Source organism: Mustela erminea, chromosome 5, assembly GCF_009829155.1.
Source record: "Mustela erminea isolate mMusErm1 chromosome 5, mMusErm1.Pri, whole genome shotgun sequence".
In the NCBI taxonomy this organism is placed as follows: Eukaryota; Metazoa; Chordata; class Mammalia; order Carnivora; family Mustelidae; genus Mustela; species Mustela erminea.
This window is the reverse complement of record NC_045618.1, coordinates 133472384-133599427: the sequence shown is the minus strand read 5'-3', so window position 1 is coordinate 133599427 and position 127044 is coordinate 133472384. Positions and strand designations below refer to the sequence as shown.

General features: G+C 38.6%; 1 long non-coding RNA gene and 1 other non-coding gene across 2 annotated transcripts; both read right to left on the bottom strand.

Moving 5' to 3' along the window:
• Positions 1-5357: 5357 nt before the first annotated feature.
• Positions 5358-69011, bottom strand: LOC116591788. Its single transcript, XR_004286162.1, has 5 exons — positions 68970-69011; positions 64344-64475; positions 26856-26940; positions 6308-6358; positions 5358-5390 (listed from the first exon to the last, which is right to left on the bottom strand). It is a non-coding gene; the product is annotated as an uncharacterized LOC116591788 (long non-coding RNA).
• On the bottom strand, positions 15966-16148 carry LOC116592289. The gene has a single exon (XR_004286450.1). It is a non-coding gene; the product is annotated as a U2 spliceosomal RNA (small nuclear RNA).
• Positions 69012-127044: the final 58033 nt, after the last annotated feature.

Below are 127044 nucleotides of genomic sequence, written 5' to 3'. Positions count from 1 at the left end.
AACAGATAACCTAAACACCTACACCTAACCTATTAATGAAATTGAATTTATAGTTAAAAATCTTTCCACAAAGACAACTCCTAGACTAAATGCATTCATTGCTGAATTCTCCTAAACATCTAAGAAATACCAATTCTAAACAAACTCTTCCCAAAAAGTTGAAGAAGGAATATTTTTAAATTCCTCTATCAGGCTAACATTACTCTGATACCCAAACCAAACAAAAACATTATTTTAAAAGTAAGCTAGAGACAAGTATCTTTCACGAGTATACATGCAACAATTCTAAACAAAAATTTAGCAAATCAAACCAAACATTAAAAGGATAATACATCAAGACCACATGGAGTTTTTCTAAGAAATGCCATTAGCTAATATTAAAAAAGCCATGTAACTGACCTTATTAGCAAAATTTAAATGTCCCTATCAATATTTAACTTTACAGCTATATCTTTCCTTCTTTGAATTCAAAGATTATATACTGAACTGAGATTTTTTTAAAGAGTTAAAGTCAACTAAGTTTAAGCGTATTTTTTCCTACATAATATATATATGTGTGTGCATGTGTGCACGTGTGTGTATATATATATTTCTTTTTCCCCAGAGAGTTAAGATCTAGCCCTGATGCTTTTTGTACGAATTCCAGTCTTATACTTTCAACTCCAACTCAAGATGTCTCTAAATCAAATTTAACTTCCTTTCAAACAAGCTCTTCCTCTTCCTTATTTTCCTACTTCTACATAGCATTTTTACATCCCTCAAAGCTTTAAAATGACGACAAACTCTAGGTTCATCTCTGACACTTTTCTGTAAGTCTTCTATACCCAGTCCATCTATTGATGCTACTGGATGATAGTAACAGTATCTCAGTATCTCTAGCATTCAGTCATCCCTTTCTATTCCTAAGAGCCCTGTTAAATAAACAAACAGACAAACATCACTTCATCCATGAACTTCTGCAACAACCCCTGGACTGTAAGCTCTTTTTCCTCTAATCTTCCTACACAGTTGTGCCAGATCAGTGTTCTTGTAACTCATCCTTGATCCTGTTCAAAACCTGTTGAAGATTCCACAATTCAATTTGTGACTCTGGCATTCAGGAGCCTCTACAATCTGAACCCAACCTTCTTCTGGCCTCATTTCCCACCTCCCTATAAAATCCTACGAAAATCAAGCCTTTCAAATAAGATGTGGCCTTTTCATTTCTCTTTGTTTCTTCACACTGTATTTTCTAATTTTAATATTTTACTTTGGTCTTCTTTCAACTAAAATTCTACACCATCGTATGATAATGAAACTTGCTTTTGGGGATGCCTGTGTGGCTCAGTCATTAAGCATCTGCCTTTGGCTCAGGTCATGGTCCCAGGGTCCTGGGATCAAGCCCCACATCGGGCTCCCTGCTCAGCAAGAAGCCCGCTTCTCCTTCTCCCACTCCCCCTGCATGTGTTCCCTCTCTTGCTGTGTCTCTCTCTTGATGGTCTAGATCTAAGAAACTGCTGGAGAAAATGCTGACTAAATTAAAAAATGTGTGCTATCTATAACCATCACATTATGAATAGCACCAAAAAAATTGAGAACATACTCTTCTAGTACTAGAAAACTATTATCCAATTCCGTAAAGAAGTTTCTCACCCGACTGACACATCAGTGAAATGCTGATGCACATCTTCATTGTTTCACTTCCCCTTACTCATTACCATAAGCAGAAATATCAACCATCATACCTACACTCAGAGAACTAGTAGTGGAACACTTAGTAGCACACCACTGACTTGTATGTGAGAAAATGCTAAATGTTATGCAGAAAAAGATGAACAGGGTTAAGAGGGGAATTAGAAGTGCTGGAGGCAGGGATAAAGTTTTAAGTTAAGAAAGTAATATATGGGGCACCAGGGTGGCTCAGCTGGTTAAGCACTGCCTTCGACTCAGATCGTGATCCTGGAGTTCTAGGATCAAGTCCCGCATTGGGCTCCCAACTCCATGGGGAGTCTGCTTCTCCCTCTGACCTCCCCCTCATGCTCTCTCTCACTGTGTGTGTCTCTCTCTCAAATAAATAAATAAAATCTTTAAAAAAAAAATATATATATATATATGAGCAAAGAATTGAAGGAGGTAAAAAAGGGAGCACACAAGTAGGATGAGAATTCCAGAAAAAGAAAATCAGTGCAATTTCTTGAGGGGGTAGCTTGCCTAGAGTATCTGACAAACAGAAAGTTAGTGAGTGTGTTCAGTGCAAAATGAAACAACAGACTAGGAGAGATAAGACCAGATGGGCATAGGGCAAAGTCATACAGGGTCTTCCAGGCTAAACACTTTGATTTTTTCTTCTGAGACAAACAGGAAGCCATTGAAAGGTTCTCAATACAACTTGTGCTTTGTGTTTGGCTGCTACAAGGCAGGGGGTTGTGAGGAGTAGGGAAGGAAAAAATGAAATAAGATGGGATCAGGAGGGAGACAAACCATAAAAGACCCTTAATCTCACAAAATAAACTACGGGTTGCTGGGGGCGGGGGCTATGGACAGGGTGGCTGGATGATGGACATTGGGGCGGGTATGTGCTATGGCGAGTGCTGTGAAATGCGTAAGACTGATGATTCACAGACCTACCTGTACCCCTGGGGGCAAATAATACATTATATGTTAATAAAAATAATTTTTTAAAAAGAATGGACTAAAGATTTTCTTTTTAATTTTGTGGTTGACCCATTCATTGTTTATAGCATGTTATTTAGACTTCCCTTATTTGTGTTCTTGCCAGAGTTTTTTTTTCTGGTCATTGATTTCTAGTTTCATACCATTCTGGTCAGAAAAGACGCATGAGGGGCGCCTGGGTGGCTCAGTGGGTTAAGCCGCTGCCTTCGGCTCAGGTCATGATCTCAGGGTCCTGGGATTGAGTACCGCATCGGGCTCTCTGCTCAGCAGGGAGCCTGCTTCTCTCTCTCTCTCTCTCTCTGCCTGCCTCTCCGACTACTTGTGATTTCTCTCTGTCAAATAAATAAATAAAATCTTTAAAAAAAAAAAAAAAAGAAAAGACGCGTGATAGGATTTCAGTTTTTGTTAATCTGTTGAAATTTGTTTGGGGGCCTAACATGATCTGCTCTAGAGAATGTTCCAGGTGCACTTGAAAAGAATGTGTATTCCACTGCTTTTGCATGGTATGTTGTGAATATATCTGTTAGATCCGTCTAGTCCAATGTGTTGTTAAAGTCACAGGGCACATGGCTGGCTCAGTCAGTAGAGTGTGTCTCTCGATCTCAGAGTTTTAGGTTCAAGCCTCACTCACACTGGGTGTAGAAATTACTTTAAAAAAATAATAAAGTCTAAAAAATAAAAAGAACAAAAACTCCCAAAAAACAAAGCTACTGTTTCTTATTGATTTTCTATCTGGATGATCTATTCATAGATTTAAGCGGGGTGTAAAATTCCCCTATTATTGTCTTACTGTCAATTTCCTTCTGTGTATCTGTTAATAGCTGCTTTTTGTATTTAGGTGCTCCCAAGTGAGTGTACAAATGTTTACAATTGTTACATCCTTTCCCTGGACTGTTCCCTTTCTGATGACACAGTATCCTTCTTTGTATATTGTTACATTCTCTGTTTTAAATTATATTTTGCTTATGTAAGTATTGCAACCAGGCTTTCTTTGCACTTCTATTTGCCTTGTAAATGTTTTGTCACTCTTTCACTTTCAATCTGCATGTCTTTAAATCTCAAGTGAGTCTTGCAGGTAAACTGGTACAGCCACTGTGGAAAGAGTATGGAGTTTCCTTAAGACGTTTAAAATAGAAGTACCATATGATCTAATAATGCCACTGCTAAGTATTTACCCAAAGAAAATGAAAACACTAATTCAAAAAAGATACGTGCACCCTTATGCTCATTGCAGCATTATTTACAATAGCCAAGACAGGGAAGCAACCCAAGTGTCCATGAAGAGATGAATGGATAAAGATGTGGTATATTCTACAATGGAATACTACTCAGTCATTAAAAAAAGAATGAAATCTTACCATTTGCAACAACATGGACCCTACAGGACATAAAGCTAAATGAAGTAAGTCAATCAGAAACACAAATACCGTATGATCTCACTCATATGTGAGATTTAAGAAACAAAACAAATGAAGAAAAAAGATGACAAACAAAAAAACCCAGACTCTGTAAAGTGTGTAAACCTGGCATTTCACAGACCTGTACCCCTGGGGCTAATAATCCATCCATATACATCCAATAAAAAAATTTTTAAAAACCCCAGACTCTTAAATACAGAGAACAAACCAGTGGCTGCCAGAGGGGAGATGGTGGGGGGATGTGTGAAACAGATAAAGGAATTAAGAATACATTTATCACGGGATAAGTCCGTTGAGACTGAACGTCTGATTCTTGGATTCAGCTCAGGTCACAGTCTCGGGGTGGTGGGACTGAGCCCTGCCTTAGACTCAGAGGTCAGTGAGGAATTTGCTTAGGATTCTCTCCCTCTCCTTTTTTTTCTCTCTCTCTCCCTCAGATAAATAAATCTTTAAAAAAAAAAAAAAAGAGCACACTTAACATAATGAGCAATGAGTACTATATGGAATTGCCAAGTCAGTATACTGTACACCTGAAACTAATCTAGCACTATATGCTGATTATACTTGAATAAAACGTGTTTTGGAACTAGACAGAGGTGGTGGCTGTACAACACTGCGAATGTGCTAAATACCACGGAATTGTTCACTTAAAAAGCAAAGAAGAAAAATGGGTTGATGAGAACAAGAATGAAAGCAGGGAGACAATTAGAGGCTACTAATACGTAATCCTGTAGATGATGGTGAACTGGATCCTGATGGTTAAGAGTAGATGTGTTTTTCAATCTTATTTCTGTAACAGCTCTAGAAAATGCACTATTCACTGATAAAATCTGTTGAAATCACATTGAGACTATTTCAATGGGAGAGAGGTGTAGGAGATTCCATCATTAATGTTAAAAAAGACAAATTTCCTAAAACAAAGTAACAGCTCAACTGTTTCAAATAGGAAATCTTATCTACAATGATCAAAAAATCAGGTGAACTGTCATACTTTTCATGGTAATTAAGCTCATGCTTGACAAATTTCTTCAACACTGTCTATGTATAGAGTATATGAAGGATTGCATGCACATACAGGTATTTGCTCTACACAGGAAAGAAAAAAGAAAAAGAAGAGATATTAAATACCAGGTATCCACTGTGTGAATGGTACCAATGTAGGAGTTTCATGTGCAAGCTTACAGATAGTTGAGATAACTGTCCCTGGGGCACCTGGGTGACTTTGTTGGTTAAGCATCCAACTCTCAATCTCACCTCAGGTCTTGATCTTAGGGTTGTGAGTTCAAGTACCACGCTGGGTGCCACTGGGCATGGAGCCCACTTTAAAAAAAAAAAAAAGGAAAAGAAATAGGAAATAACTGTCCCTAACCACGGGGAGATCGCATTAAAGGAAGAGACAAATTAATTATAGGATCAGCTCCTAAATGCTCCCTAAAGACATCACAAATAAAAAACTGCAAAAATAAAACTCCAAATAAAAGAAAGTTTTCTAAGAAAAACTTAACTGACAAAGGTTTATCTGACTTGTTATATTCAACAACAAAGGAGCTTAAAATTCCTAGAAGAATCATCTTCTACGGCCAGTGCAGTCATATAAGGCACAACATTACTACATCTTAAAACAAACAAAATTCTCTAATATAGAACAAGGAACAATAATTGTTTCACATGGTAAACCAAAAGCTGGAAATGGTCTTATTTATTGGAAAAATGTAATAAATTTAAAAGACCAAGAATTAATGAACAAAAGGTATAATTTCTAACAATGGTTTATCAACGTGGCATACATGTAGTTAGCTTTATGGTTATACAATTGGATTATTTTAATATAAAAAAGTTTTAATAAAGTTATTGAAATAAAATAATAAAATAAAAAAGCTACTGAGCAAGAGTTTTTCTATAATGGTTATTTACATTGAAATGAACTAAACAGGGGCGCCTGGGTGGCTCAGTGGTTTAAGCCGCTGCCTTCGGCTCGGGTCATGATCTCAGGGTCCTGGGATCGGGTCCTGCATCGGGCTCTCTGCTCGGCAGGGAGCCTGCTTCCCTCTCTCTCTCTCTGCCTGCCTCTCCATCTACTTGTGATTTCTCTCTGTCAAATAAATAAATAAAATCTTTAAAAAAAAAAAAAAAGAATGAACTAAACAGTAAGACTGCAAAAGCCTCACTTTTTTAAAGTATGGACTAAGGATTCTGGAAACTACATTTTATACATATATCCCAAATAAGACACTAACCTAACAAAAGAATTTCCTCTAATCTGTAAATGTTTACAAAAGATCATCCACCTGAAAATGAAAGACATGCCACAAATTAGAAGAATATTTGCCATATAAAAACAAATTATTAGTATCCTGACATTTAAAGACTTCTAAAAAATAATAAGCAAAATCAAATTATCAGTTTAAAATAGAGTATAAATGGAAAATGAGCAAAATATACTGTATTTTACATACAAAGTTACAGAAATGACCAATGAATACATGAAGAAAATGCCTAACCTCCGCAGTAATCAGGAAGATGCCAATTAAAACACCTAATGTCATCTTACCGCTTTCAGTTTAGCAAATATTAAAGAATTTTTTTTTGTAGTTATTTATTTTTTATTTTTTATAAACATGTATTTTTATCCCCAGGGGTACAGGTCTGTGAATCAGCACGCACCAAAGCACATACCCTCCCCAATGTCCATAACCCCAAAATATTAAAGAATTTAACAGTAAGATATGAGGTGACAGGCATTCATTCTTATTCCCTTAATAGGAGCATAAACTGGGGCAACCATTTTGAAAAGTAATTTGGCATTGTACAGGCAAGTTGAAGACACACATACCCTCACAACTCAGCAATTCCACTTCTAGGTATACATCCCTGAGAAACTCTTAGACATATACGCAGAAAGATGTACAACATATCTGTGTAGCACTGTTTATGGTTAGTAACAGTAAAAGAACAGCAATACTGGAATCTAATTATACACTCATGTAAGAAATACAGAATATTCACACAATGAAATACTAACCAGAAGTAAAAATGATACCTCAATAAAAAATAAATCTCAAGGGTATCTGGGTGGCTCAGTCGGTTAAGGGTCTGCCTTCAACTAGGTAATGATCCCAGGGTCCTGGGACTGAGCCTGGAGTCAGGCTCCCTGCTCAACAGGGAGTCTGCTTCTCCCCTTCTCTCTGCCTTCCTCCTGCTTGTTCTGTCTCTTTCTCTGTGTCAAATAAATAATCTTTTAAAAATCTTTTTTAAATCTTTAAAAAAATAATTAAGAGAAAAAGAAGTAAAAATTAATGATTTACAGCATGTATCATGGATGTCTCTCACAATGTTGAAGGAGGGAAGCAAACTGCTTATGTTAGGGTTCCTTTACACAGATACTAAGAACTAACACTCAGGCAATACTGCCTCTGCGAGAGGCACTGGACACTATGTACTTTGCATACAATGACTACTTTAATCCTTGTATCAGCCCTATCAGGTAAATTTTATTTTTTTAAATTTTATTTATTTATTTATTTATTTATTTATTTTAGACAGAGAGACAGACAGAAATAGAGATACAGAGAGAGAGAGATGGGAGAGGCAGAGGCAGAGGCTGAGGGACAAGCAGGCTCCCTCCTGAGCACAGAGCCCGACATGGGGTTGGATCCCACAACCCTGAGATCATGACCTGAACCAAAACCCAAGAGCTGGACACTCGACTGAGCCACCCAGGTGCCCCAGGTAAATTCTATTTTTAATCTCTATTTCATACAGAAAGAAACAGGCATGGAGAAGTAATATGCCCTAATCACATGATGGCATAACCACCTGTCATGAGACTGTGCTCTTAGATCCCTGACATTACATGGTCTCTCAAAAATATGCAGAACTAAACAACACCTAGGGATACATACATATCCCATTACCAAAACAATAAAGAAAATACAAACATAATTAGGGGCAGTGTTACTGAGGGAAAAGAAAGGGGAACAACATAATTGAGAAAGGTTCACATGGGACTTCAAAGTTTCAATAATGTTCTAATTCTTTTTTTCCCCTTAATTCTAGTAATAGTTAACGTACAGTATTACATGAGTTTCTGGTGTTACAATACAGTGATTCAACAGTTCTACACATGACTCAGTTCTTATCATGATAAGTATACTCTTAATCCCCTTCTCCTATTTCACCCCTCTTCCCAACTATCTTCCCTCTGGTAATCACCAGCTTGATCTCTATAGAGAAATCTATCTATGTTTTCGTCTTTTTTTTTTTTAATTTTTAAAAAAGATTTTATTTATTTATTCGACAGAGATCACAAGTAGGCAGAGAGGCAAGCAGAGAGAGGAGGAAGCAGGCTCCATGCTGAGCAGAAAGCCTGATGTGGGGCTTGATCCCAGGACCCCGGGACCATGAGGCAGAGGCCTTAACCCACTGAGCCACCCAGGTGCCCCTTATCTCTTTTTTAATATGTTCATTTCTTTCGTTTCTTAAATTCCACGAGTGAGATCATATGGTATTTGTCCTTCTCTGATGGACTTATTTCACTTAGCTTTATACCCTCTAGATCCATCCATGTTGTTGCAAATGACAAGATTCCATTTGTTTTCCTGGCTCGTTACAGCTTATTCCATTCATCTATCGATGGACACGTGGGCTGCTTCCATAACTATAGATAATGCTGCAATAAAGACAGGGCTGAATGTATCCTTCTGAATTAGTGTTTTTATATTCTTTGGGTAGTAAGTACCTAACAGTCCAATTGCTGGATCACTGGGTAATTCTATTTTTAACTTTCTGAGGAACTTCCATACTGTTTTCCAAAGTGGCTACACCCGTTCACATTCCCACCAACACTGCAAAAGGGTTCTCTTTTCCCCACATCCCTGCCAACACCTGTTGTTCCTTGTGTTGTTGATTTTAACCAGTCTGACAGGTGTGAGGTGATCTCATATTTGTGATTTTTGATTTGCATTTCCCTCATGATGAGTGACACTGATCATCCTTTCCTGCATTTGCTGGCCATTTGTGTATCTTCGATGAAGAAATGTCTGTTTATGTCTTCTGTCCATTTTTTAATTGGATTATTTGTTTTTTGGAGTATTGAGTTATATACATTTATTTTTTAAATGTTTTATTTATTTATTTGTCAGAGAGAAGCACGCGCACACACACAAGCAGGCAGAGTGTCAGGCAGAGGCGGAGAGAGCAGCAGGGTCCCTGCTGAGCAAGAAGCCTGATACGGGACTTGATCCCAGAAGCCTGGGATCATGACCTGTGCCGAAGGCAGCAGCTTAACTGACTAAGCCATCCAGGTGTCCCTATATATGTTTGTTTGGTTTTTTTTTTTTAAGAGATTTATTTGAGAGAGAGAGCATGTGTGTGTGCACGAGTCGGAGGAGAGACAGAAGGAGGAGAAAATCCTTAAGCAGACTCCCTGCTGAGCATAGAGCCTGACGTGGGGCTCAATCCCAGGACCCCAAGATCAAGACCTGAGCGTCGATCAAGAGTCAGATACTCAACTGACTGAGCCACTCAGCCAGATCCCCATGGATTTTCTATTCTGTTCCACTGATCTATGTGTCTCACTTTTGTGCCAGACAATACCATTTTTATTAAGACAGCTTTGCAGCATATCTTGGAAGTCCTGGTTTGTGCTACTTCGTTTTGTTCTTCCTCTTCAAGGCTGCTTTGGCTATTCAGGGTCTTTTGTGGTTCCATACAAATTTTAAGATTATTTGTTCTAGTTCTGTGAAAAATGCTGTTGGTATTTTGATAGGGATTGCATCAAATCTGTATGTTGCTTTGGGTAGTATGGCCATTTTAATAATATTTGTTCTTCTACTCTGTAAGCATGGTATGTCTATCTATTGCATTGTGTCACCTTCAGTTTCTTTCATCAGTGTATTATAGTTTTCAGAGTACCGATCTTTCACCTCCTTGGTTAACTTATTTCTAGGTATTTTATTATTTTTGGTATAATTCTAAATGGGACTGTTTTCTTATTCTCTCTTTCTGCTGCTTCATTATTAGTGCATAGATATGCAAAGGACTTCTGTATATTGATTTTGTATCCCATTACCTTACCGAATTCGTTTATCACTTCTAGTAGTTTTTTGGTGGAATCTTTATGGTTTTCTAGACATAGAATCACGTCATCTGCAAAGAGTGAAAGTTTTACTTCTTCCTTACCAATGTGGATGTCTTTTATTTCTTCTTCTTGACTCGTTGTTGTGGCTGGGACTTCCAATACTCTGTTGAATAAAAGTGGTAATAGTGGACAACCTTGTCTTGTTCCTGATCTTAAGGGAAAAGCTCTCAGTTTTTCACCACAGAGTATGATGCCAGATCTGGGTTTTAGCATATATGGCCTCTTATATACTGAGGTGTGTTCCCTCTAAACCTGCTTTATTGAGGGTTTTTGTCATGAATGGATGTTGTGCTTTATCAAATGCTTTTTCTGCATCTATTGAAATGATCATGGTTTTTTTTATCCTTTCTCTTGTTGATGTGAAGTATCATGTTGATTGATTTGCAGATACTGAAGCACTCCTGCATCCCAGGAATAAATCCCACTTGATCATGGTGAATGATTTTTTTCACATACTGTTGGATTTTGTTGAGGATTATTGCATCTATGTTCATGAGAGATACTGGCCTGTAGTTCTCCCCCCAACCTTCTTTTTTTTTGGTAGTGTCTTTATCTGGTTTTGGTATCAATAATGTTGGCTTCATAGAATGAATCTGGAAGCTTTCCCTCCTCTTCTGTGTTGTGGAATAGTTTGAGAAGAATAGGTAGTAATTCTTTAACTGTTTAGTAGAATTCTCCTGTGAAGTTGTCTGGTCCTAGACTTTTTTTTTCCTTGGGAGTATTTTATTACTGATTCAATTTCATTGCTGGTAATTGATCTGTTCAAACTTTCTATTTCTTCCTGATTCAGTATTCGGAGGTTATATGTATCTAGGAATTTATCCACTTCTTCTAGACTTCCAATTTGTTTGCATATAATTTTTCAGAATATTCTCTTATAGTCCTTTGTATTTCTGTATTACTGTTATTTCTCCTCTTCAATTTCTGATTTTAGGTCCTGCCCCACTTTTTGGTGAGTCTGGCTGAAGGTTTATAAATTTTGTTGATCTTTCTGAAGAACCAGCTCCTGGTTTCCTTAATCTGCTCTGGTTTGTTTTTTGTTTGTTTGTTTTTTGTTTTTTAAAGTTTCTATCTCGTTCATTTCTGCTCTAATCTTTATTATTTCCTTCCTTCTACTGGCTTTGAGTTTCATTTGTTCTTTTTCTAGCTCTTTAAGGTATAAGGTTAGGTTGTTTGAAATTCTTCTTGCTTCTTGAGGTAGGCCTATATTCCTATAAACTTCCCTCTTAAAACAACTTTTGCTGTGTCGCAAAGATTTTTGACCATTGTGTTTTTGTTTTCACTTATCTCCATGTATTTGTCATTTCCTCCTTGACTTCCTGGTTGACCCATTCAGTGTTTAGAAGCATGTTATTTAACCTCCATGCATCTGTATTGTTTTCCAGATATTTGTATTTATTTATTTATTTTTGGTGGTTGATTTCTAGTTTCATAGCACTGTGGTCAGAAAAGATGCCTAGTATGACTTCAGCTTTTTCAATTAATTCATATTTTTGTGGCCTACTATGTGAAATATTCTGTAGAATGTTCCATGTATGTGCACTTCAAAAGATGTATATTCTGTTCTTTTAGGATAGAATGTTCTGAAAATATCTGTCAGTTCTATCTGGTCCAATGTGTCATTCAAGCCACAATTTCCTTATTGATTTTCTGATTGGATGACCTATCCATTGATGTAAGTTGGGTGTTAAAGTCCCTTATTACCATATGACTATTGATTACTTCCTTTATATTTGCTATTAGCTTTATGTATCTGAGTGCTCTCATCATAAATACTTACAATTGTTATATCTTCTTCCTGGATTATTCCTTTTATGCTTATGTAGTGTCCTTCCTTGTCTTTTGTTACATTCTTTGTGTTAAAGTCTATTTTGTCCAACATAAATATTGCTACCCTGGCTTCCTGTTCATTTCTGTTTTCATGACAAACTCTTTCCTATCTCTTGCCTTCCAATTTGCATGTGTTCTTTACGTCTGAAATGAGTCTCCTATAGGCAGCATATAATTGGGCCTTGCTTTTTTGTGCATTCTGTCACCCTATGTCTTTGAGTGTTTAGTCCCTTTTAATTCTAAGTAATTATTGGTAGCTATGTACTTATTGCCATTTTGTTACTTATTTTATGGTTCCTTTTGTAGTTCTTCTCTGTTCCTTTCTTCTCTTGCTCTCTTATGATTTGCTGGCTTTAACTATATACTTAGATTCTTTTCTCTTTATAACCATTAGGTTTGTATATAACCTCTTAGGCACATAGCAGTCTATATTAAGTTGACAGTCACTTAAGTTTAAACCCATTCTTTACTACCCACCGCCCACCATGCTTTAGGTAAATGGTGTCATACTTTACATCCTTTTATTTTGTGAATTCCTTGACTGATTTTTAAAGATTTTATTTATTTATTTGTTAGCGAAAGGGAGAGAGAGAAAGCACAAGCACAGGCAGGCAGACTGGTAGGCAGAGGCAGAGGGAGAAGCAGGCTCCCTACCCAGCAAGGAGCCCGATGTGGGACTCGAACCCAGGACGCTGGGATCATGACCTGAGCCAAAGGCAGCCACTTAATCCACTGAGCTACCCAGGCGCCCCACCTTGACTGATTTTTATAGATATACTTAATATCACTGCTTTGGTGATTCCTACTTTTCTTAATCCTGTTTATGGTCTCTCCTTTCCACTTAAAGATTCCCATTTAATAATTCTTGTAGGGCTGGTTTAGTGATCATGGATTCCTTTAACTTTTGTTTGGGAAACTCTCTCTTTCTGAATGATAGCCTTGCTAGAAAGAGTGTTCTTCGCTGTCTGTTTTTTAATTTAAATTCAATTAGCCAGTATATAGTAAATCATTGTTTTAGAATGTAGACTTTAATAACTCATCAGTTGCATATAACACCCAGTGTTCATCACATCATGTGCCCTCCTTAATGCCCATCGCCCAATTACCCCATTCCCCCACCCACTCCCACTCCAGTTACCCTCAGTTTGTTTTCTGTAGTTATGAGTCTCTCATGGTTTGTCTCCCTCCCTGATGACATCCCTTTCAGTTTTTCCTCCTTTCCCTATGATCCTCTGCATTGCTTCTTATATTCCACATGAGTGAAACCACGTAATTGTCTTTCTCTGATTGACTTGTTTTGCTCAGTGTAGTACCTCCAGCAGTTCCATCCACATCAATGTAAATGGTATTTATTTGTCCTTTCTGATGGCTGAGTAATATTCCATTGTGTGAGTGTGTGCATGTGTGTGTATAACACATCTTCTTTATCCATTCATCTGTTCATGGACATCTTGGTTCTTTCCATTGTTTGGCTATTGTGGACATTACTGCTATAAACACTGGGTGCATGTGCCCCTCTGGATCACTAAATTTTTATCTCTAGGGTAAATACCTAGTACTACAATTGCTGGGTCACAAAGGAGCTCTATTTTCAACTTTTTGAGGAACCTCTGTATGTACTGTTTTCCAGAGGAGCCAAACCAGTCTGCATTCCCACAAAGAGCATAAGAGGATTCGCCTTTCTCCACATCCTTGCCAATATTTGTTGCTTCGTGACTTGTTAATTTTAGCCATTCTGACTGGTCTGAGATGGTGTCTCATTATGGTTTGATTTGTATTTCCCTGATGCCAAGAGATGCTGAGCATTTTTTAATGTGTCTGTTGGTCATTTGTACGTCCGTTCATAGACATACGAGGAGACAGAGGAGAAATGTCTGTTCATGTCTTCTGCCCATTTCCTGACTGGATTATTTGTTTTTTAGGTGTTGAGTTTGATAAGTTCTTTATACATCTTGGATACTAGCCCCCCCTTTTATTAAAGATTTATTTATTTGAGAGAGAGAGAGAAAGAGAGAGCACGCACACATGAGTGGGAGGAGGAGAAGCAGGCCCTCCACAAGCAGGGAGCCCCATGCAGGGATCAATCCCAGGACCCTGGCATCACAACCTGAGCCAAAGGCACATGCTCAAGCAACAAAGCCACCCAGGTGCCCCTGATACTAGTCCTTCATCTGATATATCATTTGCAAATATCTTTACCCAATTAATAGGTTGACTTTTAGTTTTGTTGACTGTTTCCTTTGCTGTGCAGAAGCTTTTTATCTTGATGAAGTCTCAAGAGTTCATTTTTGTTTGATTTCCCTTGACTTTGGAGACTAGTCTGGCAAGAAGCTTCTGTAGCTGAGGTTGAAGAGGTTGCTGCCTGTGTTCTCCTCTAGGATTTTGATGGATTCCTGTCTCACATTTAGATCTTTCATCTATTCTGAGTTCATATTTGTGTATGGTTTTAAGAAAATCGTACAGTTTCATTCATATCCAATTTTCCCAGCACCAGTTGAAGAGACTGTCCTTTTTCTTTTTAAAAGATTTATTTATTTATTTATTTGACAGAGAGAGAGAGAGAGATCACAAGTTGGCAGAGAGGCAGGCGGGGGGGGGGGGGGGGGAAGCAGGCTCCCTGCTGAGCAGAGAGCTCGACATGGGGCTGGACCCCAGGACTCTGAGATCATGACCTGAGCCAAAGGCAGAGGCCTAATCCCTGAGTCACCCAGGTGCCCCTAGACTGTCCTTTTTCCATTCTATAGTCTTTCCAGCTTTGTCAAAGATTAGGTGACCCTATACAGAGGTGAAGGTCCATTTCTGGATTCTCTATTCTGTTCCACTGGCTGTTTTTTTCCTTTCAGCACTTTGAATATATCATGCCACTCTCTTCTGCTCTGCAAAGTTTCTGATGAAAAATCAGCTGAAGGCCTTATGCAGTTTCCCTTTTACCTGGGTGTGTTTTCTCTTCCTGCTTTTAAAATTCTCCCCTTATCACTACTTACTGCCATTTTAATTACTATGTGTCTTGATATAGACCTCCTTGTGTTGATTTTGTTGGGGGCTCTCTGTACCTCCTGGATCTGGATTTCTATTTCTTTTCCCAGATTTGGGGAGTCATCAGCTATTATTTCTTCAAATACATTTTCTGTCCCCTTTTCTCTTTCTTTTCTTTCTGGGATCCCTATAATGAAAATGTTAAGTAATGTTCTAATCTTAAACTGAGTAGCAGATGCATAAGTTTTCATTTCATTATGCTGTATACCTTACATTATATTCTTTTGGATATATCAACTATTTTATAATTTTAATTAGGTGGAAAGCAAGTCATGTTAAATCCTTTCTGAGACTGAGGATGGGGTGGCAAGTACAGAAATATAAATATATACACACATATAATTAAGAGATATCTAACAAAGAGTAAGAAAATAAATCACTGGGATGCCTGGATGGCAACGTTGGTTAAGCAACCGACTCTTTGTTTCGGCTTAGATCATGATCTGAGGGTTGTGAGCCCCACACTGGGGCTCCACTCAGCATGGAGTCTGATTCAGATTCTCTCCCCCTTTGCTATTCCCACTTGTGCTCTCTTGCTCTCTCTCAAATATATAAATAAATCTTAAAAAAAAAAAAGAAAAATCACATGTAGTTATAAAAGTTAAGTCTCACTTTGTTAAAAAGAAGAAAGTCATTGATATTTAGTCCCTCCTAAATTGTATTTGTTTGCTTTTCTTTGCTCCATAGTCACAACTACACCTCTAATTTTAGGCCTCTCTCATATATAAATTAAAAGGAAGAGTGGACAAGATAGGAGTATGCTTTAGAAAGTTGACTATGAAGAAAAGAACCACCTAAAACTACAGCACTAATTTGATAGACATAAGAGGTATAAAAGACACAGGAAACTTGACCCTGACATTTAAGATTGTTTCCTTGTAAGAAAAACAAACAAAAGAACAAAGTTAGCCAAAATGGCAAAATTACTCTAATTTTTACAACACTGTTAATTAGCTCCAAATGTAACAATATACACTAAAATATAAAACTATGGGTACCATTTTGAACACCTGGAAAAAAACTGATAAGAACAGATACTACACTTGATCTTAGCCAAAAGGCCGAGAAGCGATGAACACCTGGAAAAAAAAATAGTGAAATCATTAGCTAAACTTCTTTTTTCAGGAGACTCTAATCTCACAGGGTTATTCCAAAGATATTCCAAAGAAAGCACTAAAAGCAGAAATCACATAAATTCAAAATTATCTTGGGCATACCTTATATCATCCATAAAGTATAGCACTATCTTATAATAAATCCAACACAACCAGGGATTTTTTTTATAGTATGGAACAGTTTGCTATTTTCAACTGAACACAGTTGAAGTAGCTGGCTTATGCCTAGGAGCTATGCCATGAGAGAAGCATCTACCTAGCACTAGAACCACATGGCATGTTCATCCTATTGGAGGCACAAAAATGCTATAGAGAAGAAACTCACTGAGCATAATAGCAAAGAGGATCTAAATTCAAATTTAATTTAATTGCTTTTAACTATTTTACTATTCTCTGAACAAAGATGGTTGAACGTGAATATATACAATTTTACTGTATTATTCCTCATATTTGTATTCCAGAATTCTACAAGGAAAGTTAGGAGGAAAAAAAATACATTGACTGTTCATCTGCCAAAAACACTTTTGGTTCAGTCACTAAAATTAAAAGCTAAAAATTCCTTATTAAACCACCATTACCCTAAAGCATCAAGTATTTCATTTTTAAACTTTCTTTCTTTGATTTCTATTTCTTATGATGTGTAACATGCTTTCAAGTTATAAATACCATCTAGGATGAAGAAAAAAAATCCTTTTTTAAAAAAAATTAAAGATTTTATTTATTTGAGAGAGAGAGCACAAATTAAGAGAGTTAGTGAGTGAGAGAGAGAGAAAGAAAGCATGCATGAGCATGGGGGAGGGGTAGAGGGACAGGGAGAAACAGAATCCCCACTGAGCAGGAAGCCCAACATGGGGCTCAATCCGAGGACTCCAGGATCATGACCTGAGCCCAAGGCAGATGCTTAACCAAGTGAACCACCCAGTCACCCACAAAATCCTTTTATTTCATCAAGTAAATTAAAAAAAAAAAAAAAGTAAGGAATCCTAGACTCCACTACTAGTTTTTAAATTTAAAAAAATTAAATTAAATTAAATTAAATTAAAAAAAATGTAAGGAATCCTAGACTCCATGACCAAATCATTCAGTAGTAGGTCATCTATTCAATCAATGAATCCTAAGAATTCTGGATTACATTAAATATTGGTCTAACCGGCCTAATTTGCCTAAAAAGAAACAATTTATAACCTATTAAGTTGCATCACTGGCTCAGTGTTCCACTTAAGTGCTGAGCCAAATGAACAGCAACGAAGTACAGCTTCTCACCAACAGTAAAATAAAAACGCCCAAGACTAAACTTACAGGATTAATAAAATTCATTTAAAAGCTCTGTTTTGTGATAAAATTTAATTTACAAACAGATTCATGGAAAGGCAGAAAGAACAAACAGCTGGGTTTTTTTTTTAAACCTACTTCCCAAAAGAGACATTTACTTAGTTCCTATATATACAAACATGTTGGTGAATTTGAAATTTGTTTATATTCCAGTTCAACTTTTTTTAGTAGGCTATTTTTATTTGGGTAACCTGAATTCCATATTGCCTTACTGCAAAAAACTGCTAACCATGGCATTTAAAAAGAAAAATTTTTAAAGCAGATTATTCTAATTTCTCAGTAGCCAAAACTAAAATCTGTTTTGCTTTATTAGCTGTCACACCAGAGGTTTAAAACCAAAAATTAATCTTGGCTGTCCTAAAGATTGGTATTTGAGAAGGGAACACTGTCATAGTTTGAATGTCGAAACTCCCCAGTCACATACTCTCAAGCCCTGATTGCCATTTAGACCATGTGTTCTTGACCAGGGTATCAGGCACCCTACATGCTCTTCAGCTTTAGCAATGCCCTAAGATTATGTACAGATCTGAATGTGCATGTGTCTGTGCACTTTCTGGGGCCAGATTGTTTCACTTTCATCAGAATCCCAAAGGATAAGGTAACTACCCAAAATTTAAGAACAGTGGATTAAAACAGTATTTCGTTTTTTTTTTTTCCAGGTGTTCATCGCTTCTCGGCCTTTTGGCTATCTATCATCTGACTTGAATTCTCAGTTTCTGCCTTCCTCATTCTAATCTTCCCACTCATCTTGTCCACAAAATTCTTCCATTGGTTTTGATATATGGGTTCTTTATTCACTCTTGAAAGACAGTAAGGGAAAACTAGAGCTTCATAAAATGAGGAAAGAACCTGTCTACTTAAAACTGCAGTCAAAGGTGGTTTCAAAAACTGAACCTCTAATATTTAAAAAACATTTTTTAAAAAAGCTATTTCTTCTGGAGCACCTGGGTGGCTCACTCAGTAAGTGGCTGCCTTTGGCTCAGGTCATGATCCCAGGATGCTGGGATCAAGCCCCACAATAGGCTCCCTGCTCAGCGGGAAGCCTGCCTCTCCCTCTCCCACTCTCCATTCTGTGTTCCTGCTCTGGCACGTTGTTCTCTCTTCCTGTTAAATAAATAAATAAAATCTTTAAAAAAAAAAAAAAAAAGCTACTCTTCTGAAAACTTTGTCTTTCAGTTAGTTATACAACTAATTTTATCTCTTAGTTGATCTCTTGCCTTTCAATTGAGAAAACAAGTGGTAAACTGAATTTGCAATTCAGCTACATTCACCTTTACCTTTTAAGGCATGTTAAGACCTAACATAAAAATACATACAACCAAAAAATAGTAATAATATCATCATCCCTAAAACCCCACAATACAAATACACATGACTGACTTCACGAAGATGGTGTCCTTTCAAGAATTAAAGCTTTACTTATAAAACAAAATGGTTTTCCTCTGATACAAAAAGGACTGATTTAGCAAGGAACATCCTGATGAAAAAGGGCAGAATTGCTGAGAATGCTATCCTACTTTTACACTGACTTCCCTCCTCTAAGCATCTGTTAAGTGTGGGATGAGAAAAAGGTGCTGGAATCTGGAGAGGCAGACTAGAATAAAAATATATTTGGTTCCAAGAATTTAAAAGAGAGAGACAGAAATGTCACTGGAAAAATTACAGAAGTAAGAAGGTTAAAAACAGCTCTGCTCCCCTTTAACTGACAAAAAACTTCACATAATATCTACACACATCATCTCTTCAATTCTTTAACCCTCTAGGATCTGACTGTTCCCTTTCCCTCACAATCCTCTCCCCTTATCCAAGACATTAACACAAGACTTGTAAAACATTATCTTAAATTGGTCTACTGCTCTTCATCTCCATCATCAGAACCATGGTTCAAAACAACTTTGCCTCTTTTTTTTAAATTTTATTTTATTTATTTATTTGACAGAGAGAGATCACAAGTAGGCAGAGAGCCAGGCAGAGAGAGAGGGGGAAGCAGGCTTCCTGCTGAGCAGAGCGCCCGATGTAGGGCTCGATCCTAGGACCCCAAGAACATGACCCGAGCTGAAGGCAGACACTTAACTACTTAACTACTGAGCCACCATGGGCGCCCCAACAACTTTGCCTCTTACCTGACTAGTATAAGCCTCCTTCTGATCAACTGTGCACAAAGCAGCCTGTGTAATCTTCAAAAATGTAAAATTGATCATAGCATTGCATAGTGCCAAGGTTTTCTAATGCGTCTTCAAATTAAATCCGAACTCTCAGCATCTGAGAAGTCAGTATGGCAGAATAATTCACACTGTCCAAGAAAAAGTGGCTGGAACTGTACCTACTACACCCCAAATGCTGAGTAAATGGTAGCATATTAAGGTACCGTTCCTGCCTGCCTCTCTTACCTTGAGGTGACACTCTCCACAACTATGAGTCTTTCAGTTAAATAAAAGCTCTTCACTTTGGGCCTATTTCCATGTCTGAAATGCTTTTCTCTCAGTGCTTTCAACAACTGCTGTCTTTCACTGGTATATATCAAGTCTCGTCTTCTCGTTGATGAAGCCTCCTTTCTTCCTCTTTCTAAATGCCACTCTTTGTTATTCTGTATTGTACTATTCTTTTTATTTCCTTCACAGTGTCTATATTTTGTAATTTTTTTGTTTCATTGGTTAAATTCTCAAACATCACCAGATGAATAAGCACTGATCCAATGAATCCTCTTACTTAATGTAGGAATCATTGGCTTCTGTTCTTTCTATCCAAAATGTAGGTTTTTAATCCCTCTTACCAACAAGCTAAAAAAATTGATCACTAATATAAATATGTCACAGCCCATGCTCTGATTCATTATACATACACACTTCCCTTAACTGTTAATTAAATAAAACCCTGTGTCCAACAACATATTATGCTAGGTGCTGGAACAACAGGAGCCAGAATGAGAAACTAAAGATTATTTCCACTCTTAAGGTCTTTAAGATTTTTTTACTTATTTATTTGAAAGAGAGAGCAGAGTGAGTAAGAACACGAGTCAGGTGGGGGAGAAGCAGAGGGAGATGTAAGAAGCAGGCTCCCCACTGAGCAAGGAGCCTGCTGTGGGACTCAATCCCAGGACCCTGGCGATCATGACCTAAGCCAAAGTCAGACACTTACCAGGCTGAGCCACCCAGGCACCCCCACCCTTAAGGTCTTGAATGATATAAGCATAGGATGGGAAAGACAAAAAAGAGGAGCTTTTCAAGGAGGGGATGGGGTGGGATGAAGAGTCATGATATACATGTAAAAATGTGTATTTCACCAAAAGTAAGATACCAGAGATTGCAGAGTATGTTGTACTAAGAGAAAAATGCTGCCAAAATTATTAGTAATTGTTCCTTAATTGTGAAATATCACCAGTAATAAAATGCATACCAATATGAGAGATGGATCCAAGTTTCCGAGATATTAAAGTCTAAGGAAAAGAGGAAGAGGAGAAGGAGAAGAGGAGAAGGAAAAGAAGGGGGAGGAAAGGGAAGAAAAATGACCATTCAGTTATTAATGTAAAATCAGTCTTCCAAGAATCTCAATAAGTCCCAGTGATACAGAATATTGGTTATTCACTAAAGTTTGTGATCAGGAAGGGAAGAAAAAGTTCCCCAAAAGTGTGTTCACAGAGCAACTCATACTTTATTGTTTTCATTTGCCTTACATATTTTTGCCTTTCCCTTTATTTTTAGCTTTTCTAAATCATTTTGTACATCTCTTTTACACAGCACAGAGCGGAGTCTTGCTTTGTGATCCAAATGAAAATCCTGGGTTTTTTGAAAGGTGTGTTATATACAACAAAAAGAAATCTTTTAAAATCCATGTATTTCAAAACTCCTAATTGACTTGTGGATCACAGGTCATGACTTAAAAAAGCAAGTATAACTAAAAGTTATAATAGCAAAATAAAAACCTTAAATATATATAGTTAAAAATAATTAGGGGCGCCTGGGTTCGTTGAGTCAGATAAGTGTCTAACTCTTGATTTCAGCTCAGGTCACAATCTAGGGGTCATGGAATTGATCAGACTCTGCACTGAGCATGGCGCCTGCTTGGGATTTTCTCTCTCTCTCCCTCTCCCCTCACTCCCCCGCCTTTGTCCCTCCCCTCTAAAAAATAGTAATAACAACGAAAATATTCCACTTCAAACCTGATGAACCACTTATAAATGTATAGCTTTAAGGGCGCCTGGATGGTTCAGTGGGTTAAAGCCTCTGCCTTCAGCTCAGTTCATGATCTTAGGGTCCTGGGATCGAGCCCCACATCAGGCTCTCTGCTCAGCAGGGACCCTGCTTCCCGCCCCCCTGTCTCTGCCTGCCTCTCTGCCTACCCATGATCTCTCTGTCAAATAAGTAAATTAAATCCTTTTTAAAAAATGTATAACTTTAGATGCTTACATTAGAGGGGTGCCTGGGTGGCTCAGTTATTAGTGTGTCTGGCTCTTGGTTTCAGCTTAGGTCACAATCTCATGTGATGGGATCAAGCCCTGCATCAGACTCCATGCTCCACATAGAGTCTGTTAGTACCTCCCCCCTACTCCTTCCACTGGCTTGCTCTCTCTCTCTCTCTCTCTAATGAATAAATAAAATCTTTTTTAAAAAAATGCTTATGTTAGAAAAAAGCCTAATCATTGGTGAGTTAAGCATCTACCTGAAAGAATCAGAAAAAGAAAAGAGAAAACTCCAAGAAATCTGAATAAAATTCCACTTCCAATAACATTTTGGGCTAGATTATTTACCCAATTCTTCACTGAAAACAGTTAAAAGTGATGGATAAAATTTTATTTCAAAAAGCACTGATGAGCTGACAAGATCATAAAGGAATTACCAGACCAAAATCTATGAGCAGGCAGAAACTCAAAGAGCTAAGTGGCATAACAACATAGTTTTTATCTTGTATACATCTGCCTAACTCACCAAGTTAAGCTTTAATTTTTATAATCTCTTCAGAGAGAACAGAAACCAAAGAATAAGACCCACCCCAAATGGAAAATCTAACAAGAGACCCTTTCTCCATAAAGCTGGGACCACCCCTCCCCACCCAAAAGTTTCATACTCAGGAAAAGAGTGAATAGGGAAAGTAAACCCAGTCCACTCCTTCATTACCAAAGGACAAGGAAACTGGTCTTCCTGATGTAGAAGACAACAAAGGATTCCTAAGAGGCTGTAAAGAAAAGAGGAACCACACACATATTTGCAATCCAAAGTCACCCCATTAGGGTGGTCCAAAACTTCAAAGGATAAATTCAGTCACCAAATTGCAGTAAGTACCTTGAGGTATTTGGGGGTAAAAACTAAAGGTACATTCTCTTGAAGCAATGTGTTTCCTTCTTGGACCTCAAAGAAGAACCACTAATATTTTTTCCAGGGAAAATAAGCAATTCACAGTAAAAGTCTCACACAGGATAAATAAAAAGAAATCTATACCCAGGCACAGCATATGAAACTTCAGAAAAACCAAAAAATAAAAGAGTTCAAAAACAGCAAGTTTTGTAAAAACAAAACAAAACAAAAGACACATTCACTTAAGTTAACAATTATTAGGGAGCTGATTTATCAATAGCAACAACGGAAACCAAGAGAGAGTGGAATTATCTCTTACAATAACTACAAAAATACTGCCAGCCCAAAATTTTATACCTAATGGAATATCTATCCAAAAAAGTGATAAAGAAAAAAAAAAAAAGACACAGATTTCAGACAAAATAGCTGAGAGTTTACTACAGAAAATCTCACTAAAGAGAATTCTAAAGAAAAAAAATCTCCAAAAAGAAAGAAGTGATCCAGATGGAAAAATCTGAAATCCCCGGAGGAATCAAGAGCACACAAAGTTGAAACTGACATCAAATTCAGAGGCTCATTGTCACCATTTTCCATCTTGTAGACTGAAGAGTAGAAAAGTCAGATGACAACAAGAGGAAAGGAAGACTTAAAGGAAAAAGAAAGAATGAATGTCCTGGTAGCACTATAAGCCCCTGGGTCCAGCTAGTCTCAAAGCCTACTGAAATCCTGTCCTTGGAAAATCTGAGATATCCTAATGTTAGATTTTGCTTTTCACTTAAGAAGTGTGTAAAGGAGGGGCCCCTGAGTGGCTCAGTGGGTTAAAGCCTCTGCCTTCAGCTCAGGTCATGATCTCAGGGTCCTGGGATCAAGCCCCACATTGGGCTTTCTGCTCGGCGGGGAGCCTGCTTCTCTCTCTCTCTCTCTCTCTACCTACTTGTGATCTGTTTGTCAAATACATAAATTAATAATCTTAAAAAAAAAAAAAAAAGAAGTGTGTAAAGGAGAAAAGCCAAAAGTTAATGAAAAAGAAAACACATAACAGAGAAAATCAGAGTCAAGCACTGGTTTTTGATAAAGCTAAGAAAATATATAGGGGCGCCTAGGTGGCTCAGTGGGTTAAGGCCTCTGCCTTCAGCTCAGGTCATGATCCCAGGGTCCTGGGATCGAGCCCCACGTCGGGCTCTCTGCTCAGCGGGGAGCCTGCTTCCTCCTCTCTCTCTGCCTGTCTCTCTGCCTACTTGTGATCTCTCTCTGTCAAATAAATAAATAAAATCTTAAAAAAAAAAGAAAATATATAAACCCTCTAATAAGACTGATGAAGGAAAACAGAAGTCACAAAAAATATTAGGAATAAAAAGGAGAGAAATACTAAGCAGAAATTTAAATGATAAGCATGAACAACTTTATGCCAAATATAGACAAAAATGGTGGATTCCTAAAAAAGAAAACTTTTTTTCTAAAAACTGCCCTAACTAGAAACAGAAATTTTAAGTAAAAACTATTTAGAAAACTGAATACATACCTCCTCAAAAACCACTAAGCCCACACACTCCCCTCAAAATACTAAGCCCAGACAGTTGAACAGAAGTTCAACCAAACTTTCAAGAAACAGATCATTCTAGTCTTATATAAACCCTTAGAGGAGGGAGGGGACAGAACGGAATAGTTTCCAACTCATTCTTTGAGGTGGTATAATCTGAATACCAAAATCAAACAAAGATAACATAAGAAATAAAATTATGGACCAATATCATCCATGAACTTAGATACAACCTAAATGAAATACTAATAAACTAAATCCACTTGTATATGAAAAAACACCATCATATTAAGTTGGGTTCACTCCTGCAATGCAATGGTAATTCAACAATAGAAAAACCTATAAATGTCATTCACCACCTTAACAGAATAAGGAAGAACAACCATATGATCTTCTCACAAGTTTAGAAAAAGTGTCTGATAAAATTTATTACTTGTTCTTCACAAACAAAAAACATCTTAGCCAACTAGCAACAGAAATGTCTTTAACCCACAGAGTATCTATCAAAAATCTACACCAAACACTATTCTTATTAGTGAAACATAAGAAACACTTGCTTCTAAAAATTAACTGCAATGTAAGAATGCCCACTATTAACAACTGTATTAAATATTGTACTGGAAGTCCTAATTAGCACAGTAAGGCAAAAAAAAAAAAAAAAAAAAAAAGAGGGAGGGAGGGAGAGAGAGAGAGAGAATATGTAACTACTAGAAAGAAAGACACAATCTTCACGCAAAGTATTTTAATAAAATAATTTGATAAGACAACTGAATATAGATCTGTATTATATACCAAAAAAGCTTACATCAGCAAATAGAAATGGAAAGGAAAAATATACTATTTGTAATAGTAACAAGAAATAAGGTATCTAATAATTCAAAGAGACATGAGAGAGATTTACCAAAAAAAAGAAATACTTTACTGAGAGATATTTTTAAATATTTAAATAACTAGAAAGTCATACCATGTTCAAGGATAGGAAGACTCAGTATCATGAAATAAAGAGAATTAAATGCATGTGTATATTTAAAGTTACAAAGATCTTTTTTAAAAAAAGTTACAGAGATCTTAGGCTCATATACAAGGCAAGTCCCGTTTTATTTATTTATTTATTAAACATTTTATTATTTACTTGAGAGAGAGACACAGAGTGAGCACAAGCAGGGAAAGGGGCAGAGGGAGAGGGACAAATGGGCTCCCTGCTCACAGGGCTCAATCCCAGGACCCCGAGATCATGACCTGAGCCGAAGTCAGATGCTTAAGTGACTGAGCCACCCAGGTGCCCTATAAGGCAAGTCCCATTTTAAAATTATAGCTTTGGAGTATTTACATAACTTGACTCAAATTACTACCATTTATGGGTATTTTTACAATTGGTATGAACTTCTTAGTCACTAATCACAGATATTTTAACTAAATTGTAGTAACAGTGGATATGGCACTTCAGAATTCTTATTGTCGGAATAAAGAAATATGAGTAAAGAGCATATGATCAGTACACTGCTGAGTTCTAGCTGAATGTGCTGTGGCCCCCTTGGTTCAAAGAACAATCAATGTGCACATTCAACACAATATAAGTTCTGATAACTATTCATGCAAGTGATGAAATGTTCCTAATATTTTACATAACACGTAAGGTTTTGGTTCTTGGCAATTATATGTGAACAGTGCTGAAGTATCTCCTTAAAAGCCACCTAAAAATGTAAACATTTATTCTCAATATAAGTTGCATCTATAAGAGGAAAACAGACAAAACACATTCATAATACAATGATCATACAGGGCTCAAAAGGTAACTACATGGACCTATTCATATTCCCTATACATAAAATACACTTCTACGAGTGGTCCATAAGCAGTTACCCAGTTTGCTCTACCATAGATCTGAAATTGATCAAATGTATGATTTTCCTTAGGTTTAACTTATTCAAATTTAATTTTGGTTTATGTGAATTTTGGGCTATCTTATATTGCTGCTTAAACTTTCCTTATTCAACTTTATAAGAGAATTAGAAGTAATGATCATTTGTTTTACTAACTGCTAGGAGATGATAATACCAGTAGCTAACATTTATTGAATGCTTATTGCATGCCAGGCATTGTTATAAAGGATCTTGTACATATTAAATAATATAATCTTCACAACAACTTTACCAGATGGATCATACTGCTTATGCCATTTTACAGTAGGAAAACTGAGGTACAGAAAAAGTTAAGTTACTTTCCCAATGTCACACAAGTAAGTGGAAAAGCTTAGGGATTCACACCCAGGAGTCTGTCTCCAGAGCCCAGACCCTCAATTACTAGGTTACACCTCTTCTCACAATATTTAAAAGATACATTAAATTATCATTGACAAATACTCACCATTAAAAAAATTATCAGTAACAGTTAAACAACAGTTAAGAAATATTAATAGCAGTACAACTTATCATAGGTTGATACTTAACAGGTATTTCAAAGTTTCATGGCTACAGTTAAGAGTTTTGAAGTTGGACAGACCTGGCTCTGAATCTTGGCTGTGCCCTTTACAAGCTGTGTGACTTTGGACAAGTTTCGTAACTTCACCAAGCCTCAGTTTCCTCATCTGTAAAATGAGAATAATAAACATCTCACAAAATTGTTGTTAGTAACATAATTACTGCTACATCGCACTGACAGAGTAATTCCAAACACAGCACAGGTATATGAAATACAAAGTGGAGGTCCTCAATTTCCCCCAGAAAACAGGACTTTATTCTAATGATATAAGAAAGAGGACCACTACAAGTTACTGTAGAAATTGTAAAATCCACACATTAATGTAGAACCACAATCTCCTCTAATTCATAACAAACAATTCCCCTAGATTCAAGTCAAATGCCTAAGAGGTAAAATACTGAATCTTTGAAATATAAAATACTGTATACACACAAAGAAAGACACAAACAGAACAGACATCATTGTTTGCTGACAACTCCCACAAATTCCATTCCACACATATCCTTTCTAACACTGGTAGTAAGTACACAAGGGGCCCAAAACATGAAGAGTTGTGTCAACAAGGAGTGATGCCTAGCAATGGTAGAAAGGAATTTTTATAAGGAAAAAAAAAAACGAGAGAAAGCAGGGTAGAACTATTGTTACCACCAAGGAATGACTACTCCATTTTAACTAGCATTTCACTGGTCAAACAGCTTAAATTGTTACTGTCACTGACTTTAGAATCTCAATTAAATAATTTTATAATTAATAAACACATTTCTATCAAAATCTGCATTTACCAATAAATTATCTATAACATTATCTATTTGTTATATGGTTAGGTGTTTATTTAAAGGGGCTTTTTAAATAATACAATATAAAAACCTTTTTATCTTTTTATTTTTCATTATTCGCAATCTTGTTTGTTGCAATATTATTTACAATAGCCAAGATACAGAAGCAAGCTAAGTGTCCATCAACAGACGAATGGATAAGAAAGAGGTGGGGTGTGTTTTTGTGTGTGTCTGTGTGTCTACATATGTAAACAGAATACTATTCAGCCATAAAAAAGGATGAGATTGTGCCATTTGAGACAAATGGATGGACTTAGAGGGTATTATACTAAGTGAAATAAGTCAGACTGAGAAAAAAATGCTATATGATTTTACTTATGTGTAATCTAAAAATAAATGAATAAACAAACAAAAACAGAATCAGATCTATAAATACAGAGAACAAACTGATGGTTGCCAGAGAGGAGGAAGGTAGGGAGTTGAGCAAAATGGGTGAAGGGGAGTGGGAAATACAGGCTTTTGGATATTGAATGAATAAATCATGGGACTAAAAGGCACAGCATAAGGAATAGAGTCAATGGTAATATTATAGTGCTGTATGGTGACAGATGGTAGCTACACTTGTGAGCATAGCATAATGTGCTATACTGCACACCTAAAACTAATATAACATTGTGTAGTACCTATACCCAAATTTTTTTAAATCCCCAAAATTATGAAAAAATACCTTTAAATAACCTTTATTTCAGGAATTTCTAGAACAAAGAAAAACTATAAGCAATGTATTTGAATATACCTCATTATTTTTAGAACCCTGATAAAAACTTTTTTTTTAAAGGAATGATAGGAATATTTTACATAGACCGTATAGAATAATTTTGTTAGCAGCTCACTGATACTAATATCAAGGTGAGTTTTTATGAATGTCACCAATCTATTAAGAATCATACTAAGTATTAAAATAACTTATTACATAAAATTAAAATGAGTGTGTGTGTCATTGTAGCTCAGAGATTTAATAAAGAACTTCCATTCCCTAAAATATTCCCTTGTAAAAAATAATTGCAAAAATGCCAAAAGACACATGTAAAGATTCTCACCATCACTAACCTCAAGAAATTCAAATCAAAATCACAATGAGAGATCACCTCACACCAGGGGTCAGATGGCTAAAATCAACAACACAAGGAACAGCAGGTGTTGGGTGAGGATGTGGAGAAAAAGGAACCCTTGTGCACTGTTGATAGAACTGCAAACTGGTGTAGCCACTGTGTAAAACAGTTACACAGGTTCCTCAAAAAGTTAAAAAAAGAACTACTCTATAATCCAGCAATTGCACTACTGGGTATTTACCCAAAGAACACAAAAACACCAATTCAAAGAAATAAAGACACTCTTATGTTTAGAGCTGCATTATTTACAATAGCCAAGAAATGGAAGCAGCCCAAGTGCCCATTGACTGATGAACAAAGAAAGATGTGGTACATATATATACAGTGGACTATTACTCAGCCATAAAAAAAAAAAAAAAGGAAATCTTCCCATTTGCAACAACACAGATAGAGCTAGACAGTATAATGCTAAGTAAAATATAAGTCAGTCAGAGAAAGACAAATACTATATGATTCTACTCATATGTGGAATTTAAGAAACAAATGAGCAAAGTGGTAAAAGAAAAGACACACACACACACAAACAAGACTTCTTGTGATTACCACCAAGTGATGTATGGAACTGCTGAATCACTAAATTGTACATATCAAACTAACATTACATTGTATGTTAACTAACTGGAATTTAAATAAAAACTTTCAAAATATAAACAAAAAAATTATAAAAATGGTCTTCAAATTTTCTGTCTTTTTTAATTTATTTATTTGACAGAGAGAGAGAGACATGGCAAGAGATGAAACACAAGCAGGGGAGCAACAGAGGGAGAGGGGGAAACAGACTTCCCGCTGAGCAGGGAGCCCTGTTGTTGGGCTCAATCCCAGGACCCTGGGATCATGACCTGAGCTGAAGGCAGATGCTTAACAACTGAACCACCAAGGCACCCCTGGTCTTCAAATTTTCTTAATAAATTTATTAAAGTGTTTGTCTAGAACATGCCAGTCTGATTTTTTAAAAGATTTTATTTATTTATTTGACAGAGACACAGCGAGAGAGGGAATACAAGCAGGGGGAGTGGGAGAGGGAAAAAGCAGACTTCCCAATGAGCAGGCAGCCCAAAGTGGGGCTCAATCCTAGGACCCTGGGATCATGACCTGAGCCAAAAGTAGACACTTAACAAGACTGAGCTACCTAGGTACCCCTGGCAATCTGATTTTTACAAAGCATGGTTTTTAAAGAAAACTTATTAGTTATACAGGAAATATTTAGGAAGTCCTTTAAAAACCTTCTGTACACATGTCAAAGGAAATGAATACAGGACAGTGAAGTGCTCAATGAAGTTACTTGGTCATGACAGAACTCCAAACAAAAATTCAGGTCCTTCTGCTCTGTATCTTAACAGTTCGTAGTTTCTTGACTTAATCAGCATTTCCTTCACTACTTTACTTTTTTAAGTGATGAGAATAATTTTTGTACTTTTTAAAAATTCTATAAATAACTAGGAGTGCCTGGGTGGCTCAGTCGTTAAGCGTCTGCTGCCGGCTCAGGTCATGATCTCAGAATCCTGGGAGCGAGCCCCACTTCGGGCTCCCTGCTCAGTGGGTAATCTGCTTCTCCCTCTTCCACTCCCCCCTGCTTGCATTCCCTCTCTCCCTCTCTCTGTCAAATAAAATCTTTTTTTAAAAATTCTATAAATAACTAGTAAAATCAAGTTGTTCAAAGACGACTATAACTTGGGAATTTTTAGGTGACTTTTTATCTTTATATAACTTTCAAATACTATCAATTATTTACATTTTACCCCATGTGCTTTGCCATTCATTCTCTCTCTCACACCTTCTTCCCTGAACCATGTCTGAGTTGCAGACATTGTACCATTTTAGCACTCCATGTTTCCATGTATCTTTCTAGCAAGACAGATAGATAACCACAGTAGAGCTAACCAAATCAGTATTGTATCAATGTTAAAATTTCTGTTACATAACGAGAGTCCATATTCAAATGCCACTGACTGATTTTATGTCCTTTAAAGCTGTTGATTTCCCCAGTCCAGAATCTAATTCAGGATCATGCATTGCATTTAGCGGTAATGTCTCCTTAAGAATCCTATCATAAGGGACGCCTGGGTGGTTCAGTGGGTTAAAGCCTCTGCCTTTGGTTCAGGTTATGATTCCAGGGTTCTGGGATCAATCGGGATCTCTGCTCAGAGGGGAGCCTGCTTGCTCTTCTCTCTCTCTCTGCCTGCCTCTCTGCCTACTTGTTATCTCTGTCAAATAAATAAATAAAATCTTTAAAAAAAAAAATCCTATCATAAGGAACAGTTCTTCAGTCTATGCCTTTTAAGACTAAGATTTTTAAAGAACACAGATCAACTATTTTGTAGAACATCCTTCAACTTTCGTTTGTTTGATGATCTCTCATTTTTAAATTCAAGTTATGCATTTTTTACAGGAATGTCACAAAGTAACATAGTCCTTCGCACACCTATCAAAAGCTACAAGAGGTTAGTGTGCTCTATTATTAGTGATGCTAACTTTGATTACTTGGTTAAAGGTATCCCGACAAATTTTTCCACTGTAAAGTTACTGTTTTCTCTTTGTAATAAGGTACTATTTTGTAAATTATCGAGGCTATGTAAATATCATACTCCTCATCAAACTTCCACCCAATAGTTTGGTACCTGCAAATTATTCTTGTGTGAAAGTATTATTTAAATCATTCTGAAGTGGTCATTTTCTAATTCCAAGAGTTCTACATTTATTTGCAATTTTAAGGAAGAACTTTCCCTTCTCCCCCATTAAGTTATTTACTCAATCTTAGAATAGATAGAAAAGAGTAAAGAAAGAAAGAACATAGTTTTTAAATTGTCAATTTATACCGTCACAAAAAACCTGCCTACCAACTAGGGTTATTTGTTTATAGTTCTTTTTATCTTGAGTCTGAAAATATATAGTATGCCCCAAAGTTACGTGCGTTATCTTCAGTGTGGTTGCATTATTCATTTGAAACACAGGTTCATTTGTTTACTGTTTATATTTTAGATTTTATCTTCACCTTTATTGTATTTTCCACTTTTAAGTATCTACAACATCAGCATGATAATGTTCTCTGATGTTCTAAACTGATGGTATATACACTGCTACCAGCCATTCTCTCTCAACCAGAGCTTGTAATAATAGAGCTCCATAGTTTGGGAAGTATATTTCCCATAAAAATGAGCCCTTCTGTGGTCAGCTCCAGGTATCCATCATCACCCACTCAGACCCAGTTGGTTTCTGAGAATTATTGTTTCTAGATATTGAAAGAAAGATAAAATAAAGTGGGTGAACCCTACTCCAGCAATCTTACACAGATCATTACCTGTAAAATAGTTTTCAATCTGTGATACTTACAGAAATTCCACAGAGTGGAAGAGGAGAAGCCAATGGACAGAACTCTAAATCCCTGTCCTGGCTTCACTTAGAGCTGCTGTGCTTGTACTGAGATTTTGCTCATTCAGCTCACTTAGCAAATATTTACTGAGTATCTATGCTGTCCCAGGCAATGCTCTAGGTGCTTCAGTGAAAAAAGCTTTTGTGGGACTTTAATTCTAACAAGTAAATTATATCATTAGTTAAAAGGTAAAAGTTACGGGAAAAATTTCAGTAAGATAAAGGCATTAAATATCAGGAAGAGGGAAAAGAACATAGTTCCCACTATTAGGGTGTTCAGTTTAGGTCTGAGAAAGGAAACCTTTCTTTTATATAAATAATTCTTTAAGTGTGAAAGTCACTAGAAGAGAAGAAGAGCAGCCCAATTTTCCACTCAGCGGTAACCCTTTGTCTACAGGTCAGGGACAGGCTATCAGAAAGACATGAAACTTTTCCCCTCCTTCTTTCTCAGGGCCTTATGCCAAAATCCAGGAATGTTTTGGTTGGTTTCCTCAATCCAGCTCCTCTACTTTGTAAATAACTGAATATGACAAACTCAGAAATATTAAATTTTAATTTTTCTTCAAACTAATTTGCTGGGAAATGGTATAGGAAGTATCAAGGCTGGTAACCACTCTTTTAGACCCTTAAACTATATTAACTTTTTTCCTATCCAGATCACACTATCACTCCTGAGTTTACAATCCAAAAAAGACTAAGAAACTAATCTTTCTCAGTTGTGCTAAGTCATATCACGCACATCATAAACAACTGAATCTAAGTCTAAGTGCAGAACTGTATAATAGTCACAGGTAACATTTAATCAGCCCTCACTAAATGCCAGCTATTGTTTTATGAGACTTAACATGTCTAACTATTTTACACTTCATAACAACCCTATGTGATAAGTTAACACCATTACCCTCATTTTATAGATGAAGAATCTAAGACATGGACAGGGTAAATAATTGGCTCAAGGTTATACAGTGTACAAATGGGAAAGCTGGGATTATAACTCAGACAGTTTGTGACATTACCTGTGCAAATTAAATTGATTCTCAAAATATCTTTATATAATGTGCTTTAAATTCTACATCATAGATTTAGCCAGTTTGGCCCATAGAGGAAAAAAATTGTTTTTCAATTCTGTCATCCAACATATACACTATTTTTCAAAGCTTTAACTGAATATTTGATCAGCATGTTATGAGGGAACCAATTATTAATAGAAATGTGATGAAAAATATTAGCAAACTGAACCCGACAATGTATAAAATAAAATTATACACCACAACCAAGTAGGATTTATCTCAGGTATGCAAAGCTGATTCAACATTCAAAAATCACTTAATGTAATTATCACATTAACAAGTTAAAAAAGAAAAACCACATGATCATATCAATAGATACAGAAAAAGCATCTGACATATCCAAATTCATCCATGATAAAAACTCTCCAGCAGATTAGGAATACAGGGGAATTTCTCAATCCACAAAAACCTACAGCTAACAGCGTACTGAATGGTGAGAACCTGTAAGACCTCCTGGTTAGATCAAGAACATGGCAAAGATGTCTCCTCTTACCACTCCTTTTTAACATTATATTGGAAGCCCAGGCTAATGAAAAAAGACAAGAGAAGGAAATAAAATGTATACATACTAAGGAAGGAAGAAATAAAACTGTCTTTGTTCACAGATGACATGATCATATAAGCAGAAAATCCAAAAGAATTAAAAAAAAAAAAAAAGAACTTATGGAACTAATAAGCAATTACAGCAAAGCTGCAGCATACAATGTTAATACACAAAAGTCAATCAATCTCCTATAAACCAGCAATGAACAAGTGGAATTTGAAATTTAAAACAACAAATTTATATGAATACCTTAAAAAATTAAACACTTAGATATAATTTAGGGCAACTTAACAAAATATGTAATATATATATATATATATATGGAAAACTATAAAACTCTGATGAACAAAATTAAAGATAAACTAAATTAATGTAAAAATTAATTAATTTTTTTAATTAATGTAAAAATTAATTAATTAATTAATTAATGTAAAAATATTCCATGTTCATGGATGGGAAGATTGTCAATATATCGATTCTTCCTTACCTGAGGTATCAATTCAATACAATTCCAATCAAAATCCCAGCAAATTATTTTGTGGATATGATAAACAAAGCCCATGTCAACTATACTCAAATAAAAATATTTAAAAGTAAAGAAAATAAAATTTAAAGCCCACATAAATACAGTTAACTGATCTTTCATATAAAACAGAAAGGTGATACAATGGTGAAAATACAGTCTCTTTTAACAAATGGTACTAGAGGGGCGCCTGGGTGGCTCAGTGGGTTAAAGCCTCTGCCTTCGGCTCAGGTCATGATCCCAGGGTTTTGGGATCGAGCCCTGCATCGGGCTCTCTGCTCAGCAGGGAGTCTGCTTCCTCCTCTCTCTCTCTCTCTGCCTGCCTCTCTGCCTACTTGTGATCTCTATCTGTCAAATAAATTTAAAAAATCTTTAAAAAAACAAATGGTACTAGAAAAAAAAGATTTAGAAATAGACTTTATACCCTTCTCCAAAAATTAACTCAAAATGGATCACCTAACTATAAAATGCAAAACTATGAAATTACTAGAAAAAACAGGAAGAAACCTAGATAACTTAGGGTATAATAATGACTTTTTAAATTCAAGACCAAAGTGATGATCTGTGAAAGAAATAACTGAGGAGCTGGACTTCCTTAAAATTAAAAACTGCTCAGCATAAGGCACTCTCAAGAGAATGAGAACACAGCCACAGAATGGAAGAAAATATTTGCAAAAGACACATCTGATAAAGGTCTATTATCCAAATATACAAAGAACTCTTAACACTTAGGAATAAGAAAACAACTTGATTTAAAAGTGGGTAAAAGACTTGACAGATATCTCAACAAAGACATACACGTGGCAAATCAAGATATAAAAAGATGTTCAACATCATATGTCATTCAGGAACCACAAATCACAATAAGATACTACTACACACCTATTATTAGAATGCCCAAAATCCAGAACACTGACACCACCAAATTCTGGCAAGGATGTGGATCAACAGTAACTTTCACTTTTTCTTGATGGGAATGCAAAATGGTACCACCACTCTGAAAGACAGTTGGGCAGTTCCTTAAAAACTAAACATACTCTTACCATATGATCCAGCAATCTTCTTCCTTGGTATTTATCCAAAGGAGCTGAATACTTGCATCCACAGAAAACCTGCACATGGTTATTTGTATCGGCTTAATTTATAACTGCCAAAACTTGAAAGCAACCAAGAAGTTCTTCAGTAGGTAAATGAATAAACTGTGATATACCTAGAGAATGGAATAATATTCAGCACTAAAAAGAAAAGAGCTACCAAACCAAGAAAAGACACATGGAAAACTTTAAGAGAAAAGGCTACATATTGTATGATTTCCACTCTATGGCATTCTGGAAAAAGCAAAACTTTGGAGACAGTAAAAAGATGCCAGTGGTTGGTTGCCAAAGGCTAGAGGGTTTTGAAAGACATACAGACAGAACACAGATTTTAGGAAACAGAAACTATTCTGTATAATAATGTTATGTTAGCTAGAGGTCATCATATATTTGTCAAAACTCACAGCATATGTAACACAAAGAGTGAACCCTAACAAAAACTGTGGACTTTGGGTATTAATAATATGTCACCATAAGTTCATTGACTGTAACAAATGTACCACTCCAGTGGCCTATGTTAATAGTCAGGGAGGTTGTGCATATGTGGGGGCAGAGGGAATATGTACTCTGTACTTTCTGCTTAATTTTGCTGTAATGTAGAAATGCTCTTAAAAGTAGTTTTAAAAAAAGTGATCAGATCCAAAGAAGTACTTATAATAGGCCAAAAAAACCTCTCCAGGATCAAGTAGGTAATAGAATCATATGTTTGCCCTTTATACACTGCATATTACCCTGTTATTAACTCACCTACCTGAAGTATCAAACAACCCACATTTCTAAATCTTACCCAAAAAATGTCTCAAAAGACCTACTGCCTACCAGACAAAATGGCGCCCATGTCAGGTGCCAAGCTCAGTGTGGCTTCTGCTTAAGACTCTCTCTCCCTCTGCCACCCATACCCCCTCCTCTTTCTCTCTAAAATAAATAAATAAATAAATAAATAAATAAATAAATAAATAAATGGTTTTTTTTAAAAACCATTTTGATTTGAACCAGAAAACGTGTTCATTTATTCAAAAAATTACATATGGAGAAGCAATTATAAGACAGATACTCTTCTAGACTATGGAGATAAGACCGAGAATGCACTGAAGTCTCTACCCTCCTGTTGGTGTATTTTGTTTGGGGAGGCTGAAAAAATAATAAAGAAACAAATATATAATATGTTGTATATGAAGAAAATTGGGGTAACAGGAAGGAAAGTGATGGGGTAGGTGAAAAAGAGGACACATTCTTTTAAATAAAGAGGTAATTCCCTCTTTACTATTTAGTCATATTTGAGCAGACAGATCTGTATTAGGTAGTGACAGGGAAAACCCAAGTAGACATGTGGAAGAAAGCACTCTGGGTCAAAGGAATACCAAGCACACAAGTCCTGAGGCAGAACTATACCTAGTGTGTCAGAGGAATAGAAAGTCAATGATGAAGCTATAGCTTCCTAAGTAAAGGGAGAATAAGAAAAGAGGTCAGAAAGGAAGCCAACTGCTTCAAGATATTGTGAGGAAAGAAATCAGGAGTGTGGTTGTTTGGCTTGATAAAATGTAAACATTTAGGGGCACCTGGGTGGCTCAGTTGTTAAGTGTCTGCCTTCCACTGTGGTCATGATCCCAGGGTCCTGGGATGGAGCCCTGCATTGGGCTCGCAGCTCAGTGGGGAGCCTGTTTCTCCCTTAGCCTCTCCCTCTGGCTTGTATTCCCTCTCTCACCATCTCTCTCCCTGTCAAATAAATAAATAAAAATAAAATGTGAGCATTTATGAATAAAATAGCAATATATCAAATTTACTTTTGAAAACAGCTAGCTCCAAGTCTACCATACATTACATTCATCTTTAAATAGTCCTAATATTCAAGTCTGGAAGTAGTAACTCCACTGCTTTTTTAGTTCTTATATCATTTACTGCTCTTTACATATTATAACTATTGATGTATGTCATGTCCTATAGAATTTAGGCAACTTGAAAGCTGAATTCATGGTTTATAGTTGTTTAATAGTAAAAAGAGCCACCATTTATTGAGCAAATTTATCAGTTAGCTCATTTAATCCTTCTATTATCACTTCCATATTAATATTTAGCACATGGAAAATTCGGGTTCAGAAATATTAAATAACTGATGCAAAATTATATAGCTAATTAGTAGGGTAACACTTTAGATCAGGCTCTAGAGCCAATGTTCCATGTTGTCTTTAATCAACATCAGTATCTCATTTAGAACCTTGTTTGCAAAAGACACCTAATATATTTGTACTGCATAAATAACTAAAATAAGTAATTCTGTCTAGGGACAGAGGATGAATTAGAGTCAAACAAGTAATCATGACAGAATAGAAAAAAATGGGGGGGGTGCCTGGGTGGCTCAGTGGGTTAAGCCTCTGCCTTCAGCTCAGGTCATGATCTCAGGGTCTGGGATAGAGTCCCGCATCGGGCTCTCTGCTTGGCAGGGAGTCTGCTTCCTCCTCTCTCTCTTTCTCTCTCTCTCTCTCTGCCTCCCTCTCTGCCTGCTTGGTCTCTCTCTGTCAAATAAATAAATAAAATCTTAAAAAAAAAAAAAGAAAGAAAGAAAGAAAAAAATGGGGAAAAACATTAAAAAATACTTAACAAGGCTTATAAAGAGCTCAGTATAATTTTGTGCTTGCCTATCAGTCCAAGTACACTTGCCTTCTTCAATACCTTAAACCCACTATGCCCTTTTTCATCTTAAAGTCTCTTTAATCCATAGTTTAAACATCTTACTTTTCCCTAAGTTAATTCTACTCATCCTTCACAGCTCTGCTCAAATATCATTCCTCCAGGGAACGGTCCTTGACCACCACCTCCCTCACCTGAACTAAATCTCTAGAATAAGCAGGTTAACAACCTGTACTTCTCTTTTACGGTTTAACACAATATAAATAAAGGTATAGATAATAGCTCTCTTCCCTGCAAGAATAGAAGCTACATGAGGGCAGGGTCCTCAACTGTCAAATTCATTGTTCCAGTTCATGCCCTCTTTTGCAATGATCAATATATGTTTAAAATTGTTTATAATATTGATTTATTATAAGTTATTATTTAATACATTATTTAATAATAGACATTCATTACAAATTATTTTACAGTGAATTGTATCTGACCAATTCTCCTGGCAAGAAAAACTACAAAAATGGGATTTAAAAACAAAAAATAAAAACACAGAAAGCAGGCAGGATGTTAGAAGCCAAAACACCAAAGAAAAAGGAGATGCAGAGTTAAGCCTGCCATTCTCCATTACTTTTTCCTTTTGAGGCAACTAGCTGCTTACTAGTTGGCAGTCTCACAGGGTTGCAAAGACAGAAATTAGAGCTCAGGGCTTATCAAGACAGCAGGATTTGAGGGGTTGAAATTCCACAGAAAAGGCAACCACAGAAAAATGAGGCTGGACATTCTGTACTGCATTTGCCCCTAGGGTATTTATTGAATCCTAACCTGTACGGGGAGCAAGAGGCCAAAAAAAGGAAAAGAAGCCTATTTTAAAGCAAAAAAAGGTAAGCAGAACTTTGGGTAGCTCACAGTGTTGGGAAAAAAAATTATACTTCAGAGCCTGCCAAGAAGGACAAGCTCTGGCAAATACCCCAGGATTCCATTTGATACCTCTGAAGGACAAAACTCTCAGAGTAAGGGGAAACTGGACTTAAAGCAGCCCTTAGGAAGTCTAAAACAAAGCCTCAAGTCATCTCAAGCCTGTACTGAATCAAGGTCATTTGCTCCTACTTTTTTAACTACCACTACAAGAAAATTAAATCCTCTCTAGAGAACAGTATCATCATCAAGACCCTCTATCATTTTTAATATACACTGTCTGATATTCATTTTAAAAATTATCAGGAATGCCAGGAGAAGGACCAAATGACTGAGTGCCAAGAGAAAAAGCAGACATTAAGAAAAGACCAAAAGGGGATCCAGATAGTTTAATTATCAGGCACAGACTTTAAAATAACTGTGATTAGGGGCACCTGGGTGGCTCAGTTGGTTAAGCATCTGCCTTCAGCTTGGGTCATGATCTCCACATCAAGCCCCCTGCTCATCGGGGAGTCTTTTGTCCTCTCCCTTTGGCATCCCCCCATCAGCTCTCTCTCTCAAATAAACGGATAAAAGCATTAAAAAATAAATAAATAAAAGTGATTAAAATGTCTGAGAAAATAGATGACAAGATGAGAATTTCACCAGACAACAGAAACCTATAAAAACAAAAAATAATTGAAATTTTAGAACTAAAAAAATATGTAAATATAAAATTAATAGAAAAACAGATGCTTGTAACAGCAGATTAGTCACTAAACTAGAAAACCGTCAGTAGGGGTGCCTGGTGGCTCAGTTGGTTAAGGATCTGCCTTCGGCTCAGGTCATGACCCTAGGGTCCTGCGATCAGGCCCCATGTTAGGTTCTCTGTTCTATGGGAAGCCTACTTCTCCCCCTGCCTGCCATTCCTCCTGCTTGTGCACACTTGCTCTCTGTCTCTCTCTCTCTCTATCTGTGTCAAATAAATAAAATGTTAAAAAAGAAAAACCTTAATAGAAAACAGTCAACAGAAAATACCCACATGAAGGACAAAAACAAAAACAAAAAGATGAAAAATAGAGAAAAGCACACTAGAGACACATAGGATGCAGAGAAGATATAACATACAGCTCTCCTAAATCCCAGCAGAAGTGAGTGAAAAAGTGGGATAGAAACAATATTTTACTTTTTAAAAATTATTTTTATTAATATATAATGTATTACTTGCCCCAGGGATACAGATCTATGAATCATCAGACTTACACATTTCACAGCACTCACCACAGCACATACCTTCCCCAATGTCCATAACCCAACCACCCTCTCCCTACCCCCACCCCCAGCAACCCTCAGTTTCTTTTGTGAGATTAAGAGTCTTTTATGGTTTGTCTCCATCCCGATCCCATTTTGTTTCATTTTTTCCTTTCAGAAAAAATATTTTAAATATATTCCAAACCTAATGAAAGATAGCAAGCAACAGATTCAAAAGGGTCTATTGAATTCAAGGAACTTAAACACAAAGAAAATCACCTAGAAGAATTATTTAAAACTAATGAAAACCAAAGATACCGCTTCTCTAATAACAACAACAACAAAGGAATCAGAAGACAACGGGATATACTAATTGACAGACTGATTGATTGATTTTATTTATTTTTTCAGTGTTCCAAGATTCATTGTTTATGTACAAATGTGATATATTTAAAATGCTGTAAGAAAATAACTGCCAAGCTGAAATTCTATGCCCAATAAAAATATCCTTCAGAAAGCTTCCAAATTCATTCTATGAAGCCAACATTACTCTGATACCAAAACCAGATAAAGGCACTACAAAAAAAAGAAAACTACAGGCCAATGTCTCTCATGAACACAGACCCAATATACCTCAACAAAGTATTAGCAAATCTAACGACACATGAAAAAAATCCAACCAAATCCAACAATACATGAAAAAAAATCATTCACCATGATTAAGTGGGATTTATTCCTGAGATTCAAGAGTGCTTCAATATCCACAAATCAATCAACATGATACTTCACATCAACAAAAGAAAGGGTAAAAAAAAAAAAGATCATTTCAGTAGATGCAGAAAAAGCATTTGACAAAGCACAACATCCATTCATGACAAAAACCCTCAATAAAGCAGGTTTAGAGGGAACACACCTCAGTATATAAGAGGCCATATATGCTAAAACCCAGATCTGGCATCATACTCTGTGGTGAAAAACTGAGAGCTTTTCCCTTAAGATCAGGAACAAGACAAGGATGTCCACTCTCACCACTTTTATTCAACATAGTACTGGAATTCCCAGCCATAACAATGAGCCAAGAAGAAATAAAAGGCATCCACATTGGTAAGGAAGAAGTAAAACTTTCACTCTTTGCAGATGACGTGATTCTATGTCTAGAAAACCATAAAGATTCCACCAAAAAACTACTAGAAGTGATAAACGAATTTGGTAAGATAATGGGATACAAAATCAATATACAGAAGTCCTCTGCATATCTATGCACTAATAATGAAGCAGCAGAGAGAATAAGAAAACAGTCCCATTTAGAATCATACCAAAAATAATAAAATACCTAGGAATAAGTTAACCAAGGAGGTGAAAGATCGGTACTCTGAAAACTTTTAATACACTGATGAAAGAAACTGAAGATGACACAATCCAATGGAAAGATAGTCCACGCTCATGCATTAGAAGAACAAATATTGTTAAAATGGCCATATTACCTGGGGTATCTGGCTGGCTAACTCAGTAGAGCATGCAATTCTTGATCTCAGGGTTCCGAGTTGGAGCTCCACTGTTGGGTGTAGAGATTACATAAAAATAAAATTTTAAAGAAAAATGGCCATACTACTCAAAGCAACCTACAGATTTGATGCAATCCCTATCAAAATACCAAAAGAATTTTTCACAGAACTAGAACAAATAATCCTAAAGTTTGTATGGAACCACAAAAGACCCAGAACAGCCAAAGCAGTCTTGAAGAGGAAGAACAAAACTGGAGGAATCACAATTCTGGACTTCAAGTTGTATTAAAAAGCTGTGGTAATCAAAACAGTATGGTATTGGCACAAAAGAAGACACACAGATCAACACAACGGAACAGAAAACCCAGAAATAAATCCACAATTATATGATCAAATAATCTTTGACAAAGCAGGAACATGCAAAGGGAAGGACAGTCTCTTCAACAAATGGCAGTGGGAAAACTTGACAGCTACAAGCAAAAGAATGAAACTTGACCACTTTTTCACACCATACACAAAAATAAACTCAAAATGGATTAAGGACCTAATGTGACACCTGAAACCATAAAAATCCTAGAAGAGAACACAGGCAGCAATTTCTCTGAAATTGGATATAGCAACATTTTTTTATATGTCTCCTGAGCCAAGGGAAACAAAGGCAAAAATAAACTATTGGGGTGTGCTTGGGTGGTTCAGTCAGTTAAGCACCTGCCTCCCACTCAGGTCATGATCCCAGGGTCCTGGAATGGAGCCCTGTGTCAGGCTCCCTGCTTAGCAGGGAGTCTGCTTCTCCCTCTGCCCTGCCCCCTGCTCATGCTCACTTTCTCTCTCTCAAATAAAGTCTTTTCAAAATGTTTTAAAAATTTTTGGGGACTACATCAAAATAAAAACTTCTACACAGCAAAAGAAATAATCAACAAAACTAAAGGACAACTTCCCAAATCAGAGAAGATATTTGGAAATGACATATCTGATGAAGGATTAGTATCCAAAATATATAAAGAATATACAACTCAACACCCAAAAAGCAAATAATCCAATTTCAAATTGTGCAGAAGTCATGAAGAGACATTTCTCCAAAGACACACAGATGGCCAACAAACACAGGAAAATGTTCTTAACATCACCCATCGTCAGGTTATAATGCTAAGTGAGGTAAGTCAGTCAGAGAATAACAAATACCATATGATTTCACTCATATTTGGAATTTAAGAAACAACAGAAACCAACAAAGAAGAGACAGACAAACAACAAAACAGATTCTTAACTACAGAGAAACAAATGGATGGTTATCAGAAGGGAGGATGGGTAAAATACATGAAGGGGATTAAGAGTACTCTTACTGCGGGGGCACTTGGGTGGCTAAGTGGGTTAAGCCTCTGCCTTTGGTTTGGGTCATGATCTCAGGGTCCTAGGATCGAGCCCCACATTGGGCTCTCTGCTCAGCGGGGAGCCTGCATCCCCACCTCCTGCCTGCCTCTCTGCCTCCTTGTGATCTCTCTCTCTTTCTCTGTCAAATAAATAAATAAAATCTTTAAAAAAAAAAAAAAGAGTACTCTTACTGTGATAAGCACTAAGTAAGGTATAGACTGTTGAATCACTATGTTGTAAAACTGAAACAAATGTAACACTGTATCTTAAGTATACTGGAATTAAAAAAATATATATGTTTAAGTGTGAGAATATTACATTAGGATAAAATTCTCTGAGGAAAGGAGAATGAAAATACTAGTTTAATGAGAGGGGTGCCTGGGGGCTCAGCTGATTAGGTGTCTGCCTTCCATTCAGGTCACGATCTCAAGGCCCAGGGATTGAGCCCTGCGTTGAGCTCTCTGCTCAGGAGGGAATCTGCTGCTCCCTTTTCCTCTGTGCTCTCTCTCTCTCTCAAATAAATAAATAAAATCTTTTTTTAAAAGAAGAGTTTAATAAGAAAGTGGGAAAAATTAAAATTTCTCTGTTAAAGAAAAAAATCCCTGGTGTACCAGGATGGCTCAGTGGGTTAAGCGTCTGCCTTTGGCCCAGGTCATGATCGCTGGGTCCTTGGATCAACCCCCACATCGGGCTCCCTGCTCAGTGGAGAGTCTGCTTCTCCTTCTCCCTCTCCCTGCTGCTCTGCCTACTTGTGCTCTCTATCACCCTGTCATATAAATTTTAAAAATCTTAAAAAAAAAAAAAAAACCTTCAAAAATGAAGGCAAAATAAAAATGCTTTCAGACAAAAACAGAACATTCACTACCAGTAGATTCACACTAAAAGAAAGAAATTATCTATGAAGTAAGGAAATAACCTCAGATGGAAGCATGACAACATAGGAAAGAATCAAGAATACTCAAAAGAGCGGGGCGCCTGGGTGGCTCAGTGGGTTGGGGCCTCTGCCTTCGGCTCGGGTCGTGATCTCGGGGTCCTGGGATCGAGCCCCGCATCGGGCTCTCTGCTTAGTGGGGACCCTGCTTCCTCCTCTCTCTCTGCCTGCCTCTCTGCCTACTTGTGATCTGTCTGTCAAATAAATAAATAAAATCTTAAAAAAAAAAAAAAAGAATACTCAAAAGAGCAAATACGTGAGTAAAGTTAAACAATTTTGGATTTAAAACAATAAAATAAAAACAAAGCAAAAACAAACATTTGATCTTAACCAAAAGGCTAAATGATAAAAGCAAAAACAAACAAGACAAAAATGGTAAATATAATGAAAGTCAGTAACGCCCTTGTGTTATCCAAAATTAACAGCAGTAAACTTTTTGCAAAAATACCCACAATAATTCCTTCATTCCTTTTGCACACTCCTTTATAACATGACTTTACTACTCTTCCTATTGGGAGGTGGAATCTATTTCTTTCCCTCTAGAATGTGGATTTGGCCATATGACTTGCTTTGGCCAATGGGTGTCAACACAGCAGAAACTGGAAAAGTGCTTGCATATTGGACTTTGTCCTTTCCTGTACTCTTAGAACTTTAAGCCAACGATTGAATGAATCTGCCTCTTAGGCCATATGGAAAACAAATTTCCCAACCCTACCCTGGACAAAAGCTTGCCAACACGTAAAATGAGGCTATCTGGCCCAGCCAGACCACCAACAGACCAGAGAGATCAATATAGCTCTAGCCAAACTAACAATCCAGAGTCACGAGCTATTAAATTATTTATTTAAGCCACTAAGCTTTTTGTGAAGGAAAAACTAGTTGAGTACAGAACTAATATATTCAAACGGATCAGTGGTTCTCAAATAAGGTAGATTTTGTTCCCTAGGGGACTTTTGGTAATATCTGGAAACATTTTTGATTGTTAAAACTGGGTGAATGTTACTGACGTCTAGTGACTAGAGGCCAAGGATGTTGCAAAACATCCTACAAGGCCTCCAAAACAAAAAATTATCTGGTCCAAAATGTCAACAGTGCCAAGGCTGGGAAACCCTGAAAGCATGACAGAATGCGGCAGCCTTTAGAACAATCCTATCCAACAGAATTTTTTTCAATGTTGAAAATGTTCTGTATCTATGCTACCCAATATGGTATTACTAGCCACATTTGGCAAGTAAGCCCTTGAAATATGGCCAGTTTGAGAGAAGAATTAGTGTTTTTATTTTACTCCCTTTTCATTAATTTAAGTAGCCACATATGCTCGTGGTTTCTGTACTGGACGACACAGCTCTAAAATTTAGATGCTAGTGATACTGAGAGTAGTGAAAATTAGATTGGGTAACAATGGAAAAAATGAGTTTGATAAAGTTAAGGCCCATAGTCACTTGCTACAAATAAAGATTCCAAACATTCTTTTTTTGTTTCAGTATCTATAAAATCCCAAATGTATTACACTGATAAAACTGAAAAAAAATTTTTTTAAAGATTATTTATTTATTTGAGAGACAGAGGGGGAAAGAGTATGAGCAGCGGGGAGGAACAGAGGGAGAGGGAGCACAACATGGGGCTTGACCCCTGGGATCATGACCTGAGCTGAAGGCAGACGCTTAACCAACTGAGCCACCCAGGTGCCCTTAGTTTTTTGTTTTTAAAGTTTAAAGTGATTTAAGAAGAACTGCTGCATTTTAGAAGCTTCCAAATTGTACCAGATGAATAACTTTTAATCAAACAATTCCAGGTAATTAAATATTCACTTACCACATTACTTAACTTCCCTGCAGCAGTTCACTATCCTTTCTTATCCTCTTGTCTATTACCCCCACCCCATCCACCACAAGAGAAGAAAGAAGTTGATCCAATGCTGGTACAATTCCACAGATTTTTTTTTTCAACTTGTTACCATTAAGTAGGTCAGTTTTCTGCTGTAGTGGGTGTTTTGGCAATAGGTTTTCTTACTAGAATACCGTGGCTACTCTGCCTAGTAAGCGCATACCACAAAGGAAAAAAGATTCTGAATAACTCCTAAGGAAAGAACAGGCTAAATGACCTCTAGAAGAAAATCCCTGAGTCCTAACTGAATACCACCAAGAAATTCTGACAGAAAAGAAAATGAAACAGAAAGAAAAATTCCAATTCAAACTTTTTTCTATGTTAGGAAGTCTAAAGATTTTAAAGGCCCTCACAACCCACAAAGATTTTGTTGAGACTCTAATATGTACTCAACCCAATCCTAACCAGTGAGATTATAAATCAAAGAAAGGTAATAAAGGACACCCCATCTATCAGATGCTTTAAGAATTCTAATAGAAGCAACCTTACCATAAAAACTAAAATTCTGGAAAACCTCTCCCTTATAAGATATAATTTCCTTGTGAGGAAATATTTTTTAAGTCAGAAATGAGACTTTCAATGATTATATTACAGAAGAAGAAAATTTGGTATAAGATTATTAGAACAAGTGATTTATACAGAATTTATCCTCCCTTCCTTCCTTTCCTCCCTCCCTCCCTCTCTTTCTTTTTTTTTTTTTTTTTAATTTTTTATTTATTTATTTGACAGGCAGAGATCACAAGTAGGCAGAGAGGCAGTCAGAGAGAGGAGGAAGCAGGCTCCCCGCATGAGCAGAGAGCCCGATGCGGCGCTCGATCCCAGGACACCAAGATCATGACCTGAGCCGAAGGCAGAGGCTTTAACCCACTGAGCCACCTGGGCGCCCCCCTACCTACCTTCCTACCTTCCTTCCTTCCTTCCTTCCTTCCTTTCTTCCTTTCTTTCTTCCTTTCTTTCTTTCTTTCTTTCTCTCTTCCTCTCTTTCTTTTTAAGAATTTATTTATTCAGGGTGCCTGGGTGGCTCAGTTGCTTAAGCTCCTCCCTTTGGCTCAGGTCGTGATCTCGGGTTCCTGGGACTGAGTCCCACATCAGGCTCCCCCTGCTCTGTGGGGAGCCTGCTTCTCCCTCTCCCTCTGACCGCTACTGCCCCTGCTTGTGCTCTCTGTCAAATAAACAAAATCTTTAAAAAGCAATTTATTTGTTCACTTGTGAGGGAAGGTGCATGCATACACATAAGCAGGGGTAAGGGCAAAGGGAGAGGAAGAAACAGACTCTGCTGAGCAGGAAGCCTGATGTGGGGCTCGATCCCAGGACCGTGCGATCATGACCCGAGCCGAAGGAAGATGCTTAACGACCGGGCCACTATATTAACAGAGACACACTGCTTATGTGTATCACCTTAATTTATAGGCTTACATGCCAAAAATGACCAGAAATTAACTACGTTTTATCTACTTACCAACAAAAATGAAAACCAAATTATGAAAACCCATAAAACATAACTCATGTTATAAAGGCATAACATGTGAAGGTATTTTAAAAACAAACAAAAAAGGCAAATGACAATTTTACATGTGACAAGAGGAGGAATATAGGGGCACCTGGGTGGCTCAGTGGGTTAAAGCCTCTGCCTTAGGCTCAGGTCACGATCATCGAGCCCCGAGCCTTCTTCCTCCTCTCTCTCTCTGCCTGCCTCTCTGCCTACTTGTGATCTCTGCCAAATAAATAAAATCTTTAAAAAAAAAAAAAAAGAGGAGGAATATAAACCCATAATACAAATATTGGGTCCACCAATTCTATTTCTAGGAATTATACTAAGAGCATAATGTAAGTATACAGAAATGAATGTGAAAAAACATTCACCGTAGCACCATCTATAACAGTAAAAATTATAAGCTTAAATGCTTAAAAAAAAAATCAGGGGGAGTGGTTGAATAAATTATGGCACATCTCCCATGGCTTACAATGTAGCTTTGAAAATTATGAAGTTCTGAGACACCTGGGTGGTTCAGCAGGTTGAGTGTCTGCCTTCAGCTCAGGTCATGAACCTGAGACCAAGTTCTGCACTTGGGCTCCTTTCTCAGTGGGGAGCCTGCTTCTCCATCAGCCTGCTGCTCCCCCTGTTTGTGCTCTCTCTCTCTCACAAATAAATAAAATCTTTTTTTTTTTTTTTAAATATTTTATTTATTTATTTGTCAGAGAGGGAGCGAGCGAGAGTGAGCACAGGCAGACAGAGTGGCAGGCAGAGTCAGAGGGAGAAGCAGGCTCCCTGCGGAGCAAGAAGCCCGATGTGGGACTCGATCCCAGGACGCTGGGACCATGACCTGAGCTGAAGGCAGCTGCTTAACCAACTGAGTCACCTAGGCGTCCCACAAATAAATAAAATCTTAAAAAAGAAAAAGAAAAGAAAATTCTTAAGTGCTAAAACAAGCCTCTCCTTTGAGAACACATTAGAAATTGGGATAAAGGGCAAATGTGGTTCGAAAAACCATTCTAAAATTATCATTGCTTTGATTTGCTTTTAGAAGTAGTTTATTTTGCAATGTCATTAAACATGAAAGTAGAATGAGATTTTTGTGTTTATCAAAGGAATTTTTAAAATGATATCTACTCAAACATCAAAAATCACACCCTTTTTTGAAGCCTTCCCCAAGCCAAGCCAAGCCAGTTAGAAGCTCCCTCCACTGCTTCCCAAATTACTCTTTCAGTATCTTTGTTACTGGAGCCATTATTACCCTGTACTGACTGTCTTCTTTATGGAGGACAAAGACTAGGTCTTAACCAGTTTTGTACTCCTGATACTTGTAACATCCCTTCACAAAGCAGACCCTCTATAAAATGCCTTGAGTATCTACATTCAAACTTTACTTTTCCACTTATTTGATAGACAACCTTAGTCCACCTTAGACAAACCTCTGTCAGCCTCAGTTTTCTTTTTAGCAACAATGGGAACCACGACCTATTTTACAGCATTCTGTGAAGGATTAAAGGCCTGTGTATAAAACATATTTGACCTGACTGGTATATATATGGCATGCAAATAATGCTACTTTGTATCATTAAATGTATGATTTAATGTATCATTAAAAAAAATCAGAGGGGTATTTGGGTGGCTCAGTCAGTTAAGTGTCTGACTTTAGCTCAGGTCATAATCTTAGGGTCCTGGGATCGAGCCCCACAAAACTCCCTCTCAGCACAGAGTCTGCTTCTCCCTCTCCCTCTGCCCCTCCCCCCACTCGTGCTCACATGCACTCTCTCAAATAAATGTAATCTTAAAAAAAAATTTAGAGAAACTCATCTACTTAAAGAGAACATTTCAGATGAATGAACGGTACAGACCATAATCTTGCAGAAATTTAAATTTTAAAAAATTGTTTCCAGGGGCATTGTTAGGGAAGGTAATAAAACCAGTAATCATTCCAAAGGTAAAGGGTATTCTTCTCTATTTCAGACAGCTGTGAGTTCTGGTAACATAGATTAGTGCTTCTCAAACTTCAGCATACATCAGACTCACCAGGAAGGCTTGTTAAAGCACAGAATGCTGGTTCCAGACTCAGTATGTCTGGGAAGAGGCCCCAGAATTTACAGTGCTAATATCTCCCAGATGGTGCTGATGATACTGGGCCAGGGACCACAATTTGAGGATCATTTATATAGGTAATTCAGCAATCAAGTCCAAAGTCTTTCCCCGGAATTTTTTCTGACACTATGAGGAAGATTACCTCTCTTCTGCTATGACTGCAGTTATAAAACCAACATAAACTAGAGCTGCTTCCAGCCTTCTTCCTTGACTACATAAAGAAAACTACCTGTCTCAGAAAGAAAAGAGGTAAAGAGGGTCTTGAAGGGGTGGAGGTGGGAGGTTGGGGGATCCAGGTGGTGGGAACTGGAGAGGGCACGGATTGCATGGAGCACTGGGTGTGGTGCAAAAATAATGAATACTGTTACGCTGAAAAAATAAAAAATTTAAAAAAAAAAAAAGGTTTAGCTATATCCAAAAAAAATATTAAAAAAGAGCATAATGGAAAGAAATCTACCTCAGGCTTTCTCTCTCACCATTTTATTTTTTTACTTCTTATGGTAAATTCAGTCATGTTAAGTTAATTTCATGTTAAAAAACAAACTGATTGGGACGCCTAAGTGGCTCAGTTGGTTGGACAACTGCCTTTGGCTCAAGTCATGATCCTGGAATCCCAGGATCGAGTCCTGCATCGGGCTCCCAGCTCCATGGGGAGTCTGCTTCTCCCTCTGACCTTCTCCTCGCTCATGCTCGCTCTCACTGTCTCTCTCTCAAATAAATAAATTAATTAAATAAAAAATTAAAAAATCAAAAAAAAACCCCACAAACTGATTTGAGCCATAATCCATTACTTTTTCATAACTTTCAATTCTGAAAATAACAGAGAAATAAAAAGAATATGTAGTGTCAAAAAAAAAAAAAAAGAGGTAAAGAAAAATAGAGCTGAGAAATAAGGAATAAAAGTGAGAGAGCCCCTGACAGTCATTTGAGCCCCTAAATCTCTATGAAATCAGACTTGACTTTGAATTACTCAATTACTTGAGCCAATAACACTTTTCCCCTTTAAAGTGGGTTTCTGTCCCCTGCAACTATTAGAGCCCTAACTAAAACTGTGGGGAGGAGAAGAGATGGAAGAGAGGAAGGCACAAAGTTCTAATACTAATAACACACAGTTGACTATGATACTACTTTAAAGTGAAATAGCAAATTTTCATATGAGTTTATATTCTGGCTTTAAACAATTGTTTGTTTGTTGAGATTTATTTATTTATTTGAGAGAGAGAATCCTAAGGCGATTCCATGCAGAGTGCAGAGCCTGATGTGAAGCTCGATCCCAGGACCCAAAGATCATGACCTGAACGGTTATCAAGAGTCAGACGTTACACCAACTGAGCTACACCCAAGTGCCCCTAACCTTATAGTGTGAAAGAAGCTACCACATGATAGGGTTCTTGGAAACTCATGTCCTCACTATAATTGGTGACCAAAACCCTTTGCGTAGGTTTACACTTAAATTTCAGTGGGTACAGGAGGAAATGAGACAGTTGTGCCTAAATCAGTACCTAACTTCATTTAACTTTATTAGCTATAATTTACAGTGAGTATGATCTCTAACTCTAGCCATACAGTGTCATAATTTATTTTGCCTGTATCAACAATTAAAATGTGTGATTTATTTCTCCATTCACTTATTAAGTCTCTAGTACATAAAGATACCATGATAAATATGTCCAGCAGGTAGAAAGAAGTTCACAAGGCAAACAACCAGACTTAGGAGCCATCCATCTACACTGGGATGACAATTAAAGCCAAGAAACTGGAGAGTCTGCCAAGGAGCTGTTCTGCAAAGATCCTCAACTTGGTTCACAGATGAGTTTTGGCAGGGTGGGGTAGGGGAGGGGGGTAACCTACAAAGTCCCCAACATTCAGTCAAGTTTAACGGACAGGTGCATTTTTCTGATAAGAGGGGTCATGGTTTATACCAAATTCTGAAAGGAGGACAAGACCCAAAAAAGGAAATACCAAGGAGAGAGCTACAAAGCTTACATTCAAGCAGCTGGGTGGCTCAGTTGTTGCGTTTCAGACTCTTGATTTTTGCCTCAGGTCATGATCTCAGGCCGAGATCATTCAGCAGGGAGTCAACTTGAAATTCTTTCCCTCTGCCCCACCCCCTGCTTGCACACACTCTCAAATAAATAAATCAATCTTAAAAAAAAAAAAAGGAATATTTACTATTAAGAGAAATCAAAAAGCATCTATCAATTACTAGGTACCTATGAGAGAATTATGCTGTGCACATTACATATCATGTTGGATTTAATTCTGATAATAATCCTGTGAGAGAGGTATCAGTAGCTCAATTTTACAGATAAGAAAGCTGCGGCACAAAGAAATCAGATGACTTGACCAAGGCTAAGTCGCTCTCCAAACTACCACACTGGACTGGAAGGTAAGACGAAACAACAGAACGGGGGGGGGGGGGGGGGGGGGGGGGGGGTGGTGCTATCATTTCAACTCCAATGTTCATCTTTCCTTCGGAGCAGAATCTCTGAGAACTAACTGTTCGGGTCAAGAACATAAACTTTGGAGTCATCACTTCAAACAAAATTAGTTAAGTTAACTTACTTAAATTAAGACATTAAATTGCTAAATAATCAAATCATTTCTGAGGTTGTATAATCTGGAATCTTGGCAATTTGGCAGACCCTATTAATGCCATCACAAAATTAAGTTTGGACTCCAAAGCATTCATTCTAGGGAAAAAAGAAGTCCCTTAAGGATGAAGGTTGGGATAAGCACCAGTGTTAGTGTTTGTAACCGTTCTTCAATAAAAGTTCAAAATGAAAAAATTGGAGCACCAATTAACAGGGCCAATGAAAATATGGCAAAGCTGCTTAAATTAGCCTTCTTTTCACCAATACTTATGAATTCTGGCTCCTAGCCTAACAAAAATCCTTAAGATATTTACCACTTATTGTCTGTATAAAGCAAGAAGAGTCAAAAGCTGTTACTGGGATCTTTTGCCCCTTCTAACAACTTAGCAATGTTAGTAGCAACTTCCACAGCAAGGAGCTCTTAATATATTTTCGAGTGGTGTTTCAGAACCATGTAACATGCCGAAGGTAAGAAGCATGGGTTAATCATTCACAGGGAGAGTACAGGTAGAGCCACACAAGATGCTTAGATGTCTTCTACAAGCAAGGCACAGTGGTTTTGGGGTGTTTGTTTGTTTGCTATTATTTGTTTTTTTAATATCTCAACTATCCTCTTCTTAAAAGTAGAAATAGCATTAAAATACTTTACTGTTGAAGATAATGCTGGTGAAATTAGTTCTAGCACAGATAAATGGATACAGATACAGCTAGAAAAGAAGCTAGAAAAGAATCTCTACATGGAACTAGAACCTAAAATTAAATTGATGTAGACTTCATGTGGGAATAGAAACTAGTACAGCCTTTTCTGAATACAACTTGGCAATATCCACCTAAACACATTTAAATGAACTTATGTCTAGGAATTCATCACATAGAAATAATCAGACCAATCTGATCATTTATGGTATATCTATACCACTGGTTCTCAAGCTTTAGCATACATCAGAATCACCCACAGAGCTTGTAGGACCATAGACTACTGGGCCCCAACAGAAGAGTTTCTCATTCTGCAGGTCTGGATAGAGGCCAAGAATTTGCATTTCTAAAGTTTTCCAGGTAACACTGACACTGCTCCTCCAAGGACCACACTAAGAACCACTGATCTATACAACAGACTTCTAAGAAGCCATTAAAAATGAAGTAGTCTCTTCTTATTGATATAATGTATAAATGCAACAGTGTGCCAAAAAACTGGCTCTGGACAGAATTAGGCAGAGAGAAGGAAGCCCTGGTTTACACCATTTACCAATTTCCATGGTGTAACTACCCCCACCATTGCTAACATCAAGTTACCAATGATTTGGGCTTGCACAATTCTTTAATTACTGGTTCTGGTGAGCTGGTGCACACCACCTAGAAAAAACATCTAAAAAGATTAAGATATAATTGTAATAGCAGTTATCTTTGAGTAGGATTATAGGAATTTTATTTTCTTTATGGTTTTCTATGTTTTCTCAACTGTTTTACAACAAACATTTTTACTTTTATAATACAAAGCTAGTAACATTTTAAAAATTAAAAGGAAGTTATCAATTTAGATGAGTTCTTTATAGCTGAAATTTAGCAACCAACCCCTCTATCAGAAGAGACAATGATATTTAAATACAGGTCTACCCACTGTTTCACTATTTTTTGTTAACTAGGCCTTGACAGAGGAAGAAAAGATAGACAGAATAAAGGCTAACTGGGAAGTCTTTAAACTCTAGCCCTGGAACATGGAGGGCTAGACGTTGTCTTTATAAAATGAAGCGTTAACAGCCGCCCTAGAATCCAAGCGGAAAATAAATGGAGACAGCCTGCAACTTGCTCTTACAAATCTAGTTTCACAAAGGGAGCAAGAGCATAATCCCTCTAGCCTTGCCTCATCAAAATGTCGGCTTATGCTTGATTAACAGTTCACCAAAGCACCGTTAATGAGAAAAAAAAATAGCATATACGTCCCGCAATATAAGATTAAATAACTTAAGGACATAAAATTAAATTATATGCACCCACTACATGGTAATGTAGATATATTTCCAATAACACAGGAAAATGGTCATAAATCATTGTGAAATGAAAAATGTACATTACAAAAAATCAGCATACACAGGCATGTGATCCTATTAACAAATATATATATTTGTGTGTATATGAATTTGTATATGTATGAATTTTAACAGCCAGAAAGATACAGCCAATATTAATAGCCATTATCACTACATTAAAATATTAGAGATGATCTTAATTTTTTTTTAAATCTACAACAAAACACAAAATAACAAGAGAAAAAGTAGAGACAATTTTTTAAAATATCTACAATATGCATTATTTGGGTAATATTTTTAGTCAATATGCAGGGAAAACCCAAATGGTATCAATGAATAGATGCCAAGGGGCACCTGGGTGGCTCAGTGGGTTAAAGCCTCTGCCTTCAGCTCAGGTCATGGTCTCAGGGTCCCTGGATCGAGCCCCACATCAGGCTCTCTGCTCAGCGGGGAGCCTGCTTCCTCTTCTCTCCCTGCCTGCCTCTATGACTACTTGTAATCTCTATCAAATAAATAAATAAAATATTTGTTAAAATAAATAAATAAATAGATGCCAAATCTCACTCTCAAATCACAAAAATGTAAACTAAAACAAAACACTACTCGGGGTGCCTCAGTGGATGGCTCAGTTAGTTAAGCATCTGACTCTTGATTTTGACTCAGGCTGTGATCTCAGGATCTTGGGATCAAGCCCTGCGCCAGGCTCCATGCTCAGTGTGAAGTTTGCTTGGAATTCTCTCTCCCCCTCTCCCTCAGTCTCTCCTCTCCCAACTCATGCTCTCTCCCTCCCTCTCTCTTTCTCTAAAATAAAGAAAGGGAAAGAAAAGAAAAACAAAACACTACATTATACCCATTAGATTGACAAGGCTAAAAAGATGGGTAAAACCGAATGCTGGTGAGGATTTAAGGAAATAGAAACCCTAAAATACTACTGGTAGGAGCATAAACTGGGAAACCACTCTGAAAAACAATCTGGCAATATTAAGTGAAATTAAGTATGTATATAGACCAGTAATTCCTTTCCTCAGTATATACCACAGGGAAACCACTGCATAATTCAATAGGGAATATGTATAAGAAAATACATAACAGTACTATTTGTGTTAGCAGTTTCCAAGCCACACCTAAAGATTCATTAAAGAAACATGTAAATAAAATGTAAAAATCCACATAGAATGGGTTATTATACAACAGTCAGTAGTTACACACTAGATTTTAAACATGTTTGAATCTTGGGGTACATGCGTGGCTCAAGTTATTTAAGTGTCCGACTTTTGATCTCAGCCCAGGTCTTGAGCTCAGGGTTGTGAGTTCAAGCCCTGCACTGGGTTCCACACTGGCTACTAAATAAATAAATAAATAAATAAATAAATAAATAAATAAATAAATAAGCAAGTTTAAATCTTAAGATCGTGTTGAGCAAAAAAGAATAAGCAAGATTCACAACACAATACCATTATGCCAAAGTCCTAAAATTCAAGTCCAATTTTGTATTACGTAACCAAAAGCTCACCTTCGCAACTAAATTTAAAGTTTTTTGTTGTGGTACCTGGTTGGCTCAATCAGTGGAGCAGGCGACTCTTGATCTCAGGGTTATAAATTCAAGCCCTACATTAGGTGTACAGATAACTTAAAAATAAACATTTTATTAAAAAAAAAAGTTTAAAAAAGTTGTTTTTCACAGTAACACTATCTGGTTTCTGCAGCTGATTTTTTGGAACAGATGAAAAATTTTCACTACTAATCAACAGTAATCCTTTAATTACAAATAAAGTAAACCTCAAATAAATTTCTAAAGTAAATTCAATGACTGATTCCCTACCTATTATATGGATCCCAAATTACAGAAATAATAACTAAAAACAGCAGGTACAGATGCTTTTTACTGAGAGCTTACATGGTGCCACACTGTACATATATAATCTTTAATCCTTCGAACAATCCTAAGAGATAAACACTGCATGTTAATAAACTATCTCAGAGAGATTACATGATGTGCCCAAGACCATACATTTACTGTGTAGTGACACTAGGAATCAAGTCTGTTAACTATGAAGTCCATGTTCTTCTACTCTAGCACATCTACTCACCAAACAATTATAACATCTCCTTGTCACCCCACCAAAACAGCAGGCACTATATTAAGTACTTTACATAAATTATCTCCTTCCCACTTCACAAGTACCCTAAAAGTCAGGTATTATTAACGCCATTTCACATATGAGAAAACAGATACTTACATATTCAAAAACCTGCCCAAGGTCCCAAAATTCATGAAGCTTATCCTGCATAACCAAAAAGCTCACCTTCACAACTAAATTTAAAATTCCTTTTGTTACTATGTAACTGTAAAGCACCTATGTGGGGAATACAATACTGATGTCAAAAGAACTTCTGAAGTAAAATGAATGCAATCATCTAATTGTGACAGATGCTGTTAACTGGCTGCCCAAAAAGCCATTCGTAAATCCTTCCTTCCTCCTTGTACCTCACGATAGAGGCCAAAAGGCTACTTACAGTTAGAAGTAAGCATAGGACCCAATTTTGGTCCAGGAGACACTAAAAGTAACTTTCTAGAAGCAGTTATAGGAAAGCTTTTGCTTGGTCTGGACCTTTTGCCTTTCTCCTTAAATGCGGGTAGAAGGCTGGAGTTGTAGCTATCTTAGGACCAAGCAAATCACAAAGATACGGGCCCCAATATTGTTGAGCCACTGAAGCAACATGAGCAACTGCCTCATTGCAGACTTATGTAAGAAAAACAGACCTTTCTTTGTTTAAGCCTCGTAGCCAGGTTTTCAATTACTTTCCAGTTGGATACAATCCTTACACATCACCATTATCAAAAACTACCACAACTATAACTGTACTTTCCTAATAATTAAAACCAAAGTTACATGCTAGTCCTAAATCAGTGCAACAAAATGATAATCTCTTGATAAGAACTATTCTAAGGATCTGCTCAGACAGCTGTAGGAAGTGTGAGCTGGGGAAAGAGTGACAGAAAACAAGAATACAGAATTAGGAGGCTCCCTGGGCTTTGAATTGCACACATACATGGTAGGAGCTCAAAACTATCACCAAGAGTACATCATCAGGAGGGTCATCTCCTCAAACAGTAACTTAAGCCTTCAAACAAAAGCCCTGGAACATTATGACTACTGTCTCCCCTCCCCCATTCATACTGTATTCTTAGGTATGATAATGGTATTAGAGTTATATAGAAAAATAATCTGCTTTTATTAAATGTTTATTAAAATATAATGTCCTTTTTTTATTTTTGGAAGGTAAAACTAAGTACTTAGGGGTGAAGTATGCTGATGCCTGCAATGTGCTTTCAAGTGGTTCACAGACAAAAGAATATGCACATATTAGAATGAATACATATATATATATACATGGTATATATATATATATATATAAAAGCCAAGTATGGTAAAACATTTAAGTTACTGAATTATCACTCAGATATACAGATGTTCAATGTACTATTCCTTCAACACTTTTTTTTTTTTAAGATTTTATTTATTTATTTGGTGGAAAGAGATCACAAGCTGGCAGAGAGGCAGGCAGAGAGACAGCAGGAAGCAGGCTCCCCACTGAACAGAAAGCCTGATGCAGGGCTCAATCCCAGGACCCCATGATCATGACCTGAGCCGAAGGCAGAGGCCTAACCCACTGAGCCATCCAGGCACCCCTTCCTTCAACATTCTTGTATATCTGAAATGTTTATAACAAAAATTGGTGTTAATGTTAGTTTCCTTGCTGGAGTATTATGCTATAATTATGTAGAACATAACCACTGGGGGAAACTGGGTAAAAGTCACACTAGACCTCCCTATCTTCTTTTTCAACTTCCTACGAATCTAAAAGTATAGAAAAATAAAATGTTAAAACAAAAGTTTTGGGAAGACTTCCCATTTGGTAATAAAGTAAACAAACACCTCCATTTATCTCTCAATGAACTAAACTATAAAACGTGGATGGAATGCATGAACAACTATTTGAAGATCCTGAAAAGTAAATATTACAGACAGATCCAGGAAGAGCACCAGAATTCAAAGTACCACTGAACTAGCTATGAGTTTACCATTTTTTCCCTCTAGTACTTCCCAGCCTAGACATAACATAATCCAAAACTTCTAAGTGACCACTATGAGATCCAGGTGAAAAGAAAGACAGAAGTCCTCTAGCCCTGGCTCAAAGCTAGGAAAGAGAGCTTCTAAAGCTCAGAAAAAGATGGGGCGCCTAGGTGGCTCAGTCAGTTAAGTGTCTGCCTCTGGCTCTGGAAATGATCCCAAGGTCCAGAGATGGAGCCCACATCAGGATCCCTGCTGAGCAAGAAGCCTGCTTCTCCCTCCCTCCCTCTGCCTGCTGCTCTCCCTGCTTGTGTGTGCTCTCTCTGACTCTAGCTCTCTCTCTGTCAAAGGCTTTAACAAAAATAAATACATAAAGCTCAGAAAAAGAGGAGTGAATCCCTTGAGAATTTTCTCTCTTCTCCCCATCCTCTCATGTTCCAGTTCTCCAAGGTCTTCTGTGGTGGGTACAGCAGCAGCAGCAGCAAGAGCATCTGAAAACTGAAAGCCTCCAGGGGTGAAAATTCCAAGGGGAAACCTTGCCTTCAAGTGGGCAGACAAAACTTTTTTTTTTCCTTTTCTCTATGTCCTCAGGGAAATGACTCCATAAAGTTGTTTATGAGCTCTTGAGCTGACCCTCAACCTGTATAGGTATGGACCTAAAATAATTAACAAAAAAATTGAAAACTGAGATAATGGGTAGCCCTCCATCCAGAAGGCCCCACCCACAAGGCTACTATACTACCCTTTCACTCATACAAGTACTGATGAATAAGACCCCTTCTTTGTCCTCAAGGAGTAGCAGTCTAGGAAAGGAAGCAGACACACTAATAACTGCAATTTAGTTTGAGAGCTGCTACAATAAAGATACATACCACATAACACAGTTAGTGCACAAAATAAAGCAATTAAATTGACTTGGATAAGCCAGGGAGCACTTCAGAGAAGTGCTTTAGCTGGAGTTCAAATGATATATCATAGTACCTCTAAAAAGGCAAGGTGGGCAGGGAACAGCATTCTAGGCAATGCAAAGAGTTGGCCAAAACTCAAAGGCAGAACATTATGTATTAAAGGAAATACAAGGAATTTGGTGAGAATAATCTAAAATGCAGCACTGAGCTACAAGACTGAAATGTAGCCAGAAAACAGATAGGAAGGATGGATAAGGTACAGCTCCTCAAACATCACATTAAGAAATTCACCTTTTTTCAATAATTTTCAGTAATTAATCATAAATGGTACAATAAGACCTGTGACTGAGGATAATTCTAGTTGTTTTCTGTTTTCTGACTATTCTGGATTAGAACAGTAACCTCCAAACTTTTTTGATCCTGTACCTGTTACTAAAATATTTGAATATATCCCTCAATATATGTATATATTATATTTAGATGTATCATATTAAACATATGTATATATTAAATATACAAAGGAGAAAATGTTTAAATGATGAGATAGTGGCACCTGGGTGGCATAATCTGTTAAGCATCTAATTCTTGGTTTCAGCTCAGGTCACAATCTCAGGGTTGTAGATTGAGCCCTCGCACAGAGCTCCACACTCCACACAGTCTGCTTGAGATTCTCTCTCCCTCCCCCTTCACCCCTCCAGTTCATACTCTCTCTCTAAAATAAATAAATAAAATTCTTTAAAAATGATGAGATGATAAATATAAGAAAAGCCAATCCAAATACCCATCAATGAATTAATTTTTAAAATTGGTATTGAGGGGTGCTTGGCTGGCTCAGGCAGTAGAGCAGGTGACTGTTGCTCTCAGGGTTAGAAGTTCAAGCCCCACACTGAGTATAGAGGTGACCTAAAATTAAATCTTTTAAAAAGACATAAATAAAATTAGGTAAAACTAAACAATAGAATACTCAATAATAAAAAGGAACACTGCTGGAGTGTCTATGAGGCTCAATTGGTTAGGTATCTGACTCCTGATTTCAGCTCAGGTCATGATCTCAGGCTTCATGCTGGGTGTGGAACCTGCTTAAGATTCTCTCTCTCCCTCTCCTTCTGCCCCCCTCTTTCCTTCTCTCTACCAAAAAAAAAGAAGAAGAAGAAGAAGAAGAAGAAGAAGAAGGAAATTCTGGCATGTACTATATCAAATGTCCTCGAGGACATCACGCTCAGTGAAATAAGCCAGTCACCATGAGAGACTATGGACTCTGAAAAACAATCTGAGGGGTCTGAAGTGGCGGGGGGGTGGGAGGTTGGGGTACCAGGTGGTGGATACTATAGAGGGCAAGGATTGCATGGAGCAATGGGTGTGGTGCAAAAATAATGAATACTGTTATGCTGAAAATAAATAAAAAATAAATAATAAAAAAAAAGAAGCCAGTCACAAAAAGACAATTCTGTATGATTCCATTTATAATGTGGTACCTACAGTAGTCAAATTCATAGACAGAAACAGAATCCTGGTTACCAGGGGTTAGAGGGAGGGGAGAATAAAGAAGGTGTTATTTAATACGTATAGAGTTTCAGTTCTACAAGATGAAAAGTTCTGGAGATTGGCTGTTTAACAATGTGAATATACTTATTAATGTTACTGAACTATACACTAAAAAACAGTTAATGTGGTGGGGCGCCTGGGTGGCTCAGTGGGTTAAGCCACTGCCTTCGGCTCAGGTCGTGATCTCAGGGTCCTGGGATCGAGTCCCGCATCGGGCTCTCTGCTCAGCAGGGAGCCTGCTTTCCTCTCTCTCTCTCTGCCTGCCTCTCCGTCTACTTGTGATTTCTCTCTGTCAAATAAATAAATAAAAATCTTTAAAAACAGTTAATATGGTAAATTTTATGCTATGCCAATCACTTCCTTACCATAAATTTTAAACACTTTTGTTAAACGTTTCAAACATAAAAGGTGTTATATTTTTTAATAATGGGGGTGAGGAGTTCAAGAGAATAAAATCACACAACTTCTCTTTTGCCAAAAATCTGTACAAGCATGAACTGAATGCCATTTTTCCAACAGAAAGTCATCATAATTTTAGAAATCAGAATAAGTAGGATAACCACTAATCCCAAAGAAATATAATTTCTGGGGCACCTGGGTGGCTCAGTCATTAAGCATCTGCCTTTGGCTCAGGTCAGGATTCCAGAGTCCTGGGATCAAGTCCTACATGGGGCTCCCTGCTCAGCAGGAAAACTGCTTCTCTCTCTCCCACTCCCCGGCTTATGTTCCCTCTCTCACTGTGTCTCTCTCTGTAAAATAAACATGATCTTTAAAAAAAGAAGAAAATTTTAATTTCTGCCTTTCACAATTATTCAAAAATCTTTTTTGTATTTTAAAAGAATATTTACATAATCATTCATCTTTCTAAAGATTTTATTTGAGAGAGAGCAAGCTGGTGGGGAGGCAGAGGGAGAGGGAGAAGCAGACTTCCGGCTGAGCAGGAAGCCCAATGTGTGGCTCCACCCCAGGACCCTGAGATCATGACCAGAGTCAAGGCAGGCGCCCAACTGACTGAGCCATCCAGGTGTTCCAATATTCATTCATCTTCAGAAGAGAACTTCATCATTCACCTCCTTCCATGAATTGAACAGAGTGCCACAGAGTAAACACCAGCATATTTGCAATTTCCATAGGGTATTCTAGAAGTTTTTAATATTGTTTGTTTTAGCTTCAGACAGAAAGCAGTATTTCACTCACTCAAGGGATTTTTATCCCCTCAGGCACAGGCCTGCAGAATGGAGGAAAGATAAACCTGGAAAAGATGTTATCAGAAATTTACCTACTCAGACTTCTTAAAAGCAAAAGTGGACTTTAAAAATGCTTAAAACAAAAAAAGAAGGCAAATTAATCCTTGCAGGCTATATATATATACATTTTTTATAGATATGCACATATTTGTTGTTGTTATTTAAGACACAATATTTTATACTACTCATTATTCCCAATTTATGTCTACTAGAAAACATGTTTTTAAATATGAAAAAAAAAATTAAAACAGCTTTCCCAATTATCATACCTTTGAACCAAAATACATTGTTTCACAAACTCAGTCAATTCGGATTATTCACAGTTAAGAGCAAACTTCTGAGATTACTTCTAATGTCACAAGAACCAGTTCAGTCATTTTCTACCGTAAGATATCTGTGAGTAGTTGGGAAATAGAACTGAATCATCTCTGCCATATTAGGCTCAAATCTAGACAGCAAGAAAATCTTTCTGGACCTAAAAGATAATGAGTGTGTGTGTGTGTGTGTGTGTGTACACACATATATACTGGTATATATGAATTATAGCTTATTTCCCACATAAAGTAAATGGATCAACATCTCTATGTAATACTTAGAGGATTACCTAAAAATATTATCCCATTACATTCAGAAATTAAATACTAGCTATATTCAAAACTGCCAAAGGCAATTCATGCAACTGGTGAGTAAATGTGATCAATAATACAACCAAATAGGGGCATCTGGGTGGCTCAGTCAGTTAAGCAACTGACTCTTGATTTCAACTCAAGTCATGATCTAAGGGTCTTGAGATTGAGATCCAAGTAGGGCTCCCTGCTCAGCAGGAGTCGGCCTGAGATTCTCTCCCTCTCCCTCTGCTCCTTCCCCACTAGTGCTCTCTCTCTCTCAAATAAGTAAGTCTTTATAAAAAATAATAACACAATCAAACATTCTACAACTTGGCAAATTTTCTTGTTCCACAGAAATTTTAAGCTATTTACCAGAAATTTAGCAGATAAAATTGTACAATCCTAAAAAAGATTACGTAGTATTCCTTAGAAGAAGTAGATAGACAAAACAAACTTGATGCATAGAGTAACACTGACACCAAGTTTCTCAAATCTATCATACCAGAAAGCAGTTTCCCAAATAATTCTCCAATTGTTAAAATTGAAAAAAAAAAAAACAAGTAACCATTAAACTAAAATAAAAGCATTTTTTCAAAAACAAAAAATCCAAACTACAAATCTTATTTTTCACCTTGTTTATAAATTTTTGTCTCCATTTTTCAGTTTGCCGCTTCATTGATACTAAAGAAAGTTCAAAATCTATTTCTCCTCTTCCTGTTTAGGCATCTTATTTTCAGCACCATACTCTACTTAGACAGGAAAAGCACACAAAATTCTACTGAACTTATACACCATTATTTTCTGTCAACAGTCCTCTTTTTACATATTATGCACATTATTTATACTCTTATCTTAAAAGTAAAGATGGCTACAATGGCAGATTCCATCCCATATGCCCTTCTTCTAATCAGATGCTGATACGATACTCCTTGAAGTATCGTATCAGTGGTGTGGTCTGTATCTACCCCCTTCTTTGAACCTAGGTGGACCTTTAGGACTACCTCAACCAACAGAAAAAAGCAGAGTACTACTATGTGACTTCCAAAACAAAGTCAAATATGCCATGCAACTTCATCTTGCTCTCCTGGGATGCTCTTTCATGAAACCTAGCTACCACGCTGTGAGGAAGCCAAGCAACCAAAAGAAGAGGTCATATGTAGGTGTTGTGGCTAACAGCCCAGGCTTAGGCTCCTACCAAAAGCTAGCATTAAGGCGCACCTGGGTGGCTCAGAGGGTTAAGTCTCTGCCTTTGGCTCAGGTCATGATCCCAGGGTCCTGGGATCCAGCCCCGCATCTCTCTGCTCAGCAGGGAGCCTGCTTCCCTTCCTCTCTCTCTGCCTGCCTCTCTGCCTGCTTGTGATCTCAGTCTGTCAAATAAATAAATAAAATCTTAAAAAAAAAAAAAAAAAAGCTAGCATTAACCACCAGACATATGTATGAGTGTGCCAAGCCTTCAAACAATTCCAGTGCCCCACCATCAAGCTGCCCCCACCCTTCCAGCTACTTCATCTTAGGCCACATATTAACAGAGACAAGCTGTTCCCACTGAGCAGATCTTGTCCAAATTACAAGTACCTGAGCAAAATAAATGACTGGTATGTTTTAAACTACTAGTTAGGGGTGGTTTATTATGTAACAATAGGTAACTAACACAAGCTCATAAATATAATTTGAAAAATACACAAAAAGAGAAAGAAGAAAAATTTTAATTACCCTGTTTCACCACTGTTAACATTCTGACACATATTTTACCATCAAGAAAATATTTTGCTGCACTCAATTAATATTCCAAATGCTTTGTTTTTACCAGGATAAAGGGCTAAATTTTTAAAGTCAGTCAACTGTTTTCATCTAACAAGAAACAGGAAAAACATTAGCATTCATTCTACTTAACTTTACTGTCTCTTTCACATACCTGTCCTTAGTGAGGTGTCTGAGGATGGCTTGTACACCAATATTCCAATCTATGGATGTGAATCAAGATTGCAGGTTGAAACAGGAGCCACACTGGACCTCCTCCCTGGAAGAAGTTGCTGAAGCTCCAAATCTGAAATTTTTAAGGAAAGAAAATGCTAAATATAAAACATTTCCTTTTTTTTTTTTTAAGATTTTATTTCAGAGAGACAGTGTGTGTGCGTGAGAGAGCAAGAGCAGGGGGAAGGGGCAGAGGGAGAGAGAGAAGCAGTCTTTCTACTGAACACAGAGCTGGATGCGGGGCTTGATCCCAGAACCCCAAGATTATGACCTAAGCTGAAGTCAGACACTTAACCGAATGAGCCACCCAGGCACCCTCAAACATTTCCTTTCAATCATTTATAACTCCATCTTTACAACTGAATGAGGGCTGGTAGAATGGGTTAAGATTACATGTAAGTAATGCACAGGTTTCACTGAAAGTGGAATTGGGTAACGTGGATTCAAGTCCCAGCTCTACTTCTTCCTAGATATATGATCTCACATAAGGAACAAATTCTGTATGTCTAAGTGTCATCGTGATGAAGACGAAGGTGACTGGATCAAAATTTTGGGCCAGCAGTCAGAAAACCTGGGTTCTAAACTCAGTTATTCTGCCTTGCTGTAAGAACTTTGATACTTTTCTGAGCTCAGATATATCATCTCTAAAGAAAGAGGGTTGCATTAGATAACGGTTCCTGAAATCTAATCTTTAAAAAGATGCCAGCCACTACCGAAAGTGGGTGTAAAGTTACCAACTGTGCTTACTCTGAGACTGTCCTTCCTAGTTTTTTCTGGTATCAAAATGGCTTCTTTTATGAGATGATGTGATAGACAGTACTAATTGTTTTATAAATAAAGAGTCAAAATCAAAAGCTGTAGCCCTATGTAAGCAACACAGAATTCTCTTTAGAAATTCTGTGTCTCTATGATTTCCATGAGCTCTAAAATCCCCTCTATTTCTAACATTCTGTGTATCTATTTGCTACTCAGCTAGTTATTTTTTAGGTACCCAATATGTGACAGGTACTCTACTAGTTGGTGGGGGAGCCCAAAAATAAATAAGATTAGTTCCCACTCTAAAAAAAAAATAAAACAAACTCCCAATCTAATATGAAATTTATATACATAAATCCCAAAGACAATATAACAGGTTAAGTTTTCTAATAGAGGCTTTACACCTTTTAAGAGGTAAAATAGTGTAAGGATTTTTAAATTAAGTAGAATTTTATTTTTTTATTTATTTTTATTTTTTAAAGATTTTATTTACTTATTTGACAGAGATACAGCAAGAGAGGGAACACAAGCAGGGTGAGTGGGAGAGGGAGAAGTAGGCTTCTTGCCAAGCAGGGAGCCCGATGCAGGGCTCGATCCCAGGACCCCAGGATCCTGACCTGAGACAAAGGCAGACGGTTCATGACTAAGCCACCCCGGCGCCCCTTTTTCTATTTTAAGATATTTTTTTTAAGTAATCTCTACATACTACATGGAACTTGAACTCACAACTCTGAGATCAAGAGTTGCACACTCCCCCAACTGAGACGGCCAGGAGCCTCAAATTAAGTAGGATTTTAAAGTGAGTTTTATAGTTGTATGAGGAATTACTTAACCTCTTTAAATTTCAATTTCCTGATATGCAAAACAGGAATGATTACAGAAAACAGAGAGTTGCAGTAAAAAGATAAGATGCTCAAAACAAAGGCCAATCCACCCAAAAGGTTGACTTACACACTGAATGTATCATGTAAGGATGCCTGGGTGGCTCAGTGGGTCAGGTGTCTGCCTTTGGCTCAGATTATGATCTCTAGGTCTTGGGGTTGAGCCCCATGTTGGAATCCCAGCTCAGTGGAGAATTTCCTTCTTCTACCTTTGCCTCTCCTCCTGCTAATGCTCTCTCTGTATCTCTCTGTGTCTTAAATGAATAAATAAAATATATTTTAAAAATTAAAATACAAGGGGCACCTGGGTGGCTCAGTCATTAAGCATCTGCCTTTGGCTCAGGTCATGATCCCAGGGTCCTGGGATTGAGCCCTCTATCCAGCTCCCTGCTCAGCAGGAAGCCTGCTTCTCCCTCTCCCACTCCCCCTGCTTGTGTTCCTTCTCTCACTGTCTCTGTCTCATAAATATATAAAATCTTAAAAAAAAAATTAAAATACAATAAAATAAAAAGCAAAATAAATTCACCAGACAATGCAATAGTGTGGTCCTGAATATGAAGAGTACCAGCCCCTAACATTAATTAAGCACTTACTATGTGCCAAAAACTCTTCTAAGCACTTTCCATGGATTATCTCACTTAATCCTGATAAGAACCCTTATGAAATAAACTATTTATATGATCATTTTTTAATAAAGTTGGACACAGAAACGTCAAGTTACTTCCAATATCATAAAACTACTAAGAGGCAGGGTTAGGATTTTTACAAAAAAGGAAAAGGAAAAAATCCAGCAGCATGACTCCAAAGCCCCCTTTTTAAATTTTATTTAACTAAACAACTTTACCAAAAAAAAAAAAAGATTTTTACCAGAACTAGGAGTATTTGCCTCTAATGATTTTTTTTGAACAGAACAAGGAGTCTTTTAATATGTACACTAAACACAAATACATACTATAGTCCCTCCCCTTGAAGGACCTACACACCAATGTGGTGGTATTATTAGTAAGTGGTAACATGAATAAGTAATATCCTAACTTTATTTTATTATTTTTTTTTAAAGATTTTATTTATTCGGGAGAAAGAGAGAGAGAGAGCAATAAGTGGGGAGAAGAGGGAGAAGCAGGCCCCCTACTGAGCAGTGAGCCTGAGGTAGGGCTCCATCCCAGAACCCTGGGATCATGACCCAAGCCAAAGGCAAATACTTAACCAACTGAGCCAACCAGATGCCCTTTTTATCATTATTATTATTTTATTTAAATGGGCATGAGGCTTGAACTCACAACCCTGAGATTAAGACCTAAGCTGAAATCAAAAGAGTCAGATTCTTAACCGACTGATTTTATTCTTTTAAATTTAATTATCTCAATGTTAGGCTTATCTGCAATTTCTTTTTCATTTACTTTAACTCCAGGTATTACTATCTTGAGTTTTCAGAATATACAGGAAAGGCTTATACAGTCCTAAAGGAAAAATCAGTTTAAAAATGAAAGATAATAGAAACTTAAGAAACTTATTTTGTATGGACATTTACTTTCAAATAATCACATTTTTAAAAAACTCCACAGAATAAGAACATCTGAGGGACACCTGGGTGGTCAGTTAAGTGTCTGCCCTCAGCTGAGGTCATGATTCTGGGGTCCTGGGATTAAGGCCACATCAGGCTCCTTGGCCTGCTTCTCCCTCTGCCTGCTGCTTCCCCTGCTTGTGCTCACTCGCTCTCGTTTTTGCTCTGACAAATAAGCAAATAAAATCTTAAAAAAAAAAAAAAAGAAGAAGAACAGCTGAAATATATTTCCAATACATGCTCTAAAAAATTTTAGATGTAACTTGAAAAAGATGTAACTTGTATTTTCAGCCAACAATGTGCTTCATTTCATTTCTTCACTGGCCTGATTCTAGAACAGATTATAATGTCACTCTGATGTTTTACTTGAGCTTTAACAGTTGTGTTAAAAGAGAACTAAATACAAAAAACAAACAAACAAAAAAGGACCTTAGAGAAATAAAAATATATGTAACATAATAAATGCTGTCCAAATATACAGAAATTGAACTGTTACTAGAGAGAACACTTGACATGTATTTGATTATAATGAGCCATTAGAATTAAAATAGTCATATTCTGTCCATGATTACATTTCACATCTTTCTGCCTCCATAACAACACAATAACCTAAAATTCTCCTTACTATACTGTAACTATTTTCAAGGAAGCCAATATTCCAGTAACACTAATCAAGGGGTCATAATAATATGAAGATTCACAGTAATTTTCCCAATCTCTTCATGTTGGAGGAGGCCAGATGCAATATTAAAAGGGCAATATGAACATGGATTATTTCTAAAATAGTACCAGAAAGGGGGGAAAAAGTTTAAATTTCTTTTTTTTTTTTTTAAAGATTTTATTTATTTGAGAGAGAAAGCGAACAAGCGGGGAGGAGAGGGAGACAGGCTCTGCCCGATGTAGGACTCAATCCCAGGACCCTAAAATCATGACCTGAGCCAAAACCAGACGCTTAACCAACTGAGCCACCCAGGTACCCCAAAAGTATAAATTTCTAAAAACACAAATGGAAACACTAGCACTGTGAATTCACAGCACTAAATAAAAGGCTGCTGGTTCCAAGACCAGTTTGCCAAATTTTTCCCTACAGATAAATGTCCAATACCCACTGAACATTTTTTATACCAATCCAAAATTAAGAGTCTTGGTAATTCTATGAAGTAAAATGAACTCCCAGCTTGGTTTATGTTCTAAGTAGCTGTCCCCAGAGAACAGATTGGAGAAAGGCAACTTAAGCACACAGTTAAGTTTTATTCAGACCTGGAAAACAAAGAAATCTGACATATTTCCCACACAGAATGTGCCTATGGAAAAAAACAAACAAACAAACCTATATTATCTATTTAAAAAAAGGAATTAGGGGCACCTGGGTGGTTCAGTAGGTTAAGCCTCTGCCTTCACTCAGGTCATGATCTCAGGGTCCTGGGATCGAGCCCCGTATCGGGAATCTCTACTCAGCAGGGAGCCGCTTCACCTCGCACCCTGCCTGCCTCTCTGCCTACTTGTGATCTCTCTCTGTAAAATAAATAAAATCTTTTTTAAAATTTTTAAAAAATTTTAAAAATTTAAAAAGCATTTATTTTTACATTTTTTAACTACAAGAACTATGCCAATTAGAGTAATTATAAAAAGGGGAGGAAACCTTTCCAAATACAAATAAATGCTCCTAGTCAAAACTTAACTCATAAATTGTTTACCTGACTAGGTATTTACTTTCATCATACCTGAAGATCTTTATCTCTTTCACTTCCTAGTATCCTTTCAAACGTTTTAGACCCACTCACCATCCAATCTCAGTTCTGAATGCCATTCAAACAACAGGTGACTACCGGGCACCTGGGTGGCTCAGTGGGTTAAGCCGCTGCCTTCGGCTCAGGTCATGATCTCAGGTCCTGGGATTGAGTCCCACATCGGGCTCTCTGCTCGGCAGGGAGCCTGCTTCCTCCTCTCTCTCTGCCTGCTTTTCTGCCTACTTGTCAAATCTCTCTCTGTCAAATAAATAAATAAAATCTTTAAAAAAAAAAAAAACAAAACAGGTGATTACCTCCTTAATACGCCCTCTTAAAATATAGCCATTAACATCTCTTATAATTTCATTTCACCAAAGCCAAGTGTGGTATGCTACTCACAACTCCAAGCCTGTGTTCCATTGCTCCATACCATTCTTCTCAAAATGGTAGAACACTATTCTTTTCTCTTAATTATATACAAACTCCGTTCTACTCAAAATGTGTTTCACAGACTTGGACCATCTCAGGTCTCACCTTAGATCCACTGAACAGAATCTGCATTTTAACAAGAACCTCAGGTGATTCATACACAGAAAATTTTGAGAGCCACTGTCCTAATTCACTCATTCAGGGTTGCTTTCCTCCTACTTTACAGTTCCTGAATTACAATTTGGCATATAAGGAATCAGACCCTTTTTCTTCTGAACATATTAAGACCTACCAAAACAAAGTGAGGAATCTTTAAATAAGATCACACTTTCTTCACAACCTTCTTTTCATAAATAACTGTAAGTTCTATGAAGCCAGAGATTTCAATATACCCTCAAGACCAAAACACTGCCAGGTCAATATTTGTAGAAGCAACAGAATAGATACCAGATGATCCCTAAAGTCCTCTGACTTTTAAATCTCTGGCTCTTGCATTTGGTATGTAAGCAAAATTCTATCTAAGAAAAGGAAGCCAAAATATGAGATCTAAATGTACAAAATAAAATATACGCCACTTTAAATGACTTGGTCAAGGTCACTAGGCAGGTTCACTATTAAGTTCATAAGGCTCAAAAACATTACATATGTTTTTTAAGTTTTAATCTATTTATTCATTTTAAGTAATAGTCAAACCCAAGAGCAGGGCTCAAACTCATGACCCTGAGATCAAAACTCATGCTCTTTCAACTGAGCCAACCAGCTGCCCCAATATCATATCATTATTACTGTATTTTATTATATTTTAGGTCAAATGACAATACTTCCTCTACAATCACACTATCATCCAATTAGCTAGGCAAATGCAAATGTCCAGAAAAATTATACACTCAGAGCTTAAGGAAGCCTAAAATGTACACACTGCTGTAAAGAATCTGTAAATAAAAACTGAAGATCACATGGTATGATTAGTTTCTTCTATGCCAGAAGAAATAAGTACTTCCAATCTTTTTTTTTTTATTAAAGATTTTATTTATTAATTTGACAGAGAGAAATTACAAGTAGACGGAGGGGCAGGCAGAGAGAGAGAGATAGGGAAGCAGGCTCCCTGCTGAGCAAAGAGCCCGACGCGGGACTCGATCCCAGGACCCTGAGATCATGACCTGAGCCGAAGGCAGCGGCTTAACCCACTGAGCCACCCAGGCGCCCCAAGTACTTCCAATCTTTATTGAACTTACGTTGAAACAGGAAAGAAATGAAAAGGAAAGAAAAGAATAAAAGTACAGAAAAGACAAAAAAATCAGGGACCACATAGGCAACAAGACAGAGAAAAGAAAAGAGGTTAATAGTAATCACAAGTCTCAAAGAATGTGATTTAGGGACTTAGAAAAGGCAAAAGCAACTACAAAAGCAAAGAGCAGGATAACAACTGAAGCAGCATCCATTTCAGAAACTTCCAATGATGACAGTGCGAGAAATTCTGAGAGGCACCTAGGAGGCTCAGTTGGTTAAATGTCTGCTTTTGGCTCAGGTCCAGGATTACCCAGGGTCCTACCCAGTAATGAGCCTACTTCTCCCTCTCCTGCTCCTCCTTCTTGTGTTCTCTCTTCCTCTATCAAATAAACAAACAAAAATCTTTAAAAAAATTTAAAAAATTTAAAAATAGGGGCACCTGAGTGGCTCAGTCAGTTGGGCTCAGGTCATGATCCCAGGGTCCTGGGACAGAGCCCCACATCTGGCTCCCCACTCAGCGGGAATCCTGCTTCTCCCTTTCCCTCTGCTGCTCCCCTGCTTGTGATCTCTCTCTCTCTCTCTCTCACTGTCCCTATCAAATAAATAAATAAATAAAATCTTCCAAAAAATTTTTTAATAAAAAATAAAAAGAAATTTTGAGAACAAGTAAATTTGAGAATATCTCTGGGCTGAGATACATGTCTAGCTCAGGTGGTACAGCATGTGACTCTTGATCTGAGAGTCCTGAGTTCAAGCCCCACACTAGACTTGAAGACTATTTAAAAAAAAAAAAAAAAAGGCTGTTTAATGTATCATTTCTCTCACCTAACATAGCCTACATATCTGAATTAATAAGGAACAAGGAAATACATCCCTAACCCTTAGAAATCAATGAAAAGCAAATCAGGTTCTAGCATGAGTCTAGAAAAGTTTTCATTGTTCTCTATGTAGATTTTCACTAAAAATAAAAATGGTTAGAAGCACCTGGGTGGCTCAGTTGGTTAAGTGACTCTTGGCTTTGGTTCAAGTCATGGTCTCAGGGTCATGAGATTGAGCCCCTCTCCCCTGGTTGGGCTAGGCACCCAGCACAGAGTCTGCTTGAGACTCTCTTTCCCTCTCCCAATGAACTTCCCCCTTCCCAGCCCCACTCACACTCCCTCATGCTTTCTCTCTCTCAAATAAACAAATAAAATCTTTTAAAAATTAAAGATTAAAATAAAGTTTTGATTCCTCACCTTCCTTCTACACCTCATTGTCCCTATCTATATTAGAGTTATCCAAAACATCGATGTAATCAGTTCATGCAGAGGTTTCTATCTCTAAAAAACATTTCCTACAGATCTATTATATACAAAAAAATTACATAAAGGTTGAATCAGGGTGGGGAAAGAACACCAGAACAAGGGACCAAAACAGAGATCATAAAGGACTATAAAAATGTAAAGCACCTAGGGGTGCCTGATGCTCAGTTGGAAGAGCATGCAACTCTTAAGCTAGAGGTCAAGTATGAGCCCTCAATTGGGTGCAGAGAATACTAAAAATAAATAAACTTTTTAAAAACAAAACATCTACACTGCAAAAGCCATTGTGAAAGAAAGGTAAGACACAAATGACAATTAGAAAATATCTACAATACAAAACAGATTTAATACCCTTAACATATAAGAAGTTCCGCATGGGCAGATATACATGAAAATACAGCTTACAAAAGAAGAAATAAAAGCATAAGTACAAGATGTTAAACTTCACTAGTAATCAAAGAGATGCAAATCATTTTTTTAAGGTTTTATTTATTTATTTGAGAGAGAGAGAGTACGAATGAACAAGAAAGAGGAAGGAGCAGAGGTAGAGGCAGAGGTGGAGTGAGAAGCAGATTCCCCATGAGGCAGGGAGCCTAACATATAAGGATGGAGCCCAGAACCCTAAGATCATGACCTGAGCCGAAGGCAGACACTAACAGACTGAGGCACCCAGGCACCCCAAAGAGATGCAAACTATTATCATTATTATTTCAGACTGACAAATACTAAAAATATCAGTAAGAGCCATTGTTCCCTAAGGTATATGGAATCTAGCACTCCTATTCACTACTGCTGAGATTATATCTAACAACAGTTTATCATTATAAAAGCTCTCAGGAAAATAGCCATACTTCAAAATATGCCCATCCTTTGACCCAAGAGCCCCACTTCTTAAAAAATGTATTCTAATTAAACAGATGTGTACAAGCATATATGGACATAAGAGCAATTACATATGCTCAGTACACAGCAGATGTTCAGTAAATCTCTGATGAATAAATACTATTGTTGAATGATGAATCATAGTATTGTTTATAATAGCAAAACTATTACCATTACAGAATGTCTACAAATAAACCATGATATATTCATACTTTAAAATCTTACACAGCCATTAAAAATGATAACACAGTTCTATAACTATTAATTAGAAATTCATCTATAATAAGTTATAGATGTTTAAAAAAAAACAGTAAAATGTATGGTGGTTCCTCAGAAAAAATAAACACAGAATTACCATATGATCCAGCAATTCCATTTCTGGGTATATACCCAACAGAACTGAATGCAGGTACTTAGATATCTGAACACCAAAGTTCATAGTAGCATTATTTATAATAGCCAGAAGATGAAGACAACCTAAATGTCCACTGATAGATTAAGAGATAAACAAAATGTAGCATATACATATAATGGAATATTAGCCTTAAAAAGCAGTGTTTTCACACATGCTATGACACGGAGGAACCTTGAAAACATTATGCTAAATGAAATAAAACCAGATACAAAAGAACAAATACTATATGATTTCCTGTCTTCGAGATACTCAAAGTAGTCAAATTCATAGAGAGAGAAAGTAGAATGCTGGCTGCCATGGGCTGGGAGGAGGGGAGGATGAGGAATTACTGTTTAATGTGCTACAGTTTCTGTTTGGAAAGATAAAGTTCTAGAGATAGATAGTAATTATGGTTGCACAACAATGTGAATGTACTGAATGCTACTGAACTGTACATTCTTAAATGATTAAAACAGAAAAAAACGGTTAAAACAGTAAATTTTGGGTGCCTGGGTGGCTCAGTGGGTTAAGCCTCTGCCTTCAGCTCGGGTCATGATCTCAGGGGCCTGGGATCAAGCCCCACATCAGGCTCTACTCAGCAGAGAGCCTGCGTCCCCCTCTCTCTTTGCCTGCCTCTCTGCCTACTTGTGATTTCTCTCTTTAGCAAATAAATAAATAAAATATTTTAAAAAGTAAATGTTATGTTATTATATACTTTACTACAATAAAAAAAAATTACAGGGGCACCTTGTTGGCTCAGTCTGTTAAGCATCTGCCTTTGGCTCAGGTCATGATCTAAAGGTGCTGGGATGGAGGCCCAATCAGGCTCCCCTGCTCAGCGGGGAGCCTGCTTGAGCCTGCTTTTCCCTACCTCCCCCAAACCCCGCTCATGCTCCTGCTCATGCTCTCTCTCCCAAATAAATAAATAAAATCCTTAGGAAAATAAAATTAAATTTAAAAATTGTAACAATAACCGTAACACATCTTCTAGACTGGAGAAAACCTTTGTGTTTATTATTTTTGAGTCTTATGTGAGATTTTAAAAATTGCATTACTTTGGTTATTCCTGTTTCCAGTCCTATTCAGCACTCCCTACACAAGTCATCAGGAATAGTACCAAATGTATGCCAGTCGGAATGGATAAAATCATCAACACAAGAAAAAACATGTGTTGGAGACAATATGGAGAAAAAGGAACCCTTGGTGCACTGGTGGTGGGAATTCAAACTAGTGTAGCTACTCTGGAAAATAGCATGGAGGTTCCTCAAAAAATTAAAAAAGAACCACTCGGGGCGCCTGGGTGGCTCAGTGGGTTAAGCTGCTGCCTTCGGCTCAGGTCATGATCTCAGGATCCTGGGATCGAGTCCCGCATCAGGCTCTCTGCTCAGCAGGGAGCCTGCTTCCTCCTCTCTCTCTCTCTGCCTGCCTCTCTGCCTACTTGTGATCTCTGTCAAATAAATAAAATCTTTAAAAAAAAAAAAAAAAAAGAACCACTCTACTATCCAGCAATCCCACTAGTGGGTATTTACCCAAAGAACAGAAGAACACTAATTCAAAAACACTTCAATGTCTACGTTTATAGCAGCATTATTTACAACAGCCAAGATACAGAAGCAACCCAAGTGCCCGTCAATTGTTGAATGGATTAAAAAAGACACACACAGGGTGCCTGGGTGGCTCAGTTGGTTGAGCAACTGCCTTAGGCTCAGGTCATGATCCCGGACTTCCAGGATCGAGTCCCACCTCGGGCTCCCAGCTCCTTGGGGAGTCTGCTTCTCCCTCTGACCTTCTCCTCTCTCATGCTCTCTCTCACTCATTCTCCCTCAAATAAATAGATAAAATCTTTAAAAAAAAAAAAGACACACACAGAATACTATTCAGCCACAGAAAAGAATGAAATCGTGCCATTTGCAACAACATGGATGGAGCTAGAGAGTATAATGCTAAGCAAAATAAGTCACCCAGAGAAAAACAAATAGCATGATCTCATTCATATCTGGAATCTAAGAAACAATACAAAAGTGCAAGGGAAAAAAAAGAGAGAGGAGGGCAAACCAAGAAACAGAGTCTTAATAAGAGAGAACAAACTGATGGTTACCAGAGGGGAAGGGAGAGGGAGATGGGTTAAATAGGTGATGGGGATTAAGGAGTGCACTTATCTTGAGGAGCACAGAGTGATGTGTGAACTGCTGAATCACTATAATGTACACCTGAAACTAACATAATACTGTAGGTGGGTGAACTGGATTTAAAAGAAAAACCTGTATTAAAAAATAGCACCAAATGTAAATATTCTTCCTCTGAGGTTCAAAGCACAGCTCTGTAAATTACAGTTTACATACATATTCTAAACAGACACCAAGACAGAGTTAACACATATAGCTTCTGTGTTTTTTACTAACTACTTAAGATGAAAGTAACAAATTCCTATGTAAATTAACTCTCATACTCTTCAGCAAAAAATTGAAGCTATCTAGAATATAGCAAAGTAAAGAACCCAAGTAAGAGGAAATATCTCAAATATCTAATATGGACATTAGAAAGTCACCAGAAAACTGAAGAATAAACTACTGAGATCTGGGCCTTTAGGAAGTCAGTAAGGGGAGGAGCCAAGTCTGATATGAAAGTAAACAAAGCACACATCAAGAACAGAAAGCTCCAACCAATCCTATTTCGCCCCTCACATTCTCTGAGAACGGTGGGACTCTTGCATAACTCAAAATATCTGGTTAGGGCATACCTAGGGAATTCATCCCATAAAGGAATGGCAGGTACTTAGGGGCTGAACCCAAATTTAGTCCTAGCTGAATTTTTACTGAGCTCAAGAAACCAGGTGTTTCCAGGTGTAGGAGCAGTGTTCTGCTTAGCCAGGTGCACTCTCACCTCATGAGATGTTGCCCTCTGGCAAAGGGAAGTCAGGTCAACACACTAGTCTCCGCAAGAGACCAAGATAACTATCTTAAACTGTGAAAACATTTAGGTCACAATTAGCACTTAAGAGAGAAATAAAATGGAAAGGATGAGTGCATCATGTATATTAAGGATGAATATCGATCTATTGATCCTCATTTTTCTTTCAATTCTATGCATGCATGAGGGGGGTCACCATCAAAAATGTTTAAAATATGGGGCACCTGGGTGGCTGGCTCAGTTCTTTAAGCATCTGCCTTTGGCTTAGGGCATGATCCCAGGTTCCTGGTATCAAGCCCTGTGTGGGGCTCCCTGCTAAGTGGGGAGTCTGCTTGTCCCTCCCCTCTGCTCATGCTTTTTATCTCTAACAAATAAAAAAAATCTTTTAAAAAAATGTTTAAAGGGGTACCCAGGTGGCTCAATCGGTTAAGTATCTACCTTGGGCTCACATCCTGATCTCAACGGTTTGGGGACAGAGCCCTGCATCAAGCTCCCTGCTTGTGGGGAGCCTGCTTCTCCCTCTGCCCTTCCCTCCCCCGCTCGTGCTCTCTCTCTCAAATAAATAAAATCTTTAAAAATTAAAAAATGTTTAAAATTCACTGTTGTAGAGAAATGTTTGTACATGTGCACCTGAAGATAAGCAAGAATATCTCTGTAAGGGGCGTCTGGGTGGCTCAGTGGGTTAAAGCCTCTGCCTTCAGCTCAGGTCATGATCCCGGGGTCCTGGGATCGAGCCCCGCATCGGGCTTTCTGCTCGGCAGGGAGCCTGCTTCCTCCTTCTCTCTCTCTGCCTGCCTCTCAGCCTACTTGTAATCTCTGCCTGTCAAATAAATAAATAAAATCTTAAAAAAAAAAAAAAAAGAATATCTCTGTAATACCAACAAAATGGAAAAAAACAATGTCCATCTTTTTTTTTTAAACAACGTCTATCTTTAGAAGAAAGGATAAACTGTGGTACAGTCATATACTAATCCATATACCTGAGAAAATAAATAACAGTTACACATATTGATATAGGTGAATCTTAAAAACATAATACTGATTAGCCAAAGCAAATAAATATATGTAGTAAAACAAGACAAGAATATATGTATACTATGATTCCATTTTTATAGCTAAAAAATAAGCAATACTAAATTATAAATTTTTGAAATACATACAAAAGTGGGAAACTTAAGGAAGGAAATAACAAACAAATCAAAACAAAAATTACAAATAGTTTTATCCGTGGTAGAGATGTGAATGGAAATCAAGGAGAAACATACCAACAATACTGGTAATGCTCTATTCCTTAACCTGGGTGATGAGTTCACAGGTACTGGTTTTATTATATGCTTCATAACTTACATGCACAACACCGTATTCTTGTCTGAGTATCATATACTTCATAATGGGAAGGGAAAATAGAAAAAGAAAAGGACAGACATTTATAACATAGATCAACATCAACATCCTATCTCTCTTGAAAGGCAAGGTAGATTTCCATTAAATATAGGCTCCATCCAGAAACTCCACTAAAATAAAATTTTTTTGTTTCAAGAGCACAAACTGGGGTGCCTGGGTGGCTCAGTCAGTTGCATGTCTGACTCTCGGCTCAGGTCATAATCTCAGGGTCATGAGACGGAACGATCGAACACCCCCTACCCTGGCTGCATGCTCACCTGGGCTCTGTGCTCAGCCTCAGCTCAGAGTCAGCTTGGGATTCCTCTCTCTCTCCCTCCCTGTCCCTCCTCCTACTCACGTGGCATGTACTCTCCTAATAAATAAATAAAATCTTTAAAAAATAAAAGAAGACAAACCTGAAATGAGATGCAAGTAGGCAATTTATCTATCCTCAGTTTTCAAAACTTAAGATAATGCCTAATATAATATAAAAGAAAGAAAGGTAATTTAATACATTGTAATACTGCAATGTTCAGGTATAACCATCACAGCATTCATTATTAAGGAAACTGACACTTGCACACATACAAAGAAATGCCTTGCACATGACATCTACAAATGTAGACTGAAACAACTGAGTTGTATTAGAGAATCAGATGCCAAAAGGGCCAATGCCATTGGTAATGATTTTCCAAAAACAGTTAACAACTCTTGTTAAAGTTCTGAAGAAAACAAAGTATAATCTGCCCTCTGTTTACTAAGCAGTTCCATTCCTAGAAAATTTAGTGTCTATTAAAACCATGCAAAAAATTACTGTGTTTAAATGTATAACAGGGGGCGCCTGGGTGGCTCAGTGGGTTAAGCCGCTGCCTTCGGCTCAGGTCATGATCTCAGGGTGCTGGGATTGAGTCCCGCATCGGGCACTCTGCTCAGCAGGGAGCCTGCTTCCTCCTCTCTCTCTGCCTGCCTCTCTGCCTACTTGTGATCTCTCTCTGTCAAATAAATAAATAAAATCTTTAAAAAATAAATAAATAAATAAAAATAAATGTATAACAGAATTAGCATTAAGTAAGTACAAACAGGTTTTTCACCTACGAGAGCTGGGAAAAAGGTCAAAAATCATGCAGAACTGCCTCAGACACTGTGGAATGTATGGCATTCCTGGCTTCTGCTCATTGAATGCCAATGCTGCACCTACGCCACCCTAATCATTGTGGCAACGAAAAGTGCACCTTCAAAGATTCATAGGGGTCCTGACCCCACTGAGAACCAGTGACTTCTAGAAAGGCTAAGTCCCAGTGTGGTTTCCAGACAGCCTTTATTTTCACAACACCATAAAGCTAAAGGAAATGATAAAGACTACCCAACTTCTAACTTTGGCAAAGAAGAGTGGCGCCTGGTTGGCTCAGTTCTTGGGGTCATGGGTTTGGGCCCCACACTGGGTAGAGAAATTACTTAAATAAATAAAAACTTTAAAGAAAAAAAGCATTCCTCATTCAGTGAAGAAATTATTATTAAAGTATAAAGGCAGATTAAAACCCAAGGATCAAAAATAAATAAATAAATAAATATTAAAATAAAATAAATAAAAAAATAAAACTCAAGAATCCTCACCTCCAAAGAAAGTGACACATCAAGCCAAAGTTTGGCAATTTTTTCACCCATCTGAAAGCAATCTTTGAGGACAGTGTTATTTTTGCAAAATACAACAAAGGTCCCAATTGAAAAACACTGTAATACTCAAGAAGTATGCTACAGTTTACAAAGCATACTTAATTTTAATCTTTATAATAATTCTATTAAGACAGGTATCATTTTTTTTAGTATTACTTGTAAGAAGAACAATCTCAAAAAAATTCAAAGTCACAGAGCTGGTAAACTGAGAGATAGGACTTTAAGCCCTCTGATTTCAAATCCTATGTTCTTTCCATCAAACTAGACTGCTTTACAAAGATTCAATATACCAATACAGATTAAAAAACTCATCAGGTACATCTGGGTGGCTCAGTCAGTCAAGCGGCTGCCTTCAGGTCAGGTTATGCTCCCAAAGTCCTGGAATCGAGCCCCACACGGGGCTCCCTGCTTCTCCCTCTGCCTCTGCTGCTCCCCCCTGCTTGTGTTCTCTCTCTTGTTCACTCTCTCCCTCTCAAATAAATAAATCTTAAAAACAAAACAAAACAAAAAAAACTCAGCCAACACAAGAGAAGTGTTAATGGCAAAAGAGCAACATAAAGCATCTTGAGCTATTCTGAGTACAGCGGACTATACCTATAGTAGCTATTTCTCAATACGAGAGTTTTTTTACGATTTTTTTTTTTAAAGTAATCTCTGTACCCAACATGGGCCTTGAATTTACAACCCCAAGATCAAGAGTTGTATGCTCTACGGACGGAGCCAGCCAGGCAGCCCAAAATAAAGGTACAATCTTAGCAATTACCATGACGTACAGTATCTAATTACTTTCCAATATCAAAGATCCTGGATCAGGGTGCCTGAGTGGCATCCTCAGAGCCTGGCATCAGGCTCCCTGCTGAGCAGGAATCCTGCTTCTACCTCTCACAGCCCCCCTGCTTGTGTTCCCTCTCTCACTTTCTCTCCCTGTCAAATAAATACTGTAAATAATAAATCTCTAAAAAAAACCCAACTCTGGATCATAATTTTATTCAATTTTCTACTTAATCCAACATTCCAGTAATCTCACTATAGATTCTGACAGTTAAAAAATTAACAGTCTTTTTTTAAAATCTTTACATGTGGGGGTGCCTGGATGACTCAGTAGGTTAGGTGACCAACTTGATTTCAGCTAGGTCATGATCTCAGGGTCCTGGGATCCAGCCCCATATCTGGCTTTGCACCCAGCAAAGAGTCCACTGGAGGATTCTCTCTCCCTCTCCCTCTGCCCCTCCCCACACCGTACACTTGCTCGCTCTCTCTCTCTCTCTCTCTCTCTCTCAAATAAATAAATAAATAAATCTTTAAAAAAAAAAAAAAGGAAACAAAACCCTTTCTGTTTGGAAAGAAATGCATCACCATTAAGAACTTCATAAAAAATGGTGCCTGGGTGGCTCAGTCATTAAGCATCTGCCTTTAGCCCAGGTCATGACCCCAGAGTCCTGGGATGGAGTCCAGTATTGAGCTCCCTGCTCAGTGGCAAGCCTGCTTCTTCTCTCCCACCCCCCTGCTTGTGTTCCCTCTCTCGGTATGTCTCTGTCAAATAAATAAATAAAATCCTTTTTAAAAAAAAAGAATTTCATAAAATCTCAGTTTAGCCAAAGTGTCTCTAACGTAGTCCCTCGATTAGTCCTCTCAGAAAAAGTTCTCTGAAGTTTATTTGAGAATAACAACATGAGAAGATGGCATATTTAATTAGTTCTCATTCATGTAGATTAACTTTAAAACTCTAAATGGTGCTGTGCTACGCTTAACTGATAATACACTTCCATAGTTACAAACATCCATATCCACACAACAGTTTATAAGACAAGACAAAAATAAAAGCAAAGCCATACACTCAGGGCTTGATGTAAGAGGAAAAGGAAGTAGTATGTCTTATTATTTCAGCTGAAGAAATAAGGAAGTAAGATCATTTATCAGCAAGCGCAATCTTCTTAGACACATCTCCAAAAGGCAGAATAATATACCAAGGTTTCCCTAAAGAAGAGTGGACAATAATCTACATGACTCATCCCTCCACTAATTTGAACACAAAACTCAAGAAGAAAGAATAATTTGACATTTCTATTTTAAAAGAAAAAATTTTTTTCCATTTATACTTCTAAATTCACGGGTAAAGTTTGACTGCAGTGAAGACTTTAGGAGTTACAACATGAAAGCATATCAGTTATAAACTATACACACAAGCTGCAAGTCTCATGTATTTTTTAAAATTTTTTTATTTTTATTTTTAAGTAACGCGGGGCTCGAGCTCACAAACTTGAGATCAAGAGTTGCATGCTCTACAGACTGAGTCAGTCAGGCACCCCTGTTTTATAATATTTTATCCCTCCTTTTTGTTCCTCTTTCCCAAAGAGGAACTTTACTCAGTCATAACTATGGATGTCTAAGCCAAAATCTTTACTTGAAACAAGACCTTATTTTCTCCTTCATGTACAGTTACTTCCCTTTTCCAGGCTTGAAATTCAATCCATTACAACTTCCATAATCTCTGTGATATCTATATCTAATGCACTGACTTTTTCATTAGTAGCTAATGGAAAGTGTATGTAACAGAGCTTAAAAGAATTATCAGTCACCGGGCACCTGGGTGGCTCAGTGGGTTAAAGCCTCTACCTTCGTCTCAGGTCATGATCCCAGGGTCCTGGGACCAAGTCCCACAGCGAGCTCTCTGCTCAGCAGGGAGCCTTCTTCTCCATCTCTCTCTGCCTGCCTCTCTGCCTACTTGTGATTGCTGTCTTCAAATAAATAAATAAAATCTTAAAAAGAAAAAGAATTATCAATCACCTAAATATTTCTAAAATGTTACCACAAATACAAAGAACTAAACACTTTAGCACTTTATTATATTGAAAAAAATTACAATTCATCTTGAAAAACCTCCAATTCAAAGCTGCTAAGACACAGATTAAAATTAGATTTAAATATATCACCCAAAAGCCCCCAAACGCGTCATAATCCCCAGATACATTTGCAAAAATTTCAAGTATTGACTGACACATGTTTTCGGTTTATCATATATTATATATATTACATACAGATATCTTTATCTATATAGATACAGATATATCTGTCTAAATAAGAAATCAATAAGGAATTATAGGATTATAGGATTCACACAAAACATAACAGCTGCCATATATACACCCTTACTATATGCTAGGCACTGTTCATAGAATTCAGATACAAGAGTGTATATAACCTCATTTCATCAGCACAAAATACAAGAGGTAAGGGCTATAATTCCAATTTTAAAGATGAGAAACTGTAACTCTGAAAGATTCAAAAGGCTTCTAGTTGGCACAGTAAGTTTATCCAAGAAAAATATGCAAATGAGTCAAATACATAAATAAATAATGTATAACTAGCTCAAAAAATAATACACATATCTCTTGAGAAGTGACAGGGAACATAACTGCAAAATGGTAAGAAATGATGAAGCCAAAAGCCCACAAGGGTCCTTGTCCAAAAATAACCACCTGGGAGTTTGGCTTCCCTGGGGAAAAGGGACTAAAAGTCTTCCATACAAGTAAGACAAAGGATTTCTCAGAGCTAGGACTCGAGTAGCATGCCATATAAAGAAAACAACTGGGGGGTAGGGGGTGCCTGGGTGGCTCAGTGGGTTAAAGCCTCTGCTTTCAGCTCAGGTCATGATCCCAGGGTCCTGGGATCCAGCCCCTCATCGGACTCTCTGCTCAGCGGGGAGCCTGCTTCCTCCTCTCTCTCTGCCTGCCTCTCTGCCTGCTTGTGATCTGTCAAATAAAGAAAGAAAACAACTTGGGGCATCTGGCTGGCTCAGTCAGTGGAGCACGTGACTCTCAATCTCCGGGTTCTGAGTTCAAGCCCCAAGTTGGCTGTAGAGCTTACTTAAAAATAAGAAATTTAGGGATGTCTGGGTGGCAGAGTTGACCGAGCATCCAACTCTTGGTTTCAGCTCAGGTTATGATCTCAGGGTCATGAGACAGAGCCCTGTGTGAGGCTCTGTGCTCAGCTCGAAGTCCGCTTGAGACTCTCTCTCCTGCTCCCTCTGCCCCTTCCCCACAGCGTACATTCACTATCTGCCTTTCTCTCTCAAATAAATAAATCTTTTAAAAAATAAAATAAAATCTTTGAAGAAAACAACTTGCCAACTCTACGTAGGACTATAGTTCATAGTAAATAACTTCCACAAAGGTTGCAAGACACAAACACAGTTTCAAAATCAAGAAAGTAACCAGGATAACCAGTTAGCTCTGAAACTGGTTCTGCAACATTCACACTATCACCAATATCTCTGAGGGGCAGGAACTCTAAGCCTGCCTCTAAAACTAGGGTCCAGAGGCAAGGATAAAACTTATACTACAAGGAGAGAGGAGAACATAGAGGGACAGGGAAAGTTTCCTGAGTCTCAGTAATATTTAATATATCTGTAAAGGGGGTAATATTCAAAATATATAAAGAATGTATACAAGTCAACACCAAAAAGACCCCAAATGCTCTGGTTAAAATAGGCAAAGGACCTAAATAGGCATTTTTCCAAAGAAGAAATATAAATGGCCAATAGACACATGAAAACATGCTCAACATTACTAATCACCAGATCAGTAATCAGCTCATTCCATAAGGTAACCAGAAAAAAACCTTTCTTAATTCTTAATTCTTAAACCTTTCCTACCTTCCCAACAAACCCAAACCACAATGAGGTACCACCTCACACTAGTCAGAATGGCTATTATCAAAAAGAAAAGAAATAACAAGTGTTGACTGAGGATGTGGAGAAAAGTGAACCCTCATGTATTGATGGTAGGAATGTAAGTTGGTGCAACCACTGTAGAAAACAGTATGAAGGTTCCTCAAAAAAATTAAAAACAGAAATACTATATGATCCAGTAATTCCACTACTGGGTATTTACCCCCCACATACCCAAAACAAAAACATAAACAAAAACAAACCCCTCAGTGCTATTTAAAAAAAGATATGGGGCACCTGGTTGGCTCAGGGGGTTAAGCCTCTGCCTTTGGCTCAGGTCATAATCAAGGTCCTGGGATTAGGCCCCACATCAGACTCTCTGCTCAGTGGGGAGCCTGCTTCCCCCTTTCTCTCTGCCTGCTTCTCTGCCTACTTGCACCCTCTCTCCCTCTGTCATATAAATAAATAAAATCTTTTAAGATTTTATTTATTTATTTATTTGATATACAGAGATCACAAGCAGGCAGAGAGGCAGGCAGAGAGAGAGAAGGTAGCATGCTCCCTGCTGAGCAGAGAGCCTGATGCCGGGCTCGATCCCAGGACCCTGGGACCATGACCTGATCCGAAAGCAGAGGCTTTAACCCACTGAGCCACCCAGGTGCCCCAATAAATAAAATCTAAAAAAAAAAAAAATATATATATATATATATATATGCATATATATATATACACATATATATATATGCATATATATATATATACATACACACACACACACGCATACATACCCCTGTGTTCAACGTGGCATTATTTACGATAGCCAAGACACAGAAACAACCTCAGTGTCCATCAAAAGATGAATGGATAAAGAAGATGGTGGTGTACACACACATGAATATTACTCAGCCATAAAAAAGAATGAGGTTTTGCATTTGCAACAACATGGATAGACCCAGAAGGTATTATGTTAAGTGAAATAAATCAGACATTAGAAGAGAGTTGCCACATGATTTCACTTATATGTGGCATCTAAAAAACAAAACAAAACAGAAACAGGCTTATAAATACAGAGAATGAATTAGCGGTTGCCAGGAAAGGCGGGGATAGGCAAATAAGTGAAGGGGATTAAGAGGCACAAACTTCCAGTTATAAAATAGAAGTCACAGAGATGAAAAGTACAGCATAGGGAATATAGTTAATAACAACCTTGCATGGCCACAGACAGTGACTACACTTAAATGACGAGCACTGCATAATGTCCAGAATTGTTGAATCACTGCACTGTGCACCTGAAACTCATATAACATTGTATGTCAACTATACTTCAATAACAAAAACTTAAAGAAAAAATAGAAAAATAAAAAACAGAAAATAAAATTGTACTTTCCATAAAAAAATATGTAGAAGACAACTAAATCTGCTATTGTATCTGAATGACACTCCAGTCTCCATTTCCTAAATGTGTAACTATTAAGCCTTTCTGGTGCTTCCTCACACCCCTGGTATTTATAAGATAAATCCTCATTCCTTAAAGTAACCAGAAAAAAAACTACTATTCTTAAACCTTTACTACCTTCCGGACAAACCAAGAATCATGATAATCTGAAAAGACTGGGGTTTTTCTTAAGTGTTTATTTGTTTGTTTGTTTATTTATTTATTTATTTATTTATTTATTTATTTCGTAATCTCTACATCCAACATGGGGCTTGAACTCACAAGCCCAAAATCAAGAGTTGCACACTCCTTGAGTCAGCCAGGCGCCGAGCAAAAGGTTGATTTTTAAATGCAATAAAGTTACAAAAACCTATTTCTAACTGGTAACTTTTGACAATTCCAAAACTAAGCATCCAGTTTCCCACACCTAAAGAAAAGTGTCTTTATAACTAAATTTGTTGATTATGCCTAAGCAAACTTTAAGTGATGCAGGATCTCTCAAATTTAGCCTTCCTATTTATCAACTAGACACGGTCCTATTATCAACCAGACACAGGACTTTCCTACCACTAGGAAGGGAGTGGTTTCCAGTTTTAGGATGACACAATTAAAGAGTTCCAAATAGGAATTAAAAATAGTCTCTAGAAGGAATAACTCAGAATAAAAAGTGTGTTTTAGTAAAACAAGGACCAAATTAATAATCCATCACTTAAATTCTAGACCTATCCCTGCTAACAACTAGCTGTGCAACTTTGGCTAACCTAACCGAGACTTCAGGTTCTTTTAAGATTTTATTTATTTATTTGTCAGAGACAGAGAGAACAGAAGCAGGGGGAGTGGCAGGCTGAGGGAGAAGCAAGCACCCTGCCAAGAAAGAAGCCAGATGCATAAGACTCCATCCCAGGACCCTGGGATTATAACCTGAGCAGGCAGACACCTAACTGACTGAGACACCCAAGTGTCTCTCCTTTTCTCTACTAATACTAACATTGTAACATTCTTTTAAACATATGATAGCAGCGTTTGCTACACATAGACAAATTCAGCATTTACACATTTCTAGAGTTTCAAACAACTTTATAAATGCTAATGATGCTTGTCTACCACTCTCTGCTCCCCCCAAAAGTCACATAAGTAGAATCTAAAAACAAACATTTTGAGACAGTTTTCCAAAATACTTTTTAATATGGTAACATATGCTAGAACTTTAATTGAGGTATAACTTAGAAACACTGAAATTCACGTTTTCTTTAAAGATTTACTTATTTGAGAGCTCACTCACTCACATGTGCGCACATGAGGGAGAGGAGCAGAAGGAGAGAGAGGGAGAAACTCAAGCAGACACTGCTGCTAAGCACAGAGCCCCACTCAGGATTCAATCTGATGACCCTGAGATCATGACCTGAGCCAAAATTAAGAGTCAGACGCCCAACTGACTATGCCATCCAGGCATCCCTGAAATTCACTTTTAAGTGTACATTTCTGAGTTTGAAAAATACATAGAGTCACCACAATGAAGATATACAGCAGATACAGGCAATATAGAATACCCCCCAAAATTCTCTCATGCCCCCCTTCCTGCCAACCACTGGTCGGTTTTCTGTCCTTTTAGTTCCATTTATTCCAAAAGAGTGTAAAAATGGAATCACGCAGTATGTGGTCTGAGTCTGGCTTCTTTCACTTAGCATAATGCATCACTATCTGCCCATGCTGCTGCATGCACTGCCAAATGGTAGTCCACTGTATGCGGTTCACAGTTGCCATAAATGTGAATCTGTCTCCAGTTTGGGGCATTAGCACAGATGAAGTTTTCATTTCACTTGAGTAAATACCTATTAAATCTATTAGATACAGTAAGTGTGTGTGTAACTGTATGTGAGAACCTGCCAAACAGTTTTCCAAAAGACTGTACCAATAATGAATAAGAGTTTTTTAATGGTTTTAAGGAAAAGTAAGTTTAGATCTTATGTCACCAATTTCATAAAAGATCCTAAATAGAACCAGGTATTTTTCAGACAAAATTATTTTCCTGTGTCCCATATATAGAAAGTTAACAAAATACTCACATTTATCAAATAGAAAAAGATTTAATAGACTTTAAAATGCCTTGTTTTAAATCATACTCATAAGCTCTAAAGGTCAGAGACTGTGTATGTTTAAATCGATTTGGCTGAAATGTGGATTTTGAGCTGAGTGGCTGACTCTCGGTTTCAGCTCAGGCCAGGATCTCAGGGTTGTGAGCCTGAGCCCCTGTGGGACTTCGCACTCAGTAGGAATCTCCTTCCCTCCCTCTTCCTCTGCCCCTTTTCCCAGGGCACACAAGTATGTACCTGCTCTCTCTCAAGTAGTCCTAAAAAAGGGGGGGGCAATTTAAAATTTAAAAACTGTCTATTCAGAATGGGAGATTCTATGGGGCACCTGAGTGGCTCAGCCAGTTAAGTGTCTGCCTTAGGCTCAGGTCATGATCCCAGGGTCCTGGGATGGAGCCCTGTGTTGGGGGCTCCCTGCTCAGCAGAGAGCCTGCTCCCCGCTCTCCCTCTGCTGTTTCCCTGCTTGTGCTCTCACTCTCTCTCACTCGTGCTCTTTCTCCTTTAAATAAATAAAATCTTTGGAAAAAAAAAAATAGAATGGGAGATGCCAAGTGGCTAAGTCTATACAAATTCTGGTTATTTGGGACATAAATGAAAAAGAAGACATTTAATAAAAGATTTGATCTTTCCAACTCACTTGTTCAACTGTCGCTCAGAAATAATTCTTGGTTCTTAATGAAACTCCCTACTTACGAAACCCTCCACTTTCTTCCTATCATTCCCCTAGTTTCACTTGTCTTTTTTATTCAGTACAGATTTCACAGTTCATCAATATAATCAATCACTCTTTGCACTATTATTTACTGTTGCCCATGTCCCTCTCCTTCACACTCTCCTAGCAAAACTCCAGTTAATCTTCTCCATGACCAGGACAGAACAACAGAATATTGAAGAAAATCACATAACCAGTCAGACTGATTATTGTCATAAATTCACAACTAACAACCTCAGCCACAACAATATTACTCTAAAAGCTCCCTGTTGTGCTGTTTTGTAACTTTTCCTCAATCCTTAAACATTTCACCCACCTCTCCATTTCTCCCACTACTTAATTTACAATACCTTCATTAAGAAAACAGAAGCCATCAATGAAAGCTCCCTATTTTTTCTACAAGCAAATCTGTAACATCCCCCCCAAACTGAACCAGTCATCTTCTTCTCCACTGCTTTAAAATGAACAAGCATCTCTGATTATTATTTTTTTTTAAGATTTTATTTATTTATTTGACAGAGAGAGATCACAAGTAGGCAGAGAGGCAGGCAGAGAGAGAGGAAGGGAAGCAGGCTCCCTGCTGAGCAGAGAGCCCGATGCAGGACTCGATCCCAGGACCCTGAGATCATGACCTGAGCCAAAGGCAGCGGCTTAACCCACTGAGCCACCCAGGCGCCCCTGATTATTATTTTTTTAAGATTTTTTTTTTTAATTTTGATAGAGAGAGTGAGAGCAATCGCGCGAGTGAGAGCAGGGAGGGGGCAGAGCGAGAGAAGCAGAATCCCAAGCAGACTCCACACTGAGCTCAGAGCCCAAAATGGGACTCGATCCCAAGACCCTGAAATCATGACCTGAGCCAAAACCAAGAGTCGGATGCTTAACCGACTGAACCACCCATGCGCCTGTGATTCCTATTAAATTGTACCACTGAAGTCTGCTCTTTGTATTCTCTCTTTCACTTAAAGGTTTCTTTCCTTCCATAATTTACTCTCTCCTAGATCATCAATCTTTCCTCCTCTACAAGATCATTCTCATTATCATGTAAACATGTACCATTACCTCCCATATTTACATGTTTTGTAGAGTATCCCATTATTCCCTACACAGCTATGCTCCACCTCCTCCCCCATTTGTAACTCTTTAGAGCCTCATTCCTCAAAAATTATCAGTTCTCACAGTCTCTAATTCTCAACTTTCCATTTACTATTCAACCTGTTCCAAACTGGTCTACCTCCACAAGTTCATTGAAACTGCCCCTTGAACAGACAGCACACTTAAAGGAATAAATGAAAAGAGTTTAATGGACAGACTATTTACAAAAGTGTGGTCAGATTAAAGTAACATATATAGAGAGCAATCAAGAAAAAAAAAAAGAAAAATAAGCTATTACCTTCTCTAAACTACTAGAAGGTACAAGGCGGACAAGTTTCACTTCTCTGAAGCCTGAAGTTATCAAAACCAGGAAAACCTATGGTGGTGGAAAAGGTACCCTGCAGCTACAGGTAAAGGTATGCAGTTTTTACCTAAACTGGAGCCACATAGGGAAGAGGAAAGGGAATAAATACCCTAATCTCTTTTTCCTTCCACTGTCCAATCTCCTGCCAATTTTATCTCCACTGGATGTACACAACACGAATCCAGAAGGAAAAGAAGCCTGGGTAATATAAACCATAGAGGTCAATCTTCTGAAGCACAAAGCAGAGAAGAAAAGGGCAAAAATAGATCCGGAGAAACATACAGAGATGACCAACACATTATCATCAATAATTTCCATTTTGATAAATCACACTGGCACTGTTTCTCTCTCTCTCTTCTCTTGGGCTTCCATGACATGACAAATCCTGGTTTCTCTCAATATAAACTCCATCCCCCTCCTCACTAGAAGGAATATTTGGAGTTCCTCTGAGCTCAGTACCAGACAGCAGATCTTACCCTTTCCTCATGTCTCTCAATACCATCTATACAATGACAATTTCCAGCATCGCCTCTCCTTAAGCTCCAGCCTCCCGTATCCCAACACTATCATTTAGATGTCACCTGGAAATTCACAGATCCCAAACAATGATTCTTATCCTCTTAACAAGTTCTCTTCCTAGTCCTCTTATATCTTAATACCAAGCCAGAAACTTGGTAATAAGTTTTGATTCCTTTGATTTCTTTTTCTCTTTCACATCTAATCCATCAGTAAATCTTGAAAATTCTATCATCAAAATATATCTGAATTCATCCACTTCTGTCTCTACTTCCAACATTCTTCTAAATTGCTCTTCCTGCTTTCTCTTCTGCTTCTCCCTAAAACCTAACGATCAGATAATAGCCATGATAATCTTTTTTTTAAATTTTTTTTTAAGATTTATTTATTTGACAGACAGAGATCACAAGTAGGCAAAGAGGGAGGCAGAGAGAGAGAGAGAGAAAGCAGGCTCCCTGCTGAGCAGAGATCCCGATGTGGGGCTCGATCCCAGGACCCTGAGATCATGACCTGAGCCGAAGACAGAGGCTTTAACCCACTGAGCCACCCAGGCACCCCAGCCATGATAATCTTTTAAAAATGTGTATCATGGGGCGCCTGGGTGGCTCTGTGGGTTAAGCCACTGCCTTCGGCTCAGGTCATGATCTCAGGATCCTGGGATCGAGTCCCAGCAGATAATATGCCATATAATATTGCTACAAAGTGCTACGGGATCAAAAGAGAAAGACATAATACGTAGAAAAAGTGGAAGAAAGCACTCATATAAGAAGATGGTTCTAAACTGAGGGTTACTAGGGCTGGGGTAGGGAGAGGGTGGTTGGATTATGGACATTGGGGAGGGTATGTGCTGTGGTGAGTGCTGTGAAATGTGTAAGCCTGATGATTCCCAGATCTGTATCCCTGGGGCAAATAATACATTATAGTTAATAAAAATAATTTAAAAATGTACAAATAAAAAAAAAGAAGATGGTTCTATTATTGCTTAGAAGGGTAATAGGGTGGAAAAAAGCATTCAGGTCACACCAAACAGCCTTAATAAAAAAACAAAAAGGAGGTGCCTGGGTGGCTCAGTGGGTTAAAGCCTCTGCCTTCGGCTCAGGTCATGATCTCAGTGTCCTGGGATCGAGCCCCATATCGGGCTCTCTGCTTGGCAGGGAGCCTGTTTCCTCCTCTCTCTCTGACTACCTCTCTGCCTACTTGTAATCTCTCTCTGTCAAATAAATAAATAAAATTTTTTTTTAAAAAAAGGGGGCAAAAAGTAAAGGACAGGGATGCCTGGTTAAGTGTCATCAGCTGGTTAAGTATCAACCTTCAGCTCAGGTCATGATCTCAGGGTCCTGGGACTAAGTCCCACGTCTGGCTCCTTGCTCAGCGGAGAATCTGCTTCTCCCTCTGCCTGCTGCTCCCCCTGCTTGTGCCCTTCCTCTGACAAATAAATAAACAAAATCTTTAAAAATAAATAAATAAAGGGCTTATAAGAAGAGATGAAAAACCAAAGCAGCTATAGCACAGAGAAACCGTAGAGTTCCACTGAAATCATGTTTGATGATCTCGGTTAGGAAACAGAAAAAAAATTTCAGTGAGTGTGCTATAGAACTCAACCTTACCCACTACAGAATGAAAATATGAAGTATTTTCAAGTAAACAAAATCTAATGTCCTTTCCGGTCTGAAGTTTAAATGATGGAACCAGTTTTATTTTTATTCATTTATTTTTTTAAGATTATTTATTTATTTATTTGACAGACAGAGATCACAAGTAGGCAGAGAGGCAGGCAGAGAGAGAGGAAGGGAAGCAGGCTCCCTGCTGAGCACTGATGCTGGCCTTGATCCCAGAACCCTGGAATCATGACCTGAGCCGAAGGCAGAGGCTTTAGCCCACTGAGCCACCCAGGTGCCCGATGGAACTAGTTTTAAAGTAAAAAACTAGTTTTAAAGTAGAAGTGTTCATTAAAAGCATGTTTCATCAATTTCATGTGTAATTTATCATGACTTTTAAGGTGGTTTTAAACTAACTGTCTAAACAATTTTTCAAAATTTCAAAAATCCCATTTACACTTCCCAAAATTTTAGTCCAAAGGGAATATGATGGAAAAAGGTGGCAGGCAGGGAGGCCAGGGGTGGGACCTTTCAAGACATTTAATATTACACCCAGCCCAAATTTGAAAGTAATTTAATAAAATACTTCCAAAAGAAAAAGGAAGGTTTTTTATTTTTTAGCAATGTTCTCAAAACTCATAATTTTACCGATATTAACTTTCAACACTATTATTCATAAGCCTTTAGAGGGTGAATGGCTGTTGTCCACTACATTCATTCAATAAGAATATAGTGACTACCAATAAATACCCAGAAAGTCTAAGCAGAATACACAAAAATCACAGAATTTTATTTTATTTTTTAAAGATTTTATTTATTCATTTGACACAGGGAGAGACAGCAAGAGAACACAACCATGGGGAGTGGGAGAGGGAGAAGCGGGCTTCCTGCCGAGCAGGGAGTGGGATGTGGGACACAATCCCAGGACCCTGGGATCATGACCTGAGCCGAAGGCAGATGCTTCATGGCTGAGCTACCCAGGTGCCCCAAAATTATAGTACTTTAAAGGTTAATAGAGATTTAGAAGAATAACCAAGATAATTTTAAAGAATAACGAAGTGGGTGTATGAGTCTTCACCATACCAGATATCTGAATTTTTTACAAAGCTATTGTAAATAAAGAGAGTGTAATACTAGCTCTGAGACAGGCAAACATCATAAAAACAGACCCACATGCAAACAGAAATATGACATATGACTTAAGATCTTCACTGAACAGGGCGCCTGGGTAGCTCAGTGGGTTAAAGCCTCTGCCGTGGGCTCAGGTCATGATCCCAGAGTCCTGGGATTGAGCCCCACATGGGGCTCTCTGCTCAGCAGGGAGCCTGCTTCCTCCTCTCACTCTGCCTGCCTCCCCGCCTACTTGTGATCTCTGCCTGTCAAATGAATAAAATCTTAAAAAAAAAAAAAAAAAGAAAGAAAGAAAGAAATCTTCACTGAATGGACTCTGAGAAACAAACTGAGGGTTTTCGAGGGGAGGGGAGTAGGCGGTTGGGTGAGCCTGGTGGTGGGTATTAAGAAGGACACATATTGCATGAAGCACTGGGTGTGGTGCATATACAATGAATTTTAGAACACTGAAAAAATAAAATAAAATAAAATAAAAGCCCCCAAAAAAAGATCTTCACTGAAAATCAGTGCCAGATACTGCTCTATAAACAGCATTGGCACATTTGTTTTTGATATTTAAAAAGCTGATTTTTAAAAATTCATATTATTCACTATAATTTCAGAATAATTTGAGTATTCCAGTATCGAATCCTTTTAAGATCATCAAGTCCAAGGGCACCTGGATTGCTCAGTGCATTAAAGCCTCTGCCTTCGGCTAAGATCGTGATCCCAGGGTCCTGCGATCGAGGCCAGCATCAGGGCTCTCTGCTCAGCAGGGAGCCTGCTTCCCTTCCTCTCTCTCTGCCTGCCTCTGCCTACTTGTGATCTCTGTCTGTCAAATAAATAAATAAAATCTTTAAAAAAAAAAAAAAAAAAAAAGATCAAGTCCAAACCATCACCTCATAAAAGAAAAATAAAAACCCAGAGAAGTTAAAACATTTAGCCAAATCACAGAGTATGGTCACTCAGGAATTAAATTCATATCACATGATTTCTTCATTCAAGAATTTCCAGGGATGCCTGGGTGGCTCAGTTGGTTAAGCGTCTGCCTTTGGTTCAGGTCATAATATTGAGCCCCATGTCAGCGGGGAGCCTGCTTCTCCCTTTCCTCCCTGCTGGAGCTCACTGTCAAATTTTTTTTTTTAACATCTTAAAAAAAAAAAGAATTTACATTCTTGGGATACCTGGCTGACTCGGTCAGAAAAGCATGTGGCTCTTGATCTCAGGGTCATGAATTCAAGCCCCATTTGGGGTTCAGAGATTACTTAAATAAACTTTTTAAAAATTTTTCTAAAAATTTACATTCTCAGGCGCCTGGGTGGCTCAGTGGGTTAAAGCCTCTGCCTTCAGCTCGGGTCATGATCCCAGGGTCCTGGGATGGAGCCCCACATCGGGCTCTCTGCTCAGCAGGGAGCCTGCTTCCCTCTCTCTCTGCCTGCCTCTCTATCTCTGTGAAATAAATAAATCTTAAAAAAAAATCTTTAAGGGGCGCCTGGGTGGCTCATTGGGTTAAGCCACTGCCTTCGGCTCAGGTAATGATCTCACGGTCCTGGGATGGAGTCCCGCATCGGGCTCTCTGCTCCGCGGGGAGCCTGCTTCCTCCTCTCTCTCTCTCTGCCTGCCTCTCTGCCTACTTGTGATCTCTCTCTGTCAAATAAATAAATAAAATCTTTAAAAAAAAAAAATCTTTAAAAATTTACATTCTCTTATTCAATACACACTAAATGCTTCCTATCTACCCCAATTTCTTTAAGTTACCCACAATATCAACAATGCCAAGTCAGAAGTGGAAGAAGACAAAAATGGAGTGGCAAAATAAAAAGCCAATATATACTTTCACTTCCTTCCATCCTCAAACCTTCTTTCAAAAGAAATTGACCAAAAAAATCTATGGGCATCTGGCTGGATCAGTCAGTAGAGCCTGCAACTCTTGATCTCGGGGTCGTTAAGTGCGAGTCCCACACTGGATTCGGAAATTACTTAAAAATAAAATCTTAAAAAAAAAAAAAAAAAACCCAGCCCCACCCTCAAAGATTAATCTTATCTAAATCCAAACTAAAGACAAAGAATTTCATGGTTTCAGTATGCAGGAATTCAGGAAGAAAAGAATTTTAGGAACTGTGATTCTTGTGTCAGCACATCAAAAATATCTATGAATATCATATATTTAGGGAGCGCTGTTATTCGGCCAAAATTTCTCAGGCACAAGCTCCATCAACCTCATATCTCACTCAGTTTGTTTCCAGAGGATGTTAAACATTTACATTTAGAGATTTTCACAGAGACCAGTTAAACAAACAAGGCTGAAGACTGTCTGAAAGTAGTTGCTCCAATTCCAAAGGCTCAATTAAGGTATAGACAGACATGACATCTCTAGAAAAGCACTCAATCTCAGGTTACTAGGGTTGTTCACCATCTGTTAATTCAGATGAAACTTTCCTTCCATAAATTACCCCCCTAGGATACATGCAGGAGTACTGATAGTGAAGTGAAGGAGACTTGCAGAGAACCTATTTGAAAACGTGAACATATCTGCAAAATTGAAATCCCAATTTACACTATGACCACCAGTACCACAGAAGGATATGCTCTATAAAGAACATAAAATTGACTGTATTTAATCACTTAAGCACTGAACGGTAAGAATTGACCTCGGTAGCCAGACTATTTATGTTTGAGTCCACCATTTGCTCTATGATTTTGGGTAAATGCTTAATCTCTTACCTAAAATTTCTCAACTGGAAAATAAGGATATTAATGACAGGGGTACCTGGATAGCTCAGTCAGTTAATGCCTTGGGCTGGCGTCATGATCCTGGGGTCCTGGGATGGAGCACCTGCTCCTTCCTCTCCCACTGCCCCTCCCTGCCAGCTTGAGCTCACACACACATGCACACTCTCTCTCAATAAATAAAATATTTAATAATAATAATAAAGATCATAATACCTACCCTCACAGGAGTTATTGTGAGAATTAAATGAGTTGCCTGTAAAGCACTTAGAACGATGCCTGGAATACAGGCATCAGCTGCGGCTAGTGTTACTACTACCACCTAATCCCATTACTAGACTATCAGTTCTCTCAAGTGGCTCAAATACAAGCTAGTGTCCTAGCCAGATCATGCAATTTTAATGTTCCTGAATCAATGATTCAATTTACCAAATTCATACAACAGCTCTACAAAACACAGCCTCAAGTCTTCCTTTTAAATCATTTACTTATCAAACAAAATTCTCACAAGTATTAATCAACAGCAAAAGTTTACTTGTCTCCAAGAAATCTATGAATTATCACTATGATATGGAACTTCTAGAAAATCTTACACTTGAAATAAATTTTTTTTAAAGATTTTATTTATTTATTTGACACAGAGAGATCACAAGTAGACAGAGAGGTAGGCACAGAGAGAGAGGGAAGCAGGCTCCCTGCTGAGCAGAGAGCCCGATGTGGGACTCGATCCCAGGACCCCAGGATCATGACCTGAGCAGAAGGCAGCGGCTTAACCCACTGCGCCACCCAGGCGCCCGAAATAAGTATTTTTCATTTTATTTTTAATTACAAGTTAAGGGTGCCTGGGTGGCTCAGTCATTAAGTGTCTGCCTTAAGCTCAGGTCATGATCCCAGAGTCGTGGGATGGAGCCCTACATTCAGCTCCCTGCTCAGTGGGAAGCCTGCTTTTTTCCCTCTCCTGCTCTCCCTGCTTGTGCTCTTTCTCTGTCAAATAAATAAATAAAATCTTTAGAAAAAAAAAATTAAACTCTGACCTTACAGACCAGATTAATAAGTCTAGATCCATATATAGTAATAAAATATACTGAACCTTTTATTAATATATTTACTATTAATCTGCAAATCTGCTCTTGTAAAGATTTTAATCAAAAAAAAGAATAAATGTTGACCATCTTTAGTTATCTGAAAAATGCAAATAAAAAACATTCTAAGACATCATTTTATTTTTTTTTAAGATTTTATTTATTTATTTCATATACAGAGGTCACAAGTAGGCAGAGAGGCAGGCAGAGAGAGAGGAAGCGAAGCAGGCTCCCTGCCGAGCAGAGAGCCTGATTCAGGGCTTGATCCCAAGACCCTGGTAACATGACCTGAGCCGAAGGCAGAGGCTTTAAGCCATTGAGCCACCCAGATGCCCCTAAGACATCATTCTATACCCACTAGACTGGCAAAAAAAAAGAAAAAAAAATCAAAGATTAACAACTCTGGGACGCCTGGGTGGCTCAGTTGGTTAAGGGGCTGCCTTCGGCTCAGGTCATGATCCCAGCGTCCTGGGATCGAGTCCCACATCGGGCTCCTTGCTCAGCGGGAGCCTGCTTCTCCGTCTGCCTCTGCCTGCCATTCTGTCTGCCTGCGCTCACTTTGACAAATAAATAAATAAAATCTTTAAAAAAAAAAAAAAAGAAAGAAAGAAATTAACAACTCAGGTGGTGGCAATGATAGGCAGCAACCAGACCTCATACACTGCTAGTGGATAATCATTTGGCAATTTCTTACAGTTAAACATAAATCTACCCTGTGATGTAACAATTCCACTCTTAGGTAATCGACCAAAAGAAATGAAACATACGTTCACAAAAAGACCTGTACAAGAATGTTAATAGCAGCCTTATTACTAACAGGCAAAAACTGGAAATAACACAAATGTCTATCAAAAGGACAACAGAAAAACAAAGCGTGGTATTCATAAAATGGAATACTGTGCGACCTAGTAAGTTATCTGCTATCTACACTAATGATTTGAATTTATTACTTAATGAGGATGTCTATTTTCAAGTTCTGTCTCATTTTAAAATGTATTTTAATCCATCAATGAAGATCATTTTTATTCTGAAAATAACCTTTTTTGTTTAGTAACTCACTTGAGGTTTTTCTGCCACAAGATAAAACTTTCAAGGAATTTTTTAGTGCTTTTAAGTAGCAAATGACACCTGGCTGGCTCAGACGGTAGAGCATGCAAGCCTTGATCTCAGGGACTGTGAGTTCAAGCCCTACACTGGGTGTAGAGATTGCTCAAAAATAAAAATCTTGGCACACCTGGATGGCTCAGTGGGTTAAAGCCCCTGCCTTCTGCTCAGGTCATGATCCCAGGATCCTGGGATGGAGCCCCAAAGCATCATCGGAATCTCTGCTCAGCAGGGAGCCTGCTTCCCTTCCTCTCTCTCTGCCTACTTGTGATCTCTCTCAAATAAATAAATAAAATCTTTAAAAAAATTAAAATTAAAATTAAAAAGTCTAAAATCTTTAAAAAAAAAAAAAGGTCATTGCAGAGGCTATGTCCTATGGTGAGTGTTGTGAAATGTGTAAGCTTGATGATTCACAGACCTGCACCCCTAGAGCAAATAATACATTATATGTTAATAAAAATAAATTTTTAAAAAAAGAAATAAAAAACAAAAAATTTTAATTTAATTTAATTTTAAAAAAGAGAGAGAGAGAGGGACAAATAAATCTCAGGGGTTTATTAAGCAATACTACTTTTATTAAGTGAAACTCTTAAATGTATGTGTACATATATTTTTTTTCTTATGTGATCTTGGTATATGTTCCTCCTGAGTGTTCCCTCCAGAAATCATCCATGTAGATATAAAAAAGAAGACTCACTTAAAATGGCTACTTCATAGGAAACCATGTCTTAGGGAGTGACAATTTGGACCTGAGGTAAATTGAATACTTAAACTGTAGTCTAGGGATGGTTTAAATGGCATTGTATTTAAAAGGGCATACAGGGGTGCCTGGGTGGCTCAGTGGGTTAAGCCGCTGCCTTCGGCTCAGGTCATGATCTCAGGGTCCTGGGATCGAGTGCCGCATCGAGCTCTCTGCTCAGCAGGGAGCCTGCTTCCTTCTCTCTCTCTCTGCCTGCCTCTCAGTGTACTTGTAATTTCTCTCTGTCAAATAAATAAATAAAATCTTTTAAAAATAAATAAATAAAAATAGATAAATAAATAAATAAAAGGGCATACAATTGCTCTATTTCCTTAACAAAAAAATATACAAAACAAAATCAATCTCAAAAATATGTTAAAGACAAGAAGCCAGATAAAGAGTATATATTCCATGTATATGAAATTCAAGAACAGATAAAATCAGAAAGCAGTGGCAAGGAGGGAGGGCAAAACAAAATTGAAAGAGGGGTGACTGGGTGGCTCAGTGGGTTAAGCCTCTGCCTTTGGCTCAGATCAAGATCTCAGGGTCCTAGAATGGAGCCCCACATTGGGGGAGAGGGTGTCTATGCCCAGCAGGGAGCCTGCTTCCCCCCCTCTCTCTGCCTGCCTCTCTGCCTACTTGTGATCTCTGTCTGTCAAATAAATAAATAAAATCTTTAAAAAAAATTGAAAGGGAGATTACTGTTCAGTAGGAAGTCTGTCTCTCTCTCTCCCTCTTTACCCCTCTCCACTGCTCATTCTCTCCTTAAATAAATAAAATCTAAAGAAAAAAGACAGGGGGCGCCTGAGTGGCTCAGTGGGTTAAGCCGCTGCCTTCGGCTCGGGTCATGATCTCGGGGTCCTGGGATCGAGTCCCGCATCAGGCTCTCTGCTCAGCAGGGAGCCTGCTTCCCTCTCTCTCTCTCTTCCTGCCTCTCCGACTGCTTGTGATTTCTCTCTGTCAAATAAATAAATAAAATCTTTAAAAAAAAAAAAAAAAAAAAAGACAGGTACATTAAACTTTTTGCTGATCATTTATGTAAATTAAGTCACAGCTCTGAATATTACCCATCCCTAAATTCCACATAAAAATTAGAGACCCGGGGCGCCTGGGTAGCTCAGTGGGTTAGGGCCTCTGCTTTCGGCTCAGGTCATGATCCCAGGGTCCTGGGATCGAGCCCCACATCGGGCGCTCTGCTCAGCAGGGAGCCTGCTTCCTCCTCTCTCTCTCTCTGCCTCTCTGCCTACTTGTGATCTCTGTCTGTCAAATAAATAAATAAATCTTTAAAAAAAAAAAATTAGAGACCACTTAGGGTGCCTGGGTGGCTCAGTGGGTTAAAGCCTCTGCCTTCGGCTCAGGTCATAATCCCAGGGTCCTGGGATGGAGCCCCACATCAGGCTCTCTGCTCAGCAAGGAGCCTGCTTCCCTCCCCCTCTCTCTGCCTGCCTCTCTGCCTACTTGTAATCTCTCTCTTTCAAATAAATAAAATCTTAAAAAAAAAAATTAGAGACCACTCAAAAAGAAAAAGAAAAAGAAAAAGAAAAACAGCAAAGAACAGGAATATAACTTCACTTAAAGGAAATACTTAAAGGCTAATGATAATATTTTAAATGTTCCACTAATGATAAAATAAAAATTTCAGAAACTAGTTACTATTTTCTCCCTATCAAATTAGCAAATATTTTTAAATGATAACACTGCTGGCAAGGGTATATATCTCAACCTCATACACCGTTAATGGAAACATAAATTTGTACAACCTTTCTAGAAAGGAATTATGCAATGTTTTGCTCTCTTAAGAACCCTCAGAAATGTATACCTTGACTTGGTAATTCCACTTATAGAAATCTATCTTAACATTATAGAAATGTGGACAAAGATCTGTTTAGCAATATTCTATGATGTTTTGTGTATAATAATTGGAAATTAATAATCTGAATGTGAAACTATGGAAATCCCTTGTATAAATGACGATATATTCTTTAATGGAATATTCCTCAGCTGCTTTAAACTGTTTTCAAATAATTATGATATTAAAATGTATGTTTAAAAAAAAGGTAGGTTCCAGGGGTGCCTAGGTGGTTTAGTCAGTTAAGTGACCATCTCCTGGTCTTGGTCTCAGGGTCATGGGTTCAGGATCTGCATTGGGCTCGATGCCCAGTGTGGAACCTTAAAAAGAAAAAAAAACCAAGTTCCAAAATTATGTGTTCAGTAAAAATATGCATGAGGAAAAAATAGATAATAAATGTTAATGTCATTTAAAAAAAATAATGAAGGGTCAGAGCACCTGGGTGGCTTACTGGGTTGAGTGCCTAGCTCTTGATTTCAGCTCTGGTCATGCTCTGGGTGGTGGGATCAAGCCCTGCCTTGAGCCTTTCATCGGGCTGCACCCTCAGAGTACAGTTAACCTGCGATTCACTCTCTCCCTCTGCCCTTTCCCTCACTTACATGTGTGCATGTACATACACTCTCTCTCAAAATAAATAAATAAAATCTTTTAAAAAAGAATGAAGGATCAATATCATAGAAATTATAACTATATTTCAGTGTCTGGGCTTTCTTGTAAAAGCACAAGTGAGGGGCGCCTGGGTGGCTCAGTGGGTTAAAGCCTCTGCCTTTGGCGCAGGTCATGATCCCAGGGTTCTGGGATCAAGCCCCAAATCGGGCTCTCTGCTCAAGCAGGGGGCCTGCTTTCTCCTCTCTCTCTGCCTGCCTCTCTGCCTACTTGTGATCTCTGTCTGGGTCAAATAAATAAATAAAATCTTTAAAAAAAAAAATAAAAGCACAAGTGATATCCCACACTAACTACATCTACTGTGGAGAGGGGGAGACCAAAAGAGTAAGAAGCTTCATTGAAGGAACACATCATTAGTATTATTTCAGATACAAATAGCCAACTTAACAAATGAAGTCAAAATCCTTCAAGGTACGTTAACAAATCTATAAGAAAAGGTTACAGAATTCAATACAATGCAAATATAAACCAATCATGTTTAATTTGAATTAGAGAAAAAAATTAGGTGATTTCATTATTTTGCATAGGACTAAGGCACAGCCAGAAGTCAAGCCAGCAACCTGCCTTCCCAGGAAATTAGTTCTCACTTGGCAAAGTACTGCCCTCATATTCTAAAAAAGCAGAACTCCACAAAGAGAAATGAAACACACAAAATTCAAAACCATGTAAAAGATGTATACTTTTCCTTTTGCTCCTAAGAGCTCCAAAAAGAAAATATAATGCCTATTAAAACATATGGAAAAAGAGCTCAATTTAGTGTTAAATGTTTTTTGTTTGTGTTTTTTTTTTAAGATTTACCTGAGGCACCTGGGAGGCTCAGTTGGTTAAGTGACTGCGTTCAGCCCAGGTCATGATCCTGGAGTCCCTGCTTCTTCCTGTCCCCTTCTCATACTGCCTCTCTATCTTTTATTCTCTCTCTCTCAAATAACAAAATCTTTTCAAAAAATAAAATTAAATTTAAAAAGACTTACTTGAAAAGGAGAGAGAGAAGGGGAGGAAGAGATAGAAACTCAAGCAGACTCTCCACTGAGCTCAGAGACCCAACCCAATGCTGGATCTTACAACCCATGAGATTAGGACCTGAGTGGAAGTTAAGAGTTGGTCACTTAACCAACTGAGCCATACAGAAGTTCCCGTTAAATGTTCTTTAAACAAAGAATCAATTTAGGGGCACCTGGGTGGCTCAGTGGGTTAAGCCTCTGCCTTTGGCTCAGGCCATGATCTCCGAGTCCTGCATCAGGCTCTCTACTCAGCTGGGAGCCTGTTTCCCCCTTCCTTCTGCCTGCCTCCTCTGCCTACTCGTGATCTCTCTGTCAAATAAATAAATAAAAATCTTCAAAAAAAAAAAAAAAAAGAATCAGTTTATCTTTTTCTGAAAATGCTAAGTAAATCACACAAACTGTAAAAGAATTACATTTATATTATATTTTAAACGAAAAGGAAAATACCATGCTATTTCTCAACTTCAACTAAGATTACATGGGAAAGAAAACTATGATATTAGTTATACTAATTCTTGATTTTGAATTTACCAAAGTTAATTAAAATCCTTAAAATTTTTCCTCTATAATGTTTTAATCATCACTATAGAACATTTCCTTGAATTTCCAATTTAAATAATAAGGCCTTAGTATTTTATTTTCCCTCAGGAAAAGGCTATGTGCTTAATTCAAAAGTTTCTTCTTTAGATAAAAAGGTACTAGGGTAGGTGAGTTAAAGAGGGGAGGGGCACCTGGGTGGCTCAGTCAGTTAAGCCTCTGATCCTTGATTTCAGTTCAAGTCCTGATCTCTGGGGTCCCCAGGATCAAGCCTCCATGTGTGTCATCCCCACTCAGCAAGCAGTCAGCTAGAGATTCTCTCTCTCCCTCTGCTCATGCTTGCACACATGCTTTTTCCCTCTAAAATAAATAAATCTTGGGATGCCTGGGTGGCTCAGTTGGTTAAGCTTCTACCTTCAGCTCAAGTCACAATCCCAGAGTCTTGGGATCAACTGCATCACACACCTTGATCAGTGGTGAGCCTTCTCCTTCTGCCTGCTCTGCGGGTAGCTCTCCCTGCTTGCGTGTGAGTTCTCTCTCACGCACAAATAAGTAAATTATTTTAAAAATATAGTAAATCTTAAGAAAAAACAAAAACAAAAAAATGAAGAGGGAGGTAGGGAGAGTAGGGGGGAAAAGAGGGGGAAAAAAAGAATGGGTATAATAGAAACTACTCTTCCCTTAAGTAAGATGTTTAAAAATCTGACCTTGATTTCCATTAAAGGTCCAACACTAAAGCTTCTATAGAACTATGGACACATGGGTGCACTGTCAGGAGAAAAATGACACCTGAACTTCATTCAATGCCCAAGTATGAAACAATGTAAGGATGAAATTATACAATCAGATATTTAGATCAGTGGATTCATTTATAAACCACTCCTGCAACTCTAAAATGCTTCCCTTGGCACCATGACCCCAACTGCCACACTAGACCAAAAGGCCAACAAACTGCTACTTGGAAGAATTAGTAACAAAGCAGAATAGTTTACTAAACTTTTGTAACAAAGGTCCCTGGCTGGTTCAGTCAGAAGAGTGTGTGACTCTTGTTCTTGGGGTCATGAGTTAGAGCCCCATGTTGGGTATAGAGATTACAAAATAAATAGATAAATACACTTTCAAAGAAAGGAAGGGAGGAAGGAAAGGAAAGGAACAGAACAGAACAGAAAGAAAAGGAGAGGAAGGAAAAGAATGAAGGAAGAAAGAAATTAGTTGCAAATCCAGTATCTATAAGGGACTTGTGTCCAGAATATATATTTTTACAACTCACACTACATAATAATAGGCAAATAACCCCATTTTTTAATTGGGAAAGGGACCCAAAAAACATTTCTCCGAAGAAGATAAACAGGCAATAAACCCATGAAAAAATTCTCATTAGCCATCAGGGAAATTCAAAGGAATACCACGAGTTATCCCTTCACATCTACTAGGATAGCTGTAATAAAAAACCAAAAGTAATAACAAGTGTAGGTGAGGATGTGGAATGCTCTCTGGAATGCTCACTGCCTCTCTTGGTGGAAATATAAAATGGCATATATAGCTGCTTTGGAAAACTGAGTTACCATATAAACCAGCAATTCTACTACTACTAGAGATACACCCAAAAAAATGAAGGGACCCCTGGATGGCTTGTTGGTTGGGCCACTGACCCTTGGTTTCCACCAGGGTTATGATCTCATGGGTCGCAGGATGGAGCCCCAGTCAGGCTCTGCACTCGGTGGGGAGTGTGCTTAGGGTTCTCTCTTTCTGCCTTCCACATGTGCGAGCTTGCTCTCTCTCTCAAATAAATAAATCTTAAAAAAAAAAAAAAATGAAATCACATGTCCATATAAAAACTTGTACAGGATAAATTTGAAGAAATAAAAAATGTCTGAAATAAAAAAATAAATTAATTAATTTAAAAAAAAAAAAAAAAAAACTTGTACAGGAGCTCAGGGTGGCTCAGTGGGTTAAAGCCTCTGCCTTCAGCTCAGGTTGTGATCCCAGGGTCCTGGGATTGAGCCCGCATCGGGCTTTCTGCTCAGCAGGGAGCGTGTTTCCCCTTCTCTCTCTGCCTGTCAAATAAATAAATAAAATCTTAAAAAAAAAAAAAAGGGCGCCTGGGTGGCTCAGTGGGTTAGGCCGCTGCCTTCCGCTCGGGTCATGATCTCAGGGTCCTGGGATCGAGTCCCGTATCGGGCTCTCTTCTCAGCGGGGAGCCTGCTTCCTCCTCTCTTTCTGCCTACTTGTGATCTCTCTCTGTCAAATAAATAAATAAAATCTTAAAAAAAAAAAAAAAAAAAACTTGTACAGGAATGTTCATAGCAGCTTTGTGTGAACAGCCAAAAACTGGAAAAAATCCAATGTCTATCAACAAGAGATTTTTTTAATTGTGATATAACTATATATTGGAATACTACTCCACAATAAAAAGGAATAAACTCCTGATGCACAAAATAACATGGATAAATCTCAAATAAATTAGGTTGAGTGAAAGAAGCCAGACCTCCCTATCAAAAAAAGTACATACTACAATTATCTTTACATAAAATTCTAGAAAATGCAGATAATCTATGACAGATTAGTGGTTACCTCTAAGGGTGGAAAGGGAGAGATAGATTATAAACAGGCACAAGGAAACTTTTAGAATGGTTAAGTATGTTCCTTATCTTGATTGTGGTGGATAAATAGGTAAAAACTCATCAAACCGTATACCTAAAACATCTGCAATTTCATTGTATGTCAATTATACCTTTTTTTTTTTTTTTTTTTTTTTTTTAAATATTATACCTGAATAAAGCTGCCCAAAAGAGAGGAAAAAGAATGCATACACCATGTTGGGGGAAACAGAAGTATACTAGGGTTTCTAAAATGGCACATTTGGGTAAGGAAAAGATAGAAAAAGCAGGCTAAGAGCTTTAAAGGATGAACCTTTTTAAAAGTCAAAATAGTAAAAAAAAAAAAAAAATTAAAATTTTTTAAAAAGTCAAAATAGTATCTAATCCCTATATGATAATAGCTGAATATTCAATATCCACTGACAAAGCAAATAGTCAAAACAACCAAAGCTTCTATGAATTCAGTCTAACCTTCAAAATAAAAAATTTAATTCATTCAACATTTATATAATATGGATAACATATGCATATGCATATATATTAAAGTGGTAAGTTCTAAGTATATACATATTTTTAAAGTATAATTATATTTTTAGAACTTACTACTTTTGTCTACTACTGACTACTTTTTGTCAGATAACATTTGATGAGCAAATGAATTAACTGTACAACATCCACCCCAATTCAAAGATTTGCAGATTGAGAACTGTCACACTATGTTAAGGATACTCAATGCCAAGGAGATTCGATACTTAAATATTAGCTTAAAAAAAACCAGAAGTCAGATCTAATGAAAAATTTATCTAACAGGTTCCACAGCTATGCTTCATAACCAAAAAGAATTTAGGAATTAGTTACAACATTGCTAATCTGGGTATAAATAATTAAGAATTTTACTGTGACTTAAAGGCAAAAAATATAACTGAATTAAAAGAAAGATCCAAGTTATTCAACAGATGGGACTAAAAATAAGACAACAGAGTCAAGAACTCAAGATTGAAGTTTAAGTTTCTGAAGTCAATCTAATATTATATTTCCCTGTGTTGCTGGCTTCCCTGACTTTGCCCTTATTCAGGACCCAAGCAGTTTTCCACACCTTTCAATCCTTCTTCCTCCCTAAATAACTGGAGAAGAATCTGATAATCATTTTCCTAATTAACTATATGTACCTTACTATAAACAAGTTACCACAATTAAAATTTTGTTATCTAATCAGAGAACTCAGGACTTTGATCCTGATTAGGAGAACATAAGGAATCAGCCAGCGAGGAGAAACAGAGATTTGGTGGTGAGAGAAGGGGAAGTCACTGAACACTAATTATTAATACACCAGCTCCTTGGTAACCCATTTAGATGACAGGGGGTCTCTTCCCACTGCTTAATCCCAGACTTCAGTGGGAAGGACAAGTGGTATGGTTTGGCCTAGGGACAATTGCTAGGGACCTATTCGGAAGAGCTACAGAAGCAGAGACAAGTGTCCAGCCTCCTAATTCCACATGGTCCTGCCCAGGCTCCTATCCTCTAGGACTAGCAATTCTCAGTCTATTCACTTGCATTCTGACCTGCTTTCCCGAGTGGAAGATAACAAAGGAAGAGTCATGGCAAGCAGTGGAAACTGCACAGAACAAAAAATACGTCCATGGGAGAATGCTGCAAATAGGATCATCCTCCTTTACATATGTCACTCTAGGAAAACTGCCAAGAGTGGCTCACTACTCTAGACATACTTCCTACAGATCCTCCAGACTCCTCCTTAAACACATGTCCGTATTCTCCTCATTCTTCCTTAGTTTCAATCCTTCTTTTGCCCCAAGATTTCAACTGTGGATATTTTACATTCTCAAAAATACATAGCAGTATCACAAGGACATCCTACTTATCAGAACCGGTGTCTCACATCTGAACAAGTATCCTAAGGCTTTATACAGTATTTCTAACTTTAATAATGAAATTTCCAATAGGTTGTATTACTGAAACAAATTCTCTTGGCAAACAAAAGGATTTATTTTAATGTCAAGATTAAAGATAGCAAAATTCTTTTTTAATATTTAAGGAGTACAACTGTTTCCATTCTCTCTAGCCCTATCAAGGAACCATGTATCAGAGTTCAGAAACTGGGAGAATTCAAGAGCCGTTCTGTGGAAATCAAAATCTATCAAACACAATAGACGTTATGCCCAAAATAAAATGCTGGTTTTCAAGTACTCTATTAAATAAAACTTCTTTTTTTAAGGTGATACGTTTACCACAGGACCTTTCCTGATAAAAGTAGTTCTCTCAGCAAACTGAAAACCAGGCATGTTTCTCTACTTTTACAAACTAGATTTTTCAGGCACCAAAGTTTCCATTAGGGTTTACTGTATAAAGGCTAGAAGCAGAGAGAGCAGACTGGAAGCTATTAATAAAAGAGGAGAAAACGCTACTGAAATAGAAAATAAATTTAATTAACTAGTGTTAATTGAACTTCTACTTTTTAAAATCATTTACTTGAATTTTCTTTGATATATGAAATTAAGTCTCACTAAATCGTACAGTCTGGAACATAAAGTTTCTTTGGGATTTAAAAACCACCATTCATTCAACTACAGATTAACAAATCTCACTGTAAAGTAAGTTGAGCAATCAGAGCTATTCATAGATAAGTGTGATTAAATTATGGGTGAATAATAAGTCGACTGAATAAAGTCCATTTATTAAGAAGCAAGTAATCAAACTGGTTGAATGTTCACAAAGAATGAACTTTCATATTTTCCCACACTCAATTATTAAGATTTTACATTCCTCCATCAGTCAGTAAAAAACTGAATGATCTCTACAAATGTTCCCACCAACTGCACAGTGCCTTACAGAACGACCATTTTGGTGGTAGGAATACTCCATGTAATGCAATGCAAGGAATTCAAAAGCTTTCATCCTTAGAAACTTTGTCATAAAAATCAGTAATTTTATTCTGTGAAAAGACTGTGTTTTTCAATTCAAATATGTAATGATTTTATGTTTTGTAGTCTTCAAAACAAAAATTGAAATTTTAATGAAACATAAAAATCTAAGAGAAATTATTTTTGAGAGACAAGAAATTATGTTTAAAAATCCTAATGTGGGGCATCTGGGTAGCTCAGAAAGCTAAGCATCCACCTTCAGCTCAGGTTGTGATCCCAGGATCCTGGGAATCCAGCCCTGATTCAGGCTCCTTGTTCAGCAAAGGTCTGCTTTTCCCTCTCCCCCGCCCCTGCGCATGTACTCTCCCTCCCTCTCTCCCTCTCTCTCTCAAATAATTTTTTTTTAATCCTAATGCAAAGCTACACCAAGAGTTTCTTTACAATTTCATAAAACATTAATGAAAGGGTTACATAAATCCCTTGGATTAAAAATTTTAAGGAGAACTGTAAGAATCTCTGTTTTCCATACTGCTTTCTCAGTTCTTATATCCACAAAAACTAACCTAAATCAACTCTTCCTAAATATAAACCATCTAGGTTTTTATTTTTTTTTTAAGACTTTATTTATTCATTTGATAGAGAGAGATCACAAGTAGGCAGAGAGGCAGGCAGAGAGAGAGGAGGAAGCAGGCTCCCTGCTGAGCAGAGAGCCCGATGTGGGACTCGATCCTTGTGAGCCGAAGGCAGCGGCTTAATCCACTGAGCCACCCAGGCGCCCCAACCATCTAGGTTTTTATAGAAGAAATATCAAACCAAAGACAGCACAGAAAATACATACATATTCTTCAGCTTTAAAAAGTTACTGTAGATTACACTTAAATCCCTCAAACAAGTTAAATTTACAACACATGCCACATACAGTTCATTCTCAAGGGAGAAAAACATCAAAACAAAAGCTCCTGCTTAATAAACTATTTACTTTATAGTTAGGCCTCTATCCCAGGTGCATTTTACTGTGGATTATTACCACTTTCTTCGCTCTTCAGAAACCTAGAAATCTAAAATACAAAAGTATATCTGATTCCCTTAAAAATGCTTCTATATTATATGTTTTGTATTAATGTAAGGCCACAAGAAGCTTTAAATAACTCTCACTCTTTTAAAAAGGAAACACTCCTTTGCCTTTCTCCTTTGAAATGGGTTTTACTTGTTTTTTGCTTATTTTCTATACAAGAACTCTTCTCAAACCAGTCCATTTCAGCATTAGTTGTTTACTGCCAATATGTCTATGTATACTTGGGTTTTTTACAAACAGTGCTTTACAGTACAGTGGTATAAAAAGAAAGGATAAACAAGAAGGCATAGTGAAACAAAGGTGTACCACATCTAAGAAACACCACTCGATTTCATTTCTCTGCCTCACATTTCCTTAAGTCCTCATACCAAAGATTCGTACCACATCTAAGAAACACCACTCGATTTCATTTCTCTGCCTCACATTTCCTTAAGTCCTCATACCAAAGATTCTCAGTATCTAAAAAGAGGCACAACACAATATGTGATCAAGCAAACATAAGAGAAACCGAATCAGAAGAATAAATGTAATAGAATGTCTACACCGGAGACAAATTACCAAAAAAAGAAAAATAAAGACATAAATAATAAACCCAGTCCTAAAAACCCCCTCCTGAAGGGTCACTTTTGCTGCACTGCATGGCTCAAAACAGTTTTTTAAACTCTTTTGCCTGTAAGAAATACATTTTACATTGTGACCTAGAACACACATATATGAGAAAAATGTCCCAAACAATACTTTTCCTTACCAAGGAAACTGCAATTCTGTTCTATTTCACTTTATTTTCAATGCCATGGTAACCCACTAACTTGATTTTATAAATTACTAATAAATCATGATCCACAGTTTGAAAAACACAGGCTTCCAGAGGGTATCCCTTATATTTGGATCATTCTGGCAATCTGCCTCCACTTGTCTCTAGCAGGAGACACAGATATTTTAAGGTTGCTACATTATTATTGTTTTCATGGAAGCAAGTGGTTTTTAAAGTGTGATCCTCTGACCAACATAAGCATCACCTGAGATAAATGCAAATTCGCAGGACCCACTCCAAATTTACTGAATTAGAAACTCTGGAGGGGGCCAGCAGTCCGTATTTTACCAAGCCCAAAATGTTTCTGGTGCAAACTAAAGTTTGAGAACCACAGCATAAAAAATCCCTGGTCTTTTTCCTTTATTTAACAATCCAGTCAGTAAGTACCCAGGGCTCACTCTGTGGCAGCCACTATTCTCAAAGGTCTACAAATATTAACTCATGTGAAAAAAACAACCCTATGAAATAGAGACTATTATTATCCCTATTATACAGACGAGGAAACTTGCACAGAGAGGTTAAACTGTCCAAGCTAAGTGGTGGAACTTGAATTCAAACTTATTTGTAATTTGGCCAGGGTATGTCCATCCTTTCATGACTCCCCTCTTTCTGATCAAGTCCCCCGTTTTACTCCCTTAGTTTCAGCTACTTCTCTTCTTTTCCCTTTCAAATTCACCTTCCGTCAACGTCCTCATTTTCTAATCACTGGTGTCATTCTAAAACATTTTTTTCCTAAAGCACTGGAACGCAAGCCACTTAACCCTTTTAGGCGCTTTTTCTCTTACATCTGAGTATACGAAGCCAAAGTTTCTTCTATTTCTTTAGTCCTTAAAATCTACTAATGGCCACAATGCTAATTTCTCCCACCTACTATTCTGGCCAGTTTCCACAAGACCACCACTCTCTTCCTGCCCAACTTTCTCGCTCCCTCCAACTACGCCCTATCTACTACGCGCTTCCTACAAGGAAATTATTTCTCCCCGCCCACCCCTGTGTCATTTTGCTTGACTTCTCTCCAACTGAGACAACTTCCACTCCCCAGTAGACCCCCTCACCCTAGTATCGAATCCGAGCTACTCCTCGAGGATCCCTGATCCCGCGGATCGTCAGACCAGGAGCTCCCAGTCCAGTCCTGGGTATCCCATCCCAGACCAGCAGTGGGGGCAGGGCGCTCCGGCTCAAGCCCAGCTGTTCAAGGTCTCCACAGGTCCCACCCTCCTAAAACCCGCGGCTCCGGACTCCCCCGGGAGCCCTCCACCCTCCGACAGTTGCCCTCCACAGAGGGTCCCCAGTGGGTCCCCAGCAAACCCCTCCCCCCCGCAACCCGCCTTTCCTCGACCCCCTCGCTCGGACCCAGGCCGCTCACTGTCACTCCGAACCCTGACCGCCCGCGGTCTCCCGGCTCCCTCGGACCCCGGCCACTCCCAGTTTCCTGGTCCCCCAGCTCTCCCCGCTCGGGCCGCTCCTGGGATTCCCGGGTTCCTCTGCTCCCTCGCACCCAAGCTGTGCTGGGTGCGTATTCCCAAGTCACCCGGTCCTCGGACCAGGTCGTTGCCAGTCACCCCGGGTCATTCCCCCCCTCCCCCCCCCCCCAGGACCCCGTCCGCTCCCGTCTCCCGAGGGGTTTTACCCCTCACACACCGGCCGCCGCTCAGTGCCCCAGACCCAAGCAGCGGGACGTCCCAAGAGATCGCCAGACCAGAAACACTAGGTTCCCGCCCCAGCCTATCTTGCCAACCCGAACTCCGCCGCCGGGAACCGGGCCATTCTCCCACCAGCCCAGTCAGCGCGAACTCGCCGCAGCCGCCGCCGCCGCCCTGGCCCCGGCCCGACCCGGCCCACAGTCCAAGGCCCCTTCTTCTGGCCTCTGCCTCCGGAGCACCGAGGTGGAGTTTCCGCCCCGCGACGGCCCCCAGACCCCAAGCCCGCGATACCGGCACTCACCTGACGCTGCCCCCAACCAACTCCAGCGCCACTGCCTCTACCTCGGCCGCCAGTAGCCACCAAGCGCCACCACCTCCCCCATGACAACAGGCCCACCCCATTTCATACTTTCTACCTCTCCATTGGATAGTGGGGAGGCGGTTTTCTGCCCTGACTGGCTGAGCGCAGCCGTCCGTCATAGCTTCCTCACCGCCCCTTTTCCGGGACCCGGTATTAGCCCCCGTTCGGACCCGGAGAGCCCAGGACCAAGCTCTAGTTGTCATTGGTTGATGGTTGGGCAGTTCGAAGTTATGATAGGCTGCCAAAAGCGTCTGTTAAGTCAACTGGCAAGGGATGTGATGGTCATGGTTGGTTCAAGCTCGGGCACAGTTTGGTTGCGCAGTAGAAAGCAAGGAAGGGGCAGACGCTCAGAGCCGAGGTTACGCGGGAGGGGTTAACTCTTTGTTGTAGAATTCACGCTGTATACCCATCCCTTTCACCAGTTTCCTTCCTATAAAGAGAAGTTTATCACTGCTAGTTTATAAGGTAATACTTAACAAAATACCAACATCAGAGATTGTATTTGAGGCGTGTTTTCCAACTCCTTGGGAGGAAAGCACACAGATAAAAATTTCTTCTTGAAAGTCCCAAATGTACTCAGTTTCCTTGAAGTTCTTTCCAGAAGTCTCCATGCTAAAGGGCAAAGCACAACCGTTTATTTAGCAGAAATCAGTGGCTTCTGTTGCCAGTAAAACGTCGTTAATAAACTGGAGTGGCGTGTTGTGCGTTCTCTAGCTTTCAGACTCAGCCCTAGCTGGCTCCTGTCAAGTGACCAAGCAGCCACCATCGGCAGGTTGGGACTAAACGCACCACATCTACCCTTGTGATGTTCTGGAAATGAGAATTCAGTTCCTCCCACCTTCTCCCAACTTGATTTTTATGTTCAGCAGTTCTTAAATAGCCATACTAGATGTGTGTCAGATACTTGAAAAGCTCGTCTTTTTTTTCCCCAACCTCTCCTCTTCCTAACAGTCTAAATTAGGACCATTGGATGAATTGCAGCCCTTTTCTTACATTGGCACAATGCACAAGAATAAATGATTGCGTTTTTTATTCATTCGGGTACAAGTCACAGTACGCATTTTTGAGAAATCTGGTGTTGCTATAAAAACTCTTGTGCTCCTAGAAATATATCCATCATTAGATTTTGCTTTTCTTTTTCATTTCCACCCACTTTTCCTGCTCCTAAATAATAAAATGCTGGCCTGATTACTCTTTAAATGTCTAAGTCAGATTTAAATGTACCTTCCTTACAACTCTACCTATAATGCACAAACCCATGGACCGTGAAACATACCCAGGGATGGATTGGGACAGTCAAAGAGGTACCTCGTCACAAGCATTACCTTATGGTTGGGAACGTCTATGGAACTGAGAATCTGGACTTTAGAAATTTTGTGCTTTGCCCCTTTGTTCTTCCTGCTAACTCTTTGTCCCACATCTCTTCTATTCACTCTTCTGTCCTTTGTAGAGCAAGCTACGAATAGTCTAAAACTGCACTGTTATCCAGGGGAAAAAAATTGTCTATTTTCTAGCTTATATTTTTAGTCAAGTTTTAATAAACTACCTATCACCAAACTAAGCGGAAATCATTCCCCAGTAACTATAACAATACGGTGTCTTTTCCTGGTTATTTTCCGGAACTTTCCTCCCCCTTCCCTCATCCTCACCTTCCAATTTAGAAATAACCTCCCCTTCAATTCAGTGACTCATAAAAAGCCTGTAAATGGAAAGTGGAAAAGACAAAATAACTTCAGAGATGTCTGAATCATTCAGTTAAAGGAAAGATCAGACATTGACCATGATAAGGTAGAAGCCAAGACATAAGGCAAGCCTGAGCTAACATCCATAACAAATGAAGTAACATGCAAATGTGAAGATTCCCCAATGAGAAGGAGGTATCAGTATGTCCTTTACACAGCCTTTTCATATATTACCAGTTTTCTTCTCTCTAGTCTTGGCAGTCTGCCCTACCTACCAATTTTAGAGCAAGTTAGAAGGCAATTAATGTCCTGGCAGATAGGAAACAATTACGTCATAGGAGGGCATGGGCATTATTATGGTACTTTGGGTAATAATGGCTCTTGTACAATCACGGTGACTTGGTGCCATAGAGAACATAGAATTATGCCAGTCTCACTAAGAGGACTTGCCATCAAGTTCAGGAACTCAACAAAACTACTATCACAAAACTAGGAATACTGCCACAAAGGTCAGCTATTCATTCTAGCCCATACACTGAAAAAAAAAAAAAGCATTCATAAATGTTTTCACTCATACATACATCTATACACTTCTACCGCTACCATTCCCTGTGAAAATCAGATAAGAAATGTAAAACAAACATCTTCAACCCAGGAAGAAGAGAAAAAAAAAATCTTCAAGAAGGGAGGTTTTAAGGAACATTCTTTGATCCACCAAAAAAGCTGTTTATTGTGTTATTGAAGTCCGTGCAGGAGGTGCCTGGGTGGCTTAGCTGGGTATGTATCTGCCTTTAGCTCAGATCATGATCCCAGGGTCCTGAGATTGAGCTCCACATCAGGGCTGTCTACTCAGTAGAGAGCCTGTTTCTCTGTCTCCCTCTGCCTAGTGCTCCCCCTGCTTGTGCTCGCTCTCTGTCTCTCTGTCAAAAAATAAATAAAAGCTTTAAAAAATAAAATAATAAAATAAATAAATAAAATTTTGATTTTGCACGCACAAGGAGACCTTCTAAGGTAATTCAGCCAGCCAGACTCTCTTTTCTTTCTGGTGCTATGTCTTCACTACTTTTTTTTTTTTTTTTAAAGATTTTATTTATTTGACAGAGAGAGAGAAATCACAAGTAGGCAGAGAGGCAGGCAGAGAAAGGAGGAAGAAGTCTCCCCTCGGAGCAGAGAGCCCAACGTGGGGCTCGATCCCAGGACCCTGGGATCATGTCCTGAGCCAAAGGCAGAGGCTTTAACCCAATGAGCCACCCCTGCGCCCCTCTTCACTACTCTTAAGACCCCACTTTAGAAAGCAAGAACACTGGAGTTGGGGCGTCTGCATCTTTGTGTTGTGAGGCTCACAGTGGAGGTGGTGCCGATGATATCTGCTCAGAGCCACTTGAGCAAGACCAGGATAGCAGGTATATTAAAGGCAAAAACAGACTTTATAAATCCTGATTAAGTAGACAATGAAGGACTTGGAGTGATGTCCTGATGTCTAAGGAGTGGCACGATTTGCCCTGGGCTCCAGTGCATGCTGACATTACTTTCTGCCCTCTTTTCCTCACGTCACTTTTCCAAGGGGGCAGAATCCTGGTTTCCTTTCTTCGCTCTTTTAGTCCAAGAGGCAATCTCACAAGGGAAAAGCTCTTTTCTGGGGGGTTTTGGGTTTCTCCCACCCCTTCCTTGGATTCTACACACAATTCCAAATGGATTAGAGAAACAAACATATCTGGTAGAGAAGAAAATCATTCAGAGAGCAGACGAGTGCAGGAGTTGCCTGCTTCTAGTAGTTGGAAGCAAGCCAAAGGATTTGATAAGAGATAGTTCCCTGAATTAGGGATCCCTGAAGATGGAGAAGGACAGGGATGAAGGGATGGGGGGGTGGGGGTGGGGGAAAGCCAGCAGAGAATAGAGTAAGGAGAGCTAGACAGAGCCAAGAGGCCGCAGACTGCTGAACTGGCTTAGAGTCCTACCCCCCACCCCCTGCTGTGGACTTTACACCAGGTTACACAATGACACCAACGGAGTGCAGCCTCTGTCGCTGGCTCAAAGAACCCTATCCGAACTTTACCCTATGGGATCTTTGCTCTACTGCCACTTGGAAGTCCTCCCTGAGCTCCAAAACCTGCTGCTCTGGCATCAGGGCAAAGCTGACAAGATCTATGCAGCCAACCAACAAGAATATCTTCATTTGATTTTATAAAGGTGACCACTGGCATGAAGCTCGGGAAACTGAAAAGAAAGGGAAACCGTCCAGAAGATGTTTTCACCCTCTCAAACTGGAGAGATACAACACAGAGAAATGCCAAGCTACTATCCATGCTGGAACAAAGCACTGTGGTTTCAAAGTTCAAGGCTTCTTCCATGGATGGGAAAAGATTAAAAAAAAAAAAAGTGAAAATTGGTTTCTCTCAGGCAAAACCATTTGCTTTCCAATGCTAGAGGTCATAAGATTTTTTTTTCAAGATTTTTATTTATTTATTGGGGGGGGTAGGAGCAGGAGGGGAGGAGACGGAAAGAATCTCGAGCAGACTCCACAGTGAGCATGGAGCCCGACACATGACTCAGTCTCACAACCCTGAGATCAGGACCTGAGCTGAAACCAGGAGTTGGATGTTTAACTGACTAAGCCACCCAGGCGCCCCCATATGATTTTTAAATAGCACACCAGACCTCTTCATTATGTAATGCGTGCATTTTCATCCTCAAGAAAAAATTGTATACCCCTTTACCCACCTTGCATTTTAGAGATAAGATAGCTTGAGTAATTATAAAATGGATGGGCCGCCTCTCTTAGCTCTGCCTTTATGCTGTTGAATGCAGCCCCCGGTTACTATCACTAGATCTGTGGGTGGACCAGCCATTCTTCCGCAGCAGGGAGTGGGCTTTCGAGCACCATTTAAACTTTTGTCCATCCCTGTTCCACACACAAAGAGTTTCCTGGAAACATGGCTACACTCCAAAGATTTCAGAGAGTAGAATGCCTTCTAGAACTCCACTTTTCCAATCTCTTAGAATTACGTAAGAAAGTAGATTTGAGCTAAGACTCTTTTTTTAAAAAAAGATTTTATTTTTTTGACAGATAGAGATCATAAGTAGTCAGAGAGGCAGGCACAGAGAGAGGGGGAAGCAGGCTCCCCACCGAGCAGAGAGCCTGATGTAGGGCTCCATCCCAGGACCCTGAGATCATGACCTGAGCCGAAGGCAGAAGCTTAACCCACTGAGCCACCCAGGCGCCCCGGAGCTAAGACTCTTCAACCTAAAGGTGTTCAAATCCTGGCTCTGCCATTTTTACGGCCGTGTGACTTTGGGAAATTTGATCCATGTTCCCCAAGCATCAGTTTCTTCTTCTACAAAATGGGATGTGTTAGTTATCTTTTGCTGCATAACAAGTTACCCCCAAATTTAGTAACTTAAATCAACATTTATTATCTCCATTTCTGTGGAAATTCTGATGCCCCTTAACTGAGTCCTTTGGTTCTGAGTGTCTTGCAAGGCTGCAGTGATCTGAAGGCTCCGTCGGAATGGATCTGTCCTCAGCGGGTTCACATCATTGTTGGCAGAAGTCAGTAGCTCATAGGCTTGAGGCTAAGGCCTTAGGTCCTCATGAGCCTCGGTGCCGTGTCATGAAGGTCTCTCCATAATACATCTCAAAACAGGGCAGCTTATGTCGTTAGAGTAAGGAAGCAAGAGGGCAAGAGGGAGGGCCATGAAGAGAGGGACTGCTAGCAAGACAGAAGTCATTGTCTTTTGTAATCTAATCACAAAACTGATATCCCATCACTTTGCCACATTCTATTATGCAAGAATATAAATACCAAGAGGAGGCTCACTGGGGCCACTTTAGAATTAGCATACCTTAGAGGTGCCGGGGTGGCTCAGTTGACTAAGCCTCTGACTCTGGCTTTCAGCTCAGGTCATGATTTCAGGCTGGTGATCTCAGGGTTGTGAGATGGACCCCTGCTGTTGGGCTACCGCTGGGTGAGGAGCCTGCTTAGTGTTTTCTGTCTCCTTCTCCCTCTGCCCCTCCCCAGCCTCTAAACAACAGCAAGAATTAGCCTACCTTAGGAAATAATAATACTTCTCTGTTGGTTTCATTTAAAGATTAAATGAGAGGGGTGCCTAGGTGGCTCTGTCGGTTAAGGGTCTGCCTACAGCTCTGGTAATGATCCCAGGGTCCTGGGATCGAGCTCCACATTGGGCTCCCTGCTCAGCAGGGAGCTTCTCCTCCCTCTGCCCCAGCCACCTACTTGTATTTGCAGTCTCTCCCTCTCTCTCTCAAATAAATAAATAAAATCCTTAAAAAAAATAATAAATATTAAATGAGAGAATGTGTTCAATTCAGGGCCTGGCATATATTATATAACTGGCATACGTAATAACTATTATTACTATTAATATAACAGTACATATAGTAATGTAATGGGATGATTGATTTTCTCCTTTCTAGCTATTAGAGCAAAGCCTTTATGAAGAATAAATGAGATAATCTACATAAGTCAGGAAGTACTGAGTACATAATATGTACTCAGTAGCCATTAGTTGCTGTTAACGTCACATGAGTATGTGATAACTGGTTTCCTCTTCAAGCTACTGGATATGCTATGATTACGTTAACTTTTTCAGGATGGATTTATTTTCAAATATTTTGTCTCATTTATCTATGTGTACCCTACACTTGCCAGATTGTAATGCTGGATTTGGGGTTCATAAAATATGGCCAACAAAGCTGAACTCCAGCCTAATTTCCTGTCTGCTCTATGCTAAGAAATGTATCCTCAAAATCAGCAAGATGGGCTAATCATGGCTCCAGCTCCTCTATGCAGAAGTCTGAGTCTGGCTCCATGGAAGTTCCAGAGAGGGGGTGATGTTCCTGGAATGAGCAGGGACTTGGCTCTATGGACTTTGTCCCTTTCAAAAAAAAAAAAAACCTGGTCACTGCGCGGTCTGCTAAGTCAGTCCTTAGCTGAAGATAAGAGAAAGGGGATCTCATACATTCTCCGTACATGAGGTAGGACCCCCAAGAGGACTGGGGTTGGGAGCAATAAGAACCAAAAGACTAAAGGAAGAGCAGTTTTGCAACGTGAAAGTGGGAGGAAGACGGGCCCCTGGTTGGATGAGTCCAAAGAGCGTGCAGCCCTTCGTCTCAGGGTCATGAGTTCGAACCCCATGTTGGGAGCAGAGATGACTTAAGACAAAATTTTAATAATACTAATAAAAAAAAAAGAAAGGAGGAAGAGAGTCCAGTTTGCAATGTGAAAGAAATAGAGCTAGGAGGCTGGAGTGAGCCAGCAGGGCTGGGTCGAAGCTGGCTTCCTTATAAGGAAAGAGGATATGGAGGGTTGGCCTGTGGCCAGAGTAAGGAGGAACTATAATCAAGGAAACCCCATTATTTTGGCTTTGAATCATTTCTCAGGGTTCACTCATGATTATATGAGAAAAATGGGGGGGGGGCTCCTAGAGTATAAATAATCTTTAGATCAGTAACACTATAGAAAGACAAAGGTCCCAGGGCACCACTCAGCTGATCAAATCTTTTTAGGCCAAGGGTATCTGTTCCCAATCACTGTCTCTCCCCCAACCTCTTTTCCTCTTGCCCAGTAAGTGTACATGTTCTTTGCTTCTGTCCGTGTTCCCATGAGGAAGAAAAAACAATCCTCCCAAGGAAATGCCTTAGGATCCTTTAGACTGGAACGGTTTCTTGAGGAACGATCACCTTCTCAGCCATTACTGCTGTGATGCTAGGCCGTTAGAGCTCAATAAATACAGGTGATGACAGTTTACACCTCGGCCTTCACATCAAATCACCTGTGTCGCCGTGATTTAAACAGGCCCGTGGCGTTTCAGAGATGCTCTAGCCCTGGACCCTTTGCCCCCTGACACATCCGCAGACATTGCCAGATTTGTGCAGGGAAATATTCAAAGCAGAAGTTGCTGGGAAAGTTCTGTGAGGTTCGAGGAGAGGTGTGTAGCAATATCAAGTTCCCCTTCCTGTGACTGTTGTCTTCTCTCCTTCTAACTCTGTGTTTCCTCTGTGTTTGAGAAAGAGGAGCCTTGCCAGTTTCGAGAACTTTCAGTAGCCAGAGAAAACCTCTGCTGGCTCCTCTGCGGGATGGCCAATTTTAGAAAGGAAAGAAGGGGTGGGGAGGTGAGGACTTGCCCCCAGGAAGCCTGACTACACAATGGGGATGGTGTCTTTATTTACTCAGCCCTTTCCTACAGGCAGCCAGAACAGCGGCCATTTCATTTTGCACTCAGGAAGTGTATTCAGTGGTAGGCTTTCTCTCTTTTCCTGTTAGTTTCCTGCAAGAGGACATCAGTGTCTTCTCAGGGCAGCAGCTGATAAGAATGATGTTGTTGTTCAGGAGGAGACAGACAAACATATTTCCCGTCTCAGACCCAGACCCTTCCAAGGGCACAGAGAACTGGGCTTGGGTGTGGAAACTGAAGAACCCGAAGGGCTCACCGGTTTCCCTGGTGCCGCCTTCCTCCCCGACGCACTCTCTCTAGTTGGTCACAATAATAACATCCTCCATTTGTATGGAATTTCACGCTTTTCCAAGGTAGCGTCCCATTGTACAGAAGCAGCTGAATTTGGGGCGCGCTGAATTTGACACGGCCTCGGAGTTACCTTCCAGGGCTAACATGAGGAGGCAACTTTGGGTATAACATTATGTTCTGGGGAAATTATACAAATACTGTAGAAGTTTACCCTCAGTTGGATTCCATGACTAGTCCCTACTTACCTTCCAGATCTTACCTTCGAAGTTACTACTACAGGGGAAACTTCTGACACCCCCTTTCCCAGCCACACTGAATTGGGGTGCCCCCATCACACACGCTACCCTTCCATATTTGATTCACACAGCCCACGTGTAAATTTGCTCAGTGCCTCGCCCTTCTGTAGCATGTCATTGTGATACCAAGAACCACATCCATGCTGCTCCTAGCTGCCGAGCGCAGGGCCTGCCCCGCAGTAGCTCTCCAAATATTTAGTGAATGAATGAGTCAGGAGTCGTCTCGAGGAGCAGCCTCGCCACCCTACACCATCATTTATTCTGGGGTGGTGCTCTGGGAATTATAAAAAAGGCATGTGCTAATTATCGTGTAACAATCACTAGTGGTTACAGTAATTAGTAGGGTAAAGCACAGGCTAAATAAGGCCCTCCACCAATGGATATGGGCCCATCCCCGCACCCTGAATTTGAAATCCCACTGCCTGTCTATGTTGGACTTTCCTAGACGGAATTGCTCCTTTTGGGGGAAGTTCTGTCCAGAGTTGCCAACACTGGGGACAGGGAGAGCTCAGTTTCCTCTGAGTCAGTGAAACCATTCTGGTTTGGATATTAAATTCAAATACAGGGCCCATGGCGGCCCTCAGACTGTGAGAGGGATTTCCCTTCAAAGGTCTGCGCTGAGTCATCCCTCCTCCGAATTATAAACAAACAAACAAACAAACAAACCACTAACTCCCTCAGGGTAAGTGATAGAAGCAAAAATTCTTCCCATGGAGGACAACATTCATGACCTCAGCTCCTTCCCTGGGAACAAGAGGGCAAGCTGAGAGAAAAAAAAAAAAAAGAAAAAAAGACTTTTCCTTCCCATTCCTTCCTTCCTCACAAGCTCTGGGCCTGTGGATTCCTGTTGCTGAGGGGAGGTGAGGCTGGAGCTAGGGAAAGAGGAAGAATAATCTGAGGACAGGGTACTTGGGTACTTCCATGGCCCGGCGGCTGTGGGGGGAGGGGCAAACTGGGAGGAAGGATGACAAGACACGAAGAATTCCTGTAGGTTCTTCAACAGTTCTTGCATCCCAGACAACCGAGGCACAGCCCAGTTGCCAGGACACCAGGAAACCAGAAATGCAGTCAGTGGGAGGGGACAACAGCCAAGAAGCAGGCAGATCTGACACACAGGCCCTGTGGGAGCCCCACAAACTGCTTAAGACTGAGGGTAGCCAAGAAGAGGAGGTGCTGAGTGTGAGACCTCGAATCAGGAGGCCCACATGCTATTTTCAGCCCAGTCATCGATCTACAGGAGGACCTTAAGTGAAAGATGCATGTCAGAGATGTGGCTTAGTCAGCTGCCCAGGGGATGGGCAGATGTTTGTGAGATGCCACAAAATCTCTAGAGGAAAAGTTATTATGTCGAGTGTTCCATCATATGGAAGGAAGCCAGAGCTTCTTTGAGCTCCTGTACTGGAATCAGAGGCCACATTGTTTTCATCTGGGGTGGACCTAGGGATCTACTTCCTAACAAGCTTAGCTGAGAGCAGGGTCATTGTTGCAGTTCGCAAGGAATACAACTAGAAATCTCATCTCTGGAGTATTAGAAATTTCCAACCAAACTCTAATACTTTTTCTGTGCAGATGGATCCTGGCCAGGCTTCACTTGCCTAAAGGGGTGTGCAAGCTATGACCTGATCGTGCTTCTCCCTCTCTATATCTCTCCCCAACTCTCTTCCTCCTCTCTTTCTCTTTTTCACATGTACGTAAGGCCACCTAGAAACATTGACTCAGGGGCGCCTGGGTGGCTCAGTGGGTTAAAGCCTCTGCCTTCAGCTCAGGTCATGATCCCAGCGTCCTCTGCTCAGCGAGGAGCCTGCTTCTCTCTCGCTCTGCCTGCCTCTCTGCCTACTTGTGATCCCTGTCTATCAAATTAAAAAAAAAAAAAAAGAAACATTGACTCATCAAGGGACAGTTGGAGATTCCAAAATGATCATCCCAATTGTGGCTCTCCATCTCCAGCCACTCAGCCTTTTTGTTTTAAAGGAAGTAGTTAAATCAGAACCCTTTTCATTTGGCAGGTATGTGACCCTGGTAGTCTTCTCTTATTCAACATTTTGTATACTTTCTTATAAATACTCCCACTCACTTCTCTGGTTTCTTTTCTGCAAACCATCCAGATTGTCATTCCAAAGGGATGTTAGTCATTGAGCAATAAAAGCAGTAAATTAAAAAATAAATAAATAAATAAATAAATAAATAAAAGCAGTAAAAATATATTCCTTTTCCTGATCTCTTCCAAGTTAGCAGGCTGTCTAGACTCATAATAAGACTTTAACCCAAATCTACAACAAGTACTTACCTTTCCTGCCTGACCTAAGCAGCAGCCACCGCAGGTCACAATTATCACAGGAACAGATATTATTTTTCTGTTATTGCACAAAGTGGACAAACGTTGTCTAGCTGATGCAGAACGCATCACTTGGTAAAGATAGAGCAGCGTGTAAACAAACAAACAAACAATCACAAGCACAGGCATGTGACTGGTAGGCCTGCTTGAGAGGGAAAGCTAAGCCAAATCTACAGTATCACAAAGAGCATGGGCAAGGTCAACATGGACTCATCTCTGAAATCCACAGATTCTAGGATTTCAATGTCATTTACAAACTTCCAGTGGAAATAGGCTTAGTACTGATAAAAAAGAATATAACTTTACATTGTAAATAATAAATGCATGACCTTTGTATCCAGGGAGAGAATATAATCAGAATACAGTAAATATATAAATTACAGAGCCATATATGAATGAACCAGCCATTTTTCAGACCTGGTCTTATATCACAGTTCCAGGCCCCTCTCTTAGTTGCAAGGATTTCATTTCACTAGGCTGCAGTAGGACCCAGGGATCCATATGTTATTTTTGCTAAGGCTATCCCAAGTGATTCTGATTCATAGCCAGGTTTAAGTTCCACTGTTCAAATAACCTTTCCTACAAGGTAAGAGACTATCCCATGGCCTATGGGTTTGACCCAGCCTGATAATCCCCGTGATCCTAATTGTCAAATGGCTTGGTTAGAGATGGGCACAGCTGGTTCCCTTGTAACATGGAACAAGCTCCAAAGCAGCCTTTAGACTCTGGATCCACTGATCAAATCCAGTAGGACAGCAATACTCTGGTCCCTGATCATCTAGAAACTTCTCCAAGATTTGAGACTTTCCCACCATAGGGATGAATCAGCTGGGGTGTTTTAGAACATGGCACTACCTTTGGAAGGAAACATTCAGATTTTCTTATCAGAGTAAGGTGCAGACTTAAAACATTTCCCTTGTGGCTCTTTCTGCAGTGTTTAGCAGAGTGCTGGACATTAATTTATTCAGTTCATTCAGTATTTTTAATCAATTAGTATTGATTAAATATAAATATAATTGAATATATAATATATAAATATAATTAAATATTAAATATAATTATATATAAATATAATTAAATTATATTTAATAAAATTAAATAAAATTAATTATAATATTGAATATTAAAATCAAAATATAATTAAATATTAAGATATTAAAATAATATATAATTAAATATAATATTGAATATTAAAAATCAATATTCGTTGATCAAAATTAAAATATTCATTTTAATGGTAGAAATGGACTTCCAGAGAATAATTACTGTGCCTTATTCACCTTTGGATCCATAATAACCAGATACATACAGTACCTTGCTCCTAATAAGTGGTTTTGAACAAAAACATGAATGAATGAAGCTTGACTACGTCCTGTACAAGAAACAATGGTTCTGATCCTCTGCTTCCTCACGATTGGGACAACAGCTGCCTTGCCCACTTGATAGAGGATTAGAAATCACATGTTTTAAGAGTCATCAGCACTACTCTACGACCCAGCAATTGCACTACTGGGTATTTACCCTAAAGATACAAATGTAGTGATCTGAAGGGACATGTGCACCCAAATGTTTACAGCAGCAATGTCCACAATAGCCAAACTATGGAAAGAACTTAGATGTCCATCAACAGACGAATGGATAAAGAAGATGTGGTATATACCTACAATGGAATACTATGCAGCCATCAAAAGAAATGAAATCTTGCCATTTGTGATGACATGAATGGAGCTAGAGGGTAGAGGTATATTGCTGAGCAAAATAAGTCAATCAGAGAAAGACAATTATCATATGATCTCCTTGATATGAGGAATTTGAGAGGCAGAGTTAGGGGGCTTGGGGGATAGGAAAGGAAAAAATGAAACAAGATGGGATCGGGAGGGAGACAAACCATAAGAGACTCTCAATCTTACAAAACAAACTGAGGGTTGCTGAGGGGAGGTGGGGGTGCGGCGAGGGTGGTTGGGTTATGGACATTGGGGAGGGTATGGAGAGTGCTGTGAAGTGTGTAAGCCTGATGATTCACAACCTGTACCCCTGGGGCAAACAATACATTATATGTTAATAAAAATAATTTTAAAAAAAAGGAAAAAAAAGAGTCATCAGCACTGTGACTGGCATAAAGCCATTACTCAACACAGAGTTATGCTCATGGTACTCAGTCGTTACCCTAACAACAGGTAACCGGAAGCTCCTAAGAACCAATCTGTATGGTCAAACCGACACCTAGTGGTGTAATCTTAGAACACACACCAAAAGTACATCAATATTTGGTTTGAAACTTAAACTGGGGAATAAGAAGGGACTGTGGAGCACCTGCCTCACACAAGCAACATTGTTTCATCCTTACCAGTTATTTTCAATCCTGGTTGCATATTAAAATGACTCGTGAAGCCTTTAAAATCTACGGATGTCTGGAGTTCACCTTCATAGATTCTGTCTTAATTTGCTGGAAGTAAGTATGGCACAGGCTGCGACTATTTTAAAAAAGCAATTATAATATGCAATCAGGTTGACAACTACAGCAATAGATCTATAAGATAATTCTGCTTTTCATGTTACAAATAATCAAAGTAAAGCTCAGGGTGGTAATCTGCACAGAGTCTCCAAGTTAGTAGTAGCAGAAGGGAATTTAAGCTGGAGCACACCATTTTTTCTAGCACATCGAATTGTCTTTGCGAAAACTTTTTGAAGTCAGATGTGCTCTGCTTAGCTTTTGTCTGTGAGAGTCTCAAACTTAGGGGCATTAGGGAAACCATGACTGTATAGGATGAAGTAATCCCAACAACAGTTTGGTGGTGACGGGGTAATATGGTCCAAAGATGGGTTTGATTTCCTGAATCCTCTCTCCAGACTCCCTCTTCCAAGAGAATTAGATTCAGCTGCCCTGGTGATAGATAAACAAGCAATGTGAAGTTATTTAACTCTGAATTGAAGAGCTACAAGATGGATCTAAAACTCTCTTTCTTTTCTGAGGTCAGGACTATGTTAGAGAATTAGCCTGGATTAAATTAATCACCTATTACTGAGTTCTGGGAAAGAACGTGCGGTACTGCTACTGCATACTTACACACTTGGCCAAAACTGCTGAAGTCATAGATATCAGCAGGTAAATGAAAAGGAAAGGGTCTAAACCCTAACAGGTAAGACTGTGCCCTAACCTGAACTCCCACAGAAGCCGTAAGGGGAATGTTGGATGATCTGGAAAGGCATACAAAGCACAGTGTCTTCCAAACCCATGGTGTAAGGAGCCAGTTCAGCCCAGGCATGCAAATTGGAGGGGACCCCACTGGGTCAGTGAGATGGGGTGCAGCATCTTATGGAGATGGAGTCCAGGCCACTGCCTGGTTCTATGACTTGCCGGGATGAGTTCCTCGAATTTTGAGAAATGTTTCCTCGGTTGGTGCTGGGCAGCATATGGGAGCAGGCTGAGAGTGCTAAGGTTCGGCCAAGTGACCAATATTCTAGAAACTCACCATGTGAAAAGCTTGAATCAGGGGTCACAAACTATCAATCCAAAGACAGAATTTGGCTCACAGATGTGTTTGGCACAGTATTGGCTTATATTGTTTTTAATTTTTTTTTAAAGAAAGAGATAGGGGGAGGGGCCGAGGGAAGGGGAGAGAGAGAATCTCGAGCAGGCCCCACACCCAGACGTGGGGCTCTATCTCAGGACCCTGAGACCATGACCTGAGAAGAAATCAAGAGTCGGACATTTAACAAACTGAGTCACTCATGTGCACCCCCCCCTTTTTTTAGAGAGAGAGAAAGAGAGCAGGGAGAATATTTTAAGTTAGTTGACAATATTTAACATTGCAGAGATTTCATTTGTAAAAATCTCAATTTTTTTGTGTGAGATGTAACGTAGAGAACCTTGACTGTCCTGGTCACTGCCATATCCCCAGTCTAGAACAGTGCCTGGACCATAATGACTGTTTCATAAGTATTTTTTGAATAAATGTTACTCAAAAAACAGTCCCATAAGAGGAATTATTATCTTCATTTTACAGCAAACAAAAGAAATAGCAGAGAATTCAAGTAATTCA